This window comes from Xiphophorus hellerii, chromosome 24 (genome assembly GCF_003331165.1).
Source record: "Xiphophorus hellerii strain 12219 chromosome 24, Xiphophorus_hellerii-4.1, whole genome shotgun sequence".
NCBI lineage: Eukaryota > Metazoa > Chordata > Actinopteri > Cyprinodontiformes > Poeciliidae > Xiphophorus > Xiphophorus hellerii.
In genome coordinates this window covers 10,559,611-10,681,506 of record NC_045695.1, presented here as the reverse complement: position 1 = coordinate 10,681,506, position 121,896 = coordinate 10,559,611, and the positions used below count along the sequence as shown (strand labels likewise).

The 121,896-nt window shown below is 39.3% G+C and overlaps 4 protein-coding genes and 1 long non-coding RNA gene across 11 annotated transcripts; 2 read left to right on the top strand and 3 right to left on the bottom strand.

Annotated features, from left to right (window-relative positions):
- Positions 1-238: 238 nt before the first annotated feature.
- LOC116715513 (gamma-aminobutyric acid receptor subunit alpha-5-like) lies at positions 239-23,429 on the bottom strand. Of its 3 annotated transcripts, none has more exons than XM_032555925.1 (10): positions 23,100-23,429; positions 20,097-20,157; positions 19,368-19,492; positions 18,457-18,524; positions 16,990-17,210; positions 12,719-12,801; positions 9,219-9,362; positions 3,841-3,993; positions 3,544-3,755; positions 239-3,420 (listed from the first exon to the last, which is right to left on the bottom strand). In XM_032555925.1, exons 1-10 carry the CDS (start codon positions 23,419-23,421, stop codon positions 3,121-3,123), a joined length of 1,689 nt encoding a protein of 562 aa, XP_032411816.1. In that variant the 5' UTR covers positions 23,422-23,429; the 3' UTR covers positions 239-3,120. The 3 variants fall into 3 exon arrangements, with proteins under 3 accessions (XP_032411816.1, XP_032411817.1, XP_032411818.1); XM_032555926.1 differs by lacking the exon at positions 23,100-23,429 and adding an exon at positions 20,616-20,942; XM_032555927.1 differs by lacking the exon at positions 23,100-23,429 and adding an exon at positions 20,716-20,942.
- Positions 5,581-63,511, top strand: LOC116715514 (gamma-aminobutyric acid receptor subunit beta-3-like). 4 transcript variants are annotated; one of them, XM_032555928.1, is made up of 11 exons: positions 5,980-6,122; positions 23,112-23,159; positions 25,294-25,385; positions 25,480-25,547; positions 38,913-39,133; positions 41,609-41,691; positions 42,934-43,071; positions 49,778-49,930; positions 54,372-54,619; positions 54,949-55,017; positions 59,358-63,511. In XM_032555928.1, the coding sequence occupies exons 1-11, from the start codon at positions 5,980-5,982 to the stop codon at positions 59,727-59,729; spliced, it is 1,635 nt and encodes a 544-aa protein (XP_032411819.1). In that variant the 3' UTR covers positions 59,730-63,511. The 4 variants fall into 4 exon arrangements, with proteins under 4 accessions (XP_032411821.1, XP_032411819.1, XP_032411822.1 ...); XM_032555930.1 differs by lacking the exon at positions 54,949-55,017 and having other exon boundaries at positions 5,581-6,122; positions 59,358-59,729; XM_032555931.1 differs by lacking the exons at positions 5,980-6,122; positions 23,112-23,159 and adding an exon at positions 24,685-25,167.
- A 10,635-nt stretch (positions 63,512-74,146) lies between these two features.
- On the top strand, positions 74,147-81,627 carry ndfip2 (Nedd4 family interacting protein 2). The gene is given in 9 exon segments (XM_032556777.1): positions 74,147-74,362; positions 77,854-77,964; positions 77,966-78,056; positions 78,272-78,402; positions 78,927-79,014; positions 79,114-79,238; positions 79,323-79,389; positions 79,479-79,584; positions 79,701-81,627. Coding segments are annotated over 8 exon segments (744 nt in total). The 5' UTR covers positions 74,147-74,335; the 3' UTR covers positions 79,583-79,584; positions 79,701-81,627.
- Positions 81,180-84,688, bottom strand: LOC116716037 (uncharacterized). The gene is made up of 2 exons (XR_004338373.1): positions 84,325-84,688; positions 81,180-82,750 (listed from the first exon to the last, which is right to left on the bottom strand). It is a non-coding gene; the product is annotated as an uncharacterized LOC116716037 (long non-coding RNA).
- Positions 84,689-98,197: 13,509 nt separating this feature from the next.
- On the bottom strand, positions 98,198-104,186 carry spry2 (sprouty RTK signaling antagonist 2). Of its 2 annotated transcripts, none has more exons than XM_032557078.1 (2): positions 103,750-104,186; positions 98,198-100,242 (listed from the first exon to the last, which is right to left on the bottom strand). In XM_032557078.1, exon 2 carries the CDS (start codon positions 100,192-100,194, stop codon positions 99,145-99,147), a length of 1,050 nt encoding a protein of 349 aa, XP_032412969.1. In that variant the 5' UTR covers positions 100,195-100,242; positions 103,750-104,186; the 3' UTR covers positions 98,198-99,144. The 2 variants fall into 2 exon arrangements, with proteins under 2 accessions (XP_032412969.1, XP_032412970.1); XM_032557079.1 differs by lacking the exon at positions 103,750-104,186 and adding an exon at positions 100,356-100,489.
- Positions 104,187-121,896: the final 17,710 nt, after the last annotated feature.

Below are 121,896 nucleotides of genomic sequence, written 5' to 3'. Positions count from 1 at the left end.
TTCCACTTCCTTTCACCCTAACAAGCACAGAGACTTCAGCACCGCTGACAAGACAGCAACACTTTGAGTATCCAGAAGCGGCGGCTCACCAGAATGCATCAGTCCTGCACATGTCATGTCACTTTAAGCCCTTTGAACAAGCAGGTCTGATGTTGTTTACTTTAGCTTCACGAAACAAATATGACGCTGTAGGAGCTGATTGGCAAAGTAGCTATTGTAAAAAAGAAAGTACACATTCTTTCAGGATCTAAGCTTTTATCTGTCACAATATCATACAATTGTCTTCATTAAATGTAAATTAGGTACGGTGGTGGTGAGAAGTTGGGAATTTGTAGGAAGGAAACTGGTTATGATGTTCGCAGGCAACAATGTTTATGAGGCCCTTTTGTTTAGGAAATGGAATGAGAAATGGTCATCAGATGAGTTTGTTCACGAGTTTGCTAGTTGCTCTTAAAGATGTGATGCAGGTAAAATCGGGACCCACATGGGTCATCAGTGTTGTACATTTGGAGCCGTTTTCCTAAAGCCAACTTAAGACCCAGTTAAAGCCTTTTCAGACTCGCATACATTATTATCTGCCCTGAAGTTCACCAAGAAAATGGCCAATAAAGTACAGTCTTCGATATGATGCGGTTCAAGAAGCGCAAACTGAGAGGCATCATGTTGGCTGCAAACGTTGGTCTTTTTGTTCCTGAGTGTCCCGACACAGAAGCTGGTCCTCGGCCTTGATCCCAAACCTCTCCTCACACAACCTCAGTTAAAGGAGAAAATACACAAAAAGCTCAAATGTCTGTTTTGTTTCACAAACATCAAGAACAGAGTGAAGTAAAAGCACACAAAACTTGAGGGAAAAGATACAAGACGAGCATACGCCTAATAAATTCAAAGTCAGCATTGGAGTTTCTTTTCTTTTTTTTCTTGTGAATGTCATAGATTAACCTACAAAATAAAACTTTATCAAAAGCTAGGCACAAATAACCTCTAAAGACAGATTTCATCCCCTAGTAACTAATCAAGTAACTAAATAAATAGCTAGTAAAGACTTGGTTAACCCACTTCTGTAGAACTTTTCTGTTTGATTATCATTATTAGTTATTAAATTTTATGTACATTCCTTAACAATGACATGTTGGGGAAAATAAAAGGCATAGAAAAGAGAAAATGAAATGTAATGTATGTTTCTTCTGCAGACTAAATGGAAAAATAGCAACAAACATAAAACACTAAGCTTTTAGCTTTTACTCTTTTATGTCAGAGGATGACTTTTAAAATAGAAAATAGTGGATGTTTAGAAAGTCAGGCACAAAGAACCCCTTTATAAAACAGACTTTATCAAACTGTAAGCAGCTGTGAGCTTCCTAAATCACTAGCTAGTAAGAAAGTCTTTTTTTAAACTATCTTTTATATAACCTATTGAATAAAAATTGTCAATTTTAAATACATTCATTACATTGCTAGAAAAGGAAGAGAATACAGAGAAAACACAATAATTTTTGAGGAGTTTTCTTTCGGCAGACTGAGCTCTGTGACAAAACAAAAAGGGAGGAACATAGCTATGATGATATCTTTTACTAGCATATGTTAAAGAATATATTAAAGCCTAAGAAATAAAAAATTTGTTTTGTAGATTGTCAGGCACAGAGAACGTCTTTAAAAACTGATTTTATCTACAATTTAGCAGCAGAGCTGAGAAGCTTGATATCTAGTTGGCCAGTAAAGAGGCCTGTTTAACCTTAGACATAGAAGAGTAATCACATTGGGTTCATTACTCCACTGAAACAAAACAAAAGAGGTGACTGCAAAACATTTAAAAAACATTTTTAGATGCAAGTTGTTTATAAAACCTAAGTCTTAAACCCAGCTTACTAAAGAAAATTGAAAATAGGGTGATTACTCTATATTGGGGGTTAGATGTGTAAAACTAAAGTAAGAGGTCACATTTATAAAGTTTGACCTAAAAACTCTTGAGATTCAACACTGACTTTTAAAGGCTATTTTGTCTGTTTACAGTTCTCCATCGCTGTAGCTCTTGAAACATTTTACACTGAGCATTACCAGTTTATCGGGGCATATTCAGGTTTACAAATGCACAATTAATTAAAAGTCAAACCCAAATTTGTCTTACTTGATGATCTACTTGTACAACGATGAAGAGTCGGCTGTTATTTTTAGCCGCAGTCGAACTGAAAGCAAAATCTCCTGGAGCTTTTAGCGCCACAGTGTTTTGCTCAAGGATGCTTTAAAGGCTTCTTGAATCCAGGTCACTTCACAGAATCACAGTCTTGGAACACTCCACATCACTGCTGATTTGTATGTGACACATTGCTTTTCAGGTAACTGGCTTCTCAACGGTGTATATTAGTTTCACGACTGAGTTAGCGAGGCTTAAAATTTAATTTAAATCACATATACCCATTCCCCGAACTGTGCTAACCCGTCTCTCACAGCTATTTTTTCACCTTTTAGGCAAAAGATGTGCGAATATTCTTGCTCTATATCTTGCTCTACTAAATTTTTATGTAAATATTGAGGACTTGTATGTAACTCTCAGGTTTCCTTATTTGTTTTTCTCACTTTTGAGATTCTAGGCTTGTGTCTAAGGGTGTTGAAGCAGTACAATGGAACATAACATCACGTGGACGGCAAAAAGAAATGCTAAATTAATATACTCGCATCATTGCTTACTCTTTAAATTAACTTTTCAATCCAAACTTAGTGAGCCTCTGCACTTTAAGCGATGACATATACATGGTCGGTATTTAAGACAAAGGAGTCCACAGTTTCCAGTTTAAGAGAACGTCATGCAAACTGCAGCAGGATAGACGAGAAGGAAGCAGAGCCGCCACTCGCCTGTTTCTTTAAAGCAGTTTCTTCATTACTGAGCAGTTTTTTTTTAGGCCTCAAGAAAAGGAAAGGAAAACTCTTGCAGCCTTGCATCCATTCAGGTTGCCTGAATTAGATAGATGGTTCTTTGTTCTTCAAGCGCAGATGTTTGCTTTATCACTTGTCTTTTTCTAAAGCAGAGAATGATTGGGATCAAACCCTTTCTTCTTTTACACAAATTCAGTTTCGGAAAGAATAAACCCTGCACAAAAACACACAAACAAACAAAAAAGGCGATTATGTGGAAGCGACAACTCCTTTCACCATCGGTTCTCTGTTCAGGTATGTGGCCCAGTAGACGAGGTTGAAGGTTCCGAAGAGGACGGGGAACACTATTCGCGACATCTTGTCGATCTTGCTGACGCTGTTGTATGTCTTTTTGGGGTCCACCAGTTTGCTCTCTGAGCCCCGCAGCTGCACCGACGTCGTATTGGAGATGGTAGAGATGGACGCGTCCTTGGTAAGGTTGGGGGTGTAGTTGACACCTGCCGAGCAAACGTTGTTGGCCTTTTTTGAGAGCACCATTGGGTCCCGTTTCTACGGTGGATCAGATTACAATGATTAGCTTCCACAGTTTTACATAGCATTTCTGTTACTAGTGTGAAATGGAGTTAAGTCAGTTAGAAACAATTAGCATAAAAATGGTCCCGTAGATGGTACCTTAGGGTGCTGTGCTTCCAGAGCTTTCTTGCCATCCCAGGCCCAGCTCCTTTTGGTGAAGTAGTTCACTGTGGCAAACTCGATAAGAGCTGAAAAGACGAAAGCATAGCAGACAGCAATGAACCAGTCCATGGCTGTTGCGTAGGCTACTTTGGGAAGCGAGTTTCTGGCGCTGATGCTGAGTGTGGTCATAGTCAGTACCGTAGTCACCCCTGGAAGCAAACAAAAAATGTGTTGCGTCTAAATGCATCACTCAAAGGCTAGATGGAAAAAGAGTGGGGGAAATGTTTCACTCACCAAACACGGTCCGCGCGGGAACGGACTCTCTGTTGAGCCAAAACGACACCTGGGACAGGATTACGGTCATGAAACATGGCATGTACGTCTGGATGACAAAATATCCGATCTTCCTTTTCAGGTAGAAGTGCGCCATCATCACAGTGTATTGTCCTGAGTAGAGAGAGAAGAGAGAGAGAGAGAAAGAATATAAGGTTGGTGAGTAAGATTGAGCATTTTAATGAAATCTAAGTGCCAAATAAAAAACACAATGACTTTTGGAGGTAAGATGCAATATATCAGTAAAATACTGTAAATATTTATGGAATGCAAGTTTTGAGTGAGCATTATTCAATGCAACTTTTAATATTATAAGAGACTTCAAAGAGTAGTCTGTATCCTATTATTTGTATCAAAGCCCATTTATTGGGGGCCACATATTGTGAAGGCATTATGGAAGCTATCCATAGTTAATTGTCTTATTGTTTATATATAAACTGATGGAAAAATAAGCGTTTTTTTGGGCAAAAATATTGTTAATCTTTGGAGAAATGAAGAATTAAATTGCTGCTCCTTCATTCACGAAAGTAGAGCTTAATATAAATTACCTCTGCTATGACATTATCTCACCATGTGGGGGTGCTAAACTAACGGATGACTTTTGAAGAAACGTGTCCAAATAGGCCACATACTGAGCAAATCTCTAGTCCAAATTTGTCTTTTTTTATGGTCCCTGCACTTTTCCTGTAAGATTTATTTATGTGCTTTGACTAGTTTGTTGCTAAACTTTAATTTTCTGAAACCCCAGTTTAAGATGCACCAATGTCATCTGTAGAGAAGTAACCCCAGGTCATGATACTGCTACCACTATGCTTCATCTTAATTGCTAAAAGCTTTTTTTTTTTGCATTTGTACATCACTTTTTTGAGATACACTTTATCTAGAAATGAATTGTTTAACACAGTTTAGATTGCTTGAAACCTTTTGTGTGCAAACAGACAATATCTTGAGGACAACCAATTTATTTGAGATAAGAAATGATGTCATGTTGCACTGTCAAAACCCTCTCTTTCTGAAAACGTTTTTTTTTCCTCAATTCTGTATGGACATAATAAAGAGGGGCTGATATGAGCAGAGTAGTGAAAAAAAAATCAATGGAGCAGGACTAGAGAGAATATTCCATATTCAAATTAAACACACTTTGGATTCACTATTTAAGTGAATAAATGAGCACAGGCGGCGTTAATTACTATGGGAGCAGATTGTTATGCGGTTAATGTTGGATCTTTGACAGCGGATGAGGGCAGATGGAGGTAAGTTGGGTGAGAAAGGAAGTGTAGGGGAAGAGAAAGAGAGGGACAGAATATTGAATTTGAGGCTTTAAAGAAAGAAAAATCCTCTCGCCGTCAGCTGTTTATGACTGCAGGCGCTGGGTAGCTATGAAAAATCCAGTCCATCTCTTTCTCTCCCACACACACACACCGTACACAGAGTAATAGACGAGGCTTTCTCTGGGGCAAAATCCGATTTTTGAACCTCTCTAATCCCTGGTTACAATCTGCATCCTGCCATCAGTGAGAGGAATAGAGGGAGTGAGACGGAAGGAGGGGGAGGGGGGTTTAGGTTTCCTGTCCTGGGATCCTCGATGAAGCCCCGCCCAATCTGAGCCCTGCCAATCACGGCGGTGACACACACATACACACGAAGCATGATTTCCAACTGTTGACACACACCTCAGCACAGACTTTAAGCTGCGGAAGAGGAAGGACGATTGCTGCTGCTAATCATTGCTGGGATGGAGGGGGGCTAGCTGTGTGGGTCTTCCCTGACTTTTCCTTTTCATCCTGCCGATTTCCCCCCACCCCCCTGTTTTAATTTGGCAGCTTTTTGTGGATTAATGATTCTTGACGGGATTGGTTGCCATGCCAGGGAAAAAGGAAGCATTTGTTGCAGCTGTCAAATGACGGAGGTCCTTTGCTTTTTGTCCGTCACGTCCATCTCTTAGCAACCTTGGTCTTTGCGATGCCTCAGTCGGGACAACCCGAGCATCCCCACCCGGGCCTTCCGACGCCTTCATGACCCCAGGCTGGCTCTCTTGCAACCCCCCCCATCAACCTCTGCTGCTGTTGTGAAGATTCTGGGCACCTTCACCATTGATGCATGGATCTGTACTGGGAAGGGTTGACAAGGAACATGTTCCACTGCTGGATGTTACTCCTTCTCTCCCAAGGATTTGTATTCAACAACGTCCAAGGGGAACTTCCTTTCATGTTGGGGAACAACGCTGCAATGCTGGTCAACTTGTAAGTTTCTTGGCTGTACCTCAAATATCACTTGAGCTGAGTGGTTTACAAAGACCTTTAAGGTAGGGTTTATCGTCTAAAAATGACGACCAAGAGAAAGGAACAGCAGCATTACCGCAGTGCCAGGCAGTTATTTAGGGAACGATATTGCTATCTGAGACAGAACGCACAGTGTCCTTAGAGATGTCAACTATCTAAAGACAAACTCATGGACTAATCTCCTCTTTCATGCTCTCAAATAAGTGTATAGTCTAAAATTAGATGTGCTACTTAAAGTCTAACACCGTCACATCCATCCAAAGCACTAAGCTACAAACTTGAAAGAGGATCCTTTCTTAGCAAACTCAAGCTAACGTTTACAAGAGGATTTGAAGGCAAATTAAATATCTTATGTTTCTAAAAACTTCTTAAACATAGTGACAGTCTGGTCCAGTGAAACAGTTATTAGACCACACCTTTCAGCTGGGGCACAGGACGTTTTTTGTACCATGAAGTTGTCAGAGGTTAGAACATCAGAAAGTCAACACAATCATTAACCGTTCCCTGCTTTGAACTTCATGTGAACGAGTGATTTGGCGTTTTTATCTGAACTAAATGAAACAGCTGGACTCCTTTAAATAGAGCAGAGCAGCAACAGTAAACTTCTGTCGACAGCAAGCCTTTTTGGCAAATTTACTGTACCCCTTTGCACCTTTAGTGCAGCATTCATTTCCTTTTGCTGTGACAGCCTTCCTCATTGCTTGTTGCCATGATGAACAAAGAAAATCAAGTAAAGATTACTTTGAGATGCGTTGTCTTGCTTTGCACTAGAAATACCAACACCTTCCTCCCTTAGGAAAGTGTTGGTATCTCTAGATAGGAAATTCGGTGGACATTTCAACTTTACCACTTCTCTTTGTGTTTGTTTTGAACACCTACTACTTTCTCAGACAAGTCAAAATGCACAGGTTAGGTCTAGCAAGTTTAAAATGTCATATTTGACTGTAAAACTTACTCATAAACTCTGACCAGAATGACTTAACCTACTGGACTGAATTTGACCCTACAGTTCCAGCCCACCGGCAATATCCACCACTGATTTGGACGACATTCAGAGAGAAGCTTTGGGATGCACGAATGATTTTTCAGCCTTTAGTCCCTATAAGTATCTATTTTTCTGATAATCTTTTGCAGATGGAACATATGGTTGTTGATAAATCGTTATATTATCAACAACTTCTGGCATAAGTAAAAAAAAAGAAGCAAATTTGGTCATTTTACTGTCAATTTTGCATTTATCCACCTGTAAAAGGTCCTTAATAATTGATAAAGACTCCATTGTAAGTTTATACAATTCTAAATTATCTTAGGATAAAAGTCAGCATATTCATACAGTGGTTGTAAAAAATACAATTTATAGCTGTGGAGAAAGGTTTCTCACTGCTAAAGAAAAGAAAATGATAAAAACAACCTGAGCATGCTCCCTATATAACTTTGGATGAACTTCTAGTCAGAAATTGAAGCTTTCCAGTGTTTAAATCTAGATGCATTCTTTCAAATAGGTCAAATTTGACCTATTTGATATGTTGCTACATTTATTGCAATTAAAGCCGTCTAATTGGGCAAAATATGGTTTGTGTTTAAAGTTTTTAGTACTCTATTAAAAATCTGTCCCTTTTTTTCTATTGTGATGATAAAGGAAATCAAACTGAAACACTACTGAGTTCCTCCAGGTCAGCAGGAAGCACCAAGAGCAAATTAATTCTCTCATGAATTACAGTTGGACCAGAAATTCAATTAACTTTCTCTCAAGATTTCTTTTGACATTTTGAGAGACCAATGATTAACAGGAAATACCTTACTTTTAAAATTGTTTTTATCTTTTAATTTGACAATAATATCTTCAAAATAGGTCACAGTGATCCTGCCTACTTGCAGATTTACAAGAAGTGGTGATATGCATAAAAAAGTGTGAAGATTCAGTGTGTCGGGGCGAGTAAGTCCAGTTCATACATTTATTTTTGAATAGAAACAACTAATTCAGTCCATTCAGTAATATGTATTAAACACAAATAAAAACCCCCAACATTTTTCTGGTTCTTACAAAGAAATAGAAACGTGTAGTTAAGCTAATGCTAATGCTAATGAAGTGTGAAATGATTGAGGGCAGTAACCAAATTTATTCCAGTAACCTTTACCAAACAAGCAAACAACTTATGTTGTAAAAAAAAAAAACACATGCAGGGGAAATCCAGATTTTCAATAAACTCTCCACTAGAAACCAAAGGGAAGCGCACATTTCCGCTTTACATAAGAGTATTAAACAGATGCGTTTCAGCCCCCTCAACCTCCACATGTCTGTGCGAGCCTCTCCAGTTCCGACACACAAACATTCCTTGCTCCATCTTTGTGAGAACTTGTGATCAGAGACTTTTTTTCCTCTGAGAAACACATCTCCACTCATGATTAGGTAAAAGCTAACCGTACGCCTTTCCACGATGCTAGCTGAAAACCTAAACCGCCCAGAGAAATACCCAGGTTCGTGACCTCTTTTGTACGTTTCTATCTATCGCTGTGAGGACATCTGGTGTTCACAGAGATAAATTTATTCACGCAGATCCACTCAGTGACAGCCACCCAACCAATCTCTCACTGATTTGTGATGTCATCTTCTTATGCAAAGGCTGATGGCTGGTTGGAGGGATGTTAGGGGAGGATTAACCCTTGGTCTCAGGTCTCTCCAGCTCAGTGTCTGTTCATGTGGCCATGTGTGCACGCATCAGCTCATGTGGGGATAAGTGTTGTTTGACAGGCCTGTCCGGCAGCTGGTTGTGTGACGGATATGCTACTATCCTCCACTGGCATCCACTCACTGAGTCTTGGTAATGTTTGTCTGCACTCATCATTCACTCTGAACAGCCATGAATAAAACTTTTAAAACCAGGCCCGCACTGTCAAAAAGTAATTGCCTAAACTCAAGATCAGGAAATACCTGAGGTAAAACATTGTATTGTTTTTTGTTGCACATTATATGGCACAGTATAATTGCAGAAGAAACTTAAGTCATTAATATCTCACTATACCCCAATTCTTATATGTTTAAACTGCCTTGCCCACCTCGGCTGGTGCGTATGTCCTCTGTGTCAGCTGTTTGTCCAATGAGATGGTACTGGTTGAGTCTGGAACCATCTTCTGCCACAACAACAGACTTAGCGGCTCCTTGAGTCCATGTGTAGACCACCTCTGAGACTGGATAGGCATCTGAGAAACAGAGACAAACTTTAAACATGTACCTACTGAGATAATTGAGTATGCAAGAAAAATATTTTCCCACAGCTTTTACTGAAAACAAATAGATGACTGCTTCCTGCTTACGAAAACTTGGGGATTTCTAGTGTGACTGTGTTGTGTTTGAGTGAGGGCGGATTTGATTTGGCCAGTATTTTTGGGTCAGGAGATTTGACGCGTTGCACAACTGATCAAATAACTAAAGATGTAAAACTAATACAACTTAATATTTTCTTTTAGCGGTACAATCTCAGACGTTAATCTAAGTAAATGTAGAGTTTAAGATTTGAGCTTTCTGATGATAAAAACACCAGGTAGGTCAGAGAGAAACAAAAAACACGTGATGCCCAGAAGACCAGTGATGCTGTCTGTTTCCCAAAGATTCTGCGATTCTCTTTAGAGTGGATTATGTTAGGAACTTTTTAGGACATTGTCAATTACAAATCTAATGGCATGAAAGATAGTGGCTCCTGTTACATCTGGATAGTCAAACGTGGTGGCAGTAGATTAACGGTAAGGGGCTGTTTTGTTCATTCAAAACCTCAATAATTTGCCATAATTGAGAAAACCAATTTCTCAAAACAACAAAGTAAAAGTTTTAGAGTTGCCTTGTCTGTGTCAGGATCTAAAACTGATTATGTGATTATGTATGTGTTGGTGTGAAGTGAAAAGCAAAATCAGTAGGAATGTGTAAGGGGACTAGGAGCAGCTTTTCACACCACTGCCTCTCATGAGGGCAGATAGGATGCTAACCTTGGGCTTCCAACATGCGTGCTCACTTGGCAGCTTCATGCAGCTGTTGACTGCCTGGTTAAATTTAATGACTGACAGGCTAAAGACCGCAACCTTAAGTGAAAGGGGAGATTGCAAAAAGGGATTATTGGTGAATTTCATTATGCAAACGAAGAGCTAAAGTCTTTGGCAGGCCCAACAGTCCACCTTTGCCAACTTCTCAACACTTAATGCGATGCTGTTCCTGCCTCACTGTGTGAGGCAAAAGGAGCTACAACTCAGCCAAACTCATCACCTCCTACAGTAAGTGAACGCACCGAGTTTAGCTGTTGGCAATGTTTAATGATACGAAGGAGCGCGGCTCAAGATTGAGTCAGAGTTTTGTGTACTGAGTGAAAACTTCACGATATTATATCAAGAAAGTAGGGTATTTAAGTACGTAGATGCATGAAATGGTAATATCCTCATCCCTAACAATGTATGGAAACAAAACCCAACAAAAATTAACATCTAAATAATGTCATGCGGCACTGAGCATCAATCACAGCTTGACAAAGACATCTCATGCTGTTCATAAAACAGCTTATTGTCTGCCTGTTGAGGTGTGGCATCCCATTCTTCTTGACTGATGCCCCCTCAGGTCATTGATGTTCTGGGATGCAGGATTGCAAACCTCTACATTGCGACTCAATTGATCCCATACATTTTCTATGTGATTCAAGTCTGGGTGAAGTGCAGCCCACTTCATTCGAGGTACCCCAGTCTCCAGTACCCGTTCAATAATTATGTGACTATGATGAGCTGAAGCATTGTCATCTATGAAGATGACATTAGGGCTGTGTTGTTCAGGGAGAGTGATGATGTTTTTCAGGTGCTATAAGCTTGACAAAGAATAGGGCAGTTCTATGTCGACTAGTCACCTGCCCACACTGTAACACCAAAACTACTACGAAAGGTTCGACTGGTGACAACAGTGGCTGATGCATAGCAGTCTCCTTGATGTCTCCAACATCTTTGGTGGCCATCATTTCTGCTCAATGTGTCTCAACTTTCATCAGTGAACAACACTGAGGCCCACTGGTCTCTTGTCGAACGTAAATGCACCCTGACCCATGAGAGCCAGTTTCAGAAAAACCTGGACTGTTGGACATATGAGATCAAATGTACCCCTTCAATTCTAGCTTGATTGAGAGCGACAGTTACATCTCTAGGAAAAATTCTGTTTTTGTTATCTGCATTAAACACACCAGTTAGCTCCAAACCAACTAGCAACCATCATGAAAGGTTTCTCCAAATTGTTGCAAGCTTCATTAATTGCTTCTCTAAAATCATTGCAATTCTCTCTTGACAACAATTTATCACACACCAGTATGCTCCAAAACAGCAGTTTGCCAAAACCTGTGTTTTTTTGCAGTAGTGACATTTGTTGATGATCAATTTATCACTTGCATTTAATTAGCAGCTTCTACTTTCCTGCCTAAATCTTGCAGAACAAGATGGTGTATATTTAGTATCCCAGGACTGCATTTTATTCACTGCATATATGCTGCAGAAATTGGATTCTTCATTTATTCCTCCAACTTGTCTGCGTAGATCTGAGAAGTGAGCCCTTGCAGCCCAGCAGTTATGTTAAGCAAGTGGGGCAGAGTGGGGGGATTAGCAGCCCTTCACCTGAGCTAACCTGCTTTAATTGCCGGATAAGTCACCACTCTGCCACTGAGCAGTAGGTGCATGCACTTCCACAAGATAGGTGTGTGAATGCAGACAAAGTGTCACAGGAAGCACTCCCTTCTCATTGTAAAAATATAGTTCTGCCTTGCCATCTGTTTAATATTTCTATTATGCTCCTCCACCTTTCACCTGCATTTCTGCACCAGGGGGTAATTAGGTTGATGCTGACCCCAGGACAGCCCAGCACCTTCTCGCAGTATAATTGGATTGCGCTCCAAAGTGTAACCTGACATAGTGAGGGTGGGCGGAGCTCATGTCGTTGAGATCTGGGGATAAAGAGCCTCATCCTTTAAGCCTAACAGACTCCCGAGGTGTGGGCCGAGCTGTCTTTAAATACCACCAAGTTCCTCTCACATTTCTACCAGAGGGAGGACACATAACTGAACGGCCCCATTCGTCACTAACTACGCTTGAGGAAAGTTGAGGAAATCTATTCTCTTGATTTTATTGGCTTTTGGAAAGAAAGGAGCACTGAGTGTTGACAGAGGAAGTTTCCAGTGTAACTCCGTTCCAGCACACCCTGGATAAAGTTTGGTTCATATTTCAGCCTATGCCATCGATTTCCCCTGAATTACTCAATAAACTTCTCTGTGAAGAGGGGGTGGGGTAAACGTCTGGCTGTTACAACAGTGTTTGCACTTTTTGTGCCAGTTTACAACTCTAATAATTCAGCACTGCAGCGACAGGCTTTAAAATCGACTCTAACTGTGACAGTCAGGCATTACTCAACATCAGCCGTGGACTAAAATTAAATGTAAATGGCTGCACCAGACTGCAGGATGCAATTACGTAACAGTGATTGATCTGGGATTGCCAAGTCCTGTAAGGGGATGGATATAGACGCCTGCAGCAAGGATTGTACTCACAGCTGCCAAACTTGAGCGGGCAGGCGTGGGCGTCCATGGGAAAGTCCTCCAGTTGCATGGGGCATTCTGCTGAGATCGTCAACCTAAGACCAAATACATAAACATTTATTTATTAGGATGTGTCTTTCGATTGAGCTCAAAAGCAGACTCGTCTATAAAGCATTTGGCCAAGATATGTTGCTTTTGTTAGAAATGTAAACATTTTGTTAAAACATTTGAGTACTAGAACTTGGAAAAAGCGGCAGTTTTCTCCGTGTAATAGCTCCATCTAGTGGTCAAAAAAGGCCCCTCCAGTTTTTTCCTCCCAAGTATAGATATACAGTATAATTAATTTGCTTTATCATTTGAAACTTTATATTTCTCAATTTTTAAACAGAGAAAATCAAAGATCTTATGCAGTGCCAGATCTCACTCTTTTTAATCCCATAAAGAGCCTTTTCTATTAAAAACAAACAAAAACACAAACCCATTTCCTGTTACATTGACAAAGAGTCCGGATCTGATCATTGTGCTGGTGCAGGATTAACTCGATCGAGCACTCGCACACCACCTAGTAATTCTTGCCCTTTTATTCCCCAGAAGCGATCTGTCCTAGATTGAATTAAATCCCCGAGAGTATTTCTGCTCTTTACATGATGATGAATAATACGGCGTTTATAGTGATGTGGATTCACTAAAACTAATGGGGTGGCTGACAGAGAAATAGCCACAACACAAAGAGTCATTATATTAAAGGTTTTGTTTTCTGCCCCCAGCATCAAGGCATTAGTTACAGAGCATTTTTTTGTTTCTCTGAACCTATTCTGACTCAAAATCAACTTGGGATGTGTTTTTACGCTCCAATTTCTCCTGGAGGGTTTCTCATTAAATCAATAAGAACAACAAAGTGAGGTAAGAAGCTACCTTTGGTTTGGGGCCCAGATTGTGTTACTTTGTCGACACAACTCGATGTTTCTGATTGGAGGAGAAAATTAGAGGGTCTCTGGGATAAACTAATGAGAACATGGCTGCCGGCAGTTGTACAATGTTCTAATTATTCATGGAGCAATGTCCCATTATTGTGGTGAGAGCAGATGACTAAATTAGTGACTTAAATTGAGATATAACCCAGGCAAATAAAATCAATCTAGAACATTCAGTCAGTTATTTTATTTTAGTGTAAAAATAAGACAAATTAACGACTAATGGCTTTAACAACGAGGCAAGATTTTGACTGAATCACTTCAGAAAAATAACGATCATATTCACTCAATGTTACCAAAAATATTATGGAATTATTGGATGTTGAAGGAAAATTATGGAAAAACTTGCTGGAAAAAGCAATGACAATAACGTTTGAGGGAAAAAGAGAAAATAATAAAATGCTTGATGCAGAGGAAAACATGTATGATGTAATTCAACAATAATGAAAATAGAACAGAATCACTCAAAGTTTAGAAAATAAAATATGGGATCGATTGATATGAAGAAAAATAATGCAAATGCATACTTGTTGAGAAAGAAATAAAAAGATATGGGAATAATTCAGTCTTGAAAACTTTACCATTTATTTTGTGGACAATTTTTAAAAATTGCTTTGGATTTCCTAATGTTCTGGTGTCTTCCTTTGTAATATTTTCAACTAGTCAGTTTAGTCCCAACAAACAATGTTGTTGTTTATCAACCTTTGCATTGCTTTATCAAAGACATCTCTTACAGGGTTACGAATAATGCCAATCAACCAGGCACAGCAACTTGTTAAACTGCAAGAAATTTCCAATGACGAGTTCAAAAGTGAGTGCTAATTTGTTTCTTCAAAGCTGAATTATTCCAGTTTTCTGTCTTCTGATTATGTCAGTAAAGGCTGGAGATGACAAATACTGGAAACAGAACGGCAGACGGACGGATATTCTTGCACCTACCGGAAAATTTGACAAGACAATCTGATCTCGTGCAAAAGTGGAGAAGTTGGCAACACAAAAAAAGGTCTAGAGCTTGCGCTTTGTTAGCCACCATCTGTCTTTTCACACGAACCGACCCATTTTTAAATCTGCAGACTACATGTGTGAGAACAGGCTAAAAGGAGAACTGTTAGAACTTCTCAAATGTTAGATAATGAAAAAAAAAACAACACAGCAGAAGTGTGAATGACTATAGCGACTCTGTTCTGCCAAACGATAAAAACTCATAACTTGCTCATGTTGCTGGATATCTAGTAGTTGCACCAACGAGTCAGTATGCATTAAGCCTGCATTGTGGAAACGAGAAGTGGAAACTTATAAATTTTCGATGGAAACAACTAGACAGATTTGCTCCGTATGCTTCTCCTGTGAGTAATGGCTTTTAGAAGAGACAGCGGCACAGTCGCATTCGGGAGACAGAGGACATGAGCTGTCACTGACACTCGTGTGCTAGGTGTTTGTGCGAGACGAGTCGTCCTGACTGTAATGTGCTAGTCTGTCGGGTTGCAGTGCAGCAAAAAGCGGAATCCAGAAATCTGGAATTTTACAATGCTCTGCAAAATTATTCATCTCACTAGTCACATTAAACATTAATATGTAGAAATCTGAAAAGCAGGGCTTACATTTGTTTTCAGGAGAGGTGGGACCAAGTCACTGTTTTCCAAGCCACTAGTCGGTTTCAACTCTTTCCACCCAAGTCTTGTGTCAAGTCTCTGGTGTAGGCATGAAGGTCTCAAGTCAAAGTCTTAAACTTTTAATTTTACATTTGACCAATTATGTCATTTAATCAGATTAATTTAGTGACTTTAAATGATTTAAAAAGATTTTTTCTGACAACCAGTAAGAGGAAGTGAACTTTAAAACCATCTGAAAATTTCTGCTGTTATTTTTTACTTTAGCCAAAAATGTATTTGATCTAAACTATTTGCATCATACACATTTCAATGTGTGATTAAACAAATAAACCAATACAAATATATTTTTTTAGAAAAATAGTGTCATTTAACCTAATACTGAAGCATTGAAAGTAATCCATTTGACATATTAAAGCTCAATATGACATATGTGTCTGGCACACCTATTTGACATGAAAACTTTAATTTTTATTTGTTTTATTGGGTTTGTTGTATCATTTTCTTTCAAAGAAAAAAACAACACTTCTCTTATAACTTTAAGAAACATGCGCTCTGTCATAAAACATTTTGCACTCAATGCAATGGTCAAGCATTTTTGGTAGATCAGGAATCCCGTACATAATGTCATAACAGCTGTTGGCACCAACTTTGTGCCCAACTACCTGATGGCACATGAAGACAGATTCCTGTAGTCTTAGGCTCCATAGTTTTGTACCCAGCACTTTTCCATTGATGCAACTTTTCTGTTAGATATCTAAATATTTTCAAGTCAAAGGGTTCAAATCCAAGTGAAGTCATAATTCAATGCTCTGAAACTCTAGGTCAAGGGCAAACCTTTTTAAGGACGTCATCAAGTTGAGTCTAACATCGTTAAATTGGTCACTAGCTTGGGACAATTCTAGGTTATGTGAGTCAAGTCCACACCTCTGATCTTTGTCTTCTTAGGTCAATACTCTATTTTAACAAATTGCCTTCCCAAAAGCTGCTGCATGTTTTTCGTGTTGGAATGAATCTCGAAAACGTGTTGAAATGCCCATTTTCTTGTGAAGTTTCTCCACTTCTAATGCAAGTGCATCACACGTCTTGTTCAGTTCTGCTGAAAACAAACTGTTCTGAGGTCAGGAAATGGGGAAAAACTGAAAAAGGTACTGAAATCTTGTTGCATACTTTAAACTAATTCTTTTAAGTGAATTTTTTTTCTATTCAGTTTCAGGCAAGACACTGTATGTGGCTGCTGTAAGCTGCAAGAAACTTGTTCTTATTGTAATGAATACGTTCACTTTTTTTTATTCCTTGCTGTTAGTTCTTATAAATGAATGGATATTTTACTCTAAACCATTTCCCTCTGTTGTTTTTCCTTCATTAAGGCCTTTCACATCAGTTTATTTAAACAAATGTATCTTTATGTAGCGATTTTCTGAAGACCCAGCACAGAACTCATTATTTTTTCCAAAATTTTGGCAATGTCTAACAAATACCACTAGGTGCTGCTATTTCCCTTCCTTGTGAAACACTCAGCTTGGTTTTTTAAAAATTGCTTTCAGATATATTTCTGATTGATTCAAAGCCTGTTTCTTTTATGGTTGTCCTCATGCGTACTTTTTGTAGCCACATCTTGGACTTTTGCAACAAATATGCTACTAACCTAAAGAACATACCTGTTTCTGTCATACCTTGCTGTCTGTCTGTGGCCTACCTCATTGTGTAGAGCAGGGTTCCGTCGTCCTTCAGTCTCAGCAGCTTGTTGGGTGTGGTCATGTTGTGAGCGATGGACTTCTTACCATTGAGGAAGAAGGTATCAGGAGTCCAGATGTTGCTAGCCAGCAGGTTGTTTAATGGGAGCATCTCCATGGGGCCTTTGAAGCAGAGACGCTCATCCTTCCAGCTTTGACGAAAGAACACGTCTATGGTGTATTCCTGGGATGGAAAGCCACGGTGGGAAAAAGAGAATTCAAGAAGGTGAAGAAATTTTTCAAGCAAAATAAGTAAATCTTGGCAGACTTTCAGAATTTGTCGCATCTATTTCACCATCAGTGCTTCAGAAACACAGAGGATGGAAACTGCACTTCATAGATTTGTCATAAACTTGCGGGCGCACTCGCTTCAAGCTCTGAAAAACAAACGACCGCGATAGCCGACAGAATGATGACGCTGTTAGCAGGCTGACATATACGCTTTAAGCAACTGAAGGGACGTTCAAGCCTCCTGCCATAATCTATAAATCAATCATTATACAGTGAAAATGCCTCTTTCGAGTTCATTATGGCAAAAAAAAAAAGGCAAATTTGATGAGTGCGGTGTCAAAACTGTGGAAAGATGTGGGAGGAACGTAATGGACAAAATTCCTGAAAAAGGAGATTTAATGCTTTTCGCTGTTCAGATAGAATGTTGTAGTTCGAAGGAGAAAGGATTAACGAAAATGGTGAATCATTTGGAACAAATTGGAATGGAGCAGCCGAACTGAAGTAGTTCCCAAAAGTTACAATCACATGATTTGCAAGTATTATAGAGCTGATATCGTAAATACTTAGAGTACCGAAGTTTTTTTACTGGAAGACCACATGAGCAAGGGTCCACCCTCATGTGGTACCAACCAATTTATAGGACTTTGTGGTGACACTAAGAGGTGGTGATGCTCTAGATGAAAGATTACATACATTTATCACGTTACATGGTTTTTGTGGCCATCAACAAACTTCTGACATAATCCTGGCTAGATATTTGATCGTTACTGCTAACAAAACTGGTCGAGTTCATATAAATTATCTGGATTCAGCTTTTGAGGATTCTGGCAGATGGTACATCTTTGGGTTTGAAAACCTGGCCTTGAGTCTTCATTACATCTAGCCAAAGAGCCTTACGATTATGTCCAAAGGGATTTAGCCGGTCGATATGGGCAACAACAGATTTCAGTCAAGTTTGAAGGATGTGGTTCCATGGTTGGCACTCTATCAGTCTTATCAATTTTCTGTAATCTTAAAGGGACAGTTTGGGTCGTCTTGCTCATTCAGTGGTAGTAAATTGCTTAGCAAAGTTAAGATGATATTGAACCTTTAACACCCTTTGGAAAACATTTAGATTAATTTTGTACAACTTTGACCCTAGCAGATTTGTAAATGTGGAAAGGGTTTGCATCAGCAGTGTTTGCTGTGGAAGAACTCACCATCTCTGTGTCAGACACAGGACCGAAGCTGGTGACAAAGATGTTCGTCTTGATTTCCGTCACGTTTTCTGGGGGATGGATAGAACGGAATTGGAAAAGAAACATGTAATTAGACAAGTTAATGCAAGAAGCAAACATTTTATTAGGATTGAAAATGAATGCTAATTGTGAGTTATTTAGGGACAAGGTGACCGTTTAAAAATGCCAATGAGCAACAGAAAGAAAAGGCCAGGAAGCTTTTTTGTCTTTTTGTGAATATGGATCTGGTCGTCGGCCACTAAATGCGGTTGGTTGCACAGTTTTTCGAGCAGCTTGTTGAATGCTGAATGGACGCCTCTGTTTTTCTGGCATGTATTTTTAGGCCCTCTTGTCAAGGGTAGCAACCGTTACCAGGCTCTGAGAGCTGCCTTTTGCCGTGACACATCGTGGTTACAAAAAATAAATAAATAAATAAATAAAAGTGAAGAAGGAAAATAAATGTCCTGGTTTCCTTCCATTATTGGACAACTTCTGTCTGCATGTGGCAACAAGGTGAACGTTGACAGGGGAAGGAAGAGGGGCGACACAAAAAGCTCAGGGAAATTTAGGAGTAAAAGTGTAATAAGCAGCAAGCTGTTAAGAGATAGAAGGAATAAAAAGCTCTCATTTCAGAAGTCCCTCAGGAAAAAAAAAAAGAAAAAAGGAAGATCTCCATTTTTGAATGACACTTTGCTGGCTCTCAAGGTTATATCCTGTTGCCAGGGTGAGGAGCATGAATAAAACCCCTCAGAGATCTGCATTCTGGTTGTGGTGACGACGGCTAGATTGATGGAGACTGGCTACCCTACGTCAACTGGCGCTGTTTATACCCCAGAATCTGTTGCCCAAAAAGAATTACTCAGCCTGAATGGACACATTGGATGTGACTGAACCTCCGAGTCCCGGGCGGAGCCTGTTGTCGTAGCCATCCAGGAGGCTGTCCAGGATCCTGGTGAAAACCGTGCTGTCCTCGTTGGCGTCCTCCTCTTTTTGAGCTTCCGACGACTGCTGACAAAGACTGGGAGGAAGTGGGGAGGTGAGGAAAAGGAAAGAAAAATGGAGGGGGGGGGAGTGAGAGATGATCATGGCGTTGGTTAAAACGGCAGGACGTCAAATGTGACATGGTTATTGTGATTAATTAGCCAGCCGTATTGAGGCCAGACTTGTTGTGATTAATTATTGAACATAAGTGCTGCTTACAAGTACCAGTAGAGATAATTAGCGCTTAGATATGTGATTCAAATGCAAACAAACGAGCTCTCCTTATAAATAACGCAAGACTGAAGGCATTATGAGATGAAGTTGACCCTTTTTTGTTTGTTTATTTACAGCTTTTTGTCTGTTTTCTCCGTTTTTTAAGGAGGAGACATAAAAAAAACTTTATAAACATGCAAGTTTCAACTTAGAAAATTTTAATTTGTACTTTTTTGTCTTCAAGCCTTCAGGCAACACTCTAGCACCTCAGATAAGTGATCAGTCAGTGGGAAAAGGGCAACACGTTCTGCAATCTATCATGATACGTACGTGCAATTATCTATGAAAGGCTGTTTTTTTTTTTTTTCGTCCCAGAACAAGTGAATGAGTAAAGTGTTAGGAGGTTTCATTTAGTGGTATCAGTTTACCTATTTTGGCATCCGAGCAGGAGCAGGAGGGAAAGTACCAGCCAAGTCATGTTGTTAAGAGCTGCAACACACAAAAGCAAAGAGTGTGAATGTCTTCCGCTCTGTTTGAATGCAAAAGACGGAAAGAAAATCTGACAATTAGTTGAAGATGAATCCCATTTAGGAGGCAAAACTCTTTGTTCCTCTGATTGCCAAGGCAGAGCAGCACTAAATCAAGCAGTGGGACAATGTGGGTTCACTAAAGCTGCAGTCTGCAACTCCTTCAACAGCCAGGAGTGATATGAAAACACAACCAACAGATAAATCTTCTTATGTGAAAGAAAATAAGCAAACTGTTTTCTGCAGCATGTTCTATTCCAATTAATTCAGGGTATTGCAAAACATGTGGGCAACCCCCCCCTGCCTTCCCCCATCCTCTGTACCGTCTATTCCCTTCTCCTCTATCGCCACATATTTGCATCCTCTCTATCTGAACACAAAAATTAATTATGTCTGAGAATAAAGAGAAAAAGCATCAACCTGAATGCGGATCCATCTCTACCGAGCGCCTGGAGGAAGAGGGTCTACACCCGGACTGTACCACCACCTATTCTTCTCCGTTGCTAGTCACTCGTCTCACCTCCTCCTCCTCTTTGGCTTCCTCACCAAGGGCTGCTTCCGCACTCTCTCTTTCTGCTTTTCTCTGTGTCAATCAGCGGCTCCCCATCAGGAGGTGTCTCTCTGCCTCTCTCCTCCTTCAAGGCTTTACCGCATCGCCTCCAGAAGTGTTATCCAGCAGCAGCAGAAGAAGAAGGGGGCTGCCTCTTCTGGCTCGTTGGCCAGCCTCTGAGGAGACTGGATTCACTCCACATTTTTTCCCTCCTTTATTCACTTTTTTTTTTTTTTTCTGCACCGCCTACTGTTGGTGCGGGAAAATGCAATGCTTCAGCTAACAATTTTCTGAATTAGATGCTTTCCATCGTTGGTTTGGGAGGAACGTTTCTTTTAACCAGCAATATTGTCCCCCCTCTCACTTCCTTTAAGTCACCTTAATACACAAAAACAAAGACCTTCAATTATCCCCAGGCAAAGTTTCATTGACATAGAAATGATCGTCCACCTACACAACATGAAACTATGGAAGAAAGGTTAAAGGACAAATGACATACTTATACAATAATGCGAATAGCCTGGAAGTTTGTTGACATTGTCCATTGACTGAGATCTACTGGTGTTTAAATGGAGATAGACGGGAATGTGGAGAAATGTCTGTGGTTGAACGAAGAAATCACATTCACTTTCAAAGGGAAAAGTGAGAGCAGGAAAAGTCAATACTGCTTAAAAAACAAATAGATTTTAATTGGAAGAAACTGTTCCAACTGCTACAAGATATGAAATATAAGAACAATAACACTAAAAGAGAAGCAAACAAAATACATTTAATAACCAAACCAAACTCAAAATATATTTAATTTAATCCCAATAATTACTGTTAGTGTTATGTACTTATAGATATCTTGTCCTGCAGGTCACATTTTAACCCAAAAGTTACCTAGTAATATTGTTTTTATAATTTTGGCTCTGTTTGGTAGCAACCTGATACAAAAATATAAAAATTAAGCTACCTTATTTACTGCAGCTTATTGATTAAACTAGTTAAGCAACTGGGCTATGCTGCTAACTATTAGCATTGCTAATAGAACTGTTGTTCGGTACCCTTATTGATACTTTAATCAGTTTATTAGCAATAGCTAATTATATTATTGAGCTAGATGTTTTTGGCGTGTTTGTTGATGGGACTGGAGATGCTTCTGCTCTTGTGTTCTCAGGTTCCACTGAGTTTTATTAAGGAGTGTAATAATAGAGAAGTCTGAGCTCAGATGTTAATTTGTTTACTTTCCATCATGGCAAATTGTTCCAAGTCATTATATGATTGAAATATTTTTAGTTCACTCATTTACTGTTTTAAGTGAACTATGAATGCTGCTCTGGCAAATCCTGGAAGAGTGTCCAGCCAGCAAGTCTTGACCTTAAGCTTCTTATATAGAGCCAGGTAAAGATAACTTAAAGCACACCAACCAGTTCACTTCTAAACAGCACAACAAAACAAAAATAAGATTATGAGTGGTCCAGAAATAAATTTGATCAAACTTATGTTAAAGATGTCACATCTGTTGATTTAACCTCAGATATGATGGGGTGCAAATACTTGTTCACAGTCCAAGCCAGGTTACTTTAGATCAGGGGTGGGCACTCCTGGTCCTCGAGGGCCGGTGTCCTGCAACTTTTAGATGCATCTCTACTTCAACACACCTGAGTCAAATAATGAGGTCGTTAGCAGGACTCTGGAGAACTTGACTGCACTTAGGAGGTGATTCAGCTGTTGGATTCAGGTGTGTTGGACCAGGGAGACATCTAAGAGTTGCAGGACACCGGCCCTCGAGGACCAGGATTGCCCACCCCTGCTTGCTTTAGATCATTCTTTGAAAAAGCAAATCATCATTTAAATGTTTTTGTTTAGATTTACTTAGAATCACCTTTGTTTTACATTATAATCTAAAACACTGAAGCTTGCTAAAATACTAATAATTTAAAAAATCTGCAATGAAACAAATTTTCCCATCGCTTTAATTTCCACACACCACTATCCAGGGACACACTTATCATCCTGACGTCTGCCGTAAGAGGGTAGCCGAGCTCCACGTTTAGTAATTAGTGAATGACGTTTAACCTCCGTCCGCGTGCTTTAATCCAGTCCCGAGTTGCGGACGGCAAAGAAAACAAGCGAACCCACATGAGAGACCTGAGTTCAGCACCACGGCTGGCGGACAGCTCCTGCACAGAGAGGATTCCCAGAGTCCTTCATTATGTGTCCTGTACTCACCCCACTGTTTAACACTGACTTAAAGCATAAAAAACACATGAAACCTTTGTCACATTACATATACACTACGGCATTGATTCAAACACAGAATCATTTCTCATTGGTCAAATTCTCTTCATTGATGAATGATGTCATCCCACCTCTTCTTTCAGGAATGCTGTTGACGGAAACAAGAAGTTGTTCGCCATCTATGACACCAGGTAAGAGGAAAGCCCTGATCCCCGTCCTCATCCCTGCACGCACGCGCACCACTCCAATTACACGCGGCTCCCTTCTTCCTCGGACCGCCTTTCTAATCAAGCAAGATGACCCGCTGTGCGAGCTGATGTTCCAGATAGCATAAATAAAAGGCCGTTGTTCGCGATTAACAGGAAGACCAATCAGATATTGATTTAAAGATAGATAAAAAAAACAAAAAAAAAACCACCCTGCCTTCACTGGATAATGTTCCGCTCGCGCCATTTTTATTGGAAACACGGCAGAAGGGGAATTGGCGCTGGTGTGGGGCACACTGTAAAAAATGTCAATTTAGAGAAGTTGATCTTCGCTAAATGAAAAAATATATATAGAGAAAAATATTTTCAATAAATATTTGTAAAAATCTTAAAACACGTGTAATGTTTTATAGAATTAAATACGTTTATCTAATGATAAAAACAAAGAAAATTCTGAAAAATAAACTACTATTGCTTTTTATTAATGAAAAAAAGGCCATAACTTTTCTGTCCACCGATTCATCATATTTATTTCTATTCTAGCTTTAAAAATGACAAATAAAAAAACGTTAACCAACTGCATCATGGGAACTGTTAGACTCCATTATTATTATTTTTATTTTACATGTAGACATTCTTATTAAATTTAATTAAGAAACCTCTTCAAAGTCAGAACTATTAACGGCCCCTACTTTGTAATCCAAAATGGCTGCCATGTTTATAATGAGTCATTCTGTTAAATTTAGAAGATTGAAGTTGAATCTTTGTTATCCTCGTATCCCAGTCGCAAGTTTGTCAAGTAGTGGGATTTGCTAACTCATGTTTAGCAACCAGGCTAACTACTTTTCTCAAAACAAGCTACTACACACTGTAGCAACATATTTCCTAAGATTTTATCTTTTAGCATTTTGCGTATGACTAATTTATTGAGATACAAACATTTAGAAATACAAGTAAACAGTTAATTAAAGATTGCTACCCTTTACACTCATGGTAGCCATATTGGATTTTGTGGTTGGTACTAGTGAAGAACTTCTGTCCAGTTTGGAAAGCCAACATTAGGGGGTGTGGTCTTGCTGATAGTGACAGACAAATTATAAACTATGTATAAGTACCGTGGGAATACCGTTATTAGCTTGTTGTTAGCTGTTAATGGTGCTAAAATAGCCATATTCCAGTTGACCAATGCAAAGCTAAAGGGCTGTTTCAAAGTTTTTGGGGGACACAATTTAGAATGCTTGAACTGATCAAACTGCAAATTTTTCGTCTCATTGATATTTAATGTATACCTTTTATTTGAAAAACCATTTGCTAACAATTGAACAGTAGCCTCTGTGCGTTGACACAAATCGTCAGAAGTTATGCGCTACCATTTAAAATGTCTTAATTCAAATTATTTGAACATTTTGCTTACATATCATCTTTTATGTTTGGACTTGATCTTGATTGCAGGTCGTGGACATTTTTTACAGTGTGTTAAGTGTTGAGCTCCCTCTCTCGTTTGAACAAGCCTAGTGCCACAACCACAACCACCAGCAGCAGCAGCAGCAGCAGCATCCCTCATCAATATGCGCTCCAGCGTCTCAATTTAAGAGCCTCTCGCACATTTAAACATGGGCAAATAAAAAAAATAAAAAAAAAACACCCAGGCGAAGCCCAGCAATCCCGCCGAGGGAGGTGATGTCAACCCACATTCCACATCTGACTCCGTCTGCAGCAGACTTTTTCCGCGTCTCAGTCGACTTTCTGCTGGTGTATTATAATTTTTTTGTGCGAGGGGGGAGTCTTCCATGGATTTGCGTGCGAAAAGACTGTTGATTGCGGCGTAGGAGGTGTCTCTAAACATCAAGGGATAAAGAATATCACTAATTATAGCAGGTAACAATCAAATCAAATTAGATTGGACAAGGAAGATGTTTACTCTGCCGAAGGTTCGTCAATTTCGCGCCTTGTCCGCGCTGGTTATTGGGGCGATTGTGTGCTGCGCAAAAAGGTGAGTGCTCGTTTTTTTTTCTTCTTGTTTTGTTTCTGCGCCCAACAAGTCAAGGTTATTGCTCAGGTTAATTGGCACAGCAGCCTTTGGGTGGTGCTTCCTCTCATTCCTCCGCTGTTGTTTCAGCGTCAACGAACCGGGCAACATGTCCATCGTGAAGGAAACGGTGGATAAACTACTGAAGGGGTACGACATCCGACTGAGACCGGACTTTGGAGGTACACGGCCCATGATGGTCAATCATTGGCGCGCTGGTTTGGCGCCATTCTCACTATGGTAGTCAGGTACACAACACTGTTTAACCTCTTCCAGGCCCCCCAGTTGCAGTCGGCATGAGTATAGATGTGGCCAGCATAGACATGGTGTCAGAAGTCAACATGGTGAGTGGATTTTTATGTTTTAGCACAACTATGGAGGTGCAGAACTGCCATAATTAACTAACTAAATTGTCAAAAGATTTCAAATGCACATTAATTACTTTAATTACGTAAAATAATTTGTTTAGACAATCTGCATGAGGCTAAATGTCAGAGGTAAACATGGCGTTTGTCTAAATCTACAGGGGTCCAGAAGTGATAAAATTCAATAAAAAAATCAAAAGATTTCAAATTTCAACTGAAATTAATTAAACTAATTTGTGTTAACAATTTGCACGAGGCTAAATGTGGTGTCAGATGATGATAAATAAACATGATGAGTTTATTTAGTGTGTTTGTCTAAATCTATGGCGGTTCAGAACTGCCAACATTTAATTCATGAATAATAAAAATATGAATTAAACTTGCCATCAATCAGTTCAAATTAGAAAGTTAGCTTGATGAGCAATACATTTCAAAGGTACAAACATTATATAAGCCTTTAATGAGTATTGGCCATGGCTTTACTATCACTGCAAATTCAACATCTCTTTTACAAATACAATTTCAACTCTATTTCTCATCCGCCTCTGGGATATTCTGACAGTGCTGCGTCATCTCTGCGTTACCAGCAACTGGGTCACAGAGGTGCTGCTGCTTTATGCAAGTGTATTAGTTCTGTTGGAAAAGCATAACGGTCATTAAAAAGTTAACATTTCTGTTGACTTTTTGCCAATTTTTACTCCCACTTGTTTACTCCTAATTTTTACTCCATGCCTACTTGTTCCCATTTAATATATTTTCTACTTGCATTTTTTTTGCAAACATAAGTGTATATTAATTTTATTTTAAATGTATTACACTTTTTCATTTATTTTGGTCCATGTTATTCCTTTAAATTGTGGACTGGGGACCAACACTAGTCAATTTAATTGGTCTGAAGTGGACTTTGTAGCAGAATTTCTTAGCAGTGAAAAAAAAAAATTACATTCAAATCATCATTACATGAATTATTTGTTAGGTCATGTATAAATAAGTATTTATTAACTTATTTTTTTTAACTAAATTGTGGCACTTTTGTCTCTCTATACTGACCATGCAGTCCTGCTTCCTCCTTTACTTCCTCCACTTGTCCCCCCGCCCCAACACATAATACGGTCATGTGGGTTTTTGGTGTTTCTTTATCTGGAACGTTGGCAGGACAGAGAAGCAGCAGCAGCAGCAATATTGCTTCCAACAATCCTCAGACAGAAGGCTCACTTTAGAGACAAGATTAAAGCTGCAGCCATGCTCTCACAATCAATACACTCCAAGAGCTCTCCATTCAGATCTTTTTGATGCAGAAGAATTCACAGCTCTGCTTGTTAACCTCGGCTGTTACCGTAACACTGTCCTCCCCGGAGGCCCCTCCGAGCAGACAGCTATCATAGAGCTCAGATTGGATTAGTTAATTCGTGAGCTAACTGCTCCCCACTTTACCCTGCACCCACCTCCTTCCCCTTACCATGTCGACACGTGCACCCGCATGCAAGAAAAGTAACTTCAGGCTATTGTATCTTAAAATATCAGCTGATGATGACCCAAATTGCGGTTGGAAATGATCTGCCAGTGGCTACGCTTCTTCCTGTTCTTTGCAGGAGCAAAACTAAAATAAGAGAGATTTTTCAGGCTCGGGCGCCGAGCTGAGTTACAGGCGTTGCCTTTTTTTAACTGCAAGTCTCCGGTTCCACATCAACACCTCTGCTCTGACAGCTTTCACGGGCCGCTGCCTGCACAGGTGCTGCCATCATGACTTTTATTAGAGCTGATGGCCGGCGAGCTGCTGAGCTTTTCTCACAACAAAGACATGGCGCTGCAGTCAAAGACAGTTGATCGTAGGAAAAGCATTGGCTGATTCTATCAAGTTATACCAATGTTGTAAACAGTTAGGGGAAAACAAAACCCAGCTTTAAAGCTATGGTTGGGAAGCTATGTCTGTTTACCAGCCACAAACAGCCTGCTTTAATCAGCTACTATACTAACTGTGAATCTATATAAGTAGAACTGTAAAGAAACAATATTCAGGATATTTAAAACTACCACAAAGCAAGAGATAGAAAAAGCAGACATCTGTCTGCTTTTAAAGACACTTTACATCGCAAGAACTGCATTTTGCGGCAGTTTTGAATCTGTGACTATTTAAAACCTCAACTTGGTTTGTACTGGTGACGTCAGAAACATCTCACATCGTATCAGGATGACAGTCCTGCTCTGGTCTGCCTTCACCTTCCCTGAAATGCATTAGAGAGCGATCCTTTGGGAAGGAGGAGATGTGTGTTTGTGTGTGGGCAGGTTTCTGATCAATAATAATGACTCAATGATTAGTTCACCAGGTGACTTTAACTATTAATTGGTGCAGCTTTTGTTGGCTTTCTGTACACGTATTCCTCATAGAAACTCCACTGATGTATTTGAGATGGAGTGCTTTCCTTTTTGACAGGATTAAAAAAATGGCCTGTATTCATGAAAAGTTGCTATTGTTTGCTAAAATACGAAGGCTGGGAGATGTGCTTGAGGGTTTACAGAGTAATACTGAACCCAAATCATGACCACTGAGAGCAGAAGGCAACAAAGGATTGACTTAATTGGTCTTATTTTGAAAATGACTATATTCAATCATTTTGCTTGTTTTGGCCTATAAAAACCAGGAAAACCTTTAGACATGAACATTTATTTACATCTCTAAAGCAGTGTACTTAAACAAAAACAAATGTGCAACTCCCTTCTTCATCAGATGCAAACAAAAATGGGACAAGCCGTTTCTCTAGCTAGATGTAGACACACATTGTTTTGATTGTATCTACCAGTAAATAACACACAATGAAACAACACTTCCATATAAAAGTAATTATTTCCATAACTCATCGGAAATACTAAGGTTCCTGTTCTATTATTTTCTCCACCCTGGCACCTATTAGGAGCACAGCATCTCAAGCCAGTACTTTGGGTAGGCCACCTCTAAGGATTCAAGGAAAACCTTTATTTTAGCTTTTCAGAGGTGAACTGAAAGCCAGATTTTCTCCGTTAAGATATTCTGGCACAGATCAGAATTCATAGTTTCTTCACTTACAACCCCTAATCCAATTGCAGCTAAAATAAAATAAAACTTAATCACAGGGTCATATAGTATCTAGTTAAGCAGTTGAGTAAAAATAGAGTCTTCTCTGCTCAGTTTAATTTTAAATGCACCTCCCGGTGACTCTTTGACACCCATCAGGCAGATGTAGGTCTTGCTGAAGACTAAAAAGACTCTGCTTCCCGCTGCATGAAGTCTTCAATGTTCACATTCTAACTGCAAAGAAGTATAAAGAAAGCAGACAGTCTGACACTGAGATGTTGCTGTTAATTAATCCAATAAAGTAAAATAAAATTCAAAGGCCAAATGCAAGTATTAAACTTTCTGTTTGGGTGAAAGACTTTAATGCTCCTCCAAAAGTTCAGCTAAAATCTCTTTATTTAAATATTCAAAATATCATTAAGTTTCTAAGTTAGGGTTTTTTAAAAGTTAGTTTCGGGAAGGTTTGCTATATTTCTAACAGGCTTGGGTGCTCAGATAAAATAAGTGATATATCAGTGTAATCATACAGAGTTTATTAAGTTGCAGTCATTTACATTCAAGGAGCTGCATGGAGCTCAAGAAAGTAGGAAATAAGAATATATAACGTTAACCTAACGTGATTGAGAGGAACTGTAAACAAAAAACACAGCGATATGCACCTGCATTGTAAAGTAAAAATATTCTGTTTAGTTTTTTTTCCTCAAAAATGACTTTTTATTTTTGTCATTTGTCTTTTATTTGCTTGTTTTTATTAGTATAATAAATGCTTTCCTGACAATATTTAGACCATAATTGCATATATGTGTCATAAAAACAAATATGTATTCATGTTTCCTGACTCTTCATCAAAAACTTATAACTTTATTTATTGATTTAATTGATCAACCAAAAATGTATTTATTTACTTTGTTTGCACTTCCTTAAAAGGATTAATATTTTAATTGAAATTTTTTTCTTTATCATGTGTCAAAAAAAAGTTTCTGTATTTTCTTTGTATTTTATGCTTATGCTCTAACAGAGTTGTTCTTTTTGATAAGGGAGAGCTAAGCATTAAAAACGGGTGCCGGTGTGCCGTGGTGGCGTAGTGGTTAGCGCGACCCGTATTTGGAGGCCTTCAGTCCTCGACGCGGCCGTCGCGGGTTCGACTCCCGGACCCGACGACATTTGCCGCATGTCTTCCCCCCTCTCTTTCCCCATTCCTGTCAGTCTACTGTCATATAAGGGACACTAGAGCCCACAAAAGACGCCCTGGAGGGGTAACAAAAAAAAAAACGGGTGCAGTGGGATTTGACAGTATGGGAGTGCTGTTAACAGGAGCTGGTGGGCCAAGCAGTCTACTCTCTGCAGAGCAGATGAAAGCCACTGATCAACCAGGGAATCAGAGAGTTGAGATCACACATAAACTGCTAATTAATTAGGTCTGTGTCTCATTGCCACCGATTCACACAGGGACCGCACATGTGCAGCTCTGCATCTGTGCTAGCTAAATGGACAATTCGTGGCCGTTCTCCAGTGTTGAAGCTCACGACAAGCTGTTTGTTGTTTTCAGCGTTTGACATTTGGTGGATGGTACTGATCCAATGTTGGAGCTGTCTGTTGTTCTATCATGGGGATGCTTGCTCCAAAGACAAACAAGAGAATCAATGCTTTTGTGTCAACCTTTGATCAGTGCTAAACTGCACATGAATACTGCGATTTGCATTTTCTCCCGTGAAAAAACAACAACAAAAAAAACTAATTCTGACAAGTCTTCAAGAACTCAGTTCTACGTTTGTTTCGGAAAACATTTCATCTTCACTAATTTAGCGAGAAAATCTGCAGACATAATGAAAAACCGGTCCAAAAAGATTAAAGTTTATTTCCAGAGACTGCTGGCTGTGCTGAAATAAGGCTTGGAGTTAGGGAATTTGTTGGACAAGAAAGCAGAGATTCCTCAGTGCTGAAGGAAAACAATCCAAAAAGATACAACTTCCCATTGTTTTTAAGACTGCACCACACACTGCATCCTGATTAAAATAGCTCTGCCGGAGATTTGTGTTGGGTTTGCTCCAAGAATAAGATATGTGAGGAGGTAGAAAAAGTGTGACCAGTTACCAAAACTCCAGTTTTGTCACTTCAGACATCCTGAAAATCTATGAATTCAATCTGCGTTTGTTGGATTGATGTGTCACACAGTTGGTATATGATTTAAAAGAAGTCCAAAGGCTTCTAATTTCCTGGAGTAAGGCGTTGTTTTAGCATTAAAACTAATGTAGGGAGGCAGCAAGGATGTGTATAAGAACCTCTTCTTTTTTGTTGTTTAAACAGGAAAACAAAGAGCATCTGAGACGTTGTAAATAAGACAGCACCAAGAGCCTACCTACAAAGATTTTATTTATTTATTTATTTTTCTGGGATAGATTACCAATGCTACTAATAACTTCAGATTTGATTTACATTTTTTGTTCCTGATTATCTTTTGACTTACAAAGGATTGCACTTCACTCATACACCTGAGTCCACACAGTTTGACTGAGCTGTCTTTTGTTCCAGCAGTTTGATTTTTCAGATTCAAATATATATCACACAGGCGAACCTGATGGGGAAAAATTACAAACGGGTAGACGAGTTAGAGTTTATTTAAAGCAGAAAACTTGCGGAGAGATGGAAGATGCGAGTAAAACATGAGAAAAGAGCCCAGCAAAGAGAGGCAGCTTGATCCAAGCATCTCTGAAAGCTTGAAAGATGGCATCTGGCTCGCCCACAAACAAACAAAAAATCCACCTGGCAGGGAAGGTCGACATAGTGTGCTCCAACACCTTGGCAGAGAGTGAGCTCCTGCACAAGCAGATGCTAAAATGTCTGAGAAAGGCTTATTAATTACCTCTGAGGTTTGCTTGGGGTGTTCTGTGGGCCTCGCTTGATGAGAAACGCATGCTAGGACAAGATCAGAGCGAGGGAAAGACTGCGCGAAGGCAGTGTATAGGAAATAGGAAGTCCGTTGAAAATGTTTCAGCTGTTAGCACCATATTAATACTCGGGCTGACAACTGTAACTAAAACAAAAACAATCGATCAGTAAATTACAGTTTTATCCTTCAACTTAAGCCTTTCTTCCTTAGCTTTTATTCTTTAGCTTAACCTTAAAGTGAAGCTTGGAAATAAAAGTGAAATAACGGTGCATGTCTCCATTTAATTGGTTCCCAACACCTTTATTAAGGAAATGAGGGTTAAAAATAAGGGCACTGTGTGTAGGTGTGTGTTCAGTACCAACACACTCACTTCCAGGTGTGAATCTTTGTTGTGGTAAGAAGCATTAATATCCCACTAACTAATTTATAATGTCTCATAATTCTGCTTTACCATATTGGTCTTTCGCTTTAGATCCAAATGAACACATTCATGTTTGTGGGTGTCGACAAAATTTGAAGTGTTCAGTCATAATCTTTGAAGGAACTCTGTCCAAAGTCCCTTTTCTTCAGCTAATATTTAGAGTTTATGGAGGTTGTTTTAGGAAATTCAGCCTCAGGAAATGAAGTTTGAGCTCGACTAAAGGTAGAGCGCAGAGAGAAACGGTCAGAGCATGCACAGTAAATGTAGTCACAGTAACAGGCTGAACAAGCCAGTCATCTGTACACCCACGGCTGTGTGTGGGTGTCAAAAAGAAGAAGAAGAAAAAAGGCTGTCATTTTGGAGAGGTGAAAAGATCTCCATCTTTCCATCTCCAAATGTTCCTGCTCCTTGCTTACTTTTTTCGGATCTTGCACCAGTACCACGAAAAACCTGTTTCTTACGTAAATATCTGCTCCCAGATTTCAGATTCCTTCTGAACGACATCGAAGCGATCTGAGCCGGCGTTACGGTTAGGTCTTAAATACCTGATGTAAGGCTGAGTCCGCATAAAGTACATCTTGGGTTCAGATGTTGCCAAAGCAATAACTGTGTTTTCCTAATTATCTTGTATAGCTCTTCCAGCTATGCAGCAAGAGCATAACTTTTCTCTCCAGCTTAATATACCCCGTGTCTTTTATCCTGCATCCGGCTTCCTGGCTGATGGAATGTAATTGGCCTCAGGAGAAAGCATGCTGTGGGTTGAGTGATGATCACTAAGATTTAGAGTGAGCAAAGAGAGCTTTTCTTGGCTTATAGTGCCAGCCAAATGACAGAACACATGATTTGAGGTGAGGGGTGTGGGGGCTTCCAAAGATTCGATCCCCTTGTGATAGAAGCCATACTCAGAGGTGCGTACACCTTTGACACACTGCAGGCTTGAGAGATGCACAGTCCATAGGAGCCAGCCTTATTTCCTTCATTGGTGCCACTCAAGCAGACGGGTAACAAATAAAATGGTGTAGTAAATTTGATTCATGACCGCTTATTCCAAAGGTCTTCAGACAGAAAGATTCCACCTACTCTAATGGAAGAAAGCAGTAAAAACTTCACTGCTATCAAAAACAGGAACACTATGTTCTAGCATTTATTAAAAGGTTGCTGTAAGACTGGATGAAGACTCCACTATCTGCTTCACAACCCATTTGGCCTTGGTTGAATAACTGCAAATTGGGGAACAAGTGTGAATGATATCTTGGCGTTGCCGCAGTCTTAGTAATCACCAAACAAGTTTTCTTAGCGATTTTGTTCTCTTGTACCTTTCCACAACAATCTTTAATTCAGGTCACAGGTCACTTTTGGGGAAATTCTAGACTTTTCCAGATTCAACCTTCTGGACTTCTTAGTCTTTTATCTTCATTTTATGCAAAAAATACAAAAGTTAACTATAACTGATTTAAATATGGAATAGGTAAAGAGAAGAAGAGTGGAGAAGGAGGGCAGAAAGGAGGACACTATACAGGCAGGAAAGAAAATAAGGAAGGAAAAAGGATGGAATGACAAGGTAGGGAAAAAGGGAAGGAATACGGAGATGAGGGCATAAGGAAGCTGACAAGGAATGAAAGGAAGGAAGGACTCAAGAAAGGAATGAAGGTAGGACTCGATCAATGAAAGAAAGGGATGATGCAATGAAAAATGAAAGGAAGGACTCAAAGAAAGGAATGGAGACTGGGCAGAAATGAAACCGAATGGACCGACAAACGAAAGAAAATAAGTAAGGGCACAAGAAAAGATCTAAGGGAGAGGGAGGAAAATAGACTCAAGAAAGAATGAAAGTTAGAATGCAATGAAAAAAGAGATGGAAAGAAGTAACTCCACAAGGAAGGACATTGGGAAGGTCACAGGAAACGAGGGAGAAAAGATATATTTTAACACTGAAATAGGGAATATAGGTTGAAGTTAAAATGTTTCAGAATTCTTATTGTCTTTTTCGATACTTCTATACTTTAATGTGCACAACACAAAATAGATAGCGTCATGAGGAAAATAACTTTAAATGTAACTATTCAGGCAACATCCCAGGACATGAGCCAGGAAGTTAAAGGGTCTTCCACATGGACTACAACCTTCAGTGTACATCCAAATTAGCAACAAGTGGCAAAAGGGCAACAAATTGGTCGTCCTTACAAAGATCTCTGACGAACCTAAGTCACTCTGGGGTAAGATTCAAGCAAGCCATTGTGGGAAGCTTGTGGAACCCAAAATGTTTTATCCAAGTTCTAGTTTTAAAAGTAATTCCACCAAATATCAAGAAAATGTATAAAAAGGGTTTAAGGCTTTATGTTTAGCCATTGTATTTAGACTAAAATTTGATATTTGGACCCGCTTGTGGAACTAAAAGCCTTTTGCTCTAGAACTACTAATCAGGTTACACTTGTAACACTAAACGTCATTCTATAACGTCATGTATTGCAGACTGAATCAGTCATAATTTACTAATAGACAATAAAAAGCAATATGTATTCTGAATAGCATAGGTGGGAACATTTCTACTTTATTTCTTCCTCCTCTATTTCCTATTTATGAAGGTAAAACATCATAAAAAGTATCAGACGTATTGAAGGTGGATGCTGTCATTTAATGGAAAAAAGTCATTTCAATCAAATCCTTGTGTGCTCTCTATAAGGGATGCTGCTGTTTTTGCTATGTTATATCCGTGGAAGGAGGGGTGTAGGAAATCATTGAGGGATTCCCCCGCACTGCGGTGATTTACCACTGTAGGGCCATCCCGAGGGGAGAGAGAGCGCGCCCAAATTACATTAAAGTGACTAAAACTGCTTTACTGGATCAGGGTTCATATAGAGTACGAAGTCGGTATATATTGTTGTTTTTCTTCATCAAAAACTTCTTTTCTTTTTGCTTTGTTGACAGGCAGAATGTGACAAACAGGACATTTCCTTGACGCTTTTGCTTGTGTTGCTATACCATTTTCAGTGCAGTGGAGAGGCAGAGATTAAACTGAATATGGGTCAGTTCGCAGCCAAAACTCTGCTTATCTGAACTCTCGCACACCCTGAATGGAAATGATTATACCCTACGGTTAATTAAATTATTAAGGCGTGCTGGAAATCATTTCCAATGGTCACCGTCTTTATTATTGCGGAAAACATATGCTAATGCGCAAACAACGGCATTAAAGCAGAGCTTTAGGGACTAGGGCAAGGTGTCAATAATTTATAATGTTCAGTTCTAGTTCATAGAAACCCAGAGCTCACTTCCTTTAAAAAAAAAAATAAAAAAGTAAAAAGAAAAACACCCGACTCCTGGGTAGGTATTGCAAAAGCAGTGCTTGCTTCATCTCAAATTCATTTTGATTGTCTCCATACAACATTGATGAGGAATTCTTGGCCGCATGTTTACACAGGCTACACTGTTTGTTTAAATCATTTATGATCCTATGAGGTGTTCGCTGAGCAGCCCACCTGCCAACACGTCGAGTGGAAGATGCCAGCCTCGGGCGTAAAGGAGGAAGTACGGTGGAAGAGGGAGCGGGTGAGGAGTGAGGGTCAAAGCCAAGCAGCGTGAAAGGCATCAATCATTCGGAGGGGATGATGGAGGGTAAAGTTACAGTGGTAATGGAAAGAAAGAAAGACAATAGGATGGATTCAGACAGCAAATTCCCTCTGCAGGCTCCCGCTATCAATAGGACTAGAACATTTGCCGTTACTGATGGAAAGGTTTTTAGTTTGCCGCCATCCATTTACAAGCCAAACTTCTTTCTGTTGTAAGTCATTGCAGAAGACAAGCTCATATAGTTCCCATGGCTGAAACATGGAACAGAAAGAGACAGCTAATGTCCATGAGTTTTATTTAGACTACAAGCTTTTATTGATGACTTCAGTAGAGCTGTAGGTAGCCCGGCGTCAAATAGCCTGGTATCACTAACATTGTTTAGTTTGAAATTTTAAGTGATTTTAGTGTGGAGCTCTATCAGTGAGTTCATCCTGCTAACAGCATCTGTTTACTGTGCTCGTAGTAAATATACATTAAATGTTATTTATGCTCTTTAATATACATTTTCCCAGTAGAGACTCAGACTTTGTTTGTCTGAAAGAACTGAACCAAACTGAGAAATTGCACGATAATATCAACTGACAGTTTTCTATTTTTTTTTTGTCATTTTCATCCATTTTAAACTGTTAAAGATATTTATTTAGATATTTTTGTACTGTAGGTAACAGTTACCTGTATATCTATACGGTGGTTATTGTGCCTTCCTTTTTAAAGTAGTTGAGTAAAATGTGTGGTTCCAGTTCTTTCTCAGAAGAATACAAGGTATTTGATTAAAATGTTTGTTAGAGAGGCGAACGTGCATTTAAAAAAAAAAGTGTCCGTCAGCTAAAATGTTCCTGAATGAGGACAAATAACAGCAGCTTGGCATTTTGATAAAAATCGCATTGAACGTCCATTTGAATTTAAACGAAGCGTCAGTGGTTTAATAAGCTTTCAGGTGTCATAGAGTTCAGCCTTGTGAATCATTGTTCCCGTGCTGGAAATGTTCGGCTGATGGGGGGGATTAATTCTTTGAAAATTTTGCATGAAAACTTTTGCTGAAGCTGTAGGTACATGAGTCATCTCTCCCACTTATATGTTGTACCATGGCACTTCATTTTACTGACCAGTGTGTTCTCAGGTGGAGGGTAGAGACATTTTGAGAGAACTACATGCAAAAAAGAATCAATGTATTTGATACTTGAGTAAAGTTCTTTACTTTAAAAATTTAACTTTAATGTGAGAAATGATGTAAGCAGGGTATCTTTGGTTTAAAGATGTTTTCAATGGTAAAAATATACTCAAGAGTAACAAATGTAAAAAATTACAAATTAAATGACCTACATTGTTTGTTTTTTTTATTATTTGAACGTACGCTAAGCATTGATACAGCAGTTGCCGATCAACATTTCTGGAGACATTCGTGCCTTACAGTTATAACTATTTGCTTCTATTACATGGATTTAATAAGCTTTCTATTGAAAGTGGGAGCCTTGTTCAAGAAAGGGCAGAAAAGGATGATTTGTAATGGAAGATAATGGCAGTACACAGAAGTAATTGCCACATTAATTCCTGACATTTCCTCCCACATGCTCTCTAAAGACTACAATCCGAGAGTGATTGGGGGTTGCAGGCTACCAAACATGCCATGGTTGTATTACTCTGCAACCATGGCTTGGTGCCAATAAGCTTTCCTTGTCATGCTGAGTGTCCAATCTGTGTCCTGTGCTGACTAAGATCTTCCTTTCCTCATATCTGCATGGCGGATAAAATATTCACTGATTATGAAGTTAATAAAAATAGATAAAGAGACAAAATTCAGACATTGGGATGAATTTGCATGAGTTTATCTTGGAATTCTATTTTCTTCCCCTCCTCATGAAAACGCAAAAACCTGTTGTGCATCAGAAACAGTGTTTCTGGCGGCGCAAAGAGACAAATAACTATTCAAGTTATGTAACAGCTTGGTCACACATGAGTCTTTTGGAAAGCAACGCTTATTGCAGTGGACGCTTTTAATCTCATTCTGGTTTCCGTTTGGCACCACGGGGACATGTGTGCTTTTAGCAGTGCCAGCTTGGTGCAGGTTTCATTTCAACACAACAGTGGGTATGGTGAAGATCAGTGCACTGCCTAGAGAAAGAGAGAGAGAGAGAGGGGGAGGAAAAAGAGAGGTGCAAACAGAGAGAAATAGATATGACGGAGAGGAAGAGTTAGCTTGAGTAACTGGATTATGTGGTATGGAATGAAGGGGGAGGGCTTGGGGCCTCTGGCGCAGCTTCTGCGCTGGTCAAATATTACCCAATTAATACAAAACACAAGTATTCCCTTGCACTGTTGGATTATGTGTATTCTCACGAAAGGACTGACTTATGTCTTGTTTTTTTGTTTGTTTTTTACTCTTTTTGAGTTCCAGATCATGCTGGTTTGATACACAGAAATTTAAAGGGATATAACAATAATACATTCATGCAGAGATGGTAAAAAATAACCAAAAAATATATATATATATGTATTTTTGCTGAAATTGCAATGTCTTTTTTTTCCAATAAATCCAATTATGCTTCCGTATTTGTAAACATAAAGTTCTAAATGAGTCCTATTTTTTTATTTTTGTTCTTTCCTCCCCCCAATATTTAAGGAGCAAGTATTTGTCTGTAATAATAAATGTTTGTGTTCTCTGGATGCTCTATGGCGTTTAGATAACTATTAGCCAAATCAAACTAAGTCAAACTGTCAGTTTCACTTTCATTTTCAAGCGTTGGGCATTTTGAGGTGAGTCAATCCTCCTTTGCAGGGACGGCACAGAAATCAAACTGTCCTTAAAACCCACGGCTGCATGGCTTATCTGTGAATCAAATTGTGTTTGCTACAGTGCCAAATGTGTCAGAAGTCAATGCTAAAGCGTTATTTAACATTGCATTATGCCTTTATTTGTTATTGAAATGAAGTTAGGACAAGTTTTTAAATGTTAACTGATGCTATGTGTGGAGAAAAAAAAGAACTAGTGTGACATTTTGTAAAAATGCATTACAATCAGCCTTTTGAGAATAATTCACTTTTGTCCAAATGGCTGAGTGAAAGTCCATTTAAATTTAAATTGGTTTAAAGAGCTTTCAGGTGTCTGAACATTGATTCAGCCTTGTGAATCAATGTTCTTGTACTAGAAAGATTCAGTCAATGGGGAGAGCAACTTTTGAAAATCTTCCTCAGAAAAATTTTCAATAAAGCTGCAGGTAGATGAGTCATGCTGCCCTTTTGTGCAATGCACTATGGTACTTTACAATACTGAGTAGAGGGTTTCCATAGAGAGGGGCTAGGCTGCATTTAGGTTACTGGTTTATATGTGCCTAGTCCTATGTAGTAAAATGGGTAAATCAATATTTAAGTTTTTATAATCATTTGTTTTCTATCTCTCTTCTTCTTCCATAGGACTACACGCTGACCATGTATTTCCAGCAGTACTGGAGGGACAAGCGTCTAGCCTACATAGGAATCCCACTAAACTTGACTCTGGACAACAGGGTTGCAGACCAGCTGTGGGTCCCAGACACCTACTTCCTCAATGACAAGAAGTCTTTTGTCCATGGAGTCACAGTCAAAAATCGCATGATTCGCCTTCACCCAGACGGGACTGTCCTATATGGGCTCAGGTATGGTCTTGTTGTCTCATTGACTTCTCAAAGGACATCTTTGTTTTTGAGAGAGGTCACAAAAAGTGGGCCGTCTCTGCAGATGTTTACTACCCCATTTGCCCACATTTTCAACCCACAAATGTGAGCAAAACTTTGTCAATATTCAGCTACTGTCAAAAAACATAATTTTGAAATGGCTGTGTTTTCATTTAATAAGACACGCAATTAGAATCACATATAAATGAGTTTGTTCACACTCTAAGCCATTAAAAAACATTCCACGCCATCATCCTCCTACCACTTCCTGTTATCATCTTTGTCTTTTCTGCCAGTAGTAACATCCTTTTGTTGAGGACATAACTCGTGATGCCTTTTCGTTGCAGTTTTGCAAAATACGCTAATTTTGGTAGAGCTGAAAAACCAACTCGTCCTAGTGCAAAACAACATTTTATCGAAAAACATGAGTTTTATCTAAATTGGCATTTACGTTAAGCAGATGTGTTTTCGTAATTCTAAGCTGCCCAATTATATGGTCAATGGAAATGCAGCTACTGATTTCCATCTCAGATAAATAACAGGATAAAGTCTGTATACTAACTCTTCTAGCTGACCAATGATCAGTTTGGTGGCGTAAGCAACTGACTCATATTGTCTTTAAATAACAATTAAGAAATGCATGAACATTTTAGACATATTGTACAATGCAACGCTCAGCTTCCAGGTTGTTGGTGAATACTTGTTTTATGAAGCCCCTGTTCTGTGTTCTCCATTGATGTTTTTGTCAGGCTAATTCAGAGGATTCAGCATGACCTATGAATATGGATGCAAGCTTTGAATTGTCAGAGTGCGCAGAGAGAAGCGTGTGTGTGCGTCTTTGTTTGCCTGTGTGCTAGCATACCTGCATTTGCATGTGTCAGTACTTTAAAGTCAAACAGCAATGCTTGATTATGCCGGTGGAGTTCAGAGCATTTAGCCTAGTGGGCTACTTATAGACCTCACAGAGCATTGAAGAGATCAAAGTACGGAGGAGAAATGCCGGGGTGTTTTTGATTAGAGCTGTTATGTAAATTAAAGTCAGGTAAAGTTGAGTATCTAGCTGTAAACAGATTGATTTCATGTTAAGAAAATGCCACTGCATGTTATGTAAATTAAACAAGAAGAAGCTTTTAAGCAATGCCACCATTTTTAAAACCCATTGTAACCTTAGTGTATGTGCACTTCAAATTTGGTCGACATTAATACAAAAATCTAAATGTTCTTCCTTTAGTCTCCTAAAACAGGAATAGTTTTGACTGAGTAATGTCATGCAGTGAGAAAAAGGTTGTGTCTTTATATGCTGTCTATTTTTAAAAGCTTCTTCAAGCCTCATCTCTTCTAAATCTGAATATATTATAAATATACTTTGTTCTGAGGAATGATGCTCATACTTACTGGAAATGAAGTTGAGCTGATTACTGGTTTTCTTAACACCAAGTGTCAGACAAAATGGCTGTTTTAATGAACATCTGATCACCTTTCATTACAATCGTTTAGACAAAGATACACAAAATGCATAATTTATCTCTAAAAATGATTATTTATTACAGTCTGTAAGCAACATAATCTGTATCTAGTGCCACAGTAATGACAATATGTCTCTGCTATAGAAACCCACTTTGTTGGTGTAATTTTAACAGCATAATAACATCAGCTAATGGCTTTCCACAGCCTCATCTGAGTCTTAGCTAAATGAAGACATCCAGTGGCTAACTGCCAAGCAGCCGGCATTTAATCAGGCCAGACTCAGCCGAAATCATTTTGAATTTGCATTTCACTTTGCCTCTCACTTTAACTGTCTGATCATCAGCCGTCGGAGCGCTTGCGATCACATAGACAAAGCCACAACTCCTTGCGACCCAATTCAGATGAGCAGGCACTGAGCTGTGCCAACATTTGCAGTAGTGTTTGCGTTTTTTGTGTGTTTTTTTCACCTAATCAGAGGCTGGAGGGAGACCAGTTTTTTATGCCAGAGAGATAAACAGATTGTAAAATATCAGTATGGACTGGTGTCTGTCAGTGACTTACAGTTTAATTATGTACATGCTTACGCAGTCAACATTTTGACTCCGGGACGCTGCAGTAATGTGTTTTGGAGGTGACAATGCCAGGAGTCTATTTTAATGTGAAACCAGCTCAGGAATTTGATGTAAAGACAAGCGGATAATTAGTTTGCTTTAAAGATGACTAACACAAGCAGGTGCTTTTAGCTTAATACTTCAGGCTAACTGGATTACTGCTGCCCCTTATACTCTTCGGTCATCCTAGACTGCTTAGCATACAGAACATCCCGCAGCTTCATAGTCTGATATGTACTGCCTGGCAAAATTATTCACATACATAGTTCATTTGGTTTTAATCCAATGGATTAACACACAACAAAAGCATCACTGCCATCATTTTGAAGTGGAAAGAAAATGAGATTATCTCTTTCTCAATCTGTTTGTTGTGTTTCAGGATAACAACAACAGCTGCTTGCATGATGGACCTCAGGAGGTATCCCCTGGATGAGCAGAACTGCACTCTGGAGATAGAGAGCTGTGAGTACAAGGGCGTTTTTTTTGCTCCTAAAACTAGATTAATTTATTAATTTTTGATAAAGACTACAGCTCGGTAACGGGCTGAATATGAGGAAGGTTGTTTTTGCAACAATGGAGACATTAGCCGACACTCAAACAGAATTTCTTTTGATGAAGTCGGCTTTTTTTCTACTTGAATTAATCACCCACAGGTCCCTTGCTGCTTGCCGGTTCTGATTGGGTAATTTTATGATGTAGCAGCTGCGGGAGATCAGCCTGGTGTACAATGAATATTGTGATTCGCTTTAAGATTAGTATTTGATTACAGGCAACAAATCATAAAAAGCCTTAGTGTGTGTTTTTTATAGGATTTATGTCTAGGATATGAGATGATGACAGAAGGAAGTTGATTTTGTGTCTGGTGAACCATTTCTTTGTTGATTTGGTCAAATTATTTGGATCCCATTATTTCATGACCTATTTTAGGTCTCCTGGCATACACCAGCAAATTTTTATTATTTTTGATGTTATTACAAAAGGTTTATGATGGACTCTATCAAGACTTCCTGGATCTTTTGGCCTTTTAGTTCTGCTTGATGTCCTGTGTTGGTCTGACTGTAGATATAGACAAGTTTGGGAGAGCAGCTTTCTAATGTATGAGGATCAAAACACATCTGCCTTACCTTTAAAACCTGTTTTCCTTTATTTCCCAATTTGAAGAGGGTCAAAACGAAATAGGTTCTTGAATCATAACCACACAACCACTGAGGGATTTTCTACAAGCTCAGTTGCAGTTATAATAAAGATATTGTCTTGGATACCAGTAAGTGTCCCTCTTAAGAATATTCTTTTAAATCAAATTATTTTCTGAAATATTTAGAACCTCTTATTATATGTACGAAAAGTAAAATTTGGATTTTAGTACGAGATTATGCTACTACATGAAATATTGTTTTTATTCTTCTCTAAGATGGTTTTAGGTGTAAAAAGTGGGGTATATGTGTGAAAATTGATCTAAATTAGTGTATTAGTGTAAGACCCTTAACTGGTAACTACATTCTCTTGAAGAAATCTATTAAGCCTTTTACTTTTAAAGGAACGTCTGGTTCTTTGAAGCAACTTCAAACATGTTATATTTCTTTTTCTGTCCAGTTCCAGAATGACAGCCCAGTTGGACGATCAGCAACGCTGCATATCTTGGTCTCCTGCGATGGCTTTGACAGATGGTTACACCTTGGTGTGTTCGTGTTTCTTCTCTTGCAGATGGCTACACCACAGATGACATCGAGTTCTACTGGAAGGGAGGCGAGTCGGCCGTAACCGGGGTGACGCGGATCGAGCTGCCGCAGTTCTCCATTGTTGACTACAAACTAGTTTCCAGAAATGTTGTCTTTTCCACAGGTAACCTCTGCACTCAAATACATAAAGAGCTAAAACATTTATTTATTTTTTTTTACATGAGGTTAAAGCTTTTTGTACAACTTTAAATGAAATCATATAAATTAAGCTTCTGCTGGTCTTACAGCTGATAATTTAATCAATTTCTGCAGCAATTGATTAAACCCATCAAGCATGCCAAAGCTTGACGGGTTGATCTTAAATCCTCAAAGCCACAGTTGTGTTTGTCAGTGCCTCTAATTGGGTTGAAATGAGGTAAGATCTGCCTTTGAAGTTTCCCTGAAGTAGCTGCAGTTGGAACAAGCCTGCTGGAGTGGCTCTTCACTGAAAGAGACATAAATCACCTAACAAACATCTTTTACAACCAGCAGTGCTTGACTGCATGAGGTCATGCTTTTTACGGGATTGGTGAGGTTGGTATTGTTCTGATTGTTGACAAATGTAGCTTACGAGGTCATGTTAATTAGATAGGGCTTGTTGCCAGTTTGAGTAATTGTCTGTTATGGTTTCAACTGGTGGGTGAAAAGCTAGCCAAGAACTAACGTTTGTGCGCTAAAAACAAGTTGCTAGTAACGGTTGTGGTCGCTAAGGCCACCAGCCTCACATGTTACCAAAGGCAGAATGGATCCGTGTTTTTATTTATAAAAAAAGCTTTTTTTAATGAGAAGAAAGCGTTGACAGAGTTATCAAGCTCTGATGTGAGCAGCTCATTTTATGTGATTCGTTTATCGAAATAGATTCAGTTGTTTGCACGATTGTTTCAAAGTCCTGTTACTGATAATGGAATGGTGACATGTTAAAATATTAAATGTTTCTATACGGTATTAAGTATTGTCTGTGAAACTTGTACCAAAGTATAACTTCACAAGATGTTCAATATTCTTCCTTTAATTTTTAATTTTTGTTATGTTTTTCATCGGAGTTCTGAGAAAAGATCTAGATCTAAAATTCCGCATTGCTTAATTGCCTCTCCGCTATTTGGGATCAGTCATAGATTTTGAATTTCTGAAATCGATCTTTTCTTTGATTCCTGTGTGCTTGATTAAGGATTGATTTATGACAAATCCTAAATAAATCTAAAATGATTTTAAGAAAATTAATCCAGACCTGGTCAACAAGACGTTACAAGGTCCTAATCAGCCAGTCAAACGTAGATTTCTGGAAATGTGCAGCCGGCTTTATGTTCCAAAGCAAAGAAAAAAATCATTCTGTTGTTTTTCTTTTATATGTCCAGAAATATCAACAAACTATCAGTGTAAATAAAACACAATCGCATGAGTAGGGATGTTTTCACCCTCAATTCATTAATAGCTAAATTCAGTAAATTATGTTAAGAGCTTTCACAAATTAGATAACTAAGTTCATCAAAAACAAAACTTGTGAGCGTCACACTTTGAGGTCATGAAAATATTCATACTTTAAAGATTTTTGTATGCCAATAGATGGTTGCATTTAAATTTGCTAGTTCAGTTAAAGAGACTTTAAAGGCATTTAGAAAAGCAATTCTTAGAAATTGAAGGTAAAATTGCAGATTTTCTGTACATTGCAGTCGATTTGCATTACTTAAAATTCAACCATATCTTCTGGATTTATCAGTCTTGGAGATTAATTATCCTTCTCTACACAATTCAAAACATACAAGATTTTTAAACTCGGCAGTGATCTTTACATTTCATTCATATCCAACCTTCAGGGAAAAAAGTTGAAAGATGGCTACTTCCTGTTCAATTTGTTGAGCACTGGATCTGTCTTTCTTAAATTATTAATTCTGTGTAGCACATACACAGCCTCCAAAATAGACATCAAGTAGCAGCCAATATGGGCAAATATACTCCATGCTCTACTAGTCCATATATATTAACATTTTATACTTCTAATTGTAGAATTTGGTGGTTCTGTTTGCCTAATTCAACATTGGCAGAAAACGTTAACATTAATATTCACATTTTCCAAAGTGCACATTATTGAAAACTTGCGTGTTTTTATTGCAGCCTATTCAGTTTGTGTTTATGTTCACTCACACATGCAACACCAAAACTAATTGCATTGTAATTTTAGTTGCGCTCTGCTCTGATTGGTCAACAGAGAACAAAGGCCCCTCCCACTTTTGATTAGTAAATGCAGCAGCAGATAGAAAACTGATGGGAAATTACCACATGAAACCACACGAGTAAAGCACATAAAACTTAAAGGCTATGTGTTTTTTTTAAAGCTTGTGCAATAGGTTATACATGCGGCCTGTAAATGTTTTGACATTGTTGTTTCCATTAGCTGTTGTCGCAAAAAAAAACAGCCGCCAGTCTTATTTATAGGATCACAGCGATTTTCTTCCCAGCGCTTCATCTCTTGGGGCCAGTAATTAGAAAGGAAGGCTACACATCAGAGGCAATTTGTCAGGTTCCTGCAAGTGAAAAACAGTCACTATATCACATTTCATGTTGTAATTAATGCCTCAGTGTTTCCCTGAGGGGGTTCAGTCGATATACATGCTGAACTTTCTTTCTTTCTTTTTTTTTTAAGTGTGCCAGCATAAGTCCTAAATTATTGAGATTTTTATGCGAACATTTATTCTGTGATGGACTTTTTTTTTCTTTTTTTCCAACGTTCAGCAAAGGCAGCAGTAGATCGGAGAAGCAATTTCTCCAGAGCTGTGGTGGGAACATAAAAGCTGACATTTAGAAATATTTCTCAGCAGAGTTGATGCTCAAAAGAAAGAGTCACGCTCGCCCTGAGAAGAACGGCAAAACTAAATCAGTCTTTTGTGAGATTTTTGGCTATTTTTAACTTATTCATCTTTTTGTTGATCAAGATTGTCAGTCATTTCCACTCTGTGTTCGTGACTTTACGTTTACCATCTACCCAAGCTGTTCACAGTACAGGGGCTCCTCTCCCTGTCTTGGGAGAATCACGTGAATGTGTCTAAGCGGGTGAGCAGGGGTGCGCTTGTTTGCAGAAGCGATCTGTCCCCCTGCGGGTGGAGACCATTGAAGCTTAGTGTCCAGTGATCTGCTGCGCTTGCTGCTTGAAGCACATCAAAAGCTTGTTGCCTTCCTTGCTAATGATCAGGTTTCCTCCATTACATGTGCTACAAGCCAGACTTTAGTTTCATTTCCTTTTCTCTCGCTCTCTAACTCAGCCTGTCACTTTCAGTTTTACTTTACTGTTTTTTTCCCCTCCTCTTTGTAGCTTTCTTCAGTGCAAATTTGCCTCCAACTTCAAAAATGTGTGCTCTGATGCCAATTATCCTACTCTCTGACAAGAAAAATAACACACCAGGATTCAGGGTATCTCATATTTATGTGCAATGAGGCACGCAGCATCAATTATTCTGCAAACGCTGACTTCTGTGTGCGTACACGTGGCCTGCATGGCCACATGCAAAATGCACGGGTGAGCAGGCAATGCTTGGTGACATTTAACTGCATGTTTAAGCTTCGCATGTCACAGATATGATCAGATTTATGACCGTAATCTGTTTCTGTTTAGACAGCTAGAAGAGCTTTAAATGTTTAATATCCATTTTTGATCATTTTTGCATAATTTGAAACCGCGAGCAGGAAATATTCGTTTTATCAGACGTGAAACACCCCAATAATAACACAAACCATCCAAGTAGTACTTCAGATTCATGAACATAAACCACAGGATGTTACTAAATTCAGCATTTGTTTTCCTTATTTTATGATCATGGCTAAGGGCTTTTATGTAAGTGCATAGCACAAAAAGGCCATTACTAAATTGTGCCATCATATTCTAGGAAAATTGAGAGGAAGGAAGAAGTGGGGAAAAAAGGTGCACAAGTGGTGATCAGTCTCTGGTTCTACTGAGGTAACATGGAAGCCCAGGTTGGTTTGACAGCGACCCTCATCTGCATAGTAGGGTCATGTTTTCCTTCCACTCATCTTTCAATGAATATGTTTGGATACATCTGTCTATGAACAGCCAGATTCTTTAGCAATTACCTTTTGTGTGTACAATCAGCAGTCTTCCCTATAACTGTGCAGCCTACTGAGCCAGACAGAGAGACAATTTAGAGCCATCTAAACCTCTGCTGTTGTTCTAGGCAGAGGTTTAGAGCACCAAATTAGGACGTGACTCTGATTTTCGACAGTTTAACTTTTTCACAATGGTCAAGTTTTCTGAAACTCTGAATTTAGGGTTTTCATTAAGACATAATCATTCAAATTACTAGTAACAAAAATTTGAAATATTTCACTCTATATAATGAATCAAATTAATATATTTATTATTATAGGTATAAGTTGTTTAAACTTTAGCCACACATTTTAATCCAAAAATAAAGCTACTGGTGAATACAGCGTAGTTTTTTTAATAGTTTGTAACACTGACTACCTCAGCATTCAGTGACAAAAAGCACCTTTGATCCTGCAGCTTTCTTGTCTATCAATCCATCCACAGACATCAGCAGCAGCTCAACTTTACTCTTTTTCCCTTTTCTCCTTCCCTCTCTTTCTCAGCCTCACACATGGTGTTCCTCCCACTCACGGATGTTGCTTGGTGTAGCCGTTATAGGCCGAACTGTAATACACCTACATGCCAGCGTACCTCGGCCACCTCTTTTCTTAAGCCACCTTGGCTTCTCTTCCAGTCAGATGTAGTCCAGAAGAGCTGAATCACTGGAAGGGTAAACTGAGCTTTTTAAAGAAGAAGAAGAAGAAGAAGAAGTGTGGCTGTCCTTTTTTTTATTTTCACACTATAATATATGTAAATTATGTGTTTAGTTCTTTTCAAGCTGTCAGACCTGTTATTTAGGAGCTAAAAATAACAGGATTGTCTAAAAGGATAAATATTGTTTGAGTATTTATAGTTTGTGAGGTGTTGTTCTTGTCAATCAGATTACTAGATTTTTACTGAAATAAACATGGAAGCTTTAGAAGCTGGAGAGGAACAGCAAACTGTCTATAGAAAATCTCAGACTTCTATAATATTTTCTATAATATTTTCAATATAGCTGCGGCAAATACTTAATATTTATCTTAATTTTGAAGCAGTATAGGAGAGTGAGTGAACATCAGGGATTGCATCATAGTTGCCTGTTTTCATGGGCCAAACCACAGACAGGATACAGGCAAGAAAATGTTGCAGTGGTAGTTTTATTCTGAAAAAAAAAAAAAAAAACAGCATGAAGATGATTTCAGATTCCAAATGGTGAATCTGAGAAAAACTAAAAGTAAAGCAGGATTCCTTTTTTTTTTATTACACGGTTTGCATGTTTTCTATGCTATGTACATGCCAGTGAAAGGAGCTTCCAGGTTTTATGACCTCAGCCCTGGCGGAGGTGTGGATATTCTCCTGTTAAAGAAAGCTTGATCAGGGAAATTATGACTGTTAACCAGTCATAACAATCTGTTCATGCTAGCTGTAGCTTTGAGTTGGGCCTGATACATAGATGTGTTCCTCAAAGACTTATAGGGACAAACACTTGGAAAGTAACCATGGCATGCTCATCAAACACTGGAGACTTGAGTTTGATTTGGGGCCAAAGATATGAGCCTTAACTTGATTAGGCTCCTTAAAGATTTGAGAGTTCCCTCTCAAGGATGAGATTTGAATCCATGATTTGTCTTAGCCACTCAAATATCTGAGTCTTGACTTGGTGGACCAAACCTTAAGGTTTAACTGGGGATATTCCTCTAAGACATTAGATTTTACTTGAACGTCCCTCTCAAAACTTGACTTGGGCCTGCTCCTTAAAGACTTGTATTTGATTGGATTGAAAAACTCTGGCTTATGCATGACAATTTAAATGCCTCAACTAATTTCTATGATTCCTTCTCACTTATAAAGCCAAACGTTATCCGTCTCTGTCACGTCTTAAGTCTGAACTCTGACACAAGAAGCTACATGAATTGATTCATGGCCTCTTTTTAAAATCACATCAGGTCATTTTTATTGCACTGTAATTTTATTGCACACACCAGGCGCTGAATCGTAATGAGATGCGAGTGGATCGTTTTTTTTTATATTTTCCTAGTGGCTGTCTCTTTTTCCAGCCATACACACAAGTGTGCAGTTGGCAGACCCACGCTCACAACAAGTAGCTTTGGCTGAATACCCAGAGAGCAGAAATGACTCCATAATGGGTCCCACTTCTCCTGTGATATGAAACCAAAATGGAAAAACGGCTAAGAATAGTGGGAGTAACGAGTCATACATGCAGCCCATCTAGAGATACAATGCCACGAGATTCCATGCGCACACATGCATAGACACTGCTCACGTTTGAATTCAATGGATGACAACAATGGTGGGCAACTCTTTCAGTGGTTTTGTGGATAATTCCTTGAAAAGTCAAAATGTGGTCACGTTTATTTACCACGAAATATGAATATAGTGACACATCACGAAATAGGGTTGCAATTGAGTGTTTTTGTGTTTGTGTGGCTTGTGTGAGGAAGAGCTGATGTGTGTTGGTGCTTTGAAGGGGATACTTGTTACCATGGTGATAAATTCAGCCCATGCTGTCTGTGTTGCCATGGAAACTGAAACAAAAACATAAGAGGTCCCTTCTTGCTGCTCAGACTATCAAAGTTTGATGTTTTCAGGGTAAGCCTATCATTTTTGTGATGCTTTCTGAATTAGCTTCATTCTCAGAGAATCTTCATTCTATTTCATACATTATATTTCTTGACTAAATATTTCAGATGCTGTACTTTTCTCTCTCTCTATCTTTTCTCCCTTGTTTCAGGTGCCTATCCTCGACTGTCGTTGAGCTTCAAGCTGAAGAGGAACATCGGCTACTTCATTTTGCAGACGTACATGCCATCAATCCTGATCACCATCCTATCCTGGGTATCCTTCTGGATAAACTATGATGCATCTGCAGCCAGGGTGGCTCTTGGTAAGAAGTCAATTTACTTTCTCAAACTACAAAGTTCCGTCTTGTCGATCCCTCCTGAAAGTGATGTGCTTTTGAGTGTATCCTTTCATGAATGAGTAAATAAAAATGTCCTACCTCGTGATGAGCTTATAGGGTTAAACCTGTAATTCTGTTTTGAAGGAATGCTATTTTGGTTCTTCTTTTTGTGGAGTGACAGCAGCAAACTAGGTCACAATTTGTGTCTGTAGTTTGCTGTTGTCACTAAAAAAAACCATAGTCACTCACCACCATCTCAAAAGAGGATGCTTTTACCTCTAAAACGTGCTCATGTTAGCAGTAAACAGACTGCAGGTGGATGTTTGTTGGCTGTTAATCATCATGATCCCTTCAGTATGATGCAAGACATGAGTAATGACCATATCCAGATGCAGTTCCTGCATGTGCTCACTGATTTTAATTACTATCCACCCCTGTCAATGTAGCGTAACTCAGGACTAATTTGACCAGTTTACATATTTTGTTTTTCATAATTCTTTGCCTCAGGTGGCCCAAATACCAAGAAACATTTATAAAAATCTTGAACCGGATTATAAATACAGTGTACAACTGGTATTTGCTGTGGTTACAGACTGCAACTGGCAACAAATAGCTAAAATGTGCTAATACCTAAGAACGATTTTAAACCGCATTTTTTAGTAGTTAAAACACCAAATATACCTTCGCACACATCGATAATCACAGTGAAAACTGTCTTAGTACTACTGCAGAAGCTAACATCCACAGTCTTCCTTATTTCTGCTCTTCAATCAAGTTCAGGTTTACGCCCAATTGGAGGTGATGAAATGTAGTCCAGATTACAAACTTCACCTCCAGAAAAACGGAGGTGAATTCAAATCAGATAATGACTACAGCATCATTAGCAATCCACAGTGTAAAATGGTGTTTTTCTACAATGGCTCTACTCACAACCCCCCAGGTGGGATGACATCCTTGTGAGCTGCCAAATCATCCAAAGCAAAAAAAGAAACACACCACTCTCAACATTGAAGACCTTTGAAGCTGTGGATCAATTATTTTGGTCCTCTTTGATATTGATTTACTCTCCAAAGATCTCAATCTTTCTTTTCAAGACGTTGATCAAGCAAATATTTGTTTTTTATAAGCTTAATACGGAAGTTATCATTCACTGTAGTTGAAAATCTGTAATATATATGCAGCTCAAATCTGAACTTGATATTTCTACACTGAAGATTCCTCCAAACCTCAAACAGTGACTCATCTTCATGCAAGGGAAGAAGACTCACCTAAAGTCATATGTGAGAAACCATATAGCAGTTTAACCTTAGATGATGAAGTGATCAACCATGCTTGGATTGATGACATTGGTTTGTCATGTCTTGTTTTTGGTCAGCAGGAGGTCATGTAATAAACCTTGACCTCTGGACATAAATAGTGCAACCCAGCTATGTGAACTGATTGCTCCTTTGGATCTTCAATCACATGAATATGGATAGATAATGGAGCAATAATGCCCTTAACACATCATATCGCTTTTTGAAAAGCATGCTGCTATCCATTACCCTGATGCGTTGCCTTTCTATATATCTTTCCTAGTGCTGTTTGTTATCTGCTTCTCTCTTCCCTTTGTTAAAGCATGCATGCAATATCCGGTCATTATCGTCTGCCTTGGAGTGTCTGATTTTGCGAGCCAATGGATACTAGCAATATCCGATTATAGGCCTGACAACTGAGAGAGATCCGGAGTTCCACTCAGTCCTTAGATGGACTATTGTGAGCTTCCAGTATGTACCTTGATTGTAAAAAAGAATGTGTGCGTGTGTGTGTGTGTGGGTGTGTCCAGTGTGGACTCTTCTTTCACGTCTGCCAACCTCCTGGTAAGAGCAGAGTAATGATTGGAGGGGAAATCAATTCGAGCAGGCAGCAGGCAAACAATTGAATTGTTTGAAGGGGGATCTCATTTTCCTGAGCAAGTCCAAAGGATTGCTAAGTTACAGATTACCTGCACACACCCTTAAATGGTTGCTGGATGTTTCCCAGAGTGATGGCCCTCGAACGAGCGCTGGATTATATGAACTGTGTGGGTGTAAGTTGGGGGCACATTTAATGTAATTAAAGGCGTACAATGTTGTGGAAATGCATTTGGCTCCTTCAGCACTTCTTTCCATTTTTGTTTTTTTGTCACATTTACATGTTTTAGGTCAAATAAGATTTCTCTTGGTACTAGCAGTCTTCATTGACAGTTACCAGCCAGGAAATGGGCAGAGAGAAAAAGGGGTAAAACATACAGCAATGGTCTGAAGGTCGGACACCAAACCCAGGATGACCACTTCAAGGACTAGCCTCTGTACATGGGGCGCCCACTCTACCACAACACCACACGATGCTCCAGATCAAACTAATTTTAATATCAAAGATAACTTGAGTAAAAACAAAGACCAGATTTCAAACAATGATTTCACTTATTAGGGGATAAAATTATTTTCAAACCAACTTGGCCACCCCAAACTTTATAACTTGTTGTGTCACCCTTTGTGGCAACAGCTGCCATTAAGCATGAGCAGAATTGTTTTTTTTCCAGCTAGTCTGTCTGCAAGTGATAAATTCAAGTGTCCGAGTAACCAGTATTTTCAATTTACTTGCTTTATGCAACATGAAACTTCCTCTATATAGTGTCGGGATGTGCTGCTAATGGTACACTGGTCTGTGATTAAAGGAAATTTGATTGCTGAGTGCCTTTGTTCAAGCAGTTAAAGAAGAAGAGGAGATTTGGGGACATGTAAGTAGAGGGAGTAAGACCATCCACGACTAAGTGATGGGGAGACCCGGAGGGGAATGAAGAAGAGAAAAATGGTCGATGAGGGGAACAAAAGGACAAGCCAGACCAAAGATGGAAAAAGAAGAGCTGTGAAGTCGTAATTCTTCCACGGACAGGACAGCGGTGTGATGGAAAAGCAGCTCGGCCCACCAGCTCTGGGCCCCTTGATTAAATTGTCCGATTGGAGACTGAGGGAAGCAGCAACAAGAAGAAAAGAGGGAGGGAGCGAAGGACGGAGAGTAATGGCCCAGCATTGAGAACACCTATAAAGAACAAGGCTGTTGTTAAGTACAAAAAGGGCGCCGTCCAATTGTGCCTTAGACATAAGCATGTGTACGCTCTCGCTCATACTAACACATACACTGTATGTGTGCGTGTGTGTTGCTAACCTTGTAATGTGCCAATAAATCTCACTAACAGCTACATTGACCTTAGCTATCTTGCTCATCCCTTCCAACCCCCTGACTGTTCTCTGTCTCCTCTCTGTACTTTATGACACCCAAACACCAAAAGTGATGTCTGTGTGTGTTGTATGGGCAGAGGCGCTGCTGAAAGACTCCATTTATGTTCGATATCAGTAAATGAAGTAGAGGAGATATGGTGTCTTATGTTTGCAGTAGGGAAGACACTTCCATTGGGTAGAACAATGTTGATATTTGTGTGAGACACAGAACTTGATGAGTTTAGTTTTTTACTTTTTGTTTTGTTCAAACCACAAACTTCATTGTATTTTATTGGGATTTTATGAGACAGGCCAACACAAAGTAATTTATAATTGTGAAGTGGATGAAAAAATTATTTCTAAAAATCTTCTGTTTGTTGCTGCATTTTGACCTTTCCAGAGCCATGGCTGATGCGAATCTGTGTCAACCAAGTGTACTTTTAGGCATCTTCTCCTATCATGCAAACTCGCCACGTGTGACGGTGCTTCATACGTGGAGAGCCATTTTGTAGCCTGACAGGGTAAGGTTAGCAGGAGCTGGGAGGTAGATAAAGGCAGCACTATTTTAATGAGTTATTTCTGCTGGATGACCGAGGGGCAGTAGGATGTTTTTGAGGGAGACCTTTGAATTTCAATGAAGCTGAAGTGAAGCACCCACCTCCATTGTGTGTATGCAAACGGCCTATGATCAAAGATGAAAGCGCTTAGCAAGTTATTTTTAGTTGAAATAATAGAAAGGTGGTGTTATCTTGCCTGCTGTTTGTACTTTTCCTATATAGTTTGGAAACAGAATCTGATTTCAGTCATTTTCTGATCTAAATAAGAATGAAAAATGACTAATGAAAATATTTATATTTTCTGCAACACTTTCTTTCCTTCATACTTTGTCTCTTCTTTCTTTGTCTATTACCTCTTTTTTCCTTCTTTTTGTAATCTTTTTATTTTCCTTTCCTTGTAAAGTACCTTCTCTGGATCTGTCCTCCCTTCCTTATTTCCGTCCCTTCTTGGTAGAAATATCTTACATAAATTCATGGTTAAGGTTGGAAAAGTATGATTTTTTTTTTACAGGACGTCTAGGAACCTTATTATTACAGATTTAATATTCAGATTTGAAGTTTTAGTTAATTGTCAATTATTTTGGTTTTTTTGGGGGGGGAAATAAATTTGTTTCCTGTTTACCATAGGAATCACCACGGTGCTGACCATGACCACCATCAACACACACCTGAGGGAGACGCTACCCAAGATCCCATATGTCAAGGCCATCGACATGTACCTAATGGGCTGCTTTGTCATGGTCTTCCTGGCCCTTCTTGAGTACGCCTTTGTCAACTACATCTTCTTCGGGAGGGGCCCTCAGATGCAGAAGAAGTTGGCGGAGAAAGCAGAGAAGGCCAACAATGAGCGAGCGGCCAAGTACGACGCAGCAAGGGTAAGTTTGGTCCAAACCGTGACACACTTTACATTACTGGGCACAGAGGGTAAACATTAAAAAAGTTATGCATTTACGCACTAGAAACTGCTCACTGGGGATCATTTTGGTAGTGACATTTAAGTTCCTCGAAATTTCCATAATCGACATTGAAAAGAGATGCATAAATATAGCAATCAGCAGCAAAAGCGAACATCCTGATTATTTAGACTGCATTTCATTATTGCTGAGAATCCTTGGTGTTCATTAAAAAAACCCAGGAAGGCACATGCAAAGTCAATTTCCAGGCATTTGTCCCCAGATGTGGCTGAATATTTTCATCTCCTCAGGAGGCAGGTAGTAGGACCGCATCCCTAAAACGGTCCAATCAGGTTAAAGGTCTTCGCCACTCACGCTCGGTGAGTTATTCTTGATTTTCTTCAAATGAGGCTCTTCAATATCCTCAAGTCAACTCCGCCATCGCCCATCAGCCAACATGGATGTGGTTAATATCCGTCTTTTGCCTCTGTGCAAAATATCTCTATATCCATGTGAAGAAAACAAGCAAGAACAGACATCTCCATGACATTCACTGAAGTGATGCTCATGCTTACATTGTGGGAACTGGTGTGTCCGAAGCCGTTAATGCATGCTGTTTGTATAGGCTTTCTCATTGAACTCATCAGTGAAAGTCATTTCTATCACAACGCATGTAAGGATATGGTGAATCAGTCTGACTTCCAGGAGGTAGTCACTGCAGAGGTCCCTCATCAAGCAATTCCTTGCACTTGAAATTACTGATGATCTTCTTGGTAATGATCTACAGTATATGTACAATAAGAGACACAGCAAGACCCCATAGCATCCTTATGGGGTGGTGGCAGTCCCAGATTAATTTTCTTACTATTATCTTGTACAGGAGTTTGTTTTTCCTCAAGAAAGTACTTTAGAAGATGTTGCTTTGGAGGTATAAACATGAAGGAAGTTTTTAGACTTGGTTGATCTTTGCATTTGTATAACTTAAGAACCGAATTTAACAAACAAACGTTCTTTTTAGTTATTTTTGGGTAACATTTACTATATAATATGGGTAAAATATATAAGAAATAAATCTGTTTAAACTTTTAAAATGCTCCCCTAAAAGTTTTTATTTAGCTTCAAGCTCTCTGATTGCATAGTATATACATGGACCTTTTGATGAAGAAATAAACCATATTTAGCAGAGGTATTCTTTTTAATGAATGCAATCATCTGTCAATATTAGGTATGGGCTTGATTGAGGATGTCAACTTTAAGTGAAATAAACAAAATTTTATTGTTTTATATCAAAGCAAAAGTTTGGACTACAAATAATAATAAAAAAAACTCACCTAATAGCTTTTAATGAAAATTGTAAAACACTGTCTAATGAAATAAACTACAATAATGCCAACGAGAGCCTACAGCTTATAACTTTTCTATTTCAATAATAGTTACGTAGTTGTTACATAAATTGCGAAGCACGTTAGCAAACTGGTCCAGAGTGGGGTAGGTTTTAAACTACTAAAACACTTTTTCTTTTCTTTTTACTTTAATGGAAATGTGGGACTTCACCAGTTGCTACATTTGCATGAAGACCTGAATTTGCACTTTTCATTTCTGTTGATCTGTTTCGTGGAACGCCCATCATAGGCATGGATTATGATGTATCGTGTTGTATTTTTTTGTGTGTGTTTTGAATGTATTTATAGGCTGGAATTACAGGAATCAAGAAATTACTGATGTTAGCCTACAAGATGGATACCTTGCAGTTATTAGGAGTGCGCTGGTAACAGACCACGTTTGTTTCTTAATGGTAACATAAAAATTGTCCTGGCTAGAAACTTATATTTTTATCAATGTTATCAAAAGGGATGAAAAGTAATTTTTAGTTTTTAAGAAAGCCCATGAAGGAAACAAATTAAAAGTGTTTATTTAATTGACATGTAACCTGACCAAAATGTATTTGCAGCACTACCACAAGGTGGCAGTAAAGTGTACCACAGACCTTATTCAGAAACGGGACTATTTTTTTTGCTGTATTTGCAATGAAAGAGGGCAAAATGAAAATGTTGCTTTCCTTGAAATCTCTGCTCTTGGTTATCATCTAAGCATTTAGTTACTTAGATGATAAGCAGATGTCTTAGATGTCTTAGAGTTTTGCTTTTTGCAGAAAGAGATGTGTGTGAACGCTGCAGGAAAATTGGGGAAATGCAAATGTGACAAAGATGTAACAATAGCTCCATTATTATCTGCTTAAACTGCCAGGAAAATGTTTAATCGTGAAGTTACTGCTTAGTTATTAAATAAATGTTTGACTGAAAACCAATACAGTAAAATCCAATAGAGACAGAACAGATGTGGTTTTAACTTAAATGGTAATGGTTTGACGTGACTAAACATCCATGGGAAGCAATTACGGTACTCTCTGGTAGCAACACTGAAAATATTAAAATAATGCAAATGAACTGAATAAAATATATTTTACAATATAAAATATAACTTTCAAAAATATTTCTGAGGAGGACTAAATCAGGTTACCTCCATATGCATTCCAAGTTAAAATCGCTTAGTACAAGTGTCCTAAATTTTTTCTTTGAATATAAATTCTTGTTAATATGTTTGTAGAATGAATTAAAAAAAGGTTACATTTGATGTGTATATTCCATTAGGTCACGTACTTTCAAAAGTATAAAAGATATGCATGTAAACCTGTTTAGGAGGGGGACTGAATATTTAATTTTTTTTTTTAATTGATGTGACTCTATACATAGGGACTGATACCATTACATTGTTCTTATGGCCTCATTGATCCCAGTTTCTTGTTTTGACAGGAAACACTGTTACTTTAGCACCAGATGACAGGTTGGCCATTTATAGACTTATTTAATAATATGATGAAAATTTGAATTCTCTGTTTTTACCTTGATATTCAGAAATTCTCATAGAAACATTCAGTGAATACACGCCAATTTTCTAATGGCTTTAGGCAAATTGAGAGCATTATAAAACGGTAATTGCTTTTGGAGCATCACAGGAGTTTATGTTCACTTGGGTAGTTTTGTAAGCTAACAAACCAAGTAAGAGTTATTTGTCATTCCCTTAAGTTTTCTATAAATAGCATAGTATACCTGCGCAACAAGCTCCAAAGCGAAGCTGATTTTGTTATCCGCAGCGAGTATCATTAAGACTCTGGTAAATGAGGCCACCACTGAATCATTTTTGGCTCTCTTTTCTCCATATTGGTAACATCTTGTCCACTCTAACATGGATATTTTAACTTTTTCTTGTCGAGCAGAAATGCCTGGAGTTTATAACCATGATGTGGCCTATTTTGTGCATGCACAATGTAGCTACAATCACCAGAGTGGAATTATTTATATATTTTATTTCCACATCTGTCTTGCTTTAGCCTGACTCTTTCATTTAAACTTTAAGAACTATCTCAAAAAGTTGATGCCTGAGAGGAACGGCGAAACTAATTGCTGCTTGTGCTAAAAACACAAGCAACAATTGCTTCAGAAGAACTGCTTTAGTTCAGTGTCTTAGTTGTTTGAGTTTTTAAGGTTGTTAATTTCATTGTTATCACAGCCTGCTAGTGTGGTTTTGGTATTACAGAATTTAGCTTTTTTTAATCTTAGAGGCAGTGAAGAAACAGACAGAGAATGACATATTCATTTGAAAAATATCTGAGTAACGTAGCTGGTGTCTCAGGGTGTTTTCTAAAAAATTTCTGACATAATTTCACCGACTTCTGAGGTGCATGGAGAGGATCAAAGATCTAATAAGGTGAAGACTCCAGCAACACCTGAAGTGCTAAGAAATACCTTTAATAGTAGATCAATGCATTTGTGCTTGTGGTCCCAATGTCCCTGATGATGGCCAAAAGCTGAAATGTGTTGGTTTACTAACAAAATGGACCAAATAGTGTTGCTGGAGTCTTCACCATGCTATGATGTTTACACAGCTAAGGTGTTTAGTCTGTTTAAGATAAACTCTGGTTCAATTTACCCCTTGCTACATTTTTTGTCTGTAAATGTAGAAGAAGCAATCACATCAATCCAAGACGGTTCTGATTCCACATAAACTCAAGAGTAGTTGCTTATGGTGTGAATGTGATCCAACCCGGATCTGACTCGGTGTACGATGCAAGCTTGAGACAAATAGCTTTCTCAGCTATTGACTGTGGGTGTGGCTAATTCTGATCTGTTGAAATTCACACTAGAACAGCGAGAATAAGCACTGAAATCAAGAACAACTTTTTGTGAAACTCAATATTCGATCCCAGTCTCACTTCTTCAGAGAATGAATCCTAGTCAAGTTTGTATTGTTTTTTGCGACTGACCCAAGTGTGACTTGAGACATTAGATGTGTCTTAATGGAAACAACAATGTGGCCATGGAGCAGTGGGCCAGGTCTTTACTCTCGTGGAATTGTTGAAGGGGTTATGGGTGTATGCTTATCTGGTCTATAAGTGTTTTGTGGATCTGGAATAGATCTATGACTGTGTTCACTGAGGTATTTAGTGGAGTTTACCACTGAAGTATAGGATAACTGGGTGACTTTTAAAGGCAAACCAAATCTTGTATGCCTAAAGCAAGAGCTGAGTCATCATTCTCAGCATGTCAAGCCTTCTCAAGTGTTTGTTGGACTCCACCAGGTTAACAAATCAATAACACTCTAAAAGTTTAGGTATTTATATCTATTATTCTAACATTTTGTCTCTTCTTTATCCATTCAGGCGGAACCACATGGTCATGGAAACATCCTGCTGACAACCTTAGAGATCCACAACGAAGTTGCAGGAGGTGAGATCACCACCAGCGTGGCAGACATTAGAAACTCTCAGTCCATGGTACAGTTGGACAGCACGGCGTCGTCAAACATCCAATACCGCAAGCAGAGCGGTGGGGTGGGGCCACGCTCCACCAGCCGCCACTCTCTGGACCGCTCTGCCCAGATGAAGCGGAGCCGACTACGGAGGCGGTCCTCCCAGCTCAAAATTAAAATCCCCGACCTGACGGACGTGAACGCCATTGACCGCTGGTCTCGCATCATCTTTCCGTCCGTTTTCTCGCTGTTCAACCTCATCTACTGGCTCTACTATGTCTGATCAGATCTGTTTTTTGGTGTTTGTCGTTGTTTGACTTTGACTTTCATTTCATTCGTTCATTTCGTTTTTCTCTCTTGCTTTTATACGTGATGGAATCTGTCGAGTCAAAGACTGCAACACAGCAAGATAAAAGAGAAAACTGATCTAACAAAGACTACTATGTTTTGGACCAAGTTCTCATTGAAATAGTTTTTTTTATATACTTATATATATATATATATATATATATATTTGGAGTCTTTGAATCCCGAGCACTGAGGTCTTTTTATTTTTGAAAGTATGTACTGTAATTTGGATTTGTGACAGTTTTTTCCCCAATCTTCACCCTTATTGATAACGTGTAAATAGCAAAATACAAAGCCAGCAACTTAAAAAAAAAAAAAAACAACAACATTATTTTAAAAATCAATGCAGAAGCAGTTAAGTCAAGATTTTTTAACTAAAAGTCGATCGGGTGCAGGCAATATCTACAATAAATCCATTAAAAGTGGATTGCTATGCATTTTTAATGTACTTAGGCATTGTTGAACTGGCAAAACTCTTACAGAAACAGAATAACGTGTATTTATAGTGTTTATAATATTCTTGTCTACAATTTATTATACGTTGATCTGGTAAGCAAAATAATTTTAATCCTTTCTTCAGGATGATTTTTGACTCAGGTTCTCAATTTTTGAGTTTGTTGGGGACAAAAAAAAAGGAAATAAGCACAATTTATGAATAAAACTGCCGTTTTTTCCAATTTCACAGCAAAACTTTGTGACTCCATGACAAAATTGCACTCAGATTTTCAATACTTCTTCGCAAAGCGCTTTTTATTTTCTATTTGAAACAACTGCCAATGGCCCTATTGGGCAAAATAGTTACTGTTTAACCCATAAAATATTATGATATTTTTGTACTCCTTGTCTTCAGGTATTTATTTGATTTCCTAACCCACGTTGTTGAAGAACGGTTCTTTTATTGTGACAGTAGGGTGGAATTACTTAACTTTTTTGTACATAGGTGTGTATATATGTCTATACATACACTATGTGTTCAACCCAAAAATGAAAATAATAATTTTGTGATTGTCACTGACTCCCAATAGTCTGATTATTTCATGGGGAGAGATGGGGATTAATGTCACAAGTCAAGCATCTTATCCATTTTGGAGCATGTCTGAGCACTATGAATACATTCTTAACTTAGAGCATCCTTCACAAATACTGAAAGCTCTGTAAACATCTTTAAAAACACTTAAAAATAAATGCAGATTTTGTCGTATCAACATTTCACAGTAAAACTTGGAAAAAAAATGCAGCCTTTAAAATGAGTACATTTGAGTACATCTGTGGAGTTCTTAGGTTTTTTTTTTTCTTTTTACTACACTTCTTGTTACCGCTAATTTTAACACTGTACAAGCATCTTTGGCCAGTTTCCTGTCTGTTAGTGCATACGGAGCAGAGGAACGACAAGATTTCATAGTGTTTGCGTTATGTACGAACACTGTGCAGAATTTGATACAGATAATATATGGAGTAAGGTGTGCCTTTGCACTCATTAGAACAGTCTCCATGAAAATTGTAACACACTTAAATGAATGCTGCCGTTTCCGTATTAAGCCACGCCTCTTTAGTTCCACCAGCTGAACGCTCTGAAAGCACACAATTCCTGTGATCTTCCTGTGATCTCGGCAGATTGACTTGGAATGAAAGACGCAGTTATTCATAACACTGGGCTCATATTTGAGTGTTTATTGTGGAATTATGATTTAATTGGACCATAGCTCACACACCCACTGAAAGTCCCAAACATTCTTACCAAACTCTACATGTAGAACAAAGTATTCAAGTCTATTCACTTTTTGAAACCTCTATTCTGTCCTATTCTTTTACTTTTTATGACCTGTAAACAAACCATTTCATTACTATCTACTTATACCAAGCTGGTACAAGATATCGACTTTGCAAGTACATATCAACACATGGTCTGTAAGAAATGGCAGAGCCGAAACGACCGGATTTGCACACTCTGTAAATGTACTCTAGTTAAAGGATGTGTTTTTGTAAAATTATTACTGTAAAATTAGGAAACTGCAAAAAAAGATTGCACACATCTTTACCAGAAGGTGTGGCATGCCAATGTATCAGCCGACCATGCTGAAGTTCCACTCCAGTTACTGTATGTACTGAAAAGCGAGCTTTGCATTTCTGTTGCTAAGTGACGCCAATGGATTTCACAGAACATGAAGATCGCCCGTGATAACCAGTCTGTCGGGTAATTTTAAGCACATACTAGCATTGAATGTATCAGATCCATTCTTCAGGGAGAGGATAATGAGCCATGGTCATCATTTCTCCATTAGAATGTAACCCACCCCTTCTGACATTGCAAGTGATTAGTAAAAATGAGGGCAGGAACTAGTTTTGCATGTGTTGGATGAGAAAAATAGACACAAGTTTGAAACGTTTCTGTATGCCATTTGTTTTCTGCGCTGCTTGCTGAGCTCTGGACAAAATGTCAACTTGTAATAGTTTTGTGGCTAAAAATGGCTCCCCTGTCTTGATTCTTTCTGACCAACTGTGTAAGATTCCACAGAGGGTCGCAAAGCAATCAGTTACAACATGGTTGTGCACGTTCACAGCATTCCTGTTCATACATTCGCTTTGTGCATGTACGAGAATACGTGTTGATGGAAAAAAAACACACAAAAATACTTGAGAACAGTGAGTTTGGGCACAAAAAAAAATAATTGTAACATGTACAGTCTGGAATATGACAAACAACTGAATGTATAGAACTTGGATTGTCACAGCAGGAATGCAACTTGATTTCTGGGCCCTAAATGACTGTATAAGAGTTGCATTTTCTACTGTGTAGAGGGGGTATAGGAAGAACACACACCAATGAAGTAATTAGTCAAAAGTGAGTGTTTTGACAATTCAAAAGGAGTTTTTAATTTTTTGCATCAATTTGACAAGACAAAACATTTAAGAACATTTTTAGACCTCTAGGAGTCACACAAAAGCTCTGCTTCCCAAGTTACCAGTTGCATTCCAATAGAGTCTCATTTATTTGGGAATCGGAAAAACGTCAGTTGACTTTGTATCAGATCCGGCTACCTCTTAAATTTGATACTTACTGTACGAACACATAGAAAAAGAAGATTATTGAATGTTTTATGGCACAAATTCCTTTTGTGAAATTCCTAGAATTAATTAGTCCAAAGACATTTCAGTCTTCATTCTGGAAAAACAAAGCTAAGCAATTTTGCTGTCCATGTAGAAAAAATTGATCTTCCAGGCAGAAAGTCTTCTTCGATTTAAACTACTGCTTTTGGGTTGTGTGTTGAGATTTAAGAATGAGTTATTGTACGAGTTCTAAATTTATCAAAATACAAAGTGAAATTGTGACTTTATAAACTCTACTCTAGAAACTTTTTTATTATGCATGCAGCATCTCTTAACTTGGAGCGACTTCCAGAAGATCTTTTTAGCAATCTCGATGACAACAGCTGCCAACTGCTCATTTTAGAGATTACTCTATGCCACGTGAGCCTACAATAATAATAATAAAAGATAATAAAAAAAAGAAAAAACAATAAAAAAAGCCAAAGAAAAAAAAAAAACAGCCATCAAACACTTCAAGTTGTTGTATGGCCTTGGTCCCATAATGGAATGTGAAATGTTCTGTGCTGCCACAAACTGTATGTAGGCTTAGATTTATACTGTATATCTGTATGTTTCTCCTTTTTCAATAGAGTACCATGTTATACCATGAAATAAATGATATACATTGTACCTGTGCATTTGGTATTGCGAGCATGCATGAGACGCCATTAACTATCTGCCTATACTGTATAAAATGACAATACAATGCCAGACTGTGTAAGTCAAAGGAATCCTCGCAAAAAAAATATGTTTACGGAATCTGGAATCAACACAACTAAAGTATAGTTGGTATCTAACAAAACATCTCAGTGGCAGTTCAAGACACTTTGGTGAACTTGGCAAATCCCATTTGAAAGATATTTGATGTGGATAAGAAAAGGTTCATGAATGTAAACCAGAGGGACTGTGTGTAAGGCGACAGTAGTTCCATGGTGAAATAAATTCTGGAAAAGAACAAAAATATGGAGGTTATTATTGACTGTTAGAATACGAACGTTTTATGTTTTACTTAGTTGCTACAAATGATAAATAAAAGGAAAATCAATGCAGAGTTGCACTAGACATACCAATGAACAATAATTCAACTGTCCAAGGGGAAGTAACTCAGTAAAGTTGCTTCTACTGCCAACATTGTACAATTTGTTTTGGCTATTTTTGTGCTTAGTTGTTACACTTTTTGAAAACTGATAGATGGCAGTTGCATTTGCTGCCAATTAATATTCAGGTCTCGCGGCATGCTTCACTTTACAAGAGCCAACCAAGAGTCTGTAAATCCTCTACTGATACAAAATTGTGTGTTTATTAGTATATATTTTTTTAAATTATAGCCATATTAAAGTTTTACAATATGTCTTTCCTTCTGGGCTTAAGAACATATATTCCCTATTAAATTTGATGTACAGATCTTCCTTCTTCCATATCAAATTTATTTGAACTCAGCCATTGTATGCTGTAGGCTGGCAGCAATCAAAGTAAAAAATGTAGTTTACTAAATCTGTCTGTATATTTTAGGGAACCTGCTGAGAAAAGAAAGCTTACTGGTGCAAAGTGAAGAAGGAAGAAAATGGCACAAACACCAAGCTGCCTCTACAGAGAGTAAGGTCTATTTACAAAAGAAAATATTCTGTTTTAAAGCTAATGGTTATAATTAGGCCATTCAAAGGAGGTCAGGGCCACCAAGGGGACTAACACCAAGCTATTTCTGATTGTATCTACTGACAACTGCACACATGTACAGACTATAAAATAAAACCACAACAAAAATATCTTGTGGCATGTACAGTATGTATGCATGTAGTTACATGGCTAGGCCAGGTGAAATGAAAAATGGCAAATAACTTTCACAAAACAGTTCTGTAAACTGCCTCTGTTTTTTAACAAATTGTCAAACCGGTCCGTCATATTGTCAAGCTGGAACTGCGAAACCACTGGGAAAATTGAGTGGAAGTCAACTGAACTGGTACAAAGAGTTACAAATTCAATTGAATTAAATGTATGCTTCTTGAGTGAGTCGTGGCCACAGCCTCTCAGGCAATGTGGAAGATGTATCTAATTTTTTTAACAATATTTATGCCAAGGGATATTGGAAAATGCTGACCCTGGCACTTCGACCCCACCCTGACTTTCTACAGCATGAGTTCCCTGCAGGTATTTCTTGATAGATTTCTAAATCTCAGGAGTGTGTAATGTATAATCAAGGTTCCAGCCTGATGATGTACAACACCGTTTATCATGAAAGTAAAGATGAGCAAATTCTTTGCTCAGCAGTTGTGTGGGAGCATGCGAAGTGTGGCTGTTGTTCAAGCAAATAACCAGTAGAGTATTGAAGGAATTCAAAGCAGAACAAGAGGTCAGACAGAAAAATCAGTCTGGTTGGATTAATTTGAAGAAAGACATCTTTCAATTGAAGAGCCTTGGAAAAATGTTTTTACCAACTGAACGATTTATGTAAAGGGTAATTTACTGTAGAACATCCCTTCACTGCAGTTAAAGGTGGGAGTCTTTTGGGGAGAGTCACGACCAGCTTTGCACATCCAGCAGTTGGAGCGGGACTGAACAGCATTTTTAAAGTCTTGTCACAGAATTTCATTAGGATTTAGGTCTTGATCATGCTGGATATGCAGTCTTGGTTTTCTGTGCACAAAGTGTTTTGCATGTAGACAAAAAATAATTTTGCCTAAATGCAAATAATGTTTTATAACCTTGCTTCTCCCCAGCTCTACCTCTGACTTGTCTGTTGTGCTTCTTCATTTTAAACACACTAGTGTGATTAAATTACACACATTTACTAATTAAAAACATGGCACTGGATACTAATGCAGGCTACTTTTTTTTTACATCCTCCTACTTCACAACTATGCACTGCCCAAAAAGCATTTTTTGTAGCTATCTAATGACAAAGTAAAGAACTGTTTTAGGAATATTAACACGTTTGTAAGCCACTGTACATTTTTCAGAAGGATGTTGAAGGATTTGAAAGGTTTATCAAAGCAAATTCAGACAATATTTTTTCTGTTTCCAAACTTCTTCCAGTACAAACTGTTCTTGCTGGAAATGATCCGGAGTTGAGATTTACAATACTGTCAAATTGTCTCTAATACACTACATGATGTCCCCAGATCATCTGGCACACTGAGAGGATTTAAAAAAAACACTCCTACTCTTCTTCTTTGTCAGCTGCTTTTGCTGTGTTGGTAAAGATGGATCCCCTCAAGAGTTTGTGAAAACCTGCCTACAGATAAATGAAGGAAGTCAGTTCATCCAAGCAGTTTACAGTGACTATTCCTCCAGGGCATGGTGGTTGTGGAGAGGCTGCCTTGGATGTTGTGATTGATGACCCCTAGCAAGCGAGATGCCATGGCACTAATAAAAAAAACACTCAGGAGGGGCAGTAAACTAAGTCAACCAAAGGTCATCCAGACTAAAGAAATTGTTTGTTTTATAAGCTCTTTGTCTCCCATTATTCACTCTGATTTTATTGATCTTGATGCTTTAAAAAAAAACTTTACGGATGAGGCGAAGCACTTGAGACATCATTAGACACCCTCTGCTGGTTCTACAATTGCTTCAAAAGCTATAAAAGCACAGGGATGTGTTGCTGAAAAATTACCGAAACGGCGGACTTCATTTTGGGATTAAGTCTCAAAAGGTTTGCTAATTTTCAGGAAAGCCTGTATGACCTGAGGGAGAGCAAAGCCAGGCACACGAGGTGCTCTGAAGCTCTGTGGTTATTGGTTTGTTACTTTTTATTGCTTGCCAGGAATTAGACAGATTCTATCAAATTTTCAGCACCAGAGAGGAAAACAATTAGGCCACAGCAGCAGCTGGTAATGTGGCAAATAACACCGAACAAAGGATAGAGAAATGTTTTATACATTGGCGTTTGTGGTTCTGTTTGGTCAGGAAAGATTTGGACTCTGAAACGTATGTGATGTTTCAGCTGTATGCCAAAACAACTGAATGTATTTATTTGTCTGGAAATGCAATAAGTATGGCACATTTTCAAACCTACCAAGACATGACACTGTAATTCAACTAACAGACTACCAGTCAAGCTGAACCTTGACCCTAAACTTACACCCACAACAAATCATAGTTATATTTTGCTGCCAGCCAACAAAATTCTGTCTAGATTTGAAAACAATGTATCCCTTTCCTAGCATTATGGTGGTCAGTTGTAATTGATGCTACCATAAATTTAGTTCTGTACCGTGAGAATGTCTGGCCAAACTCAGAATAACCGGAAAAACTTTTTTCACAGCACAGTTTATTGAGGAAATTTCCCCACAGCACAACATTCAGATGTTTTGAATTTTTAGCATGCCTGTCAAAGTTATCTTGTTTCCTACAACAAAATTTTAAGATTTAAAGTAGCTGTGCTGCACTCTGGCCAGTCGCATAGCAACAGCAGCTTTGAGTCGGCCATCTCATCACACTCTAGATATTTAGTTTAAAAACTAAACATGGTTAGATAACATGGTCAAGTTGTTTGGAAATGAGTGGCAGGTCCCTAATCAACGCATTTTTCTGGGTGTATTAACCGGACAGACCTGGGTAACTTTTAACCACAATGGCTGACCCGAAATGACCGCTCCAGAGCACTGAAGACTCACGAGGCGGCGCCGACTCAGCCCCGTGTTTCTAGCTGAGATACTCGCTTGCTGAATGAATTCTTTCTGATGTCTTCTTTACTTCACTTCTCCCTCCCGCCTTCAAACTGACATACTTTCTTCTAATTCGACAGCAGCATGGTGAGGGATGGAGGGAGCGTGGGAGAGAGTAGGAGCGAGGAGGGATTGATGGAGAAAGAAAGAAAGAAAGTCTGTTTCAGCATCAAAAGACTGTCTCTGAGACTAGGGGGAATACACTGACTCTTCCATGCAGTTTTTGATTAAACATTTCTGTTTTATGAGCTCAATATACAGCAGCAACAGAAATGTATTATCTATTTCACTCATCCTAATACACCCTGCTGCTTATTATTTCATTTCTTGCATGCATGATAACCTGCATTTTAGTTTGTAAGACTAACTTCCAGGCAGATACTGTAAAAACTAATATTTCCACAGGTCAACTGTCCTGCAGTCAATCTGGACAAAATAATAACTTTTTTTTGAAGAGGCCCAAGTCATTAAAAATTTAAAGGGCTATTCCCCAAATGTTTAATTCTGCAGAGAATAAGACACCTTATTATATATGACCCAGAAACAACTCACTCATGTCTCGACTTGCATCTCCTCACTGCAATAATTGTTAAGAAGAAGAAAAAACGCGAGCTTTTTGGAGACACATTAAAGAGAATACTGACTTATTCTCAATGTGGTGATTATAATGCAGTTTTGCCACAATGCTGTGAAGGTTGTGGAACAGTCTCGCTCCACATTAGTGGTGGCAATATAAGCCTGATTAATGTTGGGTTTAATTGAACATGACTGCGTCGCTGCATTAGCGTTTGTTCAGCTAATTGAATTAAACATGAATTGCAAAGTAACACATGCAGCTGTTTATTAGGAAAGATTAACACAGATATGATGAATTGGGAAAAGTATTGTCACAAGGCAATGCATTTGTCCCATGAGACAAAAAATAGCTAATTTTGATTTTAAAAATAATCAGGTATGGATGTTAGATTTGGCTAAGCAAGTACAACTACGTTCTACATCTAAAAATATCTGTTCTTGTTTTTACAAAGATACAGAAACAGTGGAATATAAAACACAAAGATTTTGTGCAAAATCTGGAGAAATTTGTTTATGGTTAGCAGGAAATAAGTGGGGACCTGAGGAAAACCAATCCAGACTCTTAAAGACTTAATGCTGTTCATATTTTACATATTTGAAGAAAACTGTCTATCAGTCTGAAAACTATAATTAGGAAAGAAAACAGTAGATGTTAATAACTTTGCTTAATTTATTCCAAAGATTCAAGTCTCACTGAAGTCCTCTCAAACAGGATTTGATGAGAGCACTCTAATGCTCCGGTTTCAGTCGCTACACAAACTTCTCGCTCTGCCAATAATGACCAGCTCTGCCAGATGCAGCGGAATAATTTAAACCTTGCTGCAGCACTGCCTCTCAGTCCGTCAGTCCACCGACAAAAACGCCTTAAAATCACAAGATATGTTGAACAAATAGATTTTAATAGTAGAGAGAACATTTCTTATCACAGTCTTTTTAAAAAAATATTTTAGAGCATATAACTCATTATTCTGTACTGCGGTGATAATCCAGTCCAACCAATGTTGTGCTTTACTGCCAGCCCCTCTTTTGCAAATGACAAGAGCACTTCGATCAGTTCCAGGCCAAAGTATTTTTGCTTTACATGTCAGCGAATGGTTCAAGTCCTTGAATAAAAAAAAAACTATCCTTACTTCTTCACAGTTTCAGTTGGATTTCTTGAGGAGTTTACACCTCACATCTCAGTAAACTGTATTTAGGCTGAAATGAATTAAAGACAGACTGGCGATGCATTTTCAGCTGACAAAAACCCGAAAACTGAAATAACTTTGTCTATTCTGCACCCTGCTGGACAACCCAAGCACTTGCAGCTTGCAGAAACTGCACCGTCTTCCCAAATCCACATTCACACACCCACCCAATCATCTGCAGACACAAAGAGAGGCGTGTGCCGTGACTGATTGTCTGTTTTTACATTTCCTGCTAATTAGCGGCTGCCAGTTTCTCACGGTGTCGCTTATTTAAAAGAGGGAGACGTAGCTGCTATAATTACATGTTTAGTTAGAGAAAGTTCACATTTTGTCCCATAAATGGGATGATTTTAACCATTTTAATTGCACATTCCTGTTCCCTTCCTCAGTATCAGTTTGTGACATTACAGTCAACTATTATTATTTGCGCAACAGTCATCATGTTAGTTTTATAGGCATTCCCATCCTAAAATGAATTTAAGTGGAGTCTTTATTTCAAGAAATTAGCTTTCTTGGAAGAAGTATTTTGCAATCAGGAAATCTGACTAAATACCTGTAATGGATTGTATCTTACAGGACTAAGTTGTTGGTGTACGCTATATCTTCTAAATCCTCTATTCTTGCTCTAAAACACCACACAAGCTGATTTATTGAGCTGACTCAAGGATTCACTACTATTGTATGGGCTTTCTTGTAGATAAATTTTAACCAATTGCCAGTTTGCAATCAAGTGGATTTGATAGTGCTGCACAGCAGTTAATCTGAAAATTACTGCTTGATTGCTGGAAAAATAAGCGCCACTCAATTAATTGGACTGATTTAATAGGTCACATACTTTACTACTGCCATTATTGCAAATCAGCTTGCTGCAGATGCTTCAACAACTATAACGTGAGTTTTTTTAATTTATTTATTTATTTCAAAAAGGTCCCCTACGTTAGTTATAGCATTCCCAAACACAAAACCTTGGAGTTTAAGACCAGAAATCACATAAAATTGATAGCTTTTTTTTTTTTTTTTGCTTTATTATTTTATAGAATGGTTGTTAAGATTTATTTGTTTTCAATTAGTTTAGCTAATCTGCGACAGACTGGCGACCTGTCCAGGGTGACCCCGCCTTTCGCCCGAAAAGGTTCCCTGGAGATGGACACCAGCACCCCTACCGAACCCCACCAGGGACAAGGGTGTTAGAAAGTGGATGGATGGATAGTTTAGCTAATCAGCAATCTTTCTCTGCTTCAACTTACATTAGTTGAGGTTCCAAATGCAAAAATCAAGTAATGAAAGACCAAGTAAAATGGCAACCCAAAGAAAATCCCAAGCAGAGTTGAAAGCCTTGATGTTTGCCAACATGATGCAAAGGTGCAGTTATAAATATACAAAGATCAGTTATGCAACAGGTGTGTCATGTATCCATTAAAGTATGTATACATGATGTGTGTGCTGACTAATAAAGCAATGTCTGTGTTAATTATCAAATAAGGACCATTTGTGTTGTTAGGTGAGTTGATTAGTACAAAAAGACCAGGCGTCTGGTAGACATTATAATTCATAAAAATTAAGAACTGATGTGTTTATTGGACAAAGACCAGGTGTGGGACATGTTTGATCATTGGCTGGAGTGTTGATTAAGATAAGATGTGTGGCTGCCGTGTTGGATAATATATTCAAACTTTTGGTTATGTTGAAATCTCACAGGTTTTTAGTAAAGCTATCACTTGTTGCTTGCATTTGTATCCCAGAAGCCTATATTGGGATTGGATAGTACAGAACTTTGATGTCAAACATCTGTTAAATAATAAACTGGAAAATCAAAATCCAACTTCTGTACTGCCTTAATTTCACTTCCATTATCCCAAACAATAGGGTGCAAATTTGCCTAAAACACATTTGCTACCTAGTGAACCTAGTGAACGAATGTCACCTCGAAGCCAAACCCTCGCCTTCCAGTCAAACCGAGTCGAGCTTTAATAGTAGAAGAATGAGTCTGCCTCGCTAAAAAGCTCCACCATCCAACAGAGACACCCACTGTTTCTTTATATAACACCTTTTTATAGCACCTATTTACCTTGAAACTATGTTGCCAAGTAACAGCCTCCCAATTGTGTGCTGTGTGCGCGTGGGAAGAGGGTGTGCATGTGGTGTCAGGTGATGGATGCCTTGGGGTGCCATTATTGGCTGTAAAAGAGGTATTTTACAAGCAGCTGGCCAAATGACTGCAAGTTCTTTTAACTAGCGTGCTTCCCTGCTGCTGTCCAGCAGTTCAGGCAGGATTGTGGAATCCTAATTGCTCCCAAAAGGGTAAAACACCACAAGATGGGAGATACTTTGTTTTTCATTCTTATATTTTTTTTTCTCGCCTCTTTCTCTTCCTCCGTCACTTTCCGACTCAGCATGACCCGCTTAATTGAAACATGTACTACAGTAATCCCTTTCTTAGTGAATGGGATTAATGTTTGATTCAAGAAGAGCCTTTTATCGATACCTCACTGTGCATAGGGCGACTTCAGCCAGCTTTTTCTCAGACTGAAGGAGGAGGGGCGAGAGCATTAATGCGATAGACAGGAAAGATAGGAGTGGAAAGAGCTGGCTGTATTTTAGATCTTAAAAGGGTGAATTTATCAGCAATGCAGCAAAGCGAGTGAGTCACCGAGGTTAAAGATAATAAAGACGGCATCTAAGAAATGCATTAGTGGTGGGACCAACTTGTGTTTTCCTCCAACCTGTCCTTCAGTTGCTATTTAGCTGTTGTTCTCAAAGTACTTTCAGGATGGACAGAGTGGTAAAAACACATGCCTTAGATTGTTTCTCAAGCTTTTCAGTGTTCAGCCTTTAAACTCGAGCGTTTCAATTTATAAAGGTTCCATTATGCTCTGATCCACTGCAATGCTGATCCAGGATTATCCCAGAAGCAACAACACATGACGGAATAAACATTTCAGACGAGGTAAAGAAACAAACTTGGTTAAGGGTATCAACATATGAGCATGTTGCATTTTTCTAAACTGTTCACATTGTTCTTAAAGACACGTTTGCGAAAACTGTACGACATCTTTGGTCTTTCTCTGCAGGAATGCAGTGATTTACACCATAAGGAGTCCTGCACCAGCGTTTCCTTCTGTGTGGGTGTTGAATTTAGTGAAAAACTCAAATAACTTTTGATCTCAGTGAACAGCTTTTCAAATAATTAATTTAAATACAAAACATGTGCCCCACCGGCTGACAGAGTCACGATTAAGAGCTTTCTTAGATGTGAAGTTTCAGCCTTTCTACATGCTTTTCATCATGCAAAGAAAAAGGGCCATCATAATGCTTTAAATTAGGTATGAATGCATCTATATTTTTCTATGCAAATAACTATGCAGTGGTTGAAAAAAATGTTATATATTTTTTTCATCACAGCAGGCATTGTGGAAAAGTGATTACAGCAGCTGAGGGGTGAGACAGAACTTTGGCTCCACCTACTGGTTTCAGTTGTGCTAAATATTTTGCGGGCGTTGACGTCATTGCTCTGCGGAAATCCGTCATCAAAACCTCAAGCGGTAAGTTAACTAGAGTCGAACAAGCACTCGGGCGAATTTCCTTCAAAATAATAATAATAATAAGGACTAGAATATAAATGATTTTTCCTTCAAAAAGGTTTTTGCTGTATTTAAAACTCACTCTTTCTACAATGAAATTATAATAGAATCAAATGTAACCTGAACCTGACTTAAGGCGTTCAGCTTATCATTGTTATTAATTGAAAACATTATTTTTCAAAGATGTCTCAGGAAAATAGTACAAGCACTATGGCCTATTAACCATTATTCAATAGTTAATAGTGACACTCAGTGACTAAAGCATACATAAATATGTTATTGCTTTTGAGCGCACATTTACCATGGAGACCAGCCCAAAGTCCTTATATCTCAAACCTCGCGCATAATACTGATACAATACTCTATAAGTACATTTTTAAAAAGCATACACACTCACCAGTGCTGTTCATACGCTGCGAAAGCACTGTAGTAATCTTCCGAAGATCCCACGCCACATGGCTACAGTAGGAAACCTGCGCACTCTCAGGAACCGGCCATATTCCCCAGGTGTCGCACCTGCAGCTGACTGAGCTTCATCCTGTCAGTGTAAGAACATCGTTCTTACATTGTGGTGATTCCGCAAATATGTTATTTTTGGCTGAAGGGTCCTCAGCCCACTTACCATCATTAATTGAAAGTGTTCTGTGAAAAAAAAAAATCCGTGTTTTTTTCGGTTTCATTATTTAGGCGAAAGCTAATAAACGAGCACAACATGAAAGAGTCGCACGCATTATTATAGACCCCCCGACTCATGTCACATGACTTCTGCTAGTTTGTTTTAATCGCCTATAAGGGCACAATTGTTTTACTGGTGTATTTTTGAAATTTGTACACTACATGCATAAAACAGGTCAGGCTCAGGTCCTACGTCACAAGAGAAACCCCACACTACACAACCGTCTGCTTCAACCTGTTAAAACCGCTTTGTTTTGTGTGTTCCTGCAGCTATTTAATTACGCACATCTTGTATACAGTTTTATTACAAACAAAGAATTTATTTCTGTTCATTTTAGTGATAAAACAACAAAATCTAACTTCTCGTAAAATGTTTACGCAATTATTTTCTGTCTTATGTCCCTGCAGGCACACGAAACAGCATTTCTGAATAAAAAAAATATAAGTTTTGAACAGAGTCACTAAAATAAGTTACCTTTCCGTTGCAATTTATATGTTTTGTATGGCGACCGTGTTTTATTGTGAAACATCAAACCGGATGTTGTTAAATTGAATAGTGACTTCCTCTGGCAGCTTGACGCGCTACTGACTGGAGTATTTTTCCAAGCGAGTGCGTCGAGGGTGCAGCCATTTCTCGCTCTGCTTTCAGCTCTTCTCGCATTTGTTCAGACTCGAGTCTCTCTCCGTGACAGAAACCGCCTGAGTAAAGGCAGGTCAGATTCCCCTCTTTGTTTGCTGAGCTGGTTTCCTCGCCAGCTGAACCACGTCGGGATGGACCCAGCAAGCCGTTACCAAGTGGTGAGTTGTTAGCGGATCAGAACAGTTTTATTAAATCGGCCTAACAACAAACAAGGCCTTGCGGAAACTACAGCATGAAATTGATAACGTGATGTTGTCCTTTTCTAAACGTTTCTAACAGCACTTCAACGTCATATATCCTCAAAAATATTTTACTTTTGACATAATTTGTTTCAAACTGTCGGGAAAAAAACTGTTTTAGCTAGTCTTTAACAAACCACTTCCGCATTTTCTAGGCTAACGTTACCCACTAAAATTAATTGGATATATCTTTTGAGCTCTGATACATTTCTCAAAAGTTTAACGTGATGTTTTGTTAGTTTTGTTTATGGTTAAAACACGGAACCATGTAGCTATCTCAAAGTTAGCTTTGCGGTTTAGGATGCTAACTAATTAGCATGCTAGCTAAAATGTAATTTCTGGAGCTTCCGAGAAGAGGCGATAAGGTCTTAAAATGGTTAACGCGTTATGTACTATGAACCACAGAGAACTATTTGATAAGGTACAGGGTTATTTTTCAGTTCTCTTCTACTTTCATAAAAAAAGTGAGGTGGGGGTAACCAGGTTATTTGAAAACCTTTGGTTAGGTGCCCTAGTGTCACTTTAAATGAGGTTTACCTTGTAAACCGCAGTGTCTTGCTTTGAAATTACACGGTGCAGATGTCAAAATGCATCAAGAAATGCACCGATCAGGCTTTTGACCTGCAGTTGTTGTTTTTTTTTTCTTCTGTTATTCTGTGAAGTTTGAAGCTTACAAAGCGACTAATCACCCAACAAAAGCTACGCTCAGATGCTTAAAAGCACAGCTTTTAGTGGAAGTAAATTGCAACAAGTTCAAGTTGTTGCTGAATATATTCATAAGATGTAGCAACTTCATCAAATCTCTTTTGGAGTTTGCAAATAAGAATGGAAACAAAGCTACAAAAGCTACTATGCAGAAAATGCACTTGATATTAACTATCTTTATAGTGGATATCATCTATATCTATACTCTTACACAGAGGTGGACGTGTATAGAAAATAATTATGGACTTATTATTGGAGCTGGAACTAATGCCCACACTTCAAAGACGATTTCAAATGTCAAACGGAGACGTTTTGTTTTCGTGTCCGGATACCTGCAGTCGTGCATGTGGGTGTTTGGACTGATAATCCGTGCAGATTCCGGTGTGACCCCTGTAGCGAGGACGCGCTCTAACGTTTCATGACCAAACAAAGCCAGGGGGTTGCAACAGCCTCTCGTATTCCAGGAATAATGCAACAAAAACGCTCGTCGGATTGTGTTTTGTTGGGGTTCAGTTGTACTCCTCACCACATCCCGTCCCTCCTGTTAAGTCTTTGTTCGGTTTCAGTTGGATTTAGACACACGAGGAGGCTTGTGGCTATGCTGTTTAATATCTTATGTAACCCCCCGCCCCCTCGTCCCAACATAAGGCTTTGTCCTTGATTCCCAGCCAGACGTTGGCCGATCATTCACTCGCCGATTAATGGAATTATGTCTGAAAATAAATATTTCTACGTATTTACTCACTGAAGAAGTAAATCATGAGAGTTCTTTTTTTTTTTTTGTCTTTTTTTTTTTCAACGTGACTGCATTTTTTTTTTTAAAAGCTGCTTGGATATTAGTCACAGCTGTGATAAAAATGGTGCTTCCCCAATATGCAGAGGTGGTAAACCACAAGCTTGCCGTTCGTTACTTTGTGGAAAGACTTCAAAATGGAGAATTCACCTCTTTAATCGTTTTTCCTGTCACGCCATCAAGATTCTGGTTGAAACTTCAGCACTTAAAGTGACAACTTAAAGACTTCCCAGAACTCTCTGAGGTTTCACTCGACGTAGGAATTTGACGACTTGACAGGGCCGGACCGGTTCGGCCGCTTTCGTTTTTCCGGAGTGGCGACAGCAAGAGGTGGAGGTGTGTGTCAGCGTGATTCACTGGCGACGGAGGAGGCGAGACGCGGGCGGCTGGAGAGGGCGCCGACCTTGGCTCAGGACTCTGCTCCCTGAGCGCCCTTCTAGTTAATCTTTGGTTTATATCAGCAGTTTATTTTGCGATTATCTGCGGCTTGAAATGACGTCGGCGCCGTCCTCAGAGCCAGATGCGAGTCGACCAGCGGCAATGATAATCTTTAGCCTCTATTGTGGAGCAGCTGGAAAGCAAAATGAGGTGATTCGTCAAAAGGTTTGCCGACTGTTAGATGCAGAAACCTTTTCCCCCCCTGGAGTAGTTTGGTAATCTCCCTCCTGGTTGTTGACCTTCCAGATTCTCATAACACCCCGGACGCCTCTCTGTAATTTCAGAAGGCGTTTGGCTCTCGCCTCTGACAAAAAATTAATAGACTCAAGTCAGCAGATGACTCTTGGACGCAGAAGCAAACTTCATTCACTGATTAGCTTCATGCGGATCAGTTTCCGTCGTACCTGCATTTCTGGGGACGAACATTCTGTTCCGGATGAATGTGAAGCAGCATTTCTCTTGAACTAATTTATTTTTTTTTATTTTTGGAAAAAGAAATCTTGCCTAAACATGTGCAAAGTCGTGTTAAAAATGTAAACAAAGCTTTTATTTCATATTTTTAAAATGAGTTTTTGAGTTAAAAAGACCGTTAGTCTTGATTGTGTTAAAAGGAAGTACAGTGTATTTCTCTGTAATGTCATTAATCAAAAGAAAAATAAATGTAAGTGGCTGAAAACAGAATATCTAGACCAAGGGTGTTCAAAGTGTGGCCCGTGGGCCATTTGTGGACTTTGACATGATCTTGTTTGGCCCCTGTATAAGTCAGTTTTCCAACAAAGCAGAAAACAATTGATTCCGCCCAATTTTTTAAAAAAAATTTATATGTTTTTTTTAAATAATATTTTTAAATAAAACAGTGTGACACACTTTTTGTTTATTGGATCTGGCAGTTATGATATACTGATTTTATTTTAAAAAATTGTTTATTGTTGAGCGGGTCGAACTGAAAAAAACCCCCACGGTGGACAAATATTTGCAATTTTATTTTAATACATTTTGTGGCCTGCCTGGAGTTTAAATTTGCATGTTTTGGCCCTCAAAGTTAAAATTTCAAACGCCACTGATTGGGGTTTGTTTTGAAGCCACAGACAAGGCCACTTGCAGCTTAGTAGAATATACGGAGTTTATAGAATCACAATATAATTTTAAAATAAATAATAAAAAGAAAAAAAAAACATGATCCCAACCGCAGCTGCAAGTCTGTAACAGGATGTTAGGATCAGGGTGTTTATAAGAACCAAAGTCCAGAACAATAACCTGATTCAGCTCTGTAATGTAAAAACCAAATTGTTGCCTCCAGGCGGCTGCTGACGAGTTAAACAGTCCCATGTTGTTGCTAAAATACTAAATGGTGCTGCGTTGCTAAGTCCACCAAGCATCCCGGCGACGAGCGAGGGTCGCCCCCCTGGAGCAGCTGCAGATGATCAGATGACGACTCGCGCCTACGACTCTAAAACCTCGTCTTCTTTTGCAGTTGCACAATGAGGAAGATTCTTCAGAGACTTCCAGCGTAGAGCAGCAGCCCTGCACCTCTGCATCAGCCAGAGCCGACGCGTCCGGCCCGGACCAGAGGGAGGCTCAGGCCTGGCGCGGCTCCGGCCCCATCAGCGGGGGAGGCTGACGCGCCCCCGCCTCCCTACGCCTCCATCGACCTGGGGGCGACCGCCGCGGCACCTGGTACCGCTTTTCCATTCTACCTTAGTGCTCCTCTAAATGTCTTCCCAGGTTGTGTGTTTTCAGCTTACAGAGGGTTTAATCTTTTGCGGTGTTCTGACCGTTGAGTCACGCCAATTTCTTCCACCGCCTCAGCACTTTATCGTGGTTTCAGGCTCTGCACGTGGTTCCCTCTGTTTTTATTAACCCAGGCTTCTCGTCATCTGCTGTTTTCACAGAATCCAGCTTCCAAGGCGACTTCCCTGTTCCTCCACCCTACAGCGTCGCCACGTCACTACCAACCTATGATGAAGCAGAGAAGGCTAAAGCAGCCGCCCTGGCTGCCTCCGCCGTGGAGGTGTTGCCCCGGGTAACAAGCCACACACAGACCTTCTAGTCACTGTTTGCTTTCAAGATATTTGAGGGAAACATTCCTCGAACTAAGACAAACTGCAAACAAGACTTTTGTTGTTGTTGTTGTTGTTGTTCTTACAAAGTTCAGGATAGTATTAGGGTTATACTACATACTAAGTCTTGTAATATTGACTTTTTTTTCTCATAATTTTGTGACTTTATTGGTGTCATTTTATGACACTATTCTTGTAATTTTACTTAATTGTTTTTAGCATGGCCCTAACACTCTGTCATACAAGATATTATTTTAAGAACTAAATAATATGAAATTAAACACCATATCCCTGACAGACACACTTTGTGGAGTGTTAGCAGACTGAAATGGGGTCAAAGAGAGCGAAGAAGGGCAAACATGTTTTCGCAATGCATCTATTGATTTCTTTACATTTTTTTTAGCGGGGGCACTTTCTGTGTCAAATTTTCTCTCCCGTGTGCCTGAAGTTTATTTATTTATTTTTTTATTTTGTTTGTTTCCAAAAGGACGATGACTTCCCCCCGAGGGATGACTTCAGCGACGCTGATCAGCTCCGAGTCGGGAATGACGGGATCTTCATGTTGGCCTTTTTCAGTGAGTTTTCCATGGAAACGAACAAACAAAACAAAACAGAAAAAAAAACCGTAAACTCTTTGCTACAACAGAGCACCAATGGTGTGTTTATGCCTCCAGTGGCCTTTCTCTTCAACTGGATTGGCTTCTGTCTGTCGTTCTGTCTGACCAATACCATCGCTGGACGCTACGGCGCCATCTGCGGCTTCGGCCTCTCGCTCATTAAATGGATCCTCATCGTCAGGGTATGTTAAACTCAAAATAAGTTTTTATTGATTCATTTTTTTGAAGTTGTTGAATGTGTTTTGAGCTTTTCTCGGTTTGTACAGTTCTCAGACTACTTCACTGGCTACTTTAACGGCCAGTACTGGCTCTGGTGGATCTTCCTGTTGCTAGGTCAGTATTTTCATCGTCTCAGTCGAGGGTAACGATGAAAAAGCAGATGGGGGGGGAAAAAAAAACCCTAACTAATTCTCTCTATTCAGGCCTCCTGCTGTTCTTCAGAGGATTTGTGAACTACCTGAAAGTACGCAACATGTCAGAAAACATGGCCACGTCGCACCGAACACGCCTCTTCTTCCTATACTGAAAGTAAGCCTAGAGAAGGAAAAGCAAATCTGCCACTTTTGTTTGACTCAAGTGCGCTCTCTGCTGGATTAAAAGACAAACTACAGCACTGATGTGTCAGTGGTGCTCTCTTGCTCCAGGTTTCCACGCCGCCAGCATTCCTTTCCAGCGCAGTTCCTTCCCTTGCCCTCGAATGACCTGACAGAGGAGCCCGGCAGCGACGAGAGGAAGCGGGGAAGGAATGGAGAAAGTATTACCAGTTTAATCCATCTTTTCTAGAACAATTCGACCCACTCTAAAGAAAGTCTGCGCTTCTGAACTGAGCCAAACAAAAAAACAAGATGAATTTTCATTCTCTCCTCCAAATCTGCCTTTTTTGCTTTCGTCGGGCTTATTTGTCGTGTTTCACGAAGCACAATGGGGGGAAAACAGTCTAGCAAAAATTAAGGAATTTATTCAAACGAATTTAATCTGTCAATTTAGTTTTGCATATTCAGTGTTAACAGGAGTTCCTTTTGTCCTCGGAAGCGTATCTCTGTTGTCCACAGAAAAGGTGGGTATCGAACAGTCTGAACTAGTCTTACTTTAACTGTGATGTAGCATTGTTTTATAGTAAAACCAATCCAGAGTTGTGGAGCCCGGAATGCACCATCTGAAACGAGAACAATTTGGATAAACAGGGCTGCAGTTTTCAAACCTTTTAAGACTTCTTCACTTTAAAGTAGATTCAGGTTCTAAAACTTTAGGACTTGATGATTTCACAGCATACGCCAAGTTAATCTCAACTCTTAACGCTTCAAAACACTCTTTTTGTCTCCGAACTCATCCATACTTTTGTTCTTGAGAACAAGCAAGCTAAAAAAGAGCTAATCAATGATGTATATTTTTGGATAAAACAGTGTTTGAAACTGCACAAGGTCTCATCAGGTCAGCTGCGACCCCTCGTTCTGGTGCTGTGGATGGGGAAGCGTGTTCACGCACAGTGCTTTTTTTTTTTTTTTTTTTTTTCCCCCACGCCCTTTGGTATTGTTTTAAAAACGCTCTTTGGAGTGCAAGAGTCTTATGCAATTTAGCTGTAATGAATTTTAGTTATCGTGGCTGTAAGGTTGTGCGTCTTCGAAGTAGATTTAGTCGATTCGTTTAACCGCCGCAGGCCGGTCCGCTTAAAAGAAGGAGAACGTCGCGAAGAAACGCCGAGCAGACTTGTTCTGCGTGACGCAGACGGATCTCGCTTCTAGATTCGGTTTGGGTGTTTGTAACGTTTTCTTTCCTGTTTTGAGTTGAGACGAGGCGCGGCTTCGTTTAATGAAAGAACAGCAGCAGGTGTTGAGGTGACCCACGAGCGGGACGGCGATGAAGTCGAGGGTTGGCGTACGGTCGTGTTTGACTGGCGCCTGAGAAGATGACATGGAACCTCATTAGAACGAGAATAAAGTTTAGTTTGTTTTTTTTCTGTCATTAAATGAAATGAAACATGTATATACGAGCTTATGCCATTTTATAATATTTGCACTTTGAAGTTCTGATGTTCAAGAAGATTTGTGAATCTACTTAACTTGATGTGGGGGTAGAAAAAGTACATTGCATCTTAGCCATCCAAGTTTTTGTTGTTTTTTTAAAAACTGGAATTCTTAATCATCCCAAAAGGATAATCTCCCTTTTGCACTTTTTATTTGTCAAAAATAATATTTATGTGTCTTGTTTCATTGCTTTTAACCTGAACTGTGACAGCTTGAGAATTGCCAAACCTTTTTTTTTTTTTGTTTTCAAAAATTTACTGATCATATCTTAATCCAGCCTCTTTCAACAATATCAAGGTTTTTCAGTAAATTAGAGCTCTACTGCATGATTTACCCACCTGAACTAGTTTGGCTGGGTAACATTAGAATTAATCTACAAATCCATGTTTGTCTTTGTAAATATGGTAAGTAAGGGGTGTTATTTCTCTGAGGCGAGACTCAGAAAATCATCTCAAGCAGTCGGTATGCATTTACTATTACTGGAAATAAAATGACAGCTCTTGCAAAAAAAAAAACATGCCAATAAAGTTCAAAAGCCTGCCACTGATATGTGTTTTAATTATGTTTGTACAAATCTGAAAGTCATTGCACCTTTTTATATTCTGTTTTTGCGGTCAAACTCAGACATTTGGTTCTGGGGAGATGTTTCTGATGAGTATGTTGCTGACCTTTTTGAATCACAGACTACGTTTTCTGACGACTATTTCCAGCAGGACAATATGAAACGTTTGTTTGTCGGAAGAAGTTGAGGGAATCAAAAATACACATCTTAAAACGAGCAGAAGATGGCTCTCGACGCCGGTCAGTGTTTTAACTTCAGGGTAGACTGAAATAGAACTTGGCGAACTGTGGAACGCTGCATCTTCAACCTGATTGTAACAGGATTCATGATTCAAAGTCTAGTCAGAGTTGTAGGCGATTTGTTTGGCTAATCTCACCGTATTGCTACTGTAGGACGAAACATGAAGACCAAAAACTTTCCATTTTCTTGTAAGTCATATCCAAGCTTCTGTATTTCTTAAATATCCTCCACAATGGCCACCCACTCATCCAAATCTAGTCCCCTCTTCCTGATGAGTAAAACGAGATATGTGTCCAGTCTTGAGTTATTTGGTGTCTTACCCAAGTATTTGCTACATAGTGTAGTTAAACTCTTAAGTGAACAGGATCAGGTTTCTTTTTTTTTTCTACCCTCAACTAAACAAAACTATAAAGAGATAAGCACAGAATATGTGGTGGTAGTTGGTTTCCTTGTCTTGTCATCCTGTAGAAATCTTTTTTGAGAGTGATAAGTAATGCCTTCAGGTTTTAAAGTTCGTGTTTTGTCTCTTTATTGTTATTGTTGCAGAATGACCTGTCTTCACCACTAGATGGAGTCAGAGATCACTTTTACTCACTTCCGACGCGTTAGTGAATTTGTTCTTCCTGAAAGCTTTATTCTGGTACAAACATATCCCCCTTTTATGCACGTCTTTGAAAACACTTCAGAGACCAAGTTGGTGGACAGTATTGAAAATATGCTCTCCTTTTTTTTTGTTTGTTTAATTTTTAGTGCGTCCCAACAACTGATCCCAGTAGGGCTCCATTTAGGGCCACTCCTTGGTGCCTGTTGCTGTTAGGTCACTGTACTTGAGGACACCTATTATCGCTGCTGCCTGCCCTGTAGACACCTACATGTTTGGTGGTTTTGTGGGGAGAAAGGAGGGAAGAACATAAAAAAAAAAGCTTAGTGAAGAAACAGGTATAGCAGTGACATTTTAAGCAGCAATGTTATTATTGATTGCAATTCTACGAGTGGCTGCTTTACAGTGTTGATTTTGTTAATGAGTATAAAACTTTAGTCGACTCCACTTTTTTCATGACAATGAGACGATGACAGAAATAACAGCTCTTTGATTTAAGACGCGACGAGACAAAACTAGATGACAATGTTAGTGTATGACATTTCTGCCTATTAATGTAATCTGTCAATAAGCAGCTAAAAAGTAATATGTTGCTGAATCTTTCATTTTTCTGACCTTGAAAGCAAGGTCAGAAAAATGGATATTTAATTAGAAAAAAAAAAGTTGCATCTGTTTTGTATGTACTGCATATTCAAACAATAACATTATTCCATAATTGATTTTAAAAACATGATTCATTTGGTTAATTCAAGGGAATTGTTGAAAAAGTATTTACATTTGCATATTTTGTGGACTAAAATGGCTGGAGATTTAGCTGACTGGAAATTTTATGATCATTTACTAAAACGAAACCAATTCTGATGACTAAATTCCGACCAAAACGAACTATTTAAGTCAAAATTAACACTGCTGGTTCAAGCAGAATTTACCTTCCACCACAAGAGGGCAATAGTCACACACTTTCATTTCCCATAGTAGGTTCAGTTCAAACATACTTTATTAATCAAAAGCTAAACTAAATGCAACTCCTATCCAAGTATCTTTACTGAGTCGCTGTGGGCTGGAAGGATCTCCGACAGCAGTTGGTGCTGCAGTGACATTGAAGAGGCCTCTGACTGCAGACTTCTGCTGTAGACTAATCTTAAATCTGTCATTACTTGCTAACTGGAGTGATATTTCAATCGAGGACAAATGAGTGTGTTAAGTCATTTAAGGCTGAACAACTTGCATGATTTTGTAGTCTTTATAATCTATCAAGAATATAGGTCAGATCATGACGACGCAAAATGGCGGTAGTAGAGGATGACTAGATTTGAAGTCCTCAGCCTTTCACTTGTGTTTCATTCCAAAGGACATAAAACTTTTGACCAGGACATGTTTGTCTTGCCCATATTGACATCCTGGACTTGAGGAAAACCAGAACATAGGAAAATTAAATAAATCAATCAGACTTTCATTCCTGCAATGACTGGATGAAAGCTACTGATTTTCTGTAAAATGCTGACACTGCTCTGATGTTGATCTTGATGATGATCTTTCCGGTTTGAACTACAAAGCTCTATTTGATACCTGTAAGGACTTTTTATTTTATTTTAAAAATATACTTTAATACACCTGATAGCAGACATCAAAGCTTGGAGGGACAAAAGTATGTTATTTAAACATTAGAAAATGTTTGGATCTTGAAGAAAAAAGACAGAAAAGTCCATTCACATAGCTCTCCTGCCCCCCGGCCCCATTCTAGCCTCTCTTTTTTTTTTGAGGGCCTTAATGGCGGGCCCATTTACATAACTCTTCCGGTTTGCAGACATTCCCCAACGAAGTTCTCTCCTCCTACTGACCTCATTCCTCTTCGCGCTCCCAAGCTTCCCCCCGCTCTATCCGAGGTCATCTCGTCTTCGTTCTGACCAGGTGGGACCCTTTGAGGAGGGCCCAGAGCGAACCCTGACATGCGCAGAGAAAAAAAAAAGAAAAGAAATGCAGGGAACTGCGCCGACAGTTTCTGTCAGCAGCATATCTGCGGCCCTCAGCTGCTCAGCCTGTCCATGTGTGAGCTTTTCTGTGTTTGTGGAATTCTGCTAGTCGTCAAAGGCAGACAGGGGTCATGTTTTATTGGCAGACGTTTCTGCCTTCTATTTTTGTACATTTGTGCTTAAAGTGTTGATTTCATTGCTAGGTGTGGCAACAACACAAGAAACCACATGTTAACTCGGTTATGTTGTAAGACTAACTTGTTCGTCGGCGGTTTTAAAATACAATCTAGCTGTTCAGTCTTTCTAAAAAGTTCCTCAGTAGCTCCGTTTCCATTATAAATATTGATATTGACTTTGATATTCCACTAAACACAACTTTACAATTGTGGGGGTTTTTACCCCTTGAACATCAAGCCTCTTCTTTGGAGAGTTCTGGAAAATGACACCCCCAACATGAGTCCCATATATCTCAGGAACTACAAGATGCATTTGGACTGGTTCGGGTATCAAAACAAAGGTAATATTCCAGCGAATACTTTAGAGGTCTAAAAATCGACATTTGTGTTACTGAGTAGGAACAAATACATATGGCCACACAGTGAAAAAATAAATAGATGGAATACATGACTTAATGTGGATTTTCCTTGATAGCATGCAGTTGAAATCCAGAACCTCTATCAATTCACAGCACAGGTTCTGTCCACTTTCTGTACCAAATTTCATTAAAAATAAATGAAGCATAGACGTTTTGGAAAGGTATTGGTTGATAAAATTCCATGCGAACATTCCAGATGTGACATTTTTGGACATTTTGGCACCATGTATGCAATTACAATTTTCTCTCTTTTTTTTTTTTTTTTTACCCAACTTATATCTTGCTATAAATATTCTTTGTAATTAATAACAATGGTTTTTGAAAACATTACAAGAATGAAGTACACATCAACTATGTTGGTCAACGTTGCCTTTTATTTTGGCCATTGAAGACAAATATTCTCCTCTGATGCGCGACCAAATGGCCTACAACAAGCCATGAGGCAGCACGGCTCAGCGCGCTTTTATTTTGAAACCCGACACGCAAAATGAAGCAGTCACGTGGTTTTCACCGCGTTGAAGCGGCGCTTCATCTGACACGCCCCCTTTTTACTCGGTACACGCCTCCAAGCCTGGCTTCAGATGTCCCATCTCCAGGTAGAACTAAATTTATGTTTCTAGCTTCATGAAATAAGCTGTTTTTTTTTTTTTTGGCTGCTGGTTCAGTGAGTTTTGCACATGTGGTCATTCTGGTATTGTTGGAAACAGCAGAGGTTGGGTTTTAATCTGATTGGTAGTTTGTGTGGGTAAGACAGTGTTGCTGCGTGTTTACCAAGTGTGACTCTAATTAGCAGCTAATTAGAGTCTAATTATGTTTCTTGTCATAAAGCCTGGTGTTGTTGGGGTAGAAAATATTGTGCTTAGATTGATCTTGTTAGCAGAAGTGCTGCGGGAGCCAAATTTGGGGCTGCTTGAGCCAATGGAGAAGAAACGTGATTCATTAAAAAATAAAAAAAATGAGAGAAAAACGCAAATTGGCGTGTTTCCATTTGGTAAATTTATTTTCGGAACCATATAATTGCAGAAATTATATGGTTAATGGAAACGACACTGCGGACATCTTCATCCGCTCAAGGAGACCAAAAATGAACCAAAACACTGCAGTACCTATGCCATGCCGATAGGTGGTGCTGTAATGCCACACAGTTTCTGACAGACATAATTTTCTTCTGCAGATTCTATTTTAGACATGAAACTTTAGCAGCTACAACAGAGTATTAGGGCCATACTAAAATAAAATAAATAGATAAATAACATAAAATTACAAAAATAATAATATGACAAGTAAACTGTGAATGTTCTTGCAATCTCTGCCTCGAGAGATTTTTATGTTAACTAAAGTGTATGTTTAAATCTGAGCAACATGCACAATCTCCTCGCATTTTAAATTTGCAATGATTGTTCATTATTATTATTATTATTATTATTATTGATAGTTTATGTAAGACTAGGCTTGCATACCTATCCTGGAGGAGTTGGCCTATTTAATGTAAATAAATCTACTGACTTTCTGTTTCTACTCGGACAGAAAGTCAGTGGGTGGAAAACTTTAATGGTAACCATGTTTATCAAAGACTTGTGGCTTGATGGTTATCTGTTGAAGCTCAAAATAACCCACTGGAAAGCAACCACATATTTACAAGTATTAGTAATGATAAATTAAAAGATCTGATTGGTAACACCTATCAAGTTTCAGTTGATCATAGTCATCAATTTGCTATATTTCAACTTTAATGTTTCCATGACAGCAGGGCTGTTTTTTTTTTTTTTTTTTTAATTAAACAAAGTTAATAATCTGGTTGATTTCGGTTTGGTTTTATAACCTAGAGAGCTAAAAGGTGACTTTTGCAACAAGGATTGAAAACTTTAGCTCTTAGATCTGCAGCATGGAACCCTTCGCTGACTTGCAACAGCAGTCACCCACACGAGAGCAAAGCTTCTTAACCCTGTGGCAGTAAGAGAGGAAATATGTAATCTCTTTGGCACAAGGCAGCGCTGCTTTCAAGTGGGCAAGAAACACTGTGTTGCGGAAGAACAGAATAGCTCTGTTGTTCCGCTTTCGGCGTTCACATGCACATACACGCCTCCATTCAGGAGTCGCAACAAACAGCCGGGTCGTGAGGCGTCTTTGGTTCAGACAGGAAGAAAAGGGTTTGGAGCAACTTTTTAGGATGCATGTCTTGACATTTCACAAGTATTGGAAGTACACACAACCTACGTACATGTTGTTTACATGGAAAAAGATGTGAAACTTAGTAGGAGATGGTTAGCAGGACGCGTGTTGTGACCTAAAGGGATTTTATTTGGAAGACAGGGTTCCTCAATGAGACGCCTTTGAAGATGGACTGTTTAATCTGACCATGGAACTGATCTTTGAGGGCGAATTCTTCTGTAGTGATATTTCTCAAAAGGAAAAGGGAGTTTGCTTTCATTTTTTCCTGGAATTGACTGAACCTTTTGTGCATTGTTTGGCAAATCAAAGACACAGTAAATTTAGAGGTGACTAAAAATGGATCCACGCTATCTCTTTTCCTACCAACAAAAGGCTGGTACTCATTTTTTTTGCGCGATTGGTTTTGCAGTGACTGCAATTCAAAAACTCAACTTTGTTTCTACTGAAAATATCTTACTACACTAGCTAATAAGTGTAAGTCAGTTTTGTACATTAGTTACAAAACTAATTTACAAATAGCTAATGGTGTCTACAGGACACTATTGGTCATGTTCTCTACAAATTCGGCCTTTATTCTGCCTTCTTGTGGTAAGAAGAAAAACATAAGTCCAGTTTTTCTAATTTTGAACATCACCGAAGGAAAGTAGATAATACAACTTTTATATAAATGACAAAGTGAAGAAAAGGTGGTGTGGAGAGCAGCTGATTCCTGTGTTCAATTCCAAGTGCAGCTATTTATATTTTATCAACAATTGTATATAAAAACACTAATGCACTACAAGAACACATCAATAAGAGAGTGTTTTTATAGTGTAGTGGCTATGTCAGAAAACTTAGACGGTTTTCTGCTTCCTTCATATTTTAAGTTTGATGACAAAGACTAGGCCACACATTTGTCTGTCTGTCTTACTAACACTGGAAATGACTCTGAACACAGGCGGCAGAATTTGGTGTTGGAAGCATGGTGTTAGGGTGATTTTTATTTTTATATTTTCAGGTGTCATGGTAAAGCCTCTCCCATACTTCATCCGAAGTTTCCAAATCCTTGACTGTGTCTCATGACAAAAATTGTGTCAGCTCGTTCTCAGGAAGGCGTCCTTCTTCCTCCAGGTGTGGATTAATCCGAATCAGAAACTGAAACAGCGTGTTGGTCAGTCACATCAAATCCTGATTAAAAACAGAAAACAAAACACCTGAAGACAGTGACACTGTACATTCTGAGGACTTAAATTGAGAATGGGATGGCGAGATCTGATCGGCTAGTGAGAACAATGTCCGTTGTGTTCGGTAGCAACAGAGGGCGGAACAAGAGGCACAGTAGGGTAAAGAGTCGGAGACTACAGTTGCTAGAGTGGTCATACGTGAAGCAGAACACATCCTTAAACCACACAGCACTCAGTGCGTTGACAGAAATCAATCATCCCTGTAATGTCTACGGAGGAGTTCACTTTCTCTCTGGTTTCCGGAGAGACTTGCACTCCCTTTAAGTCTTCCGCGTGTGGAGAGCCTTGACACGTGGAGTCGTGGAACTCCTGGAGAGCGACCTCTTCGTATTTTCACAGTAAACAGCCCCTCCAAAAGGCCTGCGCTTGCTCTCTCTCTCTCTCTTGCTCGTTTCAGAACAGTGGCCTCCTTTCAGGGCCATCACTTAAGGGCCCTATTAATAATTTGACAAGTTTTCTCAAAGATTAATTACTGCAAGCTTGGAGGCTGTAATTATGCAGGGTGGGGAGGCTTGGTAGACCTTTGGCAGTTCCATTTCCAGCTCAATTTTCCACTTATCAAATTGGGAGGAGAGGTTACTCAGCCTTTCTAATTTATAGACCTACATGAGTGCAAAGAGATAAAGAGTCTGACTCCTTTAAAGGTTGTTAGTACTATTTACAGAGATTCATTGGTTGTTTTGTTGATTTACTTTGGATATTTGGTATGTCTTCCAGTGTTAAATGCTCATTAGAATGTAAAATGTATTGATCTTTAAGACTGTGCTCTTGCATTATTAATGCAAAATACAAATATCGCTTATCGCGATAACTTTTGGGACAATTTATTGTCCAACAAAATTTATCGTGAGAGGTCTAGCAAATTCTATACAAGTAGGATATTTAGCATAGAAATAGCCAAATAGAAAAATCCTACCAGAACTCCATACCATCGATCTGGTGCATGAGGAGGGAAAGTGAGGGAGAAGGAAGAGGACAGAGAGGTGAACTTGTTGCACAAAGCCCAGATTGTTCCTCCTTGCAGTCTGTTCCCGATAACAATGAGCCATTCACTTTCCCCGCGATGGGCCCTAATTAATTCCAACTTTACATTCTGACCTACAATCTCCCCTCGCTCATCCCCGCTTCCTGTCACATCCATCAATTAATCCGTGCAGCCGGATGACTTCACTCTGGGCTAAACGAGCAGCCGTATTATTTTGAGTTCAGCTTGTTTTGCGAGTCACATTTTCTTCTTGTGCACCACTAGGATTACCGCTGGTCATCACACGTGTTCTGACAATACTGGCATCAAAATATCATATATTGTTGCTAAAATCTTCTTTGCCTCCCTCGACTAAAATAAACAAATTCTAACAATCAGTAAAGCCATTTATTTCTTCCCTATGACCCAATTCTGTTCAGTTCCTTAATCCATTGTTCCTTTTCTATTCTCTTTCTTCCTCCTTCCTGCAGGTTCCCTATTTAAAAAGCAGTGATGGAAATTCAGTGTGAACGTTTATATTTATTTTTGAAAGATGTGCTATAAAGCACAGAGAACTCTATAAAGTCTGAAACTTGATTTGAAAGATGTCAAAACCCTGAAAAACATTTTCCTCTTGATTCAGGGATTCTATTTGTGTTGTCTCCACCAGCTGTGCACGTATAAAAGAAAGTTTCTGCCCTTTCTTTTAAACAAGCTAGCTCAACTTTGATGAGATTGAATGAAGAATTCTCAAAAATCAAATCATACTTTAATGTAAACTATTTAATTTTAAGCCTGGATGTATGTTTGGGTTTTTTGTCCAACTTGAAGGACATTAAGTTTGCAGTTGCAAGGCAATTAAATTGGTTGTAATCATACAAAATGTGAAACATTTCAGGTAAGGTTGTGAATTTTACTTTAAGTAATGTAAAGTAAATCTGGGTATTTCTGACCCAGGTTTACATCAAGTTGTCTCTCATCTTCTAGAAACAGTCTTGTTGCAAATCCAGTTGTGAGTGGAGTTGATTAAATCATTGTTGACCAATAATTGGCTCATAAAAATGTTAGATCTGGAAGTGATGATTGAGAATGGCCTATCATTAGAGCCTCATGCAAAAAAAAGAAAGAAAAAGAAGTTCCTAATTTTTGTCTTCTGTTCTCTGTGAAACTGAAGTAAATAATTTTTAACACTAAGCCTCTCACAATTATGTATTGTGGTTCCCTTTTTAATTGCAGCCGTAAAAGCTTCAACGATCGTCTATTGCCTCGATTCCACCGAGAGTTGCGACAACGGGTCGGCGTGGCGCGGTGCATTATTTTGTCTACTTATAATACGGCGGATCATAAAACGGTGCCATACGGCTCAGTGGAAACGATTCACAAAGGTGCTCCACTGTTACACCCTTTGAACAGAGTCTTGCGATGAACATGTCGCCTCAATGTCGCAGTGTGTAACAATCTACGCAATCGAACACTTGTAGCAGTCATGAAGTGTAAACAGAGTCTTCCTGATTTAGAGGTGTGGGTTCTGTTGTCACCACTCGGAAAGCACTCAAACATGCACATGGATCCCCTAAAAAGGCTCCTTTTGCTTCAGCCCCTGCCCCTGCGCTCTCACTGTCAAACAGAGCTTGGCGCTGTATCCTTTTCTCTTGCCCCACATCCGAAATGTGAGGAGGGAAGAGAGCCAAAGAGAGGATGGAAGGCGCAGGGAGAGTGGCCGCGGGGGGTTGACATAAAGACAGAAAGGAGAGAAGCAGTGAGGAACAGTGAGGCGAGAGTGGCATATAGAAGGGAGAAGCAATGAAATGCTTGCGGGGAGGACAGGGGAGCTGTGGTGGGAGGGAGGGGCGGCGTTAAAGGAAGAACAGAGACTGCTTTGTCGATGTCAACAGCAAACCTTTTGGCAATGGCTTGCCGCTCCCCCTGCGCAGGCTCCAAAAGGCAGAGGGATCGGGCAAATTTGTGTCCTCGACTGTGTGCGAGTCGAAACATAAAGGAAATGTTGCTCTGCAGCCTTCCGAGAAACATGGAAAACACACGTGCCCACTCCTAAGCACACCCAGACAGGATATTGGTCGGGTTAAAGTGGCAGAAACACAAAGCTTATCTTGGCACAGGTAGACGAGATACTTAATAAGTAACTTCCTCTCAGTTTTTGTACAACTTCTTAAAAAAATATCCTTATGCAAGTCTTTGGCTGAAAGCCTATACATACAGATCAGTTAAAAGTGAATTACTAAGGTGAATTGCTTTATAGTAACACTACAAGTAGCGAAGTCTGAACTAGGATTTTTGTGAATAATTTTTTGAAATAAAAATGGGTAAAATAGCTGACTTCCGTTCCATCTTTTGAGTTTGCCCCACAATAGTCAGGCTTATTGCTATAGCAACCAAGGCAGACCAAAGAAGATGTTGCTGGTTAGGTTTTCCATGGATGAAACTTGCTTGGCAAGGTCATCCCATAAATACTCAATTGATCTGACATTTAATAAATTGATCATTGTGTATCAGACAACACTGGGTTTCACTTATTTCTCACTTTTCTCAATGAATCTTTTTGGAACATAACCTCAATTCCAGTTATTCCTGCTTGAGCTATTTTTACTTGGTCCTGACCTCCTTAGACAGGGGAGACAAGAGGTGAAGCTGAAGCGATGTGGCTAGATTTCTATTTGCTCTGAAATCTAGCCCCTGCTACCCATGATGGTGTTCCTGAATGGACAAAACAAAAAACAGTGGTTGGCCTCTTTTTTGTAATTGTATTTTTGTATTTGTGGTACTGTTCTCCCCTTAGCTCAAACGATGAAAGTTTTAAGTCCATTTCAAAACTATGACCTGCTGATAAAACGTTGTCAAGTTCTGTACAGTGTGTAGTTTATGCTAACAAAGGAAGTGGTCAAGACTGCCTGCGCTAGCTAGCTAGCTAGCTTGAACCACGCCAGGGTCCGTAACATGCCCACCTACCTTTGCTCATGCCTCTTGCATGTTATCCGTTGTAAGTTGGACATTACAAGATCTAATGAAGGCAAACGTGACAACTCCTTGACCAACTCTTAACACAAAACCCTAGAACCTCTGAGGAACTATTTCACCATTGCTGCAGGTGTGCATTGGTCTGCTGTATTTGACCAAGCTGGCATCAGGTTTGCATCGTGGGCTTTAACATTCAGCAGACGGTATGGATATAGTTTGACTTGCACGGGAAGATAATTTTCTTAAGTGAAGCAAAGTCGCCAAACTCTGCAGAGATGCCATCAAACCGGATTGGTGATGAAAGTTTAAGGCATTGAGCAAAATCCTAGTAGTGCCCCCTCTACCCTGCTCTGTCCAACCCTCCTGTTATTTTGACGGACAACATAACGACCAGGAAAGTGCCACACTTCTACACTAAATTAGCTCAGTAAAGCACTCTGTTTTCTGTATTAATCGGGCCGGCATACCAAGCTGATGGAATTCTGTTGCTTTTGGCCCAGGCCCAGCTGCAGAGCTGCTCCTCAAGAAATGACACATGAAGTGTGTGTCTTGTTTTCTCTTACTTTGGAGTCCCGTCAATGAGGCAACCATGGTCTGTAGAGAAGGAATTCTTCCACTAAGTTCCATAAACATTAAATGCGCAAACGACTTTTCAAGTGGCCTCACACGTGTGGGTCTTAAGACCTAAATACATTTATTGTAGCAGTATCCGAACTTCTTGTTGACAATTTTATGAACATTTTTACTGAACTTATAAAGTTAAAACAACATCCCTTATGTGCATACAGGCCTTCAGTATCCAATTGGGAATTTCCTTTTGGCTCAGATGGTCTGATTCCTGAGGACTAGTTGATTTGGCCATTTTTTTCCCCCATTACTCCTGCTTTTGGTTAATTAATAGAATGTAAAATTTTGATTAGAAACCTTTTTTAGATACCAGGTGTAGTATAAAGGCAGGTTCTGAAAAATCCTATTGTCCAGGTGCAATTCTGCTTAAAGTATTAAAACAAATTTTCACATTTGGCCAAACTGTGCTTCTCCCTATATCGTAGCTGTAAAGAAGAACAGTAGGCCCTTTATTTTTGGAAAAGTTTCACCTGCTCTTGCAGAGTGGAAAACTTTGGCAAGAGAGCCTCTCCCTCTCTCTTTGGAGCCTCCAAACTTGTCACCAGTTGTTTGGAGTCTAGAGGAATTTCAGGCATGTTCACAATCTCTGCAGCCATTGACAAATTTCTGTCCTCGGGCTGGGAAAACACTTCCATATGTACGAGCGCGCGCACACTCGAGCGCACCTTGGCTTTGCTGTCATCATGAGCTTGTCAACACGCCGCACCTGTGAACGGTAACAAGACCCCGTGGCTTGCAGTTCTCTCATAGCTGCATGACAGACCCAAGATCTCCATTTCCTCCAGGCAAGAGAGAGAGAGAGAGGACATAAAAATGGTTTGCCTCAGATTTAAACCAAAAAGATATCGTCTTAAATAAATGCATTTAAAAAACAGTTTTTTCTCATGAAGATGTTCATGAACCTACAAACATCTTCAGTCTTGTCCCAGTTGAGGTTCTCGCTGAATAACCCATTGCCCCATTTCTTTTGAAAAACACACACTTTTGTGGTTGCCTCTTCTAAATAATGTGTTGTCTATAACAAGAGTAAAGGATCATGATACCTTCTGATCTCAGCACAGCTGTTGCTAAACTGTATGAACTAAACTTTGCATACTTTAGCATTGCTTTGGAAGAAAAACCCATGTAATTGTCGTTTTCACTTGCTGGCATATGTTTCACTAGTACCTAGTGCTTTCAGATTTGTTTTTAAAATTACTTTCTGTGGAGCTATTCATACTCACTGTAAATTTCCCTTAGATCCTAATAAACATGCTAAGTTTAGGGGATAGAAAGCCAAGCCTCCGTGTCCTGGATTCTATTTTCTGGCATTATTAAAATGCACAACTGAAATAGTTTTTTCAATAGTTGAGTTATCTAGTAAGATCTGACTAGGAATTGTCCTCACTCTCTTCCCCTTATACTCAAATTTGAATAATTCTACCTGGGTCTCAATGGCACTATTCAGGTAGGCGTTTATATGACGCCATTGGGGACGAATGAGACACATGCAGAACAGGGAAGCTGGTTTGCAAATTGGGTTGAGGGGGAAAAAAATGGATATGCAAAAACTTGTTGGCTAGAGCCAATGTAGTGTGTAGTGTTAATAGTCAAACACCTGAAGCCATACAAATACATGGTCTTAACATCAACATCATATAATTGACCTGCTTTTATTTCATTTTTTCAATCCAGTCTATTTAATGTTGTTTTCAGAAGGACTTAAGATGCATTTTTGTCAGGAAATGCCTGGTAGTAACAACTTATTGGTAATGTATTGACAATTTACTACCTCTCAACAGAACCACACTTTAGAAAGGAAAATAACAACAACTAAACTTTAGATTTATAACTATATAAAGTGACAGTTTTCTTTTAAAAATGTGCATTGCCTAAAAAAGGTAAGAACAGATACGCTTAAATATAAATGGAGAATTTCATTTACTATAACATTAGCTTTCAAATTGATCAACAGTCACCATTTAGTCTCCAAGTTGCCCATTTCCCCATTTGCATGTGTGCAAACTGTGCTTGGCTAACGCTACACACGCTAAATGGCTACTATTCGCTCTGTATGCAAACCTTTACTATATAATTCGCAGTCTGTTCCTGATTACACACACGCATGCATCCACATGCGAACGGACCTTCCCAAAACACACATAATTGCCACAAACGCTCACATCCACAAGCTAAGTGCCATGTGTTATAGTGAGCTGTCAGACCACACTAATTCCTCTTTTTAATGTGCGTCTGTCCTACTGTGTTGCAGGGGGATCAGGATTGCCTTTCAGGATAACAACTGAAGCTCTAAGCTCTTGGGGTGTGTGTGTGTGTGTGTGGGTGTGTGTGTGTGTGTCTGGGTGAACAACAATTGGCCGCTAAGCTGTAAAGAGCCTTGCAGCCTCCGCGTCGCCAACAAATATCCACTGGCTGTCAGCAGCGGACTGACGCTGTGTGTTTGTGTGTGTAAAGGCATGCAGATGAACCGACTTCCTGTGGTGGATTGAAGTTAAGTGCTGCCATTAGACTCGGGCCTCCAGTGGGAGATTTCATTGTGCGAGGGGGAGACTTGCACACGTGTGCAAGAATACGCCAGCGGTCGAGTTTATCAGGACGAACGCACGCCAGATTTCTTTCTTTCTTTTTTTTTTTGTGCCCGCTTTCCACATTGAGCAAAGACTCGCCTGCTGCTAGCATGGCGTCCTCTTTTGCACGCCCTCTGCCTTATACACACCCACTAAACCTTTATGGCAGATGCACTCTCTAGTCGGTGTCTGTTTGCTTTCATGGCTGCTGTAATCTTCTTTCTTAAGGCATAACAGTAGTTCAGCTGTCACGGAGACCGATTGAGCTGCTACAGGTTGAGATTTGGAATTAAAAAGCAGCACCTCATTCATCTCAGAAGCTAACTTTGCGGAAATGATTATCTTTACTCCCCAAAAGGGAGCGTTGAGATGAATTGTGAGAGGGCAAACTTCATCCAGTTTCAGTCCCCAAAACTCTCGACTTTGCCTGAAAGCATAGAAGTGCGACAGTAGCAGAGGACAAGCTCAGTGGAAAGTTAAACCGCACTCAGGTGGTGGAGGGGGTTGCGCTTTGGCTTTGAGTTCCACACGCATGCATCTCTCAGCCGCCCACATCGGAAAACAAAAAAAAAAAAAAAAAGAAGAAAGTTCAGCTTCTGAGAAAACGTTTTCACCGGTAGAGATGAGATAGGTGTGAGATTTTATCTTTTTTTTTAATTGTTTTTTTTTTTTTCTCCCTCCCTCTTTGGTTTTAAGCACCTCTGATGGATTTATTGACCCGACTTCGCAGCACAAAGTTTGGACTGGATGGAGCAAAAGCAGTAAAGAGATGATTTGTTTTTAAGTGACGGTGGTTCTCCAGTCTCATTTCGTCCATAATTTCTTTTCACCTTAAGCTACTTTTAGAAAGTGTGGGAAAAATGAATGAATTACCTCTTTTTTTTTTGGTTTTTACAGAAATTCAAGTTGCTGTTAGAGGTGAGATCTCTTGAGCAAAGTTCAACCCTCTGTGTTTTTGCTACTAAAATAGTTTTTATTGACATTAACATACACAGTGCTTCAAATTGTGAAGTCATTTTAATTTATTTTGCACTTTCTTGTAAGTTCTTTATTTACTTAGAAGAACATTTGGGTGGAGAAAAAGAGAAATTTAAACCTGCTGTGTAAATTAAATGGAGCGCGTGTGAAAAGTCGAGGCCTGTGGGCCAAATCAGACGGTGTTTTGTTGTTTTTGCCCTCTAAACTCTAAAAATAGAGCCTTTTCAAATAACAGCTGTGTGCTTAAACATTAGCATTTTTTTTCTGTCCAGCAAAACTAAAATATGTGAAATATTATTTAATTTCGATTAATACCCATCGCCTGCCGCTATTTATTAATTTGTTAATTGGCTTTATCTATATGTTAAATGAGTTTGGCACCCCTTCCTTAGAGCATAAAAATAAAGAAAATTATTTTATTTTCTATAAAAATAGAAAAAGTTTGTTTTTTCTGTTACAATTTTAAACCTGGAACTTAAAGTCAACTCAAGTTGTGGTTTGACCTTTTCTCTTCGTGGCATTCTGATTTTCTCTCAAATTTGACCAGCAAAAGGAAGTAGAAAGAGATGCGTACACGTTTTGCTTTTTTTTTTTTGTATATTTTCACAGAGGAACACATCTCCGTCATCGCCAGGCAAACGGTGGGCCCTCAGCCCCCCCACCCTCCTGCCTCTCACAGGGCTGTTTGATTGCTTAAGCCTGGCCCCATCAGACGGACAGACAATGCTTCCATAAAGAATAGCCCCGCTTCCTTCCTGTCTTCCTGTGCTGCGTTCTGCCTTGGTGAGCAGGGTGAATGAGCCGCTCTTGCCCCACAACACCATGAACCGCAGGGGCCACGGTGGCTAAAACCAACAAAGAGAGCTGTCTCCCCCCCCGGTCTCTCTTTCCAGTTCATATCCCATCCTCCTCCTCCTGCCAAATTGCTGCAGATACTTGATGGATAAACAAATCTTTTCACCGAACCAGTTTGTAGTTTCTTTTTGTTTTGGATTATCAGTGGTATAATTCTCTTGGATAATCTACGTGAGCTAAAAATAAGAAAGGAATTGAAAAAACTTTTTTTTTTTGCAGAAAAAACAAAAAAACAGTGTGCATCCAGTGACCCCCCACCACCACCACCACCCCTCTCTCCCCAACAACCCCACCATCTCCCTATGGGAATACCAAGTGGGAGCAGGTACCAGAGAGGAGCCAAAATAACCCCCTAACTATTGAGAACAGGATGAATGCTTGCCGGGCTGAATACGGGGGTAAACTGTTTGGTCTTTGTCATTCAAAGCGACGCTTTTAACCCTTAGCGGACCCTCTTCCAAACGACCTTAGCCCCCTCCATCTCACTCGCGCTTCCCTTCTTCATTCACAGCTGAGACAATGCAGAGGGAGAGGAGGGCTGTGAAGACTAAACACCAGATCAACTCTTCCTTTTCTGCCTCTAATGGGATTCAGCCCGTTATTTTTTATTTATTTTTTTATGCCCCCCCCCCTGTCTCCTCCAACACCTTCTGTAAAATGGGTGAAAGTTGATAATTATGTAAAACAACCCCCTCCCCTCCCGCTCAACCCTCTTTCAACATTCGTCAGTCAAAGGCGCATCAAATAAGCGAGAGCAAGAGCAGGAATGCGATTTACACAGCAGTGACATTTCATTGTTTCATTTTGGCCGTACCAACCTTTCAATACAATCAATAAAAATCACACAGTTATTAGACTTCAAGGCTTTTTAATTTTATACGTTAATATATTCATCTTCTAATTCATAGTGAGCTATTCGTGTCAAATCTGTCGAGCAACAGAGGAGGCCTTTAACAATGCTTTCTCAAAATAAATATTTGTCATAATAAAATATTAAAACCTTCAAATAAATATATCTTTTTAACTTTACACTAGGCAATTTTGGAATTAGACATTTTTTTCTTTTTCAAATAATAAGGTCACTGTACAATTTACAGGTAGGATCAGGGTTAAGATCTCTAACATTGTGAATTATTTAAAAATATGATTGGTAGATATTCCAGTGAATGCAGAAACTTTGTAGGAATGGGAGCTGGTGCAGATTCATCAAGGTGCCTCTAATGGCAGAAAACCTTTCACAGTTGAAGTATAATATAGATATATATACAAAAATAAAACATCTGTCATTTTCTATTGTATTTCCCCTTTCCATTATTACGTTACATACAGTTAGTAGCAGAAGCTTTTAGAATATAGTTTGTATCAAATGTTAAAACCCCAAAGATATCTGCTTGGACTGTATTAGGAAATCATGGCACTTGAGTGAAAAGATATAACAGTAGTTAAATAAGATGCCATACCTTGAAATGTGGAGTGCTTATTTTGGTTGACCATTCAAGTGAAACTCCTAATGCTGGGGTGAGTAAATGCACCTCCAGTGCCTTTACCAGTAACATTTCTTTTAGTAAATTTGCATTCAAAGTAGACACATGGAAGCCTTTCCTGACATGTCAGGTGGACATAAAGACAACAGCCACAATGACACTATTAGATGGCTCAAATTGTGCAACTTGACACTTTGCAGTTCACTCAGTGTGGAGTTGGTCAATAAATGTCCGATTTCATCCTGGCCTACGTTGCTGTGCTGTCGTCGTGACAGCGGGTTACGGTTGAGTTCTTGCATCGGCAGCCGGGTCGTGTGGCTCGGTCGTAGCAGCACTGGCACATGGCCAGGCACCCCTTACCTGGGAGGTAGCACAAGAGACAAGGGCAGAGCAAGGAGCAGACCGTGATGGTCGTCCAGCGTACGCAGCAGCGTGACTGAGAGCATGAGAAGGGCTTGTCCGCGCAGGTGTCCTCGTCATCGTTGGAGCAGTGGTAGAAAATGCCCTTCACGCAGCAGGCGCACGTCCCGTACTCCACGGCCTTGTGTGGAGAGCACAGGCAGCGTTGGCCGCACATCCAGCAGGACGGAAGCACTCTCGGCTGGACACACTCTGAGCACTTGCACCGACCGCAGGACTCGCATTTGTTGGAGTGTTTGTCCTTTTTTAAAGGCTTCCTGCTGCCTGGAATTGCTTCTATGTCTCTGTACTCTGTGTTCAGGGGTTTCAGCTCCTCGGAATCAGCTCGTTTTGGCTGGTTTCTGATTATTTCGCTGCTGTTCACCGGGCTGCCGAGAAGCCGCTGACCCGAAGAACCGCTCCCTGCGCTGGTGCGGACGCTGCTCTGGGAGTCCTCCACACTGGAAGACTGAGACACACCCTCTCTTGAAGAGATGGGAGCATTTGCATTCCCTTGGTGAGTCACTGAATGCAGATTGCGGAGGTTGTTGGACATCTCTTCCTCGGTCTCTTGCTGTCCATTGGTCCTTGAACCCGTTGATGTAGCCACATCGGTCTTCCGTTGCTGGGTGGCCGGAGACCTTTGAGCAGCCGACGGCCCGTCTGTATATTCATTACTACCACCGCTTATTCTTATCTGATCCAGAGATAACACTGGTGGAGTGTGTGGCCGTAACCTGCAGTTCAGGCCAAGATCTGACGGCGCATCTAGGGTTTGCAGAGACCGTGATTGTGCTCTACCTTCGTCATGCGCCATGTTCGCCAATCCAGTCAATGACGGCAACCCCCCATGGCGTCCTCCTCCTCCGTCGCTGTCGTTCTGACTTCTGGAATCCATCTTTGGACTGAAGGGCGTCTCTAGCTGGCTGGGGACACATCTGAATTCCTGTTGGAGAGACGGAACGTTTTTATCCGTGCTAGACAAGGCATGCAAATAATGGCATGCAAATAATAACAGATATCTGCACAAGCACTGCTATGAAAATGAGCCCCACACACAGGTCAGTGTTCGTCGGAGATGGATCCGTTTGATTACATAGTTGTTCAAACAACCTAAAAGCCACGAGGCACCATCTGTTTGGACCACCAGCTTCAGAGTCTGACACGAGAGTGGAGTCTCCAGAGCCACAAGCTACAGAGGCTCTTTGTGTGCGCTCAGAAACAGGGAAGTTTGTTTGCCCCGGGCCATAGCGAGTTCCACAGCCAGGCTTTATGTTTTAGAAGCAATATCTCATCTGAATGCAGATGCTTCCCTAAAGGTTGTTTATTACAAACTTCCTGCTTTCCTTCAACCATAACGGCTTTGAATAACCATTACCAATGAGAAAAAAAAAAATCCCTTCCTGTACTCTCGTACTTCTCTTTGATCAAGCCTTAAAAATACTCACCTTTAATCTTGTTTCATTAGATATATGTAAAAACAACAACTACACACACACACACACACACACCCACACACACACACACAGAGAGAGAAAAGCCATTTGATTTCTAATCTAAAGCTGAATGGGATCAATTTTTCCTCTCTCAAAGACTGCAATTTGTGGTGATCAAAGTTCAGGTTTTTCACACGGTTTTATTGAGCGTTGGAGGAAGCCATGCTAAAGACAGATACAAGTCAAAGAGAAGACTCAACAGAAAGTTCTGACACATGGAAGGCACACTAAATATTGCATATCAGCAAGAAAACCAGGGTAGAGAGTCATATCGGCACACTGAACTACTCATTTTGAATAAAATAATAATATATGAGGGACTTTAATTAGATGCATGACAACCATCCCTTTTCTCGATCCCGTTTTTGCATTGCCATGCTGTCAAAAAGACGAGTGACGAGAGTTTAGATTTTGGTAGGGCTCGACCAGTGGGAGGAAATATCCAGCAGAGTTCCTGTTAATTTGTTGTTTTCTGTTGTTATGGTCCATTTCGCTGCACCCAAGCAACACGTCCAGTTGATCCTGGTCAACTTCCTTTTTTGTGCCCACGCGCGTATTGTTGCATATAAGCTTATTTCATCTGGAGGTTAGGTATACTAATGAGTTACAGTGATAAAACCTCAGAATAGTTTATTTAGAGTGTAAAGGTTTTACGTTTTATATCATTTCCATTTGAAATTTAATCTCAATTTTGGTCAGAGAAGTGTATTAACATGAAAGATCAAACTTTTGTTTTTTTGCTCCATAGAATATCAACTAATTGTGATAGTATTGTTGAATAATGCGAAATACTGGTCTATTAATTGAATAATTTACTAGGTATGGACCAGATAGAGTTATAAAACGCTTTGGTTTGACCACTTAAATATTTAGCCTTACACTTTAGTCTTTTTAATGAATTCCTAGAAGCGGCGCCAGAAATCTTCTACATCTGTATGAAGCCTAAAGCAGTGTAAGGGCCTGCCAGTCAGCTGGTTGAAGACAGGCTTCTGAAGGTTTCATTCCGTTAAGGAAAAGACAATTATTTACGATTTTATGATGTGGAAACCAACAAAATCACCACCTGTCACTGCTATTAAGGTTACGCTGTTTAAAACAGAAGTTGGCCAGCTTTGAGAAGCATTTCTGTAAAGCAGCAGACTGCAAGGTAGCTACGCGTCAACTAATTCACTAGTAACTAGTTGTGAACTTGTTAAGCTTCAGCTAGTTTAAAAATAGTAGATCAGCACTACCTACAAGTACTTAAACTATAACTATAAAATAGTAATGACAGAGTTATCAATATTATAAAAATCAATGTTAGTATTTTAGCAACAATAGGAATATAGCTTTAAAAAAACAGTTTGCTCATCTAGTGTTTTTTTTTATTTACATCTTCTGTCATAAATACTGTGAAACTTAGTTTGTGTGATATCTAGATATTTTCTGTGTTATAATGTGCAGCCCTTCCCATGATCAGCAGAGATAAATGTCTACAAAGAGACATTTTTTTTGTGGGGGCCCCCAAGGCTTTGTGGGCCCCCACAAAAGTCTGGGGGCAAACATACAGAGCACAAAGTTGCAAAGGTGCAAAGCAACCAGCAACCGGGGGTTTGCAGGCATGTTCAGACTGACGGCTGTCAGAGTGTTGGCCCCCTCATCTATTTCTGGGGGCTGGAGTGCAGGCCATGTTGACCACAGTGGGTGGGACGGAAAGCAGGGGGTGATGATGGTGTAAAATACAAACATGTGCATAATCGCTCAATGGAGAGAAAAGTAGATTTTTCTTTGAAAATGATCTACGAATAACGTGCGATTTAGATATGTAAAATGCCAATGCAGGTATTTGCCTTCTGAAATCATTCGGAAATAGAGTCCAACTGTGTATAATTTCGTTTTGGTATAAATCCAGCGGCTCTGCGAAGGCCTCACTGATGTGTTAGCGAGCTTTAGTGAACAATCGGACAAATCAGGAAGAAAGCTGTTAAGCCAGGGGTCTCAAACTCCAGTCCTCGAGGGCCACTGTCCTGCAACTTTTAAATGTGCCTCTGCTGCACCACCTGAATAGAATAATTAGGTCATTAGCAAGGCTGGGAGAACTGATCTACACAAGGAGGAGGCAATTAAGCCATTTCATTCCAGCGTTTTGTACCTGTGGCACATCTAAAAACTGCAGGACAGCGGCCCTCGAGGACTGGAGTTTGAGATCCCTGTGTTAAGCAGTGTAAAGCTTGGTTAAAGTTAGAAATGCTATAACCCATGAGGGGAACACAGCAAAAATGCGGAATAATGTAATCTTGTGAATGGCCTTCATGTGAAACACCCAATACTGGAAGTAAACCAATACTGTACATCATATTGCACACACCACAGTGGTGGCAGAATGGTGCTGTGGGGAGGCTTTTGCCCAGCAGGAACGCTGAAAGTGGTCATAGTTGATGGGAAGATTGATGACAGGACAATCCTATGTGACATCCTGAGGGATGCTGCCAACGACTCGGGATTGTGGCAAAGGTTCACCTTCCAGCTCAGGAATGATTTGGAACAAAGTATATTCCAGTTATAATAACCCAGCTGCAAACCTAACACTTGCAAATGGCTGTTTACAAATGCTCTCCGTCCAATCTAAGAAAGTTTGAGCAAATCTGGAAAGAAGAATTGGAGAAACATTCTCCAAATATTTAAAGAGAACTTAGGGAGACTGGATATATGCGGCTCACACTTAAAACCCTAGATATTTTCCTTTTTAGGGTTTTATGCAACACTTTATGTTGGTCAGCCACATAAAATACCACAAATGTAAGTGAAACATCTGCAACTTTTTAATAAAGATAGCCTATCTTTTAAATTAAAGCGGCAAATTAAGTTCTCAAAGAACTTCTGACTGAAAGAAAACGACGTATTCTTACATATTATTCCGTAAAAAACTAAAACAAAGCGAAAGGTCCGTGCGCGTGCCATAAGAGGCTCACACTCACCGTGTTTTCGTCACTTTCAGCTTCAGCTCAGGTAAAATAAGTCCCAGTTTCTTCCTTACTCCTGCAGCTCAGTCGGGAAAGCAGTCTGCAAAATCCATTGAGAAAGTTTCCAAGCGTCGCTTATTTTCCCCCAACGCGCTGCGTTAGGACGTAAATCCCATGTTCTGCGTAAGAGCACGAGGCATTAAAAACATCAGCCGGAGTAAATCTTAACAGACTCCTTTAAGAAAGGGGTTAAAAAAAAAAAAAAAAAAAGTAAGAGCAGAAGAAAAAGCGACCAAAACTCCAGTTTACAAGTGGTTTTCTCGGCGTGTTTTATCCGACACAGTATGTAGGGTTACAAGCTATTTTTTCTCATGTGTTTTTTCTTTTTTCTCTCTCTCTCCCTTTCCGGAGAGGAGGTCGGGATTTGGGCCGTACATGGCGTCAAAGCTGAAGAGAGAGAGAGAGAGAGAGAGAGAGAGAGAGAGAGAGAGGAGGGGGGAACAGAGTGCTTGTTGTTGCAGCGGATATCTCGCATCCGGTGCTCAGCCATTGGCCGCTTGAGGAGCAGCCATTCACACCCAGTCTGATCAATTATACCCGCTGCTGGCCGCCTGTTGGGGAAACACGAGTCCTGCGTGATCCTCGAGAAAGTATCGAGATGTCTTATCGCTCCTGACCCACTTTTCAACTTGCAACGTTACATTTCATCTATGCTGTTGTGTGTGTGTGTGCGCGCGCGTGTGTGTTGGGGGATTAGATAGTAACTGGATTTCTGTTTATGTTAGTTTATACTCTGAGCAATAAACCTACGATCGAAATTTATGGCAAGTCATTTTGGACATTAATCACGCCTTTACCAGCGCCACTTTGCGGTTATTTAGCGCCAAATCTATCTAATAAATGCATCCTGACGTGTAGTTAGCGCCACTCAGCGTTCAAAACGCTTAGCGCCACCAGGTGTTCGTTAAATATGGACAACCACCTTGGTCATTTATCACATTCTATGCAGCACTATCTGGTATTGCATAAACAATGTTAAAAGTACTACCTGCTGTTTATTTAGTGCTACAGACTTTATGAATGCCGGCAGATGTGTATTAAGTTGCAGCTGGATTGTAAAAAATGATGGCACCATTATTATGGACATAAATTAAAAGCGCCAATAAAAACGCCACCTGGTATTTATGTAGCGCCACTACACCTTTTATAATCGACACCAGACATGTAATAGACACGAAATAGGATTCAGACAGTGTATCGCCTCCGTGTTAAACTCCCCGAGAGGATGGAAACAATGCACACAAAAAGCTTTCCATGTGAAACACCTGGCTGTACGTTTGGCGGTGAATGAATAACGACGCCGCTGTCTGATTTTTACAGGCAGTGGTTTACAACAGCTCTGATCCGGCAGGTAAAACGCTAAGTCAACATTCCTCCTTTGGGATTTTGTAGTAAAGAGCAGAAGTCATCAGTTATTCAGCTTAAATAGATTTTTTTTCGTTAGAAAAATTAAATAACCCGAGAGCTATTTGTATGTACTTAGGTAATTTTTTTGTCTGATAGTAAAAATTGTTTGATCTGAAGCATTTAATGTCATAACTTTTTTAAAAACTACTTTAAAGTCTTACTTTAATGAATATTTTAGTGTATATTTTAGTCTCTTGTTTTGTCCCTTGAATACATAATATTTAAAAAGCCAGAGGAACGTGACCGATCTCCTGATGCCTCCTTAGGACTCAGAGTTAATCTTGCTTAATTTTGTGAAAGATTTCCAACCATATCACAGTTATTTGCCAGGCTACAGCAAATCACTGGCAAAGGAATTCAATAAGTGTCTATACAACTAATTAATTAACTAAACTTGGTTTCAACTGATGTGAATAGTTGTAGAACAGCACCACCGCGTGGACAATCCAGAACACTGCAGCGTTACTCATGAAAAAAATGAATTTGACTCTGGAGAGCAGATTTAGATTAGTGTAAGATGAGCCATTCTATTGTCTATAAAATTCCAAATTCATCCAATCTGCAGTTTAGTTTTATAGATTTGTTTAAATAACTGAACAGAAACAATAAAATGGCCAAGTGGATCAGCATTAAAAACTGATGCGAGAAAGGATTATTGATCGGGGAAGACATTTTCTCATCTTAAAAGGAAATCCAAACATCATTGTTAGATACAAGGAACTGTGATCTGAAACTATTTCAAAGACCAATCATCTTGCATTCCTTATATGCGAGCTAAAAGAGCAAATCGTTAATGAAAAATGAGCTTTGACATCCTCCCCCTCCTCTTCTCTGTTTTAGTAATAGAGTGTCTGATCAATCCCAGACGGAATAATTATGAAGTTCTGGGTGCCACACTGCAAGGAGAGGTCACTTTAATCAGCTCTAAGTATTACTTGGCAAATTAACTTGGATCTGGGTCAGAAAGCTTTCAAGACTTTTCTCCTACCCCCAGTTCATTCAGCTTTAAAGCGCTGCTGTTTTTTGTTTTTTTTTAAACAGCAAAGGCCTGCCAAACGCCTCCGAGGCATGAAAGGCCTCCATCACCCCCCAGAGCACATACAGCCTCCTCCACAGATTTTGATTTGGAAGGGTTAAGAAAAAAGATCCATGGCTTTCACATTTCGGATTCAGAATCAGAGGATTTGTCTTGGTCGATACTACATAGAACCACAGCTTCATATGAGGATGTGGTTGTTTCAGAAACTGCTTTAGCTACAAAATGTGTGTGAATGCTACATTTTTAGCAATATATTTTAGCAATTTTACATCGTTTAATAAACTTGTGCATTAATATTATGGGGTTCTGTGTGCATTTATGGGGAAGAAACAGAACTTGAAAAGTATTGTAAGCTAAATCTAATATGTGGCAATATGGGAAAATCCTGAAAATCTAGTTTTTGTATTTCTTTTTTTAGCCTTCATAAAGCTGCTTCTGAGTCTTATCATCACTAAAACTTTTCTTATCAACTAATTAAATGTTCCCACACAACTCTCAGAGGTACAGGATGGTGTTGTGTTCCTCCCGCCCTTCGGGCTGCTGGGATAATCTCATGGCCTCTAATGACCCTGATAAAGCAGTGAAAAGAAAAGGTGTTGGAGGTAATTGCTGAATGGGTTGACTTGAAAAATAAAATCTGCAAATTTCATTACAAGACGTACTTGTGAGCAAAAGCGGCGGGTGTTCACATCTGTGGTGATTTTATTTAGGAGTATCAGAGTAAAGGGGACTGAATACCAATTAATCTCCTATCTTGCTATTGGTCAAATTTAAAAACGTTATACTATTTTACTTCGGCTTAAATATGCTGTACTTTGTGTTGGTATCACGCAATATCATAATAAAACGCATTGAAGCTCCTTGCTGTAATGTGAAAAAGTTTAAGCGGTATAAATATTCACTGCTGGGCACTGCAGTTGAAGCGGAAGTTTGACTTATCTGGAGACTTTTCAAGCAAAAACGGAGCCAAACTGACCAGAATTACAACATTAATGACGTCTAGCAAACATTGGTGCGCTCAAATAGAAAAACAATCCTCACTCATCTTAATTAAATTTAATCTGAATTGCTCTGTTAGAGGCCTTAAAATTCATCAGATGCTCTCGGACCTAAGCAAGATAAATGTCCGTTCACTGTGGAGCCAGCAAGGTCTGGAAGTGGAGTCGTTAATGAGGGCTGAGTTACAGCACTTTCCAAAAATCCTATGCCACCAGCGCCACGAGCAATGGCCTTCCTTCTCCTCCCCGCTGAATCCCTGAACAGTGATTCTCACCCCTGCTGAGCCTGGTAGAAACCTGGGCATATGAAAAGGAGAGAAAATTGAAATGAAACTTAAACCCCCTGCTGCTGCAGGAGATGAACTGTGTCTGGATTGTCAGACTGCGACTGTGCAAACTGTTAGAAATAGCTTTGTAAAAGGGAAGGGTCTGCAGGTCCATCAACCCGCTGGCTCTCGCGTGGCAGTCTGATGGAGCTTGAACCGCTGCACTGCTGCTTTGTGATCCTTTAGTGGCCTTGTGAAAGAGTCCACACAAATATTGGACTGAACTGAGAACCCCTCGTTTTTTGTTTTTTAATTGCACGATTGCTTAATTAAGACTAATTTAACATTTGAATCACTTCTAAGGAAAGCTCTGCTGAGGTGAAGACTCCAGCAACATTTTAATGAGAAGGCTTGTAGTCTTAAATAAATATTATTACTGGCTAATTTATGTCTAACATAACTGGTAAACTGAAGTAGCTAATATGCCCGACTAGCATAGCTGCTTAACTAATGGCTATCTTAATTAATTAACTAAATACTAGCATTCCTGACAAACTAATGGGTGAATTAATTAAATAAATGCTAGGACAACTGGCTAACTAATGGTGAACTTAGCTGTTTAGCAGAAGTAGCTAACATGCCCGACTAGAGTAGCTGGCTAACAAATTGTTAATTTAGAGAGTTAAATACTAGCATAGCTGGTTAACTAATGGGTAAACTAACAGGTTAAATAAAGGCTGGAAGAACTTGCTAACTAATGGTTAGCTTACCTATTTAACTAAATCCTGCATATCTCAGGGTGAGGATGTCGCGCACACCGTCTGAAAGACATCATGAATAGAACTGCCATCAATAAATATTTTATGCATTTACACGATTAAGTTGGGCATTACTATTTATCATGTTCTAAATTGATGAATCAGCCTTCATATTGGGAATTAATCTAATTTGAAGTAGGCACATGTAATTTATTTTCTGTTTTTCCCTTATTCCAGTGATCTTAATTCATTTCCCCCTATTTATTATTCTGTTTGCCACCGGCGTGTTTGATCCTGTTATAAACTGAATTTACTGGTTTCTACTTTTTTTTTCTGCAGGGATTTCTGGATATTTATTACACATTGACTCGATTTCCTTTTGGCACTTGAAATCTTATGCGAAGCAAAGACTGCTCCCCCTCCAAAGATAGTCCCTTCAGCAAAATGAAAAATTGCACATCTTGCCCCAGACACACACACACAAAACGATTGTCTACGTAGACCTCTGGGCTCCTTAACATTTGCTTTCTGGACTACAGTGAACCATATTTATTAAGCTCATTAGCTGTAGGGTATGCAAAGTCAGCTAAATCCCACTTTCTTTAAGGAAAATAAATTCAAGTTTTGAACAATACTACCCAAGAGGAAGCTAAGCTTGTATCTGTAGAAATATATTCAGCCTTGGCAGAAGGGGAAAAGAAAACATCTATGCTCTGAAAAATGTCCCAGATCTACATTAACTGAGATGTTGCGAAAGCCTCAGGGGGCGCACAACTCACGTAGCTGCATTCACAGCGCATGAAAAGCACGGTGTCACTGTTCGTGTGGAAGTTTGCTTGTGCTTCAACACCACAAAAGAAAGCCACTCCAGTCTTTGTGAGAGCATACGGAGGGAGAAACATATTGTATTCACCCTGCACACTTCGGCGCTCTGTACTCGATTCCCATGAAAGCTCTCGAGTGAGAGCGAGCTCAACGGGACCGGCTGGAGTGGAGAAAAGAACAAAGTAAGAGCCAGGGAAGGAATAAAGCCGGCCACAGACAGTGCAGATGCTCCCTCTGACACTGAAATACTACATCTAATCCGTCCAACTCTTCCATAGTGCCGTGCCAGAGAGAAAAGTGTCTACACTGGAAGCCGGTGGGTTTTTTGTCTCTCGGTGAAGTGATGGAAAAAGTCGGAGGTATGATCACGGCTGGAGGTGTTATGTTGTGAAGCCGGAATACCAATAACAAAACACAAAGGTATATCTATTCTTTTATATCCCAGAATTCAGGTTGTCCAGCTGGGGTCACTGTTGTGATTTAGTACATAAATTCATGTCTGATCGTCTGCCAGAACATTAAAATGGACTCTCTTAGAAACTTTCCTGAAGCACTTCTCATACGCATCATGTCGAAGGTCAAATTTGCCTGTCTAGTCTGTGATATGCATTAAAGGCTTTCCATAAAGACAAAATAAACTCACTGACTAGAAATATAAATTCCACATGCTCAGCCCATTTCTTTGGGATGTATTTCTTTTGATTCTATTTAACATATTGATCAAATAGACGATGTGTGACTGTGTGGAATCCAATTTGGGTTCAATTCATTTCAGTTCAGTCTAATTGATTCCAATAAAATGTATACCATCCATTGCAATCTAAGTCACAATGTCAAACTAAGTTGCTCTTGTAATGCATATTGAGTAAAAACAAATCTATCTAAACAAGAGCTGATTTCATCCATCCCTGTAGAAAGTTTTCCCTTCTGGCAGTGTGTCAGTTCCAGTAGCACCGACCTATGGATACAAAACCAAAAGCAAGTTGAGAGGACAAGAAGCAGACTGCACAAAGACATGAGACAAGAGACGGAAGCGACAGGGCCATCAAAGGTTTTGTCCAGGAAACACAACTGAACATGGAAACCTCTGAGCCAGAGGTACTTTCTGTAGGAAAGCAAAGAACACAGAGAACAATATGGAAGGTTATTAGCAGCGATAGCTCAGGAAATGGTTCTGTCAAGGAAACAGATACAGGAAAGTACAAAGCTAGTGGGTCAGAAGTGCTTCCTCTAGGAAAGGAAAACAAAGTACGGTACACGAAGTTAGTGGCACTTGTGACTTTGCCATTGACCCAACCCAAGAAAGAGAGACAGCCAAACTATCTATGGAAAAGACAAGCAAAGAGCACAATACACAAAATTAGCCACAGCAATATATCTGTCAATGACCTCATCCAAAGAAAAATGGCAAAGTACTTTTCTGGCACTGTAAAACTAAGAAAGTACACAGTTTATGGGAAATGGATTGATACAAAACTTTGCTTAAATCTCCAGTACCTTGTCCTGAGGATTTAGGTGGTATTTTGACACACTGGAGAGTTCCCACTCTCCTTTAACAGGAAGAAACAGTCAACAGATTCAAACTCGAAATAGCCTTCCATCAGACAGACAGAACCAGTTGGCTGCAAATACCCGCTGAAGCAGGGAAGAAAAATAATGGTGTTTATAGATGCAGCAGATCGGGAGTATAGAGAAAAGAAGATATCATCAGGTCCCCGAGGAGTGAAGAGGGTTTGTTTGCTGCTGTGTTTGAGTGTGTTTTGTCTTTACAATTACCTGCTATTTAGGCTTCAATGTGCTTCCTTTATAGGGCAGAACTCAGACGCTGGTAGAAGCAGACATCCTGGTTTTGATGAAATCTGTTCTGACATGAAACAAAAAGGAATTTCATCAGCTCAGTTTGTTTGCTTCATTCAAACAGAGGCAGTTTTGTCCCCTCTTTCTCTCTCCGTCTATTACATGATTCCTCATGGCACTGCAGTCTGGGTGTACAATGCATTATGGAAACGTTCCCTCGCTTTCCTAAAAATACATATTTATTCCAAGAAAACGGGAGGGAAACACCATCACATAAACAATTTCCCGTGGAAATCCGAGCTCTGAGTGTTTACCTCGGAGTGGCGGAGTCACGCATTTGCTTTTGTATAATCCTATTTTATAGTCTGAAGAACAGTTTCTTGTAATTTATAGCTGCAGATCTAATGATATCCTTGGGCAAACGTATCACAATGGTCGTTTCGTCATAATTGCACATGAAGGAGTAGAAAGAGTCGAATGTGCTGAAACTGAAGGATAGGCGGGGGGAGGAGAGGAGTGAAATCTCATCGTCATGGCAACCTTTTTTTGGCACAAAGAGCCTGGCTATGGAGCAATTCTTTGCTCTCCAGGGAGTAGGGTAAACTGTGAATATAATAATGTGATAATGTATCTTGACAAATACGGAAGGTGCGATGTGGTGGTGCGCTTTGAAGGCTCTCTCGATTGCCCCCCGAAAGTAATGGTTCTCTAATTTCCTGTGCAAGGGAAGGAGGTGTCACTCCTCACACTGCGTTATAACAAGTTATCAGCTTCACTCGGGTGTCTGCTGTCCATACAGTAACAGCTGCCGTAGTAACGTCGTAAGGCGGAGGATTGTGCTTTTTCTCTTCCTCCCCAAACGTTTGGAAGAAAAGGTTTTAAGACATTCTACTCCACTAAAAATAAATGAACTCCGTGAGAAATGTTTCAAATTGTTGGGTCTCTTTCTATATTCCTTCAGATGGCCTTTTGATGGACTTAAACGTATTGAATCAAGTTCTGGCACAGATTTGAATTTACAATTAGGGGTGATGTTAGGGTCGCACACCTCTTGCTTTGGGTCTTAAATAAAGAAATGATTCTACCTTCTGTAGCTTGCTACTTGCCGAAATAGTTGGCAGATCACAACCCACAAATCCCTACTTGCTCCCCTGGGATTTATTAGCAAGATTCAACAAATCCTTCAAAGATCTTGGCTACAAACTCTTAACTATATAAGCTGTATGATTCACTATTCTCCAGTCTAGACAGAAAATAGAAGACATGCAGGCAAACACTTGTGCACAACACACACACACGCACCCCATTTCCCACTATATCATTACTGTGCACTCCCCTACACCTTTCATCCCCCACCCCGTTCTCCTCAGAGTCACTGGGAGCAAAATTTGATTTCCGCCTCATAACTCTCTCCATAATGCGATATCGCCGGCACTAAATTGCCAAGATAACCTTTATCAGAGTAGAGGTGAAAGCCCCGGATCGTTGAGCGTTTATTTCCTCGCGAGGCAAGAAAAACAAGGCGGAGGATAATAGATATTTTCCCTCGGGCAAAAGACACGGACACCATAGCGGCGTCACTGAGCCATTTGGGTAGACATCGGGCGCTGAAGGAATGTTCTTGATGGAGAATGCGGGCAACACTTCTAGCATTTGCCTGTCAAAGAACTTTATTCTTTCTTGCCTTTTCTTATAGTGTGTGTGTGTGGGTGTGTGTAGTGCGTGGGCTCAGAAATTGTTCCTTTCAATAAAGCTTTTGTTTACTTGACCCTAGAGAATGGATCAGCGAGGCCTTTTGGGGTGTGTGTGAACAGAAGGCAGGATTCTTTTTCATTTCTTTCTCCATAATTACACATTTAAAAACACTATCAAATATCTCACTCAGTATAGTAAGGCAATGTGCCAAAATCTACATGTTTTGACTGGGAGATTGCTACTTCCTGATGTTGCTTTATACGAGAGATGCACCAGTCAGATGTTTGGGACAGATTTTCAATCCTTGGCTTTTGGAAATCTTATCCTACTTTCTCGATCTCGACCTTTTGCCTTGAATGGACATTAATTATTCATGTTCAGTGCTGGGACGATGTCATACCATATGTGTCTGCAATCCGTTGGCGAGTTCACGCTGTCTTTTGCAACATATTAAGCATTCACTCCATATGAATTCTGCTTTCTAACAAACAAAACATGAAAGTTATAATCTTATATCTGTGAATGTTCTGCAATATGTTGTCCCCAAAGTACCAACCTTACGGGGGAAGCTACTTTTTAGGTTTTTAGCGCCTCATGCTTGGATTAAATCAATATTAGTCAACATGATACTAATAGCCAACATGCTACTGACAGCATTTTAGCTAATGCTAGCATTTTTCCTCATTTTAGCTTAGACATTGTTGTTTAAACACTAGATGGAGTTCATTACAAGAGGTCAACATGCTACTGACAACATTTTAGCTAATTCTGGACATTTTCTTGACATGCAACAGACAGAGGCAATCTATCTATTGTTGCCCTGTTCTAGAAAACACAGATCCTAACCTTAACATTTTTAACTTTTTAAAAGACTGTTTTGTGCTTTAAGTGCTGCTTTCTCTCACTTTCTTGCAGCAACCCCAACAAACCAGAGATGTTGCAGAAAATAGTTTGCTTTTAATAGCATCCGTCATCTCTACGCTTCCTCTGATTTCATGTTTATTCAACTCACTGATCTTAAAAATAGGGTTTTTAACTTTCCAGGTGACAGCTCAGTGATTAGGGTCATTTTTGAAGTAATTTCCTATGAACAATAATAAAAATAAAAAGGCATAAACGGTTCCATCAGCGATGATGTCTTTCCAAGGCAAGCATGTGTCATCAGTAATAGTCTCCAGGAAGATTGGAGCAGAGTTTTATTTTGGGGGGGATGACCTGTGAAAGCAAGTGAAGTTGAGTCACCGCCTTAAAGGACATTCACTTAACATCCTGCAGCACTGGAACTGTTGAGGGTAAGAGCTTTTACTCATGCCTGTTTTTCATGGTGGGATCAGGTTAATGTGTGCTGCCGCAAATTCTGCCACAATGCCAGCCTCCGGTCATTTACAGAACATTTTCGCTGGTGTTAACCTGACTGATGTGACTCAGATGGATCTATGTGTAGCTTTAACTTTGTACTCTTAACACGGCAATGAGTCATGCAAAACTAAATATGAACACCATTCTGAAGGCACCTAGCAATTTCCTGCGGCTTTGACAAAACCCTTTTTGTTGACACCAGTCATTTTTAATATAAGAAATGTGAGCCTAAAAGACAACATGGGACTATTTGTAGCTTAATTTGCTTCTCCTTACTGTATGGAGACATTCAGTCTAATCCGTCTGTCTTTTCCGGTTGATTTCTTGAAGCAGATCAGCGTCTCCAGCAGGGTTAGCTTGTGCAAAGCCACAAATGCCTCCGTTTCACTCTTATCCGTGTAGACTTTTTGCTTCTTCAGCTGCAGAAAACACAGATGCCACTTCTTAAAAGAAAAAGTGGCTCTTCTGACAGCAAGGTGGGTGTGGAGGACAACTAAAATGTTAAAATGTGGCTTTTTTTTCAGAATGTACTTTCTATTTGATTGGCTTTTTGGCCTGCGTTCTCTTCCCTGAATAAACACGGGCAACAAAGACACATTTGCTAGTCTTATATTAGCTGATTATGGTTCAAAATAGGGCTAAATCATGCCTAATTATCATATTGTTGTAATTAGGCATTGAAATTCACTGACCTTAACAACCCAAAAAAGTACAGGAAGTACCTGTATTTCCAAAAGAGAAATTGGAAATACAGGAATATACTTTAGTGCAATGATACATTTAGATTCCTCCATGACTAAGTCAGGAACAACCAGTGGCAGCAACATGTCACTTGTTAGCCATCAGGTTGCAGAGGAAGCAGATCTGACTGTGTGAGGTCTGTATAGAGATTGTGCTCTGCTGCTTCCAAAATTCTTCAATTTCATCAGAAAATGTTACTACATTTGTTGGCAGTTGCTTTAAAAAAAAAGAAGAAACACTTCCCCTGTACAGACAATGTCAATAAGATGGCAACAGTGCAAACATCAGCTCGCTAGGTTTGTTGCACTGTAGGAATAAAATGGCAAAAAGTTACAATATTCTAAGCAATAAGCACTTGAAAACTTTAAAGTAACTTTGTTATTGCTCAAAAGTAGCTATAAAACAGAATTGCTCCAGAATATATTATGACTATATCAATATATGATGTTTTATAACTATGTGCTTTAAAAAAATATATAAAATAATAAAAAATAAATAAATTATATATATATATAAAGCAATTAGATAATGTTGCTCTTTTGGTTTTAATTTTTGCTTTATGCAAAAATGTATGCATAAAGCATGCATTTTTGCTTTATGCAGTTTATGAACTAAAATGGATATATTTGGTGAGCTAGCTAGCTAGTTCATAAGCTAGCCTTGTTTGGGATACAAACAAAATTTATTTTTTGTTTGTATCCCTATTTTAGATACAAAAAAAGAAAGAAAGACTTTATTGACGATTGAAGTGTCAAACTTTACATTTTCTCATCTCAAATCTGTTAGCTTAGGATATTAACACTAAGTTATGTGTAAAATAACTATAAAGATTTATAAATATTGATGAATTGAATGGCAAAAAGAGGAGCTTTTTTGCAGCAGTGACAGTCTGTCACATTTAACTGTTGGGGTGTGAGCATCCAGCATCATTTTAATGATGATTATGGTTGAGCCCATTTTCAGAATTGGCTTTAGTAACTCATTATGCTCATTCAGTTAGTCTGAAAAAGCCTTTTCATGTGTGATTGGATAGATACCAGAAATGACTTTTGGACAAAGATTTTTTATTTTAAATGTCCTTTTGTAGGGACAAATGTCCTTGGTACCAGCGATAATAAGAATCATGGTTTAGAAAATTATTATCCTACACTGGCATACACTTAATTGACTTTTAGTTTCTGAAAAACCGACACTTTTGTTAAAATATTTTGTTCATAACACATCTTGATATTAAGGTGCAAGTGATGGATGTTGTTTGATCTCTGCCGAACAGCTTGACAAAAAAGATCTCTCTCTCTCTCTCTCTCTCTCTGGAGTGAATCAGGAGTCCTTGGTTACAATGAGTTGTTTTTTGAAACTGTCCCGACTCGACACTTTAAATCAAAAAGCAGCACTTGTAGGATTTTGTGTCTTTATTGAATAAGTTCCCAAATGCATCTGACTTTGGATAAAAACAAACAAACAAAAAACAAACGATTAAGCTGTTGACAAAGCTGTGGAGCAACAGAATAGGATTTTTGGGTCACAAATGGAACACATTATTACAAAGCAAAAAATACACATAAAAAAAAAAAAGTTGATTTTTTTTTCCTCAAACGGACCCCAGATAACATCTATACTGCGCCAAAAACCCCCACAAAACAACAGGTTATTAGTTCTGGGTCATTTGGGGTTAAAAATGTGATTTTCTGTTCCTGCGTATGAATACAGAATAAGATGCTCGGCGCATACGAATCCCAGCATCCCAAAATGAAATTTCCTGCCTCGGTCGTAATAAGAAGAATTTAAAGTTTTTCCACCATCCGTTTATCAATCTTTTCTTTTCGACACAAAAGAGTCTATGGCTGGCCGTCTGAGCAGCATATAAAAAAAAAGCCTTGATGTTTTTAGGAAGCCGATGATGTCTAAGCCTTACCCAATGTGCCATGAGCCAATAGCGGGGCTGTGTTGGAGCAGGCAGGGCAATCTGCTGTGGGGCCCGACGTGAGCAGACTCGAGAGCAGCAGTTTGTTTAATGGCCTGGCTTGGCTGCAGAGTCCAGACTCAGACGGGACTGGTAGACAATTCCCCGTGGTTATGGATTAATATTGCAATAGTCTGTCCTCCAGGACGGCCGCATAGCTCAACGTTCTGAAACACAATCAGTTGTTGTTGTGGCAGAACAATGGGAAAGTTGTTTTTTTCCCCTTAGTAATGCTGGTGTATTTATTTAAAAAAAAAATCCCAACAGTGTGCCATTCAGGCTCGTCAGGATCAAATAAAATTTGCTTTGGTTTTTGATTTAATGCGACCTCTGTACCAGTGAAGAGATTGGTAGGAAAAAACAAAAAAGGAAGAAGCCCTTTGGACTTTAGATGTGGGTTCAAGAACATTTTAGGAAAGTCAGCGTACCTTTCTGATGCAGCTTGATAATGATCTGAAGCACTCCAGCACATCCACCACTGAATTACTCATGAAACGAAATGTATATAAATACAACTTTGGGGAATAAGAGAGAAGTAAAGAGATTCAAATTTAGCACTTTTCTAGTTCCATCACTGTGCCGAGAGTCAGCCTGCATTTTCCTGTGACAGCTAGGCATTTCTCTGCTTGTTTAGTCATTGATGCAGACGAGTGGATTGAGATGAAGTGACCTGAAATCCATTTGCAGTTAAAAATCCACAAAGCTGGGGTCCGATGTTCACTGAAGAGCACCTGCCATCCAAAACAAGGGGGTTACAACAAAGCATCATGGGAGAATAGACTGGGAACAGTTGTCCATGCTTGACCAAACTAACTAAAAAAAAAAAAAAGAAAGTCTTTGGTGTTTCTTAAAGCTACCGTCTTCCATCTTGGACAACAGTCTGAGCCACCGAGCGGCTCTGAAGTGACCAGCAAAGCCTTTGCTCACCTGGAACATGAATGGTTTTCTATAACGACTCCCACAAAAGCTTTTTCCTCTTGTACATTAAAAAGTAGCACTTTGTTTGGCAGTCGACTGACGGAGGACCTTCGTTAACCCGCGTTGGTGTTTTTTGCATTTATCAAAACAACATGACCTGCTGTGGTTTTCTCTTGCAATTCCTGCTTTTATTTGCCATTGTAGCAGAAGAAAATAGAGAATGTACATCAATGGAGATTTTTATTTTCAAATAATTGCTTGGCTGCATTCAGCAGCCGAGAGTAGCTAGTGAACACAGCAAAGTAGAGAGCCCCCTGCTTTTGTGGGCCTGCAGAAATGTTCTGAGGAGAATGTGAGAGTTAACGAAGTGCTAATAAATGCAATTAGTGGAAGACTTGAAGCTACAAGCCTGCTTCCAGACAGAAACAGGAAGTTGATGGACTGATCCAGAGCACGAGGCACAGCAGGAGCTTGTATGTCAGCTTACTTGGTAGCAGGAAACTCTTTACTTTGCAGTCTTTCAACGTCCTAATTTGGGAAGATAAAGACCTTCTTAGTGTCATGATGAAAAGGTTTACAGATTTGTGGAAAACCAGAGAACTACAATCCTTAGTATTTCAAAACAGAAAACTTTTTGAAGCACTTCTCTGGCTAAGAAAAGCAGTAGTTGATTAGTTTAGCTGATCAACAATACAAGATAAGACTTAAGGATCTTTTATGGTGATAGTGGACATTTAAAGAGCAACCCAACTTTAAACCAAACAGGTCTTTACAATTATTCAATTTGGGCTTACTCTTTTTTACAACATCTCAGTTTGATTTAAGTCTGGAGTTTTTGGATTGACTGGAGTCTCAAAGTCTCAGCAGTAGATGTCATTGACTCTGTCAAATTCATCTGTTCTTGAATTTCTCTAAATTGGGCCATGATGTGTTACTGTCTGAGATGTTTAAACCTACTTCCTGTTAAGATGGTGGCTCAGGTAAAGTTCAGGTCGTCCTGAATTTTACATGTCTGGTCTGTGGAGAAGCAGTACCTCAAACCCTGAGACTAAAGTAAATATTGTCCAGTCTAACGAAGCAATGAACCACAGTCAAAGCAGAAAAACCCAAAGAAATGTCTCTGTGAATGTCATTAGCTGTATTCCCATTGACCAAATATTTGCGCAAATTGGAATTACGAAAATAAATTTGCTTAATGGAAACGGCAAGTTTGAACGTTTAAAACGTCTTTGTATAGGATGAACTTTTTTTTTCAAGCTGTAACACAATTAGTGTATTTCGCAAAACTGCAATGAAAATTCTTGTTTCGCGTCACATGATCAACAATCGGATGTTACTACTGACAGAAACAACGAAGAAGATGACAGGAAGTCGCAGGAGGACAATGGTGTGGAAAGTCTCTTAATGGCATTTATAATGCAAACATAGCCAGTCGTAGCTCTTGACTTGATTGCAGCTCTGAATAAACATCAAATGGTTGCTCATAGACATTCTCAATCAATTCTAGATGAGTTTAAGTAGGACAGTAAACTGCAAAACATGAAATATCGGTAGAATGATTGCGAAACGGGCTTGATTTAAGGTTCTCATTGTTGAGGAATGATGCCTTACCCTATCGTGGGCTGCACTGTAAGCTGATGAGTTTTACATACACGAAATTACTCCCTTGAAATAGCAACAGTGTTACATTAATCTGCACAACATACAAGTTCCACTTGTTGAACGCCTACAGACCCTTTATCCTGGTTTTATCTTAAGAAAACATGAACAAGAAGAAGATAAAAGGTAAAGAGGAGGAAGAAAGTAGTGGATTTTGTGTGGCTCGGGGGCAAATGGAGGCAAGTGACACATTCATCCCTTTCTAGTTCCAACCATTCCTCTCACTTGTCTTTTTCCGTCTATTTAAAAGAAAGGTTAACAGACTGCAGAAGAAACAGAATGAATATTTGAAGCAGGTCAGCCTGTGTGAGGGAAAACACCGGAGTTTCCTCTCTTGAAGTAGGCCTTGCAGGATGCAAGATGCTTATCGTAGCAACCTGTCACCTTCCGGCCGTAGGCTACATGCCGAGTGTTCATGATTGCTTTTTTTCATGTAAATAGTGTGCGCTGTCAGTATAAATGGTGAGTTCAAGTTAAATACTCGATATTAGAAAGAAGGTTTAATGAAATACAATAATTCAATGAAGCTTTTGTTTAGGCTGTAGACTTATCGCCGGAGGCTGGTATTGGATTTAGCTCAAGAGGAAACATTTCTGTTAAGAATGTCTGTAAACAACTAAAGACTCTGTATTTTTTTCACCAGTTCTTGCTTTCTCTGCCAATAGGTTCTGCATCCTGTATCAGAATTGCAGGAGTTGTGAGGTTTATTGCCAATATGTAAACAAAAACACATTTTAACATTTTTAAATAATTTTGGTCCTTAAAGCTTTCTAACCACTAAATTGCAAAACAAATGTGCTTTGTGGACATACAGTAGGCGACATAGAGGTTGAGGACGATATATGGCTAAAATGTGGGAATACTTCCGACTCCCTCAATGTAGAGTTAATCTTCATAACCTTGAGGAAATCATGCGCTCCCTATCGTCAATACCCTGCAAAGGCAACTTTGTGTAAAGAGTTTAAAAGCACAGCTCCATCCTGCAACTGTTCTGGCGGACATATTTTCTTTTCAGACTTTATCTCTCTTAATGCCAAACAGGCATCACTTAGACTCTAGTGGGTTCAACAGTTTCCAGATCTCAACCCAATTTAAACTTGCTAACCCGTACTAGGTCCGTTTCCCTAAATGTCTTTCAGGTTTCAAGATGTGTGGAGCTGGTTAAACCTTGTTTCTGGGAAAGCGTTGCCGTCGGAAACGTCCGAGGTCTTTCGCGGTAATAATTTTGGGATTCTGTCCCTACAGAGGAAGTGCGCCCAAATTTAGATGACTGGTTCCCACAAGTTGATCATCCTTCAAACATACACTTACTGAAAGCCTGACTCCTCTCCACTCTCAGTCACTTTCTCTGCCATTATTCTTGCCGTCTGATGTTGTCAACTGATAATTTTAGAAATGGTCAATCCATCTCCGGTTTTTCTAGTCTGACGAGGAAGCTGCAAACGCTCTGCACTCAGAGAACATTCAGTGCCATTTCTTTTTGGTCCTCTTTGCGATACCATGGACAGCACTCTGATATAATTACCGGTTTTTATTTCTTAGAGAAAGTGGCTAATCGCTGGCATCCGCGATGAGAAGCAAAGTCATGTAAAGTTCATCTCGACTTCTTGTGAAACGTGTCCCGCAGCTGTGTGAAGGCGTGCTCTGTCGCGTGCGCTGGCGAGATTTCGGCGTATTTGACTCTTAACTGTCATTTGCTATGGAGAAGCCTCTCACTGCGGCGTTGATCAACAGCAGCAAATTAACTATCATAGTCTGCGGCAAACAAGACTCTGTCAAACCCCTCCTTTCTGGAGCTTATCTAGTCTGTCAGGGCGTTCGCTTGCTTAATCATAACTGTCTTTATGTCTCCAGTAATTGTTTCCACTCAGGCGGGGCTTTCAAGGATTGAGGAAATTGGCTTTTTATGCCGCATTAATTCTCTTCTTTTTTTATTTTTGGCCATTTTTATCCCCCCCCCTTTTGCATTTGCTTTAGTTAGGACTGGTGTTTCTAATTCACCCTTTTCCGTTTCCCGCCATCCTCCCTCTTTCTCATTTTTTTCCCACTGCCGTCTAATCAGCTGCATTTATTTCACAAATGATCATCTGCCTGTTTATGCTAATGAAAATTATTACTCAGTAAATCTCTTCTTGTAAGATGAATGGAACAGCAATATAGTCCTGGAAATGGAGTTAATTTTTCTGGCTTTTTGTAATTGGTGTAAAAAAACAAACAAGAAAGAGGTAAAAATCAAAACAAATTGGAGCCGATTTTGGCTTAAAAAGATCTAATTTATTTGCTTAATTTGTTTTTGTAAAGAAAAACAACCATCATTCTTTTCCACGGGTCTCAAAAACATCTTAAAATAAACTTTAATTATTGCAAACATGTCAAAAGAAAAAGGTAGTCTTTTCAGATTAGACTAAAATAAAAGTTTTGACCCACACGGTGGTGGCAGCATCATGCTGTGGGGATCAAAGTAGTTGATCACAGGAAGATTGATGAAACTAAACTCTAATAAGAAAATTTATCTTCCTCACTGTATGTTTCCTGCTGAATAAGAATATGTGGATGGAAGCAGCAGAAAGTCTCGCTTTTTCTTTAGTCCTTTAATATTTTTCTGTGTTCTGGTTGTGCAATTTGTTTTTCATCTCTAAAAACTCTAAGCTAGTGAACACATGCCACACTGTTGTGT

Excerpts from the sequence above, each read along its gene's own strand:
- spry2 (XM_032557078.1), bottom strand. The coding sequence starts at position 100,194 with ATGGATTCCAGAAGTCAGAACGACAGCGACGGAGGAGGAGGACGCCAT.
- LOC116715513 (XM_032555925.1), bottom strand. The coding sequence starts at position 23,421 with ATGGCGCGAGCGGAACATTATCCAGTGAAGGCAGGGTGGTTTTTTTTT. Across the intron at positions 19,493-20,096 it reads CTGCTCGGATGCCAAAATAG|TCTTTGTCAGCAGTCGTCGG; the intron begins GTAAACTGATAC and ends ACTTCCTCCCAG. Across the intron at positions 3,756-3,840 it reads TCCCGCGCGGACCGTGTTTG|GGGTGACTACGGTACTGACT; the intron begins GTGAGTGAAACA and ends GTTTGCTTCCAG.
- LOC116715514 (XM_032555928.1), top strand. The coding sequence starts at position 5,980 with ATGGATCTGTACTGGGAAGGGTTGACAAGGAACATGTTCCACTGCTGG. Across the intron at positions 39,134-41,608 it reads ACTGTCCTATATGGGCTCAG|GATAACAACAACAGCTGCTT; the intron begins GTATGGTCTTGT and ends GTTGTGTTTCAG. Across the intron at positions 54,620-54,948 it reads CCAAGTACGACGCAGCAAGG|GAGGCAGGTAGTAGGACCGC; the intron begins GTAAGTTTGGTC and ends TCATCTCCTCAG.